Source organism: Musca vetustissima, unplaced genomic scaffold, assembly GCF_032173495.1.
Source record: "Musca vetustissima isolate MV318-11 ecotype Yass unplaced genomic scaffold, APGP_CSIRO_Mvet_v1 utg2693, whole genome shotgun sequence".
Lineage (NCBI taxonomy): Eukaryota > Metazoa > Arthropoda > Insecta > Diptera > Muscidae > Musca > Musca vetustissima.
This window is the reverse complement of record NW_026879596.1, coordinates 8420-152598: the sequence shown is the minus strand read 5'-3', so window position 1 is coordinate 152598 and position 144179 is coordinate 8420. Positions and strand designations below refer to the sequence as shown.

The following is a 144179-nucleotide window of genomic DNA, read 5'->3' as shown; positions in this document are numbered from 1 at the left end:
TAGGTCCAGGGGAATTGCTTGGGTCGTCAACACTTTGGGGGAATCATTGATGTCTGACCTTGTAGAGTTCGAGACTGAGGGTGCCAAGGCAGCCACACCAACATCAGTCGAAGGTTCGCATTCATTGTTGTTTTGTTTTTTTGGGGGGGGTGTATTAAAAATTGGCTCCATAAAAAGTGCTGTTAGTGAGGATTTGAGGTCGACCATGGCATAGCCTCTTACCATGGAAAGGACTTGGCAACTAAGCCTGAAACACTTGTTGAGGCGCCCAGGTATCAACAATGCTCCGTTCTAATACAGTCGGTACCCTGACTGCAAACCGTGGAACGCTGATAGGCACGAGGTCGCATGACACCCCAGCGTTAGGGGAGACACTTTAAGAAGGTAGTGTCCCAAACCTTGAGATGGATATATGGGAGGGGCGCCATTCTCGCCTCGTCGACTCAGGGATCATTGGCACTCGGTCATTTCCTCCGAGACTCTCCCCCTGAGCCCGCTGATTGTCCGCGACTGTTTATTGGTTATTAACAGTTACCCAACGAATGGTGTTGGGCTTTCCACTATCCGCAACCTGTGGACGCGTCCGATAGCATTCAGCTTTGCTCCCCGTAGGCGGATGCCGTTTTATTGTACCATGGGTACAATCCTATGATATTAAAAAATAGTAAAAATTTTTAAAAATTTGAGTCTAGCAGTACGAATCAAACATTTATATTCGACTTTACCTTTACCTTCGCAAAAACAATAGAATCGATTGTAGATTGCTTGTTCTTGCGATAATGAACGATTTTTTACAATAAGTCAATTCATCGATTAGTCGAAGAAAAATTGACTTACGTATTCCTAGTTTTTGCTAGCCCCGAAAGCTTATTTATCAATAAGCTTATTATTCCATGAACTAGTTTTCGTTCCGGATCTACCCAATCTACCCTACAAAGTTTCAAAATTTTGTAAATATTTTCATGTAATTTATTTTCGATAAGCACTCTCAATTGTTAGGGATGGAACAAATTTCTTGGTTATTCAGAGAGTGATTCGAATTGAACAACGTACAAAAGTCGGTGTTCGCTCAGACAATTTTGTATGGAGAACTATGTAATTACTTCATAATTAAGGGTCGAACCACGAATGAGAGAGGGAACAACACTCGTCTGTACATGGCATTAGACTTTTCAATACAAAAAGTCGATTAATCGAAAGTCGATTTACTTATCCCTAATCATAATTTGCCTAAACCTCATTCGTAAACAACACGGTTTTCCATTTCAATTATCATCCCACCATTTCATTCGTATACTTTCGGTGATCCATTTTGAGTTCATCTTTATCGGCCATTTTTTCTTCTTCTCTCCTTCGTTTTTCAATTTTTTCAGTCGTCGTTTTTATTTTTTTTTTGGCGAAGGATTGCGTACGACATCGCTTGGTCTTGGCAGAACGACGATTAACAAGCGAATTTTATGAAGGCTGGAGTCTTGGAGGCTTCCCTCTCATTGTAACAACCGTGAAGTGAAAAAGTCCAGAACAGTTGGAAACATTTTTAGAGTTGGGCAATCTAGTTCACTTAGCGGATCGATCTTTCTTTCCTTTGATCCATATAATTCCTTTACTCAATGCAGTTCATTTGCTCTTTATAGTTCCTTTGCTTCAAATAGTTCAAAAAAGGAACTGGATCAAAAAAGGAACTATATTAATTAAAGATCTGGAACTAGTTCCGATCGTTCCTTTCTCGGAATAGTTGCAATGAACTAGTTCGTTCCCGAAAGTCGAAAGTCGATTTACTTATCCCTAATCATAATTTGCCTAAACCTCATTCGTAAACAACACGGTTTCCATTTATCGGCCATTTTGTCTTCTCCTCCCATTCGTTAGCAAGTGGAACGCTTTTCAATTTTTTCGTACGACGTCGCTTGAGTCTTGGCAACTACCAACTACCCAACTCTACCCGTAATTGTATTGTATTGGTGTATTGGAATGTATATCATTTGTTGTTTGTGTTATTTAATTAATATTGAATTGTATTAATTCTTAAAAACAATAACAAATTCAAAAAATTTCATGTCAACATTCAACTGGAAATTGGACAAAAAAATTAAAAAAGCTGTCAATATTACAACAGAGAGACTGTAAACAACAGTTGCTTTGTGTTGTCTTTTTTTAAGTTTACATTTTTTTTGCAAAAAAGTGCGTGTATTGGTGTCAGTGTGTGTGTGTGTAGAGGACCAAACAGAACACAACACAATTTGATGCCCCTGGATTTAGTTGGTTGTATTTAAAGGAGCAAGGGAGTAATGTCTTTTAATGCGTCACCATCAATGGGCTCGAATTCAGCATCCAGCGGAGTGCCAGTGCCGACCTCAGGATGTCGTAGCAATTATAAAGATATTTATGTTTTACTCGAACGTTTGTGTAAAAGTTTTACAGGCGCCAAAGGCAATCACAGTAAGTTTAATTTTTTTTCTTTTTTTTTACAAAAGTAATTTTAGTTTTGACAAATATTTTTATTTTAAATGTTATCGTTAACGAAATTTTGGAAAATACATCAACTTATAGAGTTGGTCTTAAGGTTATCTTGTGGGTTTGCATTTTAACGATTTATCCGCGTACACTATTTATTTAGATATGGTTTCTTGTTCGTTTCAGGGGATATTTTACGCCATGTAACCCAATACATATCAAATTGCCCCTCAGCGTTGGGCTCAACCATGCCCTATGATGAATCTTCCCTGCTAACGAAAATAACACAACATCTGAATGCAGCTCAGGCATCAGGTACTGCTTCCATTTTAAAAGCATCGAACAGTAGTGGTTCTTCAAATAATGCAGCCTTGTTCCTTAACCTAAATGAACAATTAAAATCCAGTGTGAGTATAATGAAATAAATATATATGGTATCTATAATGAAGCTTTTACAAATTCAAGATTTGCTAAAAATAGATTTTATTTTGATATTCAAAGAAACTAAGAGGGGGAAAATATCACCTAAAGGTTCACCACGAGCATGAAAATATCCGTTTTCGTGTATGCAACATGAATGTTCTATATTCTCCATATCATTACGAATTCATGAATCGGCGCTTTCATCATCACATATCTGAAATTCTTCAAATGATTTGACATCCAATAAAAACCAACCAAAAACCCACATTCTAACTTTGGGCCAATATTGATAATTTTTGATATGGAATTTTAATTCGCAATGAGAATTCAAAATATAAAATTACAGCGAATTATGTTGGAAAAAATTGCCAAAACTACCCAAAATAATGAAATTTGTGAGGCCCGATATATTGAAGTTATACCAAACATGGACTGATATATTCAATTTGCAATACCAAAAAATTTACAAATATTAGCAATAAACTTTCAAACTACACACCACTTTTTATGGCATTACAAGTACAAAATTGCTAGTAAATGTTGCCGACAGTTGTTTACCGCCGAGTTGTTTACCGGGTTGACCATCTGTGGAGAGGTAAAGTCGGACATTCAAATCGCTTAGTATTACATTTATAAAAATTTTAAATTTCGACCCTTCGCGAGGGATGAGCCGATAAGTGCCAGCTTACTACACTATACTGGCGTGGTGATAATGTAAGGTTGTGCAAAGTTTTGTTGAAATCGGAAAGTCGGTTAGCAACAATTTGTGTGGGAGATACCAGAAGGAGTGGAACGATATTCTCCATCTTTGAATTTGATTTAAGTTTGGAAGAAATAATACGGGACGGACATTTGTAATTCGACTGAAAATTGTGTGAATGGGATATGGTACAAAGAAACATGGGTCTAAGACCAATATTTCAACGTGTCACATTTTTGCCATATCGAAGTTTATGTACCCTCATTAGCCATTAGGCTGAGGGTCCTGAGGCTGTCATAAACATCAAGGTGTAGACACACATCGAAGATGGAGAGGCGATCTTAAAAATCGCTCTTTTATTTTCCGAATCCCATGACAATGACACGTCTGCTTGGAAATCATTTTATAAAGACATTTTTATTAAAAATATATATTTTTTTACAGCAACTGGAAGCCCGCCAACGCAATGCATTGTTAACATTTCTTTTATTTATGGCTGATTCGAAGTACACATCAGAAAATGGTGGTGGTTCAAGTAATTCCACAGCTGCACCGACACTATCGCGCACACGTTATAGCAATCCAAATGCTTCCTTGCCACCGAATAATACCATACAAACATTAAGAAGTCACACATTGCAAAAGAACCAACAATCAGCCACAATGATGGGCATGGGAAATGGAGGGGTAAAATGACATCCAAATGTACTTTTTAAATAACATATATTAATATATTTCCCACCCCATCTCTCTTGTAGGTATCTGGCATTTATAATTCTTCCGATATCAGTCACAAAATATCCGTTTTACGTCAATCCAATTATCAAACTGGAAATCATAGTGGTTCGGAAAACGATACAACTTCGAACAGTATGATACCCACAGCAGCAAGTACACAATTCCCCCTAAGGGCAGGAAGTGTTGGTCCTGACACGAATAAAATGCTGGAATCTCAAAGCAATATCAACGATGATATTGTACAAAATGTCATATATGCTTTTACCGGAATACCAGGAAAATATCTAAAGAAAGATGTGGTTTCGGGCAAATTTAAATTAGATGTTAAGGCAAAACATTTGAATGTTGTACAAGCTGGCATGATGTTACGCCTAGCTGAGCTAGGCTATTATCATGATTTGGTTAAATCATATACAGATACCAAGAGTGGTCTATGTGCCTTGGGTTTAATGGGCCAGGGATTTATATCGGCTCTGAGAGCTGAACTAACAAAGTATTATGGTATGGTTGCTCTGTTACAGGAACAGCTTAATAAACAGAAACAGTGTGAAAAAAGTGGTACATTACACAACATAACAACAAATCGTCAGGAACGTTTGACACTAATGAAAATTCTTGTATGGTCGGTGGATCCATTGCAACGGTTACAGCTGCTTGCAGCAATTGCGGAAGCATGCCAAGAAAAGAAGGGCGGTGCTTTGGCCTCTACAGTACATGGTTTCCTAAGCAGTGGCAATCCGATGATTAAACATGTGGCCAAAGAACTATTAGTTGCCATATGTGGACCATTGTATCAAATGTTGACCAAATGGTTACTTGAAGGTGAAATATGTGATCCACATGGTGAATTTTTTATTGAATGTCTGGTAGAAGTGGGTCCAGATCGCCTCTGGCACGACAAGTATCGGGTGCGTTCTTCTATGTTGCCGAATTTCGTGACCACCGATATGGCCAATAAAATTTTAGTTACCGGTAAAAGTATAAATTTCCTGTGTGAAATATGCGAGGACAAGCAGCCGGTAAAGGGTAGAGATGAACTAAGGCAATGCATAGAAGAAAATGGTAAACATAGATACAAACATATTTATATTCTGCAGACTTCAATTTTAAATAAATATTTTCTTTTAGCCGAGCATATATTCTCCGCCGTGGCAGATACTAAACTCCACTCCATTATTGATTCAATTTATTTGAATACATCCAAACGGGTGTTGGACATTGTTATGGGCCCGCATAAACTATTGGAACATCTACAGGCTATGCGACGTTATTTGCTGCTGGGTCAAGGCGATTTTATTGGCATTTTAATGGAGAACTTAAAGTAATTAAATAGAAAATGTAATTTAATTATTTTATAATACTTTAACCATTTTCATTTCTTCTCTTTTATAGATCGGAATTAGACAAGCCAGCCAAAGAATTATATTCCTATGATTTGTCTTCCATTATGGATGCTGCCATCCGATCAACAAATGCCCAATATGATGATCCAGAAATTCTCAATCATTTGGATGTAAGATTAATGTCACCATGTGATGGTGATATTGGTTGGGATATTCTATCGTTGCAGTATACTGTAAGGGGTCCCCTTGCCACAATGCTGGAGCCTTCAATGCGCATTTATCAAGTTCTCTTTAAGCCCCTTTGGCGTATGAAACATATGGAATTTGTTTTGTCATCAAAAATATGGAAGGATCAAAAATGCAATTCAAAGGTAAGATGAGACAAAGATAGTACATATTTTCGCGATAAATTCTTGTTGTGGAAATATAAATGTTTCTGTGAAAAGTATTGCAAATTAGAATTATGAGAACTTGTACAAATGTATGTGCGTAAAAACCGAGATTATTTAACTTCGCGATGCAGCCTAATCCGCATCAGATTAAATATTTTATTTGGTATGTACCCCGAGTATTAAAATTTGATTGTTAATCTTTGAAATAGGTATAACATGATATTCAAGTTCAATGGTATGAGAAATTATTTAATGGAAACGTTTAAATAAAGAGAGTCTGATACCGAATTGCTCAGATATTGAGATCGTAATTAATCCATTGAACTTGACTATCAAGTTATACCTATTTCAAAGATTAACAATCAAATTTTAATACTCGGGGTAAATACCAAATAAAATATTTAATCTGATGCGATCAATTGTTGATAAGAATATTTTACAGATAACAAATCAGGCGGGGGCTAAAGTCTAGTTAACAGAGCGACAAAAAAATAATAGTCATTCAAATGCAATATTTTTTTATTTTATAGTTATTAACAGTCATTCAAATGCTATGTTTTATAATTGTTAAAACGGGATGAAAAAATTTAAAACCAGTGAGCGGAGCAGTATAGTCGGACGGGGCCGACCATGCGATACCCTACACAACTACCACGAACTCTAACTTTCTGAGGATGTTTATTCCGAGTCTGAGTAATATTTCGTGATATTTGCCCCCTCTTGTTCGATTAGAGGTTAACAACACCTCTTCCTTACTTTTTTCGAATATTCAGTACAGTCCTTCTAATTACTTGTCCAGATTACCTTCACGGTGGGTTGTGTTGTGATTTTCGGATTATACTCTATTATGTTTACGGTCCATTTCATCCCAAAATTTTAATCTGATCATCACCGAAAATTGTAGGCGTTGTTCTTGACCATAACTGGAACTTCATGAAAAATTTCAAAGCCATCAGCGCGATATTTCTCCCTCTAATGTGGTAATGGGTTACTAAATAATATCTGAATACGTAAGCACCTGTAAATATCTGTAACTCCCACATCTGAGTAGATACATCACTATATTTGGTATCAATTTAAAGGCCAACCACTCCTCTTGGATATGCTATCAAATCCTGGGGACTACATCCTCCAGGAGTAAATATATATGCCATAGAATACAAATTTTGTCATTTTTCACACAAAAGTCAGGGTCCATTTGACCCGCTAAATATTGACCGATCTTTATCAAAACATGCGTGCTTATTCTCTGGCCCGATCCCCTTCTCCATGCAAAAATTCGCGGTGTTTGGGCCATAATTGCGGCCTCTGGAGCGACCAGAAAAACCGACAAAAATTTAGTATTTGGTCCATTTCATCCCCTAAACATTAACCGATCTTTTCCAAAAACAATAGGGGTCTTCATTGGCCAGAACCCATCCTACATGCAAAATTTGGTGAAGATTGGTCCATAACGGTGGCCTGTATCGTGTTTACAAATTATAATGGACAGACGGACGGACGGACGGACGGACACACATGTCTAGATCGACTCAGCTAGTCGAGATATGACGATCGGTATACTTAAAGGTGGGTCTAGGACCAATATTTCGCGGCGTTACAAACATTTGGGGCTGCACAAAGCTATAATACCCTGACAACATAGTTGTGTAGGGTATAAAAATATATTTAAAATTGGAAAAGAGAAAATAAAAAACTACTTTGTGTCTCATCGAAATATTGGTTTTAGACACTATATTTCTTTGGGCCAAATCCGTTTCAGACAATTTGGAGTCGATTTACACAGGTCCGTCCGTCTGTCTGGCTGGTGTGCACGATAACTCTCGAAGGGCTTAACAGATTTCATCAAAACTTTGCACGTGGTAATATTTTTTTCAAACTTAAAACAAGTTTGAATAAGGGGAATATCAGTCCACTTTTTGTGGTACCTCCCCCAAAAATTGTCAAAATTTTGCTAAAAAATAATGTTACAATATCATGCGAACGGACTATGCGATTTGAACCAAACATTGTACAACCTAATATTTTTACCAAGCGTTCATATGTTTGGAAAGTGGGATTTATCGTCTCATCCTTTCCAGTACTACCCCCACAGTGGGTCAAATTTTATATTTTTACCAATCCTAGATCAAGTCCGACGATGGGACCCATCGTTCCACTCTGGTTTAAGACAATATAAATTGCATGGAACGTCAGATTTGACCCAAAATCGTAAAATTTTTACGATAAACTAAGGCAATATATAGATCAACAAGTTCGAAGATGTGACCCATTAATTCACTTCTTCTGATACCTTCCCCACAAAGTGTCAAATTATTGAAAATTTGTTAATTCGATATCAAACGAATAGAATCTCCGATTTGATTCAAACTTTGCATATTATAATACTTTTACCCGAAGATGGGACCCTCTGGTACCCCACAAACATTGAAACATATATTTCTATGGAACAATCTTTCTGATGTCTCTCTTACAGGTCGTAAAGTATTTGATAAAAAAACATATACCTTATAGAAAGGGAATAATAAAACGAGTGTGTAGTTATTCCGTAGACCACCGCAAACCATAAGCTGGGGTTTTCATCTGTCGCCAACACCAAATGACACTTTTTTACTTGTTGTATTAGGTTTTGATAATTTTTATTCGTTGTGAGATATCAATTTTTGATCCATTTTCGTCAATGTCAGACTTTCAAATGAACATACAGATGTCTAATCCTATACTTCTGAAACCACGAAATGGATAACCCTGTATTATTTCGAAGTACATGATCTAAGTGATGCACGTAATACGTAATATTTCTCCTATTGTGTTTTCATTGAATTACTTCCTTACATAGCTGGCTTGTGACAGAACTTTCGTTCCGGCTTATGGAAAAAAATGTTAAAAAAAATTTCCATATTCCGCAAAGTTGTCTTCCATTTGGTCTTTCCATCTTATTCGTGGCCTTCCCCTTCTGCGTCAACCATGAGCTGGTTCGCTTTTATATGTCTTATGGGCTGGGGCATCTTCATCCATTCTCACAACATGATCTAGCCGACGTAGTCGCTGCAGCCCAATACGTCTAACAATGTCTATGTCCGAGAATAATACAACTCATGGTTCATTCGACGGCGATATTCACCGTCAACGCAGATCGGTCCATAGATCTTTCGGAGAATTATTCTCTCAAACACTCCAAGAGCTGCTTCATCTGCTTGCGCAAGTACCCATGCTTCAGATTCCTATATAGCAGGAAAACTGATGTCATTCGTTTTATGGCGGTACCATTATTATCCACATTTTTATTTAATTTTGACCAATATGTGTCAAAGTCTCTTCATCTGCCCAATCGAGTGGATATTTTACATATTGAATTAAGTCGATATATATGTATTGTTATAGTTGCAATAAAAACGATCCTCAAAGGAGCGACACTTTGGCAGTACCCACTGTGGTGTTTAAAAATAGAATTTTAACCTTTTGCAATAACTGGTTAACTGGTGTCCAAATTTCTTGTAACATATCCTTTTCTCTAAACGAAATTTGTAAAGGTCATTGTTGTCAATTGAATTGAATTACTCGTGGACAATGCCAATATATTATTAAAGAAAAAATATACCACATTGTGTGGAAAAGTGCTTGATAAATGATTTACAATCTAAACACAATATAGGGATAAGATTACTAATCTAATCCTTAGTGTTGTGGTCAAATTGCAAAAAAATATTCTTATCTCATCACTACTTTACCAACTATACTCATATCAAAGTACAATGATATTCTTTTTTCTTATTTTTTGATAATAGTTTTCATTTGGTTCTATAAAAAATTTATACTTTATTATTACACATCAAAAACATTAACATTTTTGTTTTGCAAATATACACAACATACATTTATCCCATATATATTAATGTTTCATTATAGAAAACAACACTACAAAATGTATTTAAAACTAAATTACTATTCTTATATATTTATATAAAAAAAGAGAAAGGAATTTTCTTTTATAAGCAGCAGGTATGGTTTTTTTGATGATTGTTTTTCTTTTTGTTAATTTATTGTTGTTCTTGATTGTTCCTCGAGTTTACAACTTAGCCTTGGCAGCTTGCAACAAGGGTGCCAATTTTTGGGTCAACATAATGTTGCCGGCAATTTTTAGTTTACCCTTCATGAAAGCGGCTTGAGGGTTCAATTTACCCAAACCAATATCAACCATATCTTCATCGGATACAGTGAGGGTGGTATCAACTTTGATGCCTTGGGCTGGACCTTCATAGGCCTTGGCGTTCTTCAAATCCAAAGCTATAAAATAAAGAGAACAAAATCATTAATTATATATCACCATAGTTTCTCCAACCAAATATTGTCAAGTCATTGAGGGGGTTTGTGAAACAGAATGTTAAGGAAAAAGTTACTAATCGTCGATACTAATGGCAAGTGTTTGCCTAGTGCTAGAGCGGTGCTAATGTATTTGTTTAAATGCTATCGAAAACGCCCTTTGTCCCCCGCCGTTAACAAAACACACACACAATTTTGTAATTTATTCCATGCATTTCAATTATACATAAATTGTGGACTTTGTGGTCTCAATACTACTTACTCCATTCCTTGACAACTTTGCCATCCTTGGTGATTTTGTAGAGGAAAACACCGTTGACAGCCTTAGCTTTGGCTTCATTGCCCTTAAGACCATCAATGATTTGTTGGAAGATAGCATCAGAACCGAGAGCCATTGTTGTTTATTTTTTATATTTGCAAACTAGAATTGATTGTAAAAAAGAAAATTATAATATTGAATTAAAAGTTATTTTCACTTTTTTTGTTCTTCTTATTGGCCTTTGGCACTTCTCGCTTCGTCGTTATTATAACAATTTTATTTTCTACGAATATACACACAGATGTATGCTGTCACCACTACCAACTATTGTAATGCTTACTCTTTGAATGGACAATGTTAAATGTGATTGGCGGTGCGGGTTCTCCTACGTTTATATGTTAACATAGAAGTATTTCTGCGCTCTCACTCTCCCTCTTTCACAATCAAGCTGTCATGTTATGTTATCACTTTGTTCAGGTGTTGTTTTATTTCTTTTTATTATTCTGTTAAATAGTAATGGCAATACTAGCCAATACATTTTAACAGTAATGGTTTTCGGCAAATTATTCTTGAATATTTAAATAATACTTACAATTTTTTTATTATTAGCTAGTTTCTTTTATTTCCACAGAAATAATTTCGCCAAAAAATAATGTAAATAAACAGTTTCTGTGTAGCAATTACTTACTCTGTTACTTTCTCTCTCTCTCTCTCTGTCTGCATCAATCATATGTTCTTCACACAATTGGACTCTGTTATTTTTTGACATTTGACTTGCTGGTGATGTTGTTAACTTGTTTTTTTTTGTCGATAACCGATTGTAGATTATTATTTAAATAACCATATGCCTTTTTAGATAAGATTTGTTAAATAAAATTCCAGCAAAAATATATAAAAAATGAACCAAAGTTGTAGTTGGTGTTTAACCTTTGCTTCTGTTCAAATGATAACCACCAACAATGCATAATTGTTTCGTAGTAAGGTTCTTTTTATAACCATCCTCCAGCATAAGGTGGAGTTTATATTAAATTGTTCATTCCGTTTGCAAAATCTCGAAATATTCCACCTTAGGCCTCATATAGTATATAGATTCTTGATCAGAATAAAAATTGTATGTCGATTTATGCCCGACCGTCTGTTGAAATTACAATGGACTTGTAATATTTAATTTATATATTTATGATAGAGCTTAGACATATTGTACATACATTGTTACTACTTCTAGGATGTTTGGCATTGAAGATGTGCAATATCGGTACACGTTTTAGTATAGAGCCCTATATGAATACGGTGCTGAAATGTTGCATAGGGTAGTCTTTCCTCTGCAGGCAGGTCAAGTTCAAAGATGGGATATATCCTCCCATATTTCGGTATTTTGGGGTTCTTAAGGGCGGGTTTTTCAACTAATTCGGTGAAATTTCTCCACTAAAAATTATAAATATAGGTCAACTTTTTCTGGTAGCTCCCGTATAAGGATATCCCCCAATTTTTAGCATTTTGGGGGTTTTGATCGTATTTTTGACAAAATTGGCTGTAATTTAGTACTTAGAGTTATTATGGGGTTGCTACCCACTATAAATATAGGTCCACTTTTTTCCAATAGCCCCCAATTTTCTTTGTTTTGGGGTTCCTGAGCGCATTTTTCTACCGAATCCTAATGTTGATACATAAGGTTTTATTGGGTATCAAAGTTCTCCACTTAAAATTATAAATATAAGTGTATTTTTTCTGTTAGGCCCCCTATAACAGTACCCCAAATATTCACCGAATTTTTCGCACGAATTGTATGTAATTTAGAACTTTCTGGTAGCTCCCATATGACTTTATCCCCAAAATTTTCAGTATTTTGGAGGTATTGAGCGTGTTTTTAAACTGATTCCGCTGAAATTTGATAGATTGGGTTTTTATTGGGTATCGAAGCTGAACGTTATACACCAATTTTCAGTATTTTGGGGGTTTTGAGCGCGCTTTTCCACCGAATCCGCTTAAATTTGATACATTGGGTTTTTATTGGGTATCAAGTTCTCCACTTAAAATTATAAATATAGGTCCACTTTTTTCTGGTAGCTCCCATATAACGGTATCCCCACTTAAAATTATAAATAGAGGTCCATTTTTTTGGTAGCCCCCCTATAAAAGTACCTCAAATTATCAGTTTTTGGAAGGTTTTGACTGAATTTTCCGAATTGGCTGCAATTTTCTACTTAGAGTTATTGGCTAGCAAATCTCTCCCCTAAAAATTATAAATATAGGTCCACTTTTTCCGGTAGCCCCCATATAACGGTACCCCCAATTTTCGTTACTTTGGGGTTACTGAGCGCATTTTTCAAGCGATTCCTTTGAAATTTGGTACATTGGGTTTTAATTGGGTATCAAAGTTCTCCATATTTCGTTATTTTGGGGTTCTTGAGGGCGTTTTTCAAGCGAATCCACTGAAATTTGGTACATTGGATATCAAATTTCTCTACAAAAATTATATAGGTCCACTTTTTCTGGTAACCCCCCTATAACAGTACCTCAAATTTTGCGTTTTTGGGAGGTTTTGACCGAATTTTTCGCCCGAATTGGCTGTAATTTAGTTCTTAGAGTTATTATTGGGTAGCAAATCTCTCCCCTAAAAATTATATATATATAGGCCCACTTTTTCTGGTAGCTCCCTTATGACGTTATACACCAATTTTCAGTATTTTGGGGGTTTTGAGCGCGCTTTTCCACCGAATCCGCTTAAATTTGATACATTGGGTTTTTATTTGATACATATAGGTCCACTTTTTTCTGGTAGCTCCCATATAACGGTATCCCTCAAATTGCACTTTGCCTTCTTATAGGGTAGCAAATCTCTCCACTAAAAACTAAAAATATAGGTCCACTTTTTATTATTATTATATATATATTTTTTTTTATTTTTATAATATATATTTTTTATTATTATATATACGTCGGGTTTGAAAATGAGCTACACCTACCCATTTAATATTTATCCTGAAGGAAGGTATTGGGATACAAAACTAAAATATTTGTAGTTGGTGTTCAACAATCGTTTGGTAGAATTTTCCTTATAGTTCCACATTTTGGTATTTTCATTTCAAGTATCTGTCAGTATTCCTATGGTGGAGGGTATCCAATGTTCGGCTCGACCGAACTTAACGCATTTTAACCTACGCTAACACCATTTATCAAAAGTTTAATTATTAACCTTCCTCTCTATCTTCTTTTTACCACAGCCGCTGCGACCAATGGCCGCTGAATTGGATAAAGTCCTATATCGTCTGCACTTGTTCACCTCCGAAATGATACATTTCATACATCAAATGCAATATTATATACTCTTCGAAGTTATCGAATGTTCCTGGGCTGAGCTGCAAGAAAAAGTGCAAAATGCCAAAGCTCTGGATGACATACTCAACGCTCACGATGAATTTCTAACCACCATTAAATGTGGAGCATTTTTAGATTCAACGTCTGGTGATTTATGTCACAATATGGAAACCGTTTACGAGGCTATTGTACGCCTCGAAGTGTGGCAGGATAAATTCTATGAGTTGTGCTTCCGTGAATTGAATGCACGCAAAGAATTCGATAAAGATGTTTTGGAATCGGAGAAACTGGGTAAATTTGGCGTCACCGCTGAAAAGAAATTGGAACGTGATCAGGAACATAAAATATTTGAACAAACGTTGAGCAGTTATCACAAGTCGCTGGAAAATATTGGTGGTGACTATGAAACGGCAGTGCGTTGCTTCCTACTGGCGCTCAATTCAAATAATGATCATAATTTGCAATTATTTGGCATACGTTTGGATTTCAATGAATACTACAAGAAGCGAGATCAACGTTTGGGTGTCCCGCTGACATTCGAGCATATGCGTATGAGTAATATTTATTTCAATAACAGTAAAAGTCTATTGGGCAGTCGTATAAATTGACGGCACAATGAGTGGCAATTGGAGATGAAGTGGGAGATGAAGAAGCGGAATATGGAAGAGGATTGTGATGATGTTGCAACCATTAAAAATAATATGCCCTCTTCTAACGATGTTGTCTATGTTCGTCAATGTTCCACAATGCCCCAAGAAACATATTTATTTAATTCAAATCGACGAGTCCACCATAATGTTTTGAAAAGGGAGAAACTGGAGAAACATCATAAATCAGAAGAAACGCAATTACTTAAATTTCTTCTAAAAAAATATCACCATTTATTTATTAGTGCCAATAGTTTTAAGAGTCAGCCGCCTTATGAACAATTTACCTGCTTGCAAAGAAACGAGAATAAAAAATGTGCTTATGCCAATCAGAGAACCGATAATCATGTTAGTGATGACGATACTGGTGATAACGATGATGATCATGGTAATATGAAACGTCCCTTGATTTTAAAAGAAAATCAATTTTATGCGCCTAGGAAAGATATGATTTTACAAACATGTTGTCGTATATTGTGAACACAAGCAATGAAGAAGTAACAAGAAAAAGAAAAATAAAATGTTTGAAATCTCTTAAAACAAATATATTGAATGAAAACTAAAATAAAAAAATAAAACAATAATTCAAGGTTAAGATTCGTATATCCTTTATTGAACATTCCAAAGGATACAATCTATGGAAATTGATCAAAAACGGTTTAGATTTGTATATATCTGTCAAATATATTTTCAACCCATTTCAGGCGAATTGTGCACCGAAGACCTTGTGTTGATTTGCACACAACGTGATTTGGTTGAACCCGCTTCAGATGTGGATAAAACTATTATTATTATTTCGTTCGATTTTATAAAAATGGTGCGACAAATATCCAATGTTCGATTCGATTGAGTTGAAATTTTGTACATGGGGATTTAAGACTTTGGTGAGTATATAATAACCCCAGAAGGAAAAAAATCGTCATAGCCCCTGTTATACATGAATAGATAGCTTCATATTTTTATTCGTAGCTATTGCATGTATAAAATTATGTTGTCTAGAATTCTGAAATTTGGAATGTGGGTCACTAATGGAAATTTAGAAAGATGTACAAAAGGGTTTAGAAATTAGACCTACAAGTGTTCTAAAAAAAAATTGTATATGGAATACAGGTTGGATTGTGGTGTTGATGTATGGAAATGTTTTAAGATATTCGTACTTATGGGTATAAAAAGTACTAAGTGGTACTAAATATGTTACTATTTGCCTTTAGTTGAGTGTAAAGATATGTAACCCTGAAAATAGGAATTAGGACTACTATTGGTACAGGGTTGTGGTACCTTTAAAAATCGTACTTATGTGTACGAAAAGTACTAAATGGGACTAAATTTGGTACAAGTGGGATTTAGGTGAACAGATAGAGCTAGAGTCTTCAAATTGGGAAATAAAATGACTGACGGAGTGTAGGATTGAGGTAGTTTAGTAAATTCGTACTTATTGGTACGAAAAGTACTATATGGTACCAAATTTAGTTCATTTTGGATTTTGCTTGAAAGGATAGAGCTGAAAACCTGAAATTTGGAATTAAGATTACTGTTGAAGATTGAGACATCTTTGGAAAATTGTATTTATGTGTACGAAAAGTACTAAATTGGTACTATATTTGGTACAACTTGATTATGTGTGAACGGATGGAGCTGGTCCCCAAAAATTTTGGAATTAAAATTACTGTTGGAGTGTATTGTATTTGTGTGAACGAATAGGGCTGAGATTCTGAAATTTTGAATTCATATTACAGATTGAGTGCAGGATTGAGATATGTCGGCTGTTTTGAAAATTCGTCATTATGTGTACTAAATGGTACAATTTAGATTTTAGTAAACGGATAGAGATGGAAAATTTTAATTTGGAATGAAAATTACAAAATTAAAGTAGTATTCGAATTTCGTACTTATGGATACGAGAAACACTAAATGGTACTAAATATGGAACAACTCGTTTTGTGTGAGCGGTAATTTTAAAATTTTGAATTAAAATTAAGGTTGGAATGTAGGATGACCAATGGAGGTATTTTTAAAAAATGCTTATTTAGATTTGAGTGAAAGGATATAGATGGATGGATTTGAAAATAAAATTACTCTTATAGTAAAGGATTGAGCCAGTGTTGGAAATTCGAACTCATAAGTAGGAAAAGTACTAAATGGTACTAAATATGGTACAATTTGAAATTTATGAATAAAATAACTCTTTCAGTGTGGAATTGAGGCAGTTTTAGAAACTCGTACTTACATCTACGAAAAGTAATAAATGGTACTAAATTAGTTGGTAAACGGATAGAGCTGGAATCTTTAAATGTTGATTTAAGGTTATTATTGGAGTGCATGACTGAGGTATATTTGGAAATTCGTACTTTGGGTATGACAAGCACAAAATATGGTACAATTTGGACTTTGGTGAACGGCTAGAATTCGAATCCTGAACGTTGCAACTTTGGTTACTCTTGGAGTGTAGGAAAAATACAGAATGGTACCAAATATGGTACAATTTAGTGAACAGATAGAGCTGCAATTCTTAAATTTGGACTTACGATTGAAAGCAGGTTTGGAATATTGAGATTGGTTTGGTATATGGGTACGAAAATACAGAATGGTACCAAATCTGGTATAATTTGGTTTTTAATGAACAGACAGAGCTGGAATTCTTAAATTTGGACTACTTGAAAGAAGGATTGAGGTACATTTGGAAATGTTTACTTATGAGTACGAAATGTACTAAATTTGGTACAATTTGAACTTTTGTGTAAGTAAGATTACTTTTAGAGTTTAGATTTGATGTAGTTTTAGAAATTCTTACTTATGAGTACGAAAATTACTAAATGGTACTTAATTTGAATAAATTTGGATTTGGTTGAATCCTGAGTGTAGTATTGAGCTATGGAGACGCGGAGTTTTGTTTACCAATAGTAAATAGAATAGAAAATTCACTAAATTTTGAACAATTTGGATTTGGGTAACGGAGAGAGCTGGAAAACTGAAATTTAGAATGTTGGTCACTGACAGAGAGTTAGAAAGAAGGACCAAAGGGTTTTTGGTACTAATGTTTGTGGTGGTGATGGTAGAGGTAGTCTTGAAATTTTATATTTATGTGTTCGAAAAATTATAAATGGAACTACATGTGGAACCTGTACGTTTTGGCTAAAGTGTGTAATGAAAATAAGAAAGAGATTTCGGAAAATAGTGCTTATGTGTATGAATCTTTTTTCAACCACCATTTTCGAAAATTCGAATCCGCATCTCGCATTTTTTTCTTCTCCCTATTCATTCAGAATAGGTCGAGAATGTGAAAGCGAACTTTTTTTGACAAGCGAGATATCTCCCTAGCGAATATCCAGAAAACGGCTGATTATTTTTAATTTGGGTATTATATTTATTTATTTATTATAGTATTAACATTGTAGTAAATACAATGCTAATAATAAAAGTATCTAGCATTGGCTACAATGGCCATCAGCTAAATCGGTTGACAATTCTTAATAATTTTATTAAATAGTAATTTTAAGATGACGTATGTAGTTAAATATCTTATTAATATTGACAGTAGTAGGTGATATTAAAATATTCGTTCCATCGTTGTTGAGGTAGTTGAGGCGGGCTCTGTCGAAAGCGTTGCATGTTTCTAAAATATGTTGTGCTGTGTAGACATTTCCACATTTGGGACACTTGTTGTCAAAACTTGTGTTAATGAGATGTTGGTGTGTGGCAATAGTATGACCCATTCGAAGTCTCGAAAATATGCGCACTTGCTTTTTAGGTACATTGGTAGGATAGACGGGCACTATGCAGTTAGGATTTATTTTGTTATAGTGCACATGTTCAAATAACATGTGTTGTTGTTTAGCATTTTGTTTAAGTTTGTGTTTTATAAATGTTTTTAAATCTATTTTTTCGATTATTCCATCTAACAACACTGGAGCGGTGCAGGCGTACTTTGCTGCTTTATCGGCGTTTTCGTTTCCTTCAATTCCAACGTGACCAGGTACCCAGAAAAGTTTTATGTAGTTGTTCTCGGTTAGCAAATCCCGAATTTTGTTAATTGAAGCCCAACTGTTGTTTGATGTACATAACACCGATTTTAGAACCGATAAACTGTCGGAAATAATTATTGTTTCTTGTTGTGAATGGATTGCAATATTGATAGATTCTATAATGCCAGCAGCTTCGGCCGTGAAGATAGATGAAAAATCAGCAAGGGTTTTAATGGATAGAGTATCACCATTGGAATCAACAACTGCGTATGCGGAGACTGAGTTTGTTTTAGAGGCATCAGTGTATAAGAACTGCCAAGACGAGTGCTGCAAGGAAAAAAATCGAAAATGGTGTGCGTATATTTCGTTTGAAGTTCCATTTTTTCCTAGAATGCTGAGAGATGTATCGCACGATTTGTCCGAAAAAAGCCATGAAGGGCATTTAGGTTTAAAACATGTAACCTTATCCCTAAAGTTTACTATGTTATTCCTAATAGAATAGTAAACAACTGATGTTTTTTTTAGGTTTTCGTTTTGTTTTTAAAATTTTCGATACATCAGTGTTAATAACGGAAGACTTGGATGACAGGATTTTAGGCAGTAACATATTCCTAGACTCGAGAATTCTATGCTCGAGAGAAGGCAATCCAGATTCAATCAGTAAGGTTTTGATGGGAGTAGTTCTATATGCGTATGTGCTGGCCCTGATGCTATCGTGGTATACGGCTTTAATAAGTTTCAAAGTTGAAACAGGACTGTCCCCAAAAAGGTACAAACCGTAGTCAATTTTGCTTAGCACCAATGTCTTTACCAAGTAAGTAAGGGTGTTGATGTGGGCGAAACTTTTATGTGAAAGGTACTTTATAATGTTTAAACGGGGTATAAGGTCATTTTTTAATTTAAGTATGTGTTCGTTCCACCGATAGTTTTTTTGAAAAATTACACCCAGGATCTTAAGCTTCTTGACGTAGGGAATGCTAACCAGAGATGGTCCGTCAGAAATAGTGACGTAAATGACATACATTTCCGACGTATAATACATACGTCAGAAACGTCGGAAACCCACCCAAAATCATTAGGTTTTTGACAAAATAGCTATTTCCATTAATCAATTTGGAAGTAAGGTATGCTTTACTCAAATTCATATCAAATTTTCAAAAATTTATTCCCAAAAAAGTTTAGATTTTTTTATCAGTTCTAGTAAGGAATAGCCTGATATATGGAAAAATAATACATATTCTTGAAAATAACAGTATATGGTATTAATATTCAAATATATGACGTTTACTACATTTATTACATTTTATACAGGTATATGACGTTTTCGACGTTTACACCTTTTTGACAGTCGTAAACCTGAAAATTCGCCATACGGACCATCCCTGATGCTAACACCGTTGATTATTATGTTGGTGGGTTTACAGCTATGCTTCCGACATATATGTAGAATTGAAGATTTTGTAGGAGAGATTTTGGCACCAGATGTTTTGGCCCAAGTGTTGATATCATTTATAATGTTAGAAAATTGAATGTTGGCAGCATCGTTATCTTTATTCGAGCTCAGAATGTATAGGTCGTCAGCGTAAAGGCAATGATATATTTTAGGATATTTGTTTATGATGTTGCTGATTTGGTTAAAGGCTATTTGAAAAAGCACTACCGACAGTGGTGACCCTTGAGGTATACCATTATTCATAGCAAACTGGTTTGAGTAATAGTTATTGATTTTGAATTTAAAAGTGCGCCCAGTCAAAAATGACTTGATGAAATTTAAAATTTTCCTTCCAACTCCCCATGATTTCAGCGAATCTAATATTATATGTATGTATACCGATGCGATCAAATGATTTTTCAAAGTCTATCGAAAGTACTGATGTGTGACTTCTTGCTGATATGGATTTGGATGCATAAAAGTCGATGTGTAAAAGTACGTCTGTACAACCTTGGTTTGCTTTATAAGCAACTTGATTAATAGAAATTAAATTGCGAGCATTCAAAAACCATGATAAGCGGTTGGAGATTATCCTTTCCAACAGTTTAGACAGGCAGGGCAGCAAAGATATAGGCCGGTATCCAGAAAACTCCGTTTTACTTTTATTTGGTTTGGGCAAAGGAACTATGACTGCCGATTTCCATGAATGGGGGATGATTCCGGTATTAAAGACCGAGTTGTAAAAAGAAAGTAATTTATGTTTGCTTTTGTTAGATAGATTCTTCAACATGGGATACGAAACATTGGGTATATAAGCAATTCTACCCCACATATATTCTCTGTAGAAGAAATTTTCCAATGAATGCATTATTCTACGTCAAATTACAAATGTATAAATATTGTTACGTTCTTGGATTTTACTTAATCCCGTGTAGACGTTGTTTTATTTCCCGATACAATTCGTACCAAATAAAACGCGAGTTCTTTCTGATTACGATTATTACAATGATTTTATTCACACAACTTTACTTTGCACTTTACTTTACACGACGGTTTCAATTCGCGATCTGATTCACAACTGACTCACTGCCTTTCCATTTCCCCTATTTATATAAGAAAGAGGAATGACGTTTAACAAGAATTGTACGACAATAACAAAAATAGAAAATGAAAGAGGAAATGGAAGGATGTAGAAAAATCTATACAGTAGTTGTTGTTGTGAAGTTATTCAAATAAACTGCGTAGTAGAAATTTACGTTACAATTCAAATTCTTAAATTAACGGAATTCATCTAAATTAACTTAAATCTAAAGTTATATTCGTAACATCAAGGTGTATTTAATAAGGTGTAAGTGACAATCATATGGTTTCAAACTTTTTTTCTTTTTGTTTGTAAAGTAAATTGTCAAACACATTTTTTGACGTTACATTTTCATTTAAATTTGAAATATTGTTTTTATCTTTCAAATAGTAATTCATAATTATTAAAAAATGCGAAAGTGTATAATTTGTAAAAAGAAAGACATTTGTGGAAACGGATCATTTTTTAGTGTCCCAAAGGACGAAAAAAGGAAGCGTATTTGGAGTGAAATATGTGGGATGGAATTGTCTTCAAAATCGTGTATATGTGAAGACCATTTTTCTCCATCCTACGTAATAAGAGGTCCTCAAAGGAAAAGTTTGTTACCCAATGCGGAACCCAATCCATTTTACAATTTGGTTGGGTATCAAATTGAAGAGTGGTACGTATATACATGGGTTATTATACACAAAATAATGTAAATATGTTGCATATTCAGCTCATCTGATGTTGGAGTCTTATATGATAACGGAAATTGCGACGAAATGGACACATTGATAAATGAAACCATAGAGTTCAAGGATATGGATACCCAAACAGAGTATGTACAGTGTTAATACACATAGTATATGTATATTAAATGACTGTGATTATAACAAAAGTCTTCGAAGACTTAGCCTCGTCCGTTTATTGTAATCACGGACGAATTTTGGGTGAATTTTGTCATATGAAGTTTTTATCCACTTGTAGTTATTTTGATGTTTTTATTCAAATTTTCATCCAATTTTCTGGACATTGTGTATTTCGGTTATTGCTAACATTGCCATTTGGATAAAGGCCACAAATAACAATACCCCCATTTTATAAATACTTTGAAAGTTCAGCATTTAACATAGCTCCGAAATGGTGGGTATAATGAAAATTTAGCCACGCTTTTTTACAATTTTACTTTTTCTCTGGTCCACTTTTTTTATTGATAATTCAGAATAAGTTCTTTGTTAAACATCCATTAACACTATATTTTCGAATCCAGCCAACTTGCTTCATTTCCATAAATTGATGTTTTCGTTACGTAATGAAATATATAATGGCTTATTTCCCTTCAACGCATACTTCTTCATTTCACTATATCGGATGTGTTATAGCTATTTTGAAGATTGTGATCCAATTTTGCTTATATAATATCAATCGAATATCATGATTTTTTGTCATATCAGGTTTGAGCAACATTCAAGGAGCAGCTACCTGAGGGAGGGGAAATGTTAAACACTTAGGTGCATGTACATCTTCGGATTTGAAAAAAATATTACTTTGTGCGATGTGGTTTATCCGATAATGTCTTTCAACTTGATATATATATACATATATATATAACTCGTTCGTACCTCCCAGGCAGGCATCTGTCAACCAAACGGGGTTTGTAGAGTATAATATGGTCGGCGTCATTCAGCTTTACTTCTTTATTTACTAGATTGCATACGATCTTCTACATCTTTTTAAACATATTTCACACTTTCTTATAGGCCAATACTTTTGTTGTGCACCATGCAAATAGAAATTGAAAAATTAAGAAAAGATAACCAACTACTAACCTTAGAAAATAAGAAGCTTAAAGAAAGCCTGAATGAAAAAAATGAATAATTGAATAATATAAATAAATTTTTACATCCGATATTTACTAACAATCAAATAAAAAAACTACAAAATCCTCGAAGATATAACTGGAAATGGGAAGATATTTCTAGTAGCTTATGTTTGCATGCAGCTGGACCTCGAGCGTACAGGCATTTGTATAACAAAGGTTATCCAATACCTCACGAAACTACTTTATATCGCTGGAGCAAACAAATTCCTTTAAAGGACGGAATTATACAGGCGTCAATTGATCTGATGAAGCAATCGATAGAAATGACGGGGGATGATAAAATATGTGTCCTTGCTATGGACGAAATGAAAGTATTTGAAGCGTATGAGTATGACGCTGACGGAGGATATGTTCGGAAGCCAGCGAAGTATGTTCAAGTAGTTTTAGCTAGAGATTAAAAAAATCATGGAAGCAACTTGTGTTTTATAAATTTGATTGTCAGATGACGGAGACCATCCTTTTTGCTATAATAACGGAATTGTATAATGCAGGGTACCCCGTTGTTGGTATTGTATCTGATATGGGACCATCGAACAGAAAATTATTAAGAGAATTAAACGTGAGCATAGGTATTTTTTTAAACTTTTATATGAATTGCATTATCCTATAACGTGAAAAAACTTTATTGAATTTTTAACGTAGAAAACCCTTGGTTTTCAAATCCTGCAAATCCCACCGAACCCGTTTTTGTATTCGCCGACGTACCACATTTATTGAAACTTGTAAGAAATCACTATCTTGATTCAGGGCTAATTATTAATGGGGAACTCTTAACGCCAAAAACGATTCATGATGTTTTACAACATACATCAAAAAGCGACATAAAAATTAATTTTAAAGTAACAAATGAACATCTTTCGGTGAAAGGAGTTGGTATGTCATTTGTAATTATAAAGAAATATATTTTAAATAACAATTTACAGCCAGACAAAAAGTTAAAACTGCTGCCCAACTGTTTTCAAATAACACTGCAAGTGCGATAAAGTGGATTTATGCTCAAGGATATGATATATACAAGGCAGTTGAGACGGCTGAATTCTTTCAATTGGTGAATAACTGGTTCGACATATTGAATTCGAAAATGGGTGTATTTAACTATCCTGGCAAGGTATAAACTAAGATTGCAATTGTTACACATTTATTACAAATTACTTTTTGTTATTGGATGGATTAATAATTTCTTTTTGAATATGATTCATATTACAATGTTTTTAGGAACCTTATGGAATTGCTTTGAAAGAACAAGACCAGATATTATTGTCTATGATCAAAATCATGTCCACTCCAATAGTCCCAAATAAGAAATCTTTGGAACCATTCCAAAAAGGCATCATTATAACATCCAACTCTTTAATGATGTTATACAAATATGTGAACAAAAAATTTTCAATGAATTATATTTTAACTGATCGAGTTAATCAAGATGTGCTGGAACATTTTTTTGGAGCTCTTAGAAGTAAGGGGGGCTTGAACGACCACCCAACGCCCAAGGAGTTCAGATATCGGCTTCGAAAATATATCTTGGTATATTGAAAAAAATATATATATATATATATATTATTTACTATTTTACTTATTGAATGCTTTAGCTCGAAACACAGAAATTTTAAGAGAGTCTGGGAACGTTGAATCTGTTTCTATAAATTGGTATTCCGCTTCAAATACTTTTAACGTTGACAAATGTAAAGTCCCGACGCACACTGACGAACTTGATTTTGAATATGAAGATACCGAAATACTTCAGGAAGGGGAAGATATTGAATATGAAGAAACTAAATTTATTGATGATATTGGACGTATGGAATTTGAAGATATTGGCATGCTACAAGAAGATGCTCTGGAGTATTTATCGGGTTACATAATAAGAAAACTAAATCTCGATGAATACGAAAGCGGAGAAAATACCTACACTTGGGTAGATCAAGTATCAAAGGGTTGCCTTAAAAAACCAGATTCAAATTTTGTGGATAAAATAAAAAACCTAGAGAAAGTGTTCAATTATTTCAACGGGAAAGAAATATCTGAAATGAGGAATCTACAGACAGAGTTGATAGAAGCTAGTAATTTTGTCCCCCTTCCAAAGAATGTGAAGACATTATTTTTTAAATGTCGTATACAATTTCGAATTCGCCACTTAAATGCAAGACTTAAGTCCCAAAAGGCAAAACAAAGAGCAATGGGATATAAGAAGTTCCTAAAAATTAACCTGTAAATCCTAATATATTTGGCCTAAATTAAATAATAAATTACATACGTTGAAGTCTTTTTTTAGATGTGTGTTTATTATATATGCTCAATTTTCTGGATTCATAGTCTTGAGTATTATGTACCAAACCTCCAAAGTATGTCTGATGGCGACGAATTTGTGCACATCATTGCATTAAATCGATCCAGATTTACACATAGCTCCCATACATAATTGTTTGATTTAATACAAATGGTATACCAAAGATCCCAAGTCTATACCGTCAACCCCGTCCGAGTTTTCCATACTGGTTTTCTTATGAATACTTGATTAATTACATTGAGATTGTGTTACGTAGCCCGGGTTGGAATTAGTCCACAGGTGAAGGTCTATAGCCAACAAAGCCCAATTGACCACCCAACTTGTCTTTTCTTTTAGAATGACAGATTTGGAATAATATTTAACACAAATATCTCAGGAACACAAGGACTACTTGTGATACAATTTTCGAAATGATCCGCGACCGGGCCGGAATATTTATTTGCACAAGCAAATTTCGCACCTACAGAACTTATATGGTTAATATCTCAGAATCCCATAGGTTATTTGTGAGAAAAAGTTCAAAAACGTCCGCGACCGCGCCTTAAAATTTGTAAATTTAAAATTTTGTAAAATAATTTGTAAATAAATAATCGTATCGTCCAGAACAGCAAATTTATTCTCGTTCTTTCGAAAAAAGTTTAATTTAATTCTTCAACATTTGTTATTATTATTATTTTGTTTTTGTTTCTTCATGTCAATAACTAATTGTCAGCATGACAATTTAATTTCTATAACAATAATGTTGTTTTTGTAAAATTTTAGTTGTTGTAGCTGATGCATACACCTTATTAAATACACCTTGCGTAACATTGCCCCCCGCTTAAGCCTGTTCGTCCCGAATAGGCACAGTTCCCGTTCCGTAGGGGGTCAGCCGCTCCAAATGTACAACTTTCATCTTCGACCTGGGACTGTCGCTCCTCTGGATGCGATAAACGACGTCATTTATTTTCGTGACAATCTTGTAGGGTCCTTCCCAGTGCGTTTGCAATTTGGGGCATAGTCCTTTTTTTCGTTGTGGGTTGAACAATAGTACCAGTTGCCCTTCTTGGAACCCATCGGTATTTGCCGCTCGATCGTACCTTGGGTCCGGGATGTGGAATCATGAATGGCCGATCTATAAGCCAGTAAAAACTTGGGAATATGCTCATCCCAGTCTCGTTGACCGCTGTCCACCACTTTCCGTAGATGTTCTTCAAGGGTGCGATTGAATCTTTCCACCATGCCATCTGATTGTGGATGTAGGGGCGTCGTTCTGGTTTTCTTGATTCCGTAGGAGTCACACATTTCCTTAAAGATCGCCGATTCAAAATTCCTACCTTGATCGGAATGAACCTCAGATGGAACACCATAGCGACAAATCCAATTTTTGCTGAACACATCCACAATTGTCCTGGCTTCTTGATTTGGGATAGCATAAACCTCTGGCCATTTACTGAAGTAATCCATGACCACTAAGACATACCGGTTCCCAGAGTCGCTTGTTGGGAACGGTCCAGCTACATCCATTGCGATTCTTTCAAAAGGGGCTCCTGAATTATACTGCTGCATGTAGCCTCGACTCTTCCGTGTTGGACCTTTAGCTCTTATGCACCTTTCACAATTGGCGATCCAGTCGGCAATGGATTTTTGACAGCCGACCCAGTAGAATCTCTGCTTTACCTTTTCAGCGGTCTTTGCTATGCCAAGATGTCCTCCACTTGGCCCATCGTGAAACTCCGACAAGACATCTCTTATTTTGGAGTCTGGGACGACGATCAAGTCCATTTGCGGTATAAGCAACCATCTATTATAAGTAGACTGTCCCACAGGGCCCAATAGGATTTTAAAAGAGGGCTTTCGGAGGTAATTTCTTTGCGACTAGGTCGCTTGCCCGTTTCTATGGCCGAAATTACTTTGCCCAGAATGGGATCTCTTCGTTGTTCCGTCGACCAATCTTCACCCGACTCAAACCGCAATAGTCGGACATCAACGATATTCTCTTTATTCTCAGCCTTTGAGCAATGCCTGCATTCTATCTTGCATGGCCGACGAGACAGGGCATCAGCATTACTGTGTTTTCCGCCTTTTCTGTGCTCGATTCTGAAGTCATAACTCTGGAGCCTCTCGATCCAACGGGCTAGTTGACCTTCCGGATTCTTAAACTGCAGCAACCATTGGAGAGCAGCGTGGTCGGTCCTCAGCAGGAAATGCTGGCCATATAGGTATTTGTGGAAGCGTTTAACGCACTCAAGGACAGCAAGCAGCTCTCTCCTCGTCACACAGTAATTCCTCTCAGGTTTCGACAATGTCCGGCTGTAGTACCCGATGACTTTTTCCTGTCCGTCGATTTCCTGGGAAAGGACGCCACCGATGCCGCACGCACTTGCGTCTGTGTCCAGAACAAACTTTCCGCCAGGTATAGGGTATGCCAAAATGGGGGCTCTGCATAGCAGGTCTTTGAGTTTACTGAACGCCTCTTCTTGGTCGTTGCCCCACTGAAACCTCTTTCCTTTTTGTGTCAAGCGGTGTAGACAGGCGGCGATGTTGGCAAAATTTGGGACAAATCGACGGTAGTAGGTGCAGAGACCCAGAAAGCTTCGCAGCTCATGGAGATTTCGGGGCTGCGGCCAATCTCTGACGGCTTGAATTTTCTCCTTATCCGTCGATATGCCCTCCGGCGTCACGTGGTGCCCCAGGAACTTCACCTCTCGTTGGAAGAGACTGCACTTCTTTGGGTTCAGCTTGAGGCCTGAAGACGAAAGCTGCTGTAGAACATCCTTTAAGTTATTGATGTGTTCGTCGAAGTTGCGTCCCATGACTATGATGTCATCCAGGTATATGAGGCACGACTTCCACTGCAGCCCTTTTAACACACGCTCCATCAGCCTTTCAAATGTAGCCGGGGCGTTGCAGAGTCCGAATGGCATGACATTGAACTGCCAGAGACCCCCATTAACGCCAAACGCTGTTTTCTCTTTATCTTTCTCGGCGATCTCTACTTGCCAGTACCCACTCTGCAGGTCGAGAGTGGAGAACCATGACGTCCCGGCTAATGTGTCCAATGTGTCGTCGATTCTTGGGAGCGGATAGCTGTCTTTCTTGGTGACATCATTCAACTTTCGGTAGTCCACACAAAATCGGGTGCTTCCGTCTTTCTTCTTGACCAAGACCACTGGGGAGCACCATGGACTTGACGATGGTTCTATAACACCACTCTTTTCCATTTCACTTATCAGCTTCTGGACCTCGTCTCTTTTTGCCAGGGGAACACTTCTTGGAGGCTGTTTAATGGGTCTCGCGTCTGCTGTATTGATTTCATGCTTCACCACTGATGTTCTTCCTTGGTGCTCTTTTGTCAACGCAAAGGTAGAGGCATATTTCCATAGCAGCTGCTTAGCCTTGTTCCTCTCGGAAGGTGATAATTGGTGTGTCCACTCTTTTATGTAGCCGTCGAGGTGTTTCTTCTCCATGGCTGCTGGCTTTTCGGTGCTAGTTTCCAAATTAACTACAGCTTCAGCTGGTGTGCATTGTCCAACATCGTAAAATTGGCAAATTTGCTCTTGCTTGTTTGACAGGTTCAAAACTCTAACAGGTATATTAATCCGTCCTTGTTGCTTTTCACCAGGGCATTCGCTATTAGGATGTTACTGTTTCTGTTTTCTGCTGGTTCCACTACCCACAACTTCTCGGCTCCACAATCTCCATTCATTGGTACCCATATTATTGCTTCGGCACAGGCGGATGGTCCGTAGTCAGACGTCTAATGGGTGTACTTTCATCGTAGCCCACGTTTAACGGAATTTCGACGTTAGACCAGGTCATCACACGCTCTTTCATATCCAGATTGATACCAAAGGCAATCATAAAATCTGCGCCTATTATCACTTCGTCTACAATATCGGCAACTATAAACTCGTAATTCTCCGATTTATTGGCAATAGTTAGTCTCAGGGTAATCTTGCCGTGTACTGCCGCGGGCTCTCCCGTTGCTGTGCGCAGTCTGACTCCATTAAGTTGCGTTATTTTTCCCTTTACCAGATCCGATCTTATGATGGACTTTGATGCACCAGTATCTAACGTCAGAACTCGCTTGTCACCATTGATGTACCCAGTTGTTGTTAGGTTGTGACTTTTCTGTTGTACTATTGCTATGGAGATTGTGGGGCCATCGTCGATGGGAGCCAGTTCATGCCCCGCTGGACTGGCTCGATTTAGTTTAACGGTGACTCCTTGGTGGACTGTTGAGTCATTCTTCTACCATCTTTCGTTGGAGGTGGTGACAATGACCTGGATCGTTTGCGCTTAGCTCTGCATTCGCGCGCAATATGACCTGCTTTATCGCAGTTGAAGCATCTAATCCTGGGCTTAGTCATCCCTACTGACTTTGTTTCTTCTATTACCTGCCTCATGGCGTCCTTGATCGAGTTAACGAGAGCTTTGGGTTCGCAACATTCGGTCTCCAGTTGACGAATCTTGTGGGTCTGGGGCTTAACAATTATTCTTGCCGTCTCTTGGGCAAGAGCAAACGAAACGGTTTCGGCAAATGACGCTTTTGGTGACGCATATGTTGCACATTTAATCTCAGGGTCACGTATGCCATTCACAAAGGTTTCGATTTTCATACGGTCCAGCAATGGGTGATTCTCTCCTGGATACGCCATTAACACCAAACGTTCCACCTCAGCTGCAAAGTCTTGTAAGGTCTCGTTTGCCCTCTGTACTCTTCCCCTTAATTCCATAAGGTAGATGTTTTGTTTATGTTCGCCACCGTACTTACGTTCCAGTGCAGCAATAACATCTTCATAGTTGCTTCTAGAAGCGACAGGAATACTCTGTATAACATCAGCAGCACTGCCCTTCAATGCCAGAAGTAGTGCAACCGCTTTGTCGCTGTCGTTCCACGAATTTCTAGAAGCCACTGTCTCGAACTGTAACTTGAAAACATTGAATGACGTAGAGCCGTCGAATACAGGAGGTTTGATTTTTAGTGTGTTATCAGGAGCTCGCACCGGACCACCTTTAATTTCCAGTTCCGACATTTTCTTTTCCAGATTCGTAAACCTGTGGTCGTGGGCCAGAAATTTCTCGTCAACCGACTGCACTTTCTTATCCAACTCTTTTATTTGGACCTCCACGGTTTCCACTCTCCTTCCAATAACATCTGTAATGTTCTCGAGTTTCTCGTTCATTCTACAGTTCTCTGCCTTGAGTTCATCTAACTTTCTGGAATTCTCTTCGAACATTCGTCTCGTGTTTTCTTCTAACTTTCTGGAATTCTCTTCGCTCCTTCTGGAATTTTCCTCAAACTTTCTGGCATTCTCTTCGAACATTCTTTCGTGTTTTCTGCTAACATTCTGGAATTCTCTTCGAACATTTTAGCCAGCATTTCTCTTAAATCGTCACCCCTGGCAGCTACTGACGAGACTTCCCCACCGTTGTATTCGCCCATTTCCGATAAATCCACTTCATCCTTACTGTCAAACTCATATGTATCGATGTTCATACCACGGCGCTCGAACTCATCCAACAGGCGTTTTTGTAGCTCAGCCTTGTTGCCAGTAGAGGACAATTCCAATTTATTTAGCTCCTTCTTCAAGTCTTCCACTCGTAGATCCTTAAACTTCATCGTAGTATTATCGTAATCTCACTTCCGACACCAATTGTTACGTTCTTGGATTTTACTTAATCCCGTGTAGACGTTGTTTTATTTCCCGATACAATTCGTACCAAATAAAACGCGAGTTCTTTCTGATTACGATTATTACAATGATTTTATTCACACAACTTTACTTTGCACTTTACTTTACACGACGGTTTCAATTCGCGATCTGATTCACAACTGACTCACTGCCTTTCCATTTCCCCTATTTATATGAGCCTTGCTTGTCGCTACAGAAGTTTCTAGACGATCTGGTAACACCTAGATCACGAACAATCTACCAATGCAACAAACACACATACAAACTTACATTGAGTAAACAATAACAACAACACATATACAGGCGAGGGAATAACAAAGAAAGAGGAATGACGTTTAACAAGAATTGTACGACAATAACAAAAATAGAAAATGAAAGAGGAAATGGAAGGATGTAGAAAAATCTATACAGTAGTTGTTGTTGTGAAGTTATTCAAATAAACTGCGTAGTAGAAATTTACGTTACAATTCAAATTCTTAAATTAACGGAATTCATCTAAATTAACTTAAATCTAAAGTTATATTCGTAACAATATATACAGCAGATGTATGTATAATTGTAGGCTATAAAAAAATTGAATTCTGTGCTTCTAATGTGAATTTGGGTGAACCGATTGAGGTGGAATCTTGAAATTTTACGTTAGGATCACAATTTGGCATTCATATTTTCAGACATTGTTCAATGATTTTGGCATGGATACACCGCATCAAGAATAAAATGCGGGGTCAACGATTTTCGTCGTCGGAAAATGGCATATATATATTGTAACCATTCTATGACCAATAACTTCAACAACAACAAACTTCAGGGAAAACATATACTACATAGATATAACATAGACTGGGGCTATATATCCATCTGGATATTTTAGATGATAAAAAGAAAAACAAACAACAAAAAGTAATATTTGAAATAGATAGTTTTTATTTATTTACTTTTTTTCTATGAATCTCGAAAATATTTTGTAATAATGTTATTATTGAATAATTAAATTGTTTATAAATTGTTTGTTAGTTGGTCAAAACCATATACAAAATGTTTAATATAAAAATAAATTCTCATACATACAAAAAATTAAAACAATGGCAGACAGACAATACCATTAAAATGTATTAAGGGGACGCCCCCCATTCTCGGGGTCAAAATTTTTGTTGATATAATTTGAATCTACACTGATTAAAGAATGTCTCTACAAAATTTCAAGTGAAAATCTCTAGAACTCTTGAAGATATATCCGATTTATTGTGTCAGCATCAAGTGACGGCTGAAGGGCTTCTCAAACTTTAAACGTGTTTTTCTCTAAACATTTTTTTGCGAATGGCGGGCACGATAACTCAAAAACTAATAATCCAATCGGTTCCAAATTTTGCGACGTTTCTCTGGGAGTGTATAGCTCTCGTATGAACTAGGATAAAGCCAATCGGTGAAGAGCTTCCTTCTTTTTTAACTTGGTTTTTGGTAAAAAATCGAGTATTTTCCAAAAATATTTTTTCAAAGGTCCACCATTTTGTTAATTTTAGAGCGAAGTCAATAATCCTAGTTCATACGAGAGCCAGACATGTACTCTTTCTAACACCGTTGGAATTTTCGGATTCCGATGTTCCAGTGAGGAGTTATCATGCCCGCCATCAAAAATAAGGACTTTTCTTTAATTACAAAAAACAACAACAAAACAATAACAAAAATTTTTTGTAAATTATTTTTCTTCTCTTTTAAATCTTCAAATATATATGTACAAAGTTACAAACCTTAACAAGCATTGGTATTGATTTACCAGCCCATTGAAAATCTTGAAAAATTAAAATCGAGAATGGGTGGGGTTCCCTTAAATGTAGAAATTGTCAATGAAAAAATTATACAATTCGCTAAGTTTCAAAACTTTTTTTTGTTGTCGTGTACAGATTTGTTTTTATTAAAAAAAAACAAATAAAACTTTTAATTGGGAAAAAGGAGTGAGGGCAATAAAAATATTTTATTGTTAAATTTGTCTCTCTCCTTTATAAAAAAAAATTGGATTACCTATTGGTCTGTTCCAGAACTGCAAGAATCCACTAAATTAAAATTTTTCCGATGTCTTAAAGGAACAATTGTTAACATTATTGCAGGTTCTGGAAAAGACCATATATAAGTTTGAAACTTAAATATGCCCTAATTTACATTATGCAATTTTATTTGCGGCAAGTATCATGTATTTGTGGGCAAGAGAGTTGAACTTTGCCCATTCCCATTAACACACTCACAAAAAAGCCTAAGTATTGGGGGCAATTACAATTGCCTTATGTAAATCAGCACTGTTATATATACATATATATTATGAAAATATTGTACTGTTTATAAAAAATCAGAAAAAAATTAATAGAGAAAATATTTGTATATATATTGGTATTAATATATGAAATAACTAATTTTCAATATTAATAATATTTTAATAAAAATATCTGTATTTTTTTTAATAAAACAACAGTATATAAATAAGTATGTATATATATTTAAATGTAATAATAATTGAAAAAATATGTAAATATATATATATATATATACTTTAGTTATGGACGTAATAGGAGTCTGATTACATTGCACAACATTATGAAAACGCCCCAATTCAACACCTCCTCAGATGAAGCCGGCCAAGTAGTTCAATATATATGAAAATCTATACGAAAAGGAACAATTAAAAACGAGCCATTCTATAAACTATATCCTACACAACTTTGGGAACATCCAGTAGGTGTTCTTGGAAGTCATATTGTAATCAAAAAAAAAAAAAAAAAAAAAAACCTAGATTATTACTAACCAAAATCTGGTAATATTACCCAAATCCGCTTAAGGGAACCCAAAATTCTCGACTTCACATTTTGACAATTTTCAATCGGCTGGAAAATAAACATACATTATCAGGACATCAATTCACCGTGAATTTTTTCGCACTTCCCTTTAAAGGTTTTCTGAACCAGAACTCGCAGCGATTTTTTTTTTGCATTTTCACTTTCCCCTTATTCTGAAAAAAGTTCGAAAGCGAAAAAATCCGTTTAGAGGAAAAATTTGTTATTCTGGATTACAAGGAGTGGGAGAATGTGATATTTCAATTCAATTTTATTTCGTGCGAAATTTTTCTCTAAAAAAAATCACAAAGGGAGCTGACTACAAAAATATAAGTATTAAAAAGTCATAACGCTCATTTGCTGCAACACGATTTTGCAGAAAATATGTTTTAAATTTTTCAATTTACTCACACTTTATATGGGACAGAGGATCATCTACAGCTTCTCAATTAGATTGTGTAAGAGATATCCATATGCATTTTTTACACAACATTACGTCTATTATAGGGAACAATGGTGCATCATTAACTCGACAGCACAGCTATTTGCGATAAAGTCAGGTGCATAAATAAGGTTCTCAAGTCGCTAGCCGGCAGCACTTGGGGAGCTGACAAGGAAACCTTGTTAACGACTTACACAGCAATAGGTGGGTCTGTGGAAAACAATGCGGCATCAGTGTGGTCCGCTAACGTGATCTGGAGAGAGACGTTCAAAAGGTACAAAAGGAGCCTCCATCTTCTTTTTGGACTCAACCAATAAAGGTCGCTGCATTCCTGAACTTATAGTTAGAAGCAGAACCAGATTAAGGAGTGTAAGAAGAAATGCACAGCAGTACAAGCTGCTACAACAACAACAGACAGACGAACATTATTATTGACTACAAACTGTCTTTCGTTGGACCAAATTCAACCAATATTTCGATGAGACAACACCATAACCAACAGCTGTAAGAGGATGAGGGGAAGTCGAATGAAGCGTATTCGTCCGATGGCGGCAACCTCGCTTGCCTGCAAAGGCTGCCAAAACAGGGAAAAAATCAATCAATTAGGTATTGCAAATGATTGACATTCTGGTATATCTCTCAAATAATGGTGACACACAATTTGCTGTATTATAAGGTTTTTAGACATTCTCGGTTGGGAAATTTGTCATCCGGCGAAGGGTGAAAAAACTTTTTTTAAATTTGTTCATTTTTGGTTCATGTTTTCAATTACACCTTTTTTAGTATTCAACAGGCGTTCTCAGTATTTTTCCCTCTAAAATGGCTGTACTTGGCCATTTCAGGTTCGTGAAGAGGGAAAAACATATTTGCAGAAACTGTCCAATGTTTTGGCATAGATCCGCAATCACCCTTCCCAATTAAAAATTTCTTGGAGAATGAACTACATATTTGCGGAAAAATTTTGATATAGGTCTATGTTTTGGTACCCATTCAAGTGACTCCAATTTGACATATCGACGCCTCCGAACCATAGTATGCTAAGTCGACTTAGCATGTTTTAAAGTTCTTTACGTTTTTAGATACTACGGTCCTTAATTTAAATTCACTGAAATTTTGGTAATCATCGGCGAATCCAAACCAAAGTTATAAGCAAAAATGGGCTTAGCATGGCACGTACGATTAAAGAAACTTCCATACTTTGAAAGCTTCTACTGAAAACTCACTTTTCAGACTTAGCATACTATGGTTCGGAGGCGTCGGTATTTGAAAAATATATTTAAGGCTTTGACATAGTCCCATGTAACAATCCCGCCCTTTTTTGACACTTTGAAGGTTTTAGCTATGTCTAGTTTGGTACTTCTCATTCTAGGCTAATAACGAACTTCTTCCCAGAAAATTTTCAATATGTGCATGTTTTAGAATTTGTAGGCTTTGCCATAGCCCCATTTAATGGTCTCGATCTATTTTACTTATTTTCAAGGTTTTAGAGATCTTTAGTTTGGCATATTGCATTCCGATTTATAACGAACTTCTTCACAGGAATTTTGTCATATGTCCATGTTCTAAAATAATCCAAATTCAAAGGGACAGCTCCGCTTAGATTTCAGTTTTGTTTTAGTTTTCTATCCTCAGAGTCTACAATGTTATTGAAACATTTGGCGACCCATAATAATAAAATTTAAAAAACTTCATTTAACTTTGTTGTGGAATCTATTCACCACGAGGGTGAAACAAACTGAGATCTCAGTTGAATGTCAGTTTTGGGATGGTGTTATATTTTGCAGAGAACATTTGAGTAGGATTGATAAAAGTCGCAATAAATAATGTTGCACAGTGTAATATTTATTGTTTGTTGTTGTTAGTATTTTGATTTCAATTAAATAAAAATTATATGTAGTATGTCAATTCTGGTGGACATACATACATCTCTGTGTGTGTGATAGTATGTGTATCTTTTGGGTTTTATAGTATTTTTGAGAATATTATTAATTATTATTTTTTTAATTATATAAACTATACATTATATGATTATATTTATATAAAATATTATTTTTTATTATGATTTTGCATTTATTTATTTTAAATTTGTTTCTTAATGTTTTTTTGCTTACTACAAACTAATTTATGTATGTAAGTGTGTATATTGGGTTTTGTAAATAATTGTTCATAGTTTTCTTTTGTTTTTATTTGTTGTTGTTTATATAGTACACATAATGTTTATTTATATTTGTTCCATTTAATTAATAATTTTCTGTACGATCTCTTTACAAATAAATATATTTATTTTATTATTTTTGAATCTATAACAAAAATTGCCAACAATTATTTTTCTTTGAGAAAAATAAAAAAGAGAACGGATTCAAAATCAGAGCTGTAGTTGTTGTTATTTAAGTAAGATTGTATATGTTTGTAATTGTATGTTTTTTGTTAAATATGTTTGTTCAAATTACTAATAAAAATTAAATAAAAATCATATTAAATAAATGTAATTGTTTTGAAAAACAAAAGTGAATAATAGTAATAATAATGGAATATATGAAAGCGCTGAATAATTACGAATTTAAAAAATCTCTTTACTAGGCGTAGAAATGCCCAGGGCTTCTTCATAATCATTGCCAGCCGCAGCGGATGACGATTTATGATGATGATGGTGGTGGCTAGACTTTTTCTTATCCTTATGATGATGTTCCTTTTCTTTTTTATCCTTTTTCTTTTTCATGGAGGTAGTCGACGACTTCATAGATGTATCTAAAAGTTCATTATCGTTACTGGGTTGAAGATTTTTCAATTCCTTGGCTGATGTTGTTGTGGACTGGGATTTGTTTGACTTATGATGGTGGTGGTGTTTCTTACGTTTCTCTTGTGTGCTGATGTCCAGAGTGGAAAGAATCGAGCTGGATTCGATATTGGAGGTGGGATGGACTATTGTATTGGACATTTGAATGGGTGCTTGTAACTCCTCTTCCAAAGATGTACCCAACAAATTGGCACTATTCATATCATTGTTGTTAGCTGCTGTCGATTTTTTCGACGATTTTTTATGTGACGATTTATGTTTATCCTTTTCATTCTCTTTATTCTTCTCCTTATCTTTCTTCTTTTCTTTTTTATGGGTGGTGGTGGTTTGTGAAGTTGATGATTTTGATTTTTTCTCTTTTTCAAATAAGTCAGGTTCGTTGAAATCTTTTTTATTTGTGGTACTACCACCACGATGATATTTAGGTTCCTCCAAATCGGGTCTGTAAAAAATGTATTGAATTGAGGTAATTTCATAGTTTAAAAAATAGCGGTATATACACAAAATGAGGTATGGAATGTGGTAATATGGTATGGTTCGGATGTCATCTAGCGACAGTAATGTGGAAAGTTTCCGGTCGCCAGATGACATCTGAACCAATTGAAATTTCCAATTATATAGAATTCGATTAACAATTGCTAATATGATTTAATCGCCCCCCTCCAACTTTACAACTTTCCTTGCTGTTTTTTATGGACGAAATTTAGATTTGCTACCCAATGGGAACTCAAAATTCCAAATCACAGTGAATTCGTTTGAAAAAGGCTCTGAAAATTCCCAAAATACCGAATATTTGGGGACACCCTTATAAGGGATTTGTCCTCAAAAGTGGTCCAATATCGATAATTTTTGGCTTCAGGTATGTTTTGCGCTGCAGGTGATTTCCCTTGTAACGTTTTCGATTTAAAATCGGTAAACAGCGCCTGTCCTACATTTCAGTTTGTTGTCTTGTCTATAACATTTTCGAAATCCTTTGTGCTCTCTACTTACATATCCAATTCAATATCTAATGCTCTGTGAGGATCATCTGAATCAAATTTGCCATCTTTATCATCGCCATCCGATAATGAAACACCTTCAGGCATATCCAGTGTTGTATTGACAATGTGCATAGGTTTGGGATCTAGAAATGTTTGCAAAAAATATATAAGAAATTAAAATTATATCTCACCAGCTGAATGACTAAAAAAATTATACTAACCATCTTCTGATTCCGATGTTGAATTGTATGTAGTCTTTGATTTTGATTTTTTGCTCTTTTTGGATTTTTTGTGTTTTTTCTTATCCTTACTGCTGCTGTTAGCAGTCTCTTGCAGTAAATATTGATCTGAACGTTTGGTGGCTGCAGCAGAAACAAATAATTTTGTATCACTTAATAATTTAAAAATATATATATATTTAAAATAATTACCTCCAACTTTTAATGGAATGTCTAATGATAGTTCCGCAATTGGTATATCATCAATATTGTCATATTGATCGGCATTATGTTGTGAATTATTACTGCTCAATGAACGAGCATGCATAGAACCAACATCCGGCGTGGAGGGTGTCGATTTCAAATAGTGTGGATTATTGGATTGTTCAATCATGCGTTGCATACGTTGACGTTCAATTTGTTCTGGTGTCAGTTCTTCGCTGGGCCTTCGTTTGCCGCCGCTGCCGCCCTCATCCAATTGGGCTGACGAACTAACAAATAGTTCCTCCTTTTCATCATGCGACGATTCGTCGGTATCATCTTCAGGTGGCGGGTTAATCCATTCATCTAAATCAAGGCCATCGGGTAAAGGAACTTTCCGTTGAGCTTTTGGTGCTACCGGTATGAGATCACCGGCAAATAATAAAGCCATTTCTTGAACAATTTCAATAGCCAATGTGGGTATTGTGGAGATTCGTCTTTGTGTTGTTTCAACAACACCAGTCTCATCGGAACCAATAAAATCGACTTGATGATGATGCTGATGATTGTAGGCATCATCCTGATCATTAAATTGAGCTTTCAACATTTCGATGAGAATGCAAGCGGAATTGGCACGTTCTTGGACTTCAATGTCATCGGAACTATTGAAATCTTGTAGTTTTTCCAAAACATGATTACAAAGCTATAAGAAAATTATTTTTTTTTATATTTCGGATTGAAAATTGCAATCCAAGGAACATACCCTAACTAATCCTTCAGGATCTTCATTTTCTAGGCATGTTGTGGCCAAACGTGTAAACAATTTAACAACATTCTGTACAAACACACTTTGTATGTGTCCCGGCACTTGACGTGGTCTGAGTAGAATATTCAGAGTATGCTCTGCATCCTCTAATTCACTATGTGAGAAAATGTGAATTGTTCATGGGTTAAAATAAGAGAACTTAGGAAATTGTTTTGAATTTACTTACTTGGAAAATTCTCCAACAATCCAGGCAGCTGCATATAAAACTTCATACATTGAATTACTTTGAGATGAAATAGAAAATGTATCCAGCAGATTTGTCATTTCCTTTACAGCGAATTGTCGAACAACAGGCACTCTTATAGCAACATCTAATAATTGTTCAGCAATTAAACGACCTGAAAGGAAATTAATTTTTTTTATATAACTAGTATTTTGTCTTATCAAAAAATCAAAGAGTAACATTAACTCATCACAAAAAAAGTCAAGCAGCTTAATTAAAATCATATCGGTTTCTACTACAGAACCCTTTTGTTTCATATTGAGGAAACAAATGACATATAGATGCCCGCAATAAAAGCTTCCAAAGTTTCACAAATAAAATAACAAATGATCTTCAAAAAGAAAAACACGAAAATCTCCTTATCGGTGAAAAGGTCGGTTGCAAAATAAAGTGAAATATAATTGAGAACAAAAAGAACATTTAGAAACCCCTAATAAAGGAAAAATTTCATTTAACATGAATAAAGGAAAAATGTCATGAAATATAATAACACGTAGACTTAAATATAAAACAAATGCCTCAAAGAATGCTAAAACGGCTTCTAAACAAAACCAGTAAGGACTGGGCCGACTATATGATACCCTCATACCCATTCTAGACTTAGTTCAGTACGTGCAAATCGAAAGATTTTGTGCACCAATATTTGTGCCATTTTGTGCACCAATATCATAAAATCGAACGAAAATATATATGGGAGCTATATCTTAATCTGAACCGATTTTCACGAAACTTAGCACACATCATTCTAGACTTAATTAAGTGCTCTATGCCAAATTTCGTGCAAATCGAAAGGTATATAGGGATTTTGGTGCGCCATTTACCTAAAATCGAACGAAAATATATATATGGGAGCTATATCTAAATCCGAAGCGATTTTCACGAAACCTAACACACATCATTCCAGAGTTTATTCAGTACGCTATGCCAAATTTGGTGCAAATCGGAAGATATATAGGGAATTTGGTGCATCATTTACATAAAATCGAACGAAAATATATATGGGAGCTATATCTAAATCTGAACAGATTCTTCCCAATTTCAATAGGGTTCATAATAAGTGACCTATGTCAAATCTCATCCAATACAAAACATAAATGCAACCTGTATTTTGTTTACAATTTGACATTTACGGAAGGACGGACCGACGGACATGCATAAATTCACTCAGAAAGTGATTCTCAAAAGGAACCATGTGTCTATCTCGTTTCCTTTTGACTGTTACAAACATATGCACAAATACATAATACCCTGTACCACAGTATGGTGAAGGGTTTAATAATAGTGCCAATCGGTGTTGCCGACAGACAGATCATAGCCTATGGTTTGTGGAGGTCTACGAAATAAAACGCAGGTTATTATTGGCTTTATATAATGTATACGTAGCTTCAAAAAGTTGAAAATCTTTGGAGAGGTTCCGAATGAGACCATGATCTAGGTTTGGTAAAAGTATTGCGATTTGCAAAATTTGAATTAAATCGGAGATTCCATTCGTTTGATATTGAATTAGAAATTGTCAAAATATTGGGGAGGTAGGTGAAAGGACTTGATCAAGCCACGGTAAAAATGTTATGATGTGCAAAGTTTAGGTCAAATCGAACAATCCATTCGCTTGGTATTGAATTAACAACTTTAAAACAATTGGATTTTAACAAATTTGTTTACCATTTTGTGGGGGAGTGGACCGATATTCACTATCTTCGAATTTGATTGAAGTTTGAAAACACTTCGGAGTCTATGATGATATACTTTTTGCACAACGCCATCACGTTTCATATAGCAGTCTCTTAATCAAAGCTAGTCCACAGTGTAATCCAGTCGGCTTTCTGGGTTTTTATTAATACCATCGATTGACTAATACTAATGCACTCTATCGCTTTTGTACTTATTGTAGTGTGTAGTCAACGTGTAGTCTTCTTCATGAAATAGAAGGAATTTTGGGTTTCTTTCTCACTTACCATGTTTGGAACCAGCCTCCAATTGTATTAATTCGACAAGCACCGTTAAATACCATTCAAAATTGGTTACATACAAATATGAACTTTGTGAACAAATTTCAATAACTTTATATAAAAGTTCATCACGATAATTGGAACCCTCGGCACGTTCCATATGACCCAAAAGGCGTTTTACGATTTCCATGAGATTCTTTTTTGATACCATGCCATAGAGTAAATCCAAAGCTCGTAAACGTATCGATTCATCTTTATCATCCAGACAAGCCAGAATTAGATCTTTATGGGCTTGAACACTTTTCGGATGAGTTTTTAAGATTTTTGACATGGCCAAGAGCCCCAAATATTTTACTGAAACAAGAAAAATAAACAACAAATTACAAAGTTAGCAAATTATCTTATTTAAAAAAGAAAATCAACTTACAATTTTGATCGGAGTCTTCAATGAGGATACGCAACTTTTGTACACAAAGTTGTATAGAGGCACTATGGTTTGGCATACCACTGCTAATGCTGATCAACACAGCTATAACTGTATTAATGCATTCATACAATAAGCTCATAGCCGATGTGCTGTTGAGGAAGGTAAAATATACAGAGAGATTATTATAAATATTTGTTTTTAAGTTAATGTTTAAAAAATTAACAAATTTTGTTATTGTTTGTATATTTTTGGAATATGAATTTAAAAAAAACCAAAACTGTTAGGAACGAAACAAAAAATACATTAAAAAAGCTACAAAGTGTAAGTGATATTTTTGCTTGAATGTAAATTTCTATATATATAAAAAATACGAAAAAATTAAATAAAAGAAACAAAACAAAAAAATTATTTATTACATTAATTGCACTTTAAATAATTAAAAACAAACGGAGGTAGGTGAAAATAATTTGAACAAAGCTTGTTGTTTTATTTTCATATATATTTTTTAATTTTAAGGCATTCCATTGAATATAAAATAGAAAAGAAAAAAAAAATAAATAAAAGGAAATCATAGACAATACGCACACACACACGTTCATTTTTTTCTATTTGTTTCAGAAAGAAAACATCGTCAAACAAAAGATGATAAAAACAATTGCACTTGCTGTATGTTTTTTTGTTTTTAGTTTTTACATTTCTTTTTTGTTTTTTTTTTCTTTTGGTAGTTTTGTTTTGTTTCATTTCATTGTGAGTGACACATAAACATAAACTTGCCTATGGATAAGATTTGTGAGTGGTTCTATTAATTTCTTTCCTAGCCGGGGTTCTAAAGGAGTTAAAGCGCCAAACTGCAAATGCAAAAAGAGATAAAAAGAAGAAGATAAAAAAATGATAAAACCAAGCTGAATTCATAAAAATAATTACAATTCTTGTTTTTTGTATATTTCATAAATAACAAAATTACAATGAGAAGAGAAAACTTATTTGCTAATTATTATTATTTTTTTTTTCGTTTGATTGATTGTGGTTGTTGTTTTAATTTGTTATTGGGGGTAATAGATTGTTGATGTTTGAAAGGAAAGAAATTTATAGACGTTGGCAGATTTAAGAAGGAGGAGATAATATTTAAAGAGAGAATCTCTAAGAATTGAGAAAATTGGGAGTGGACATTTCCAAAAAGGCATTTTTGTTATCAGTGTAAAAAAATTATCGCATTGAATCAAACTTCTATTTTGTGAAAATTTTATCGGGATGAAATTATTCTATTAAATAAAAACTAGTGAAAAATCGTTAAGTTCGGCCGGCCCGAACTTTGGATACACTCCACCATATATATACTGACAGGTGATTGAAATGAACGTATACAGACATTTCTACAAACCCATTATGTAAACTATAAAATAAATTTCAGAATTTTTTAATGGATAATTATACCATCAATCTTATGGCTAATGAGGGTGTATATACTTTGACACGATGAAAATGTGCCTCATCAACCCGTTTCAGAAAATCTGGATTCCATCCAAACTTTGACCATCTTATTATGGGGAATATCGGTCCACTTCTTCTGGTGCCTTCCACTCAGGGACTAAACCTAAATGCGAGTTATAGTTCATTATCGAACCTTATGTTCTAGTTTTTTTATCTCGATATCCTCCTTACAACACAGAGTCTTAAAAACAAACAGAAAATTGGGAGGTACCCTTATATGGGGGCTATCCGAAAAAATTGACATATTCATAATTTTTTGTGGAGAGATTTGGTACCCATTAAGAACTCAAAATACTAAATTACAGCCAATTCGGTGGAAAAAATACGATGAAACCCCCCAAGATACTGAAAATTAGGAGGTACCGTTATATGGGGCTACCAGAAAAAGTGGGCCCATATTTATAATTTTTTGTGGAGACATTTAGAACCTAATAAGAACTCAATGTACCAAATTTCAGCGAATTCGGTTGAAAAACGCGCTCAAGAACCCCAAAATACCGAAAATTGCGGGGTACCGTTATATGGAAGCTATGCCTAAACGTGAACCGATATATCCCATCTTCGAACTTGACCAGCCTGCTGACAAAAGACAAACCTATGCAAAATTTAAGCACCCTATATCAATTCTTACAGAAGATAGCGTGATTACAAAAGAAGCACGGACGGACATGGCTAGATCGTCTTAGAATTTTACCCTGATCAAGAATATATATATACTTTATAGACTCGTAAATGACTATTTCGATGAGTCACAAACGAAATGACCATACTATGGTGGAGGGTATAAAAAACGATGATTTTAATTCAGGAGATTTGCAATTTCCTTCCAAAAAAGCGATAATGCTTGCCAAATAAATTGTGGCACTCATTTATATTAGATTATTATTCCCAAAGCAAAGAATTTCTGTCGTCGCCGTCGTGAACCACCTTAACGGAGAACAATACCGAAATTGGTGAAAAATCGAGATGTTGGGACCAACTGTGAGGAATATAACCCGTGCACGCCACTCAAGAACAATGGAGAGTATGTCTGAATTTTACAAACTACTTAGGTTCATAATATTCAGTAAACACACGAACACAAACAGGCAGGACACGATCATAGGTTAGGTTATGTTTGGGGATGTGCAGTCACTTATGTGGCTGCAGCACTCTGAAACCGCCAGGTCCATTGTGATCATCCACGAAAAGGAAAAGATATGGATAGATCTATAGGGGAGGAAAGAAGGGGGATAGAGAGATATATGAGAAGCTTACAAGGATGTGTGAGAAGGTAAGTATGAGATAGTATAGATGGCTATAGAGATCGGACAGAAGATGCATTAAGAGTCAAAGTTGAACGTTTCTAATTATGCTGCAGATTAGAGCAGATTCCATAGTAGAAAAATAGTTTAGACGCGGTGGAAAGTGAGCACCTACTAATTTGTGCCGTCAGTAGGAGGCCAGGACTGGACAGCGATGCAGGAGATGTTCAATTGTATCGGTCTCCTCCTCGTCATCACAGATTCTGCAGCAATCAGTAACATCATGGTCTCATTTACTGGTAAAGGCCCTGATATTGCAATGACCAGTAAAGACTCCTCTCATTACTCTAATTTCAGCTTTTCCCAGGTTCAACAGTGAGTTTGTTCTCTTGGCTGAGTCCACCGGATAGATCTTTACGCATTGTACCTAGGTTCGTTGCGCCAAATTTCATAGGCTCGTTCGTCAAAACACGCCACAAAAATTTCGGAAAATGTGACAAATGGGTTGTTTAATTGCTAGATCTGTGGATTGAGATCCTCGTCTAGCTAGATCGTCTGCTTTTTTATTACCCATGATTTCACAGTGTTCTGGTACCCAGCACAGCCGATAGCTGGTAATAAGTGTTTCCAAAACTCTGCTCTACACTCGAGGACGACATCAGACTTGATGTAACAGGATTTGAGGGCTTTAATCCTGTCACCGGTTTAACGATCTCTGCATCCAGACTTTTTATCAATTCAGCTGCCTTCCAAATCGCGAAGATGTCAGCTTGGAAAACTCTACAGCTGCTATCCAACTTGTAGGTAAGCTCAAGGCCTAGCCCTTCACAGTAGGCGCCAGCCTCTGTACCTTCATTCATCTTGGATCCGTCTGTATAAAAGCCAGACCGTCCAGGGGAGAGTTAATACGGTTCCAGCCGTCTTTACTGGGCATAACGACACTTACATCGTCAAATCTCAGGACTGGTGATATATAGTCGCTTAGTTTTACGCATTGGTACAAGGTTCGTCCACGATACATCCATGTCCGTAAGCACAATTTCGCAGGCATAGAGTGCAAACTGCCCACTCTTCGCCCGTTCCTCACCATGTTCCATCGTAGTTGACAGTCCAAGATTGTGCCAAGGTATTTTGCTTCCGGCGAGAGATGAAGTGGAGTGTACTCCATCCAATGTTGGTAGAGCAAAGACGGCGAGCTCACGTTTCCTAGTGAATAAGTGAACATCGAACAAAGACAGAACTGGTGTCTTTGTTGGGTTAACTCCAAGACCGTTAGCCTTGGCCCAACGTGACAGCGTCGATAAGGTTCTTTGCATAAGTTCCGAGATTGTTGACGAGTATGTTAATAAACAAAATTGTATTTAGGGTTCTGAGAATTCTCAAGTAATAGGATAGATGTCATACCAATCCTAAAATGTCTCTGTTGATGCGCTCTTTTGTCTGAATGTGTGAATACGGGGCTACGCGAAAGAAGCAATACTTGCAACAGTTCTCAACGTTAATGACGTTCATACTTTATAATAATTGTGTGTTTTATTTATGTTTGTTTTAGAAACCACAAAACGGATATACCTGTATAATGTGCTATAATAAAAAAAAAACATTTCAGGACCGAGGCAAATGTGTACAAAAAAGAAGTGTTAACAAACATCCTCAAGTGATGGATTGGTGGGTGAAGTGAAGAAACATGCTAACAAATCCTATATTTTTTAGAAAGGTATATAAATTGGGTCCAAAACTAACCAAATATTTTCAACAAAATAAGAAAACATCCTTTGCGTGTGTATGTTTACATATTCCCTAGTCCTTATCCTCAACAATCTCATTTGGGTATTAGAAAATAGGGACAGGTGTAAATAAAACAAATTTGCATCTGGCTATTTCGATGGTAATCGATAGATATTCTTCTTATTTGTTTGAGACGTTTTGTGTTGTAAATTATAAAAATAAAACAAACTAAATTAAACACAAATTCAAATTGTCTACGATAATTGAAAAAACAAGCTATTTTTCAAAATTATTATAATTGAAATAAAAACATAATGAAAATAACAATTGAAAAAAAAAAACAAAATTATTGTGAAGGCTGGTGGTGGTTGTGGTAGTGGTGGAGAATATCATTGAAAATTATAAAAACAATTATAGCTTCTTATCCACAAAATGGAAATTAAAAAAATACCAAAACGAAAATTAATTAATTAAAAAATGAAATACCAATCTTTCCAAAAAGACACATAATCCAAAAATAATATAATTATATATTTCGTTTAAATAAATTATTGTTTAAGAAAAGGATTATAAAAAAGAGTTTATTAAACCTGGAAATAATTTCAATCAAGGGTTGAGTTAATTTACGTCCCAACGCTGGTTCAATAGTGGTAAGGCTGGCAAACTTTTGTTTTTGTGGTTTTGGTAGTATACGGAGATTTAAGAGGAAATAAAACCGGGGGAAGGATAAAATATAAAAAAAAACAAAATGTTTATAAGTTTTTTTTTTTCATTAAAAAATAATAGTATTTAAATTCATTGTCGTAGACTGACTTATATGAAATATAATGATGTTGCCTCGAGTTCGACAACAACACGTTTTTTCTTTTTGTTCACATTTTACATACAAAATAATGTAGTATATACATATATACTAGATATTAATAAATCAATTAAAAATAAATTAACAACACAAGTTAACTCACCAATTTGATAATTTTAATAAGCATCCAATTATTGGTTGATGTTGTCATTAGTTTAAAAAATACAGGAGCTAAAGGAAGATAATTTTTTGGATTCTTACGTGCTAATTCACAAACAACATTAACGGCAGCGGATTGTACCCCTAAAAAAGAAAAACAAAAACGAATAGTGGTTAATACTTTTTTTTACAACAAAACTTCAAATCAAAACAATAAATAATATTAAAAATGATGATAAACCTGGATCAGGATCTTCCAGTTTCTCTTTAAGTTTAGGAAATGCAGGTTTTAAAGCTTCTGGATAACGTAGAAATACTTTATACATCATAAGGACGGCTTTCATGCGTAGATAAGGTTTGGTGGAGCTCATCTAAAAGTAAGAAAAAGAAAAACACATTTTATATAATATATAAACGTTTTAATATCTAAAAAGAATTTTTTTTTAAAGAATATTTTTTCCTGCATTTCTTAAAGAATATTTTTTCAATGACCAATAGAGGCGTGGATAAAGAATATTTTTTCAAGGACCAATAGAGGCGTAGATAAAGATTATTTTTTCATGGACCAATGGAGGCCTACATGGAAACATGGTTTTCTTAGAGAATATTTTTTCAAGGACCAACCGAAAAGTGGATTTTTAGACGATACTTTTTAAGCATCAAGAACTTTTTAAAAATGAATATTCCTGCAAGTTGTGGATTTTTTGAAGACTATTTTACATCCCCCTTAAGTTATATATCTGTAAAGTTCTAGCTAAAACAGTATTATTCAAACCGTCCACCATAAGGTCGAGTGGATATGAACAGACATTTTGATCTGATTAGAAAATATATATATATATATATATATCTGTCTGTTCAAATCACGATAGAGCTCGTAATATCGAGCCATATTCGCCAAAAAACGTAACCCTCAATTTGAAATTTTACAGTAGAAGGTTTTGTTTTAATAAATTCAGATTTAATAAAGCTATTATTTTGAAATTTAGAACTATAGTTTTTTTTACCAACTAGTTTTGTTTTAAACTATAATTATAAATTTCAAAATAATAGCTTTATTACATCTGAATTTCTTAAAACAAACCCTTCTCCTGTAAAATTTTAAATTGAGGGTTACGTTTTTTTTGGCGAATATGGCTCGATATTTAAGATAGAACTTTGAAACTTTTAACATGCAAGGTGGTATTGCAAATGGGATACATCGGTCAAAGTTTTGATATAGCCCTCGTAAAAAAGGTCCTGCCCGATTTTGCATTTCGTGTTCTTGAAAAATGGAAAAACATGCCCGATTTCGCATTTCTTGTTCATGAAAAATTAAAAACAAAAAACAACTTTGCAAAAAATATTGAATTTTCATGGTTATGGTTACTCCGCATTTCGGAGAGTTTGTATTTTGATATTACGGGTTCTTAAAAGGTTGTAGAAAATTGTCAACATATTTTGTCACATTTTCGCAGCGATCTAAAGTTCCGATTTTTTTTTTTTTTTTGGCATTTTGAAGATTGGAGTAACTTCGTGTAATGTGGACCACCATGAAAAATTAAAAACAAAAAACAACTTTGCAAAAAATATTGAATTTTCATGGTTATGGTTACTCCGCATTTCGGAGAGTTTTGATATTACGGGTTCTTAAAAGGTTGTAGAAAATTGTCAACATATTTTGTCACATTTTCGCAGCGATCTAAAGTTCGCATTTTTTTTTTTTTTTTGCATTTTGAAGATTGGAGTAACTTCGTGTAATGTGGACCACCATTTTCTTTTTTTTTATTGATATTGTGGGCTTAACAATGGTAAAAAATAAAAACAAATTGTTTTCACAACATAGTAGGTTTGTTGCCTAAATATATTCCAAGTCAAATAATATTTATATTTGTTTATAAAAATGTTATTCCATTATATTTCAAAAAACTCTAAACTGCGAATAAAAATAACTTGGCGGGTAATGAGGACCAGTACATGTGGGTAATGAGGATCAGTAAGTTCAAGGTAGGTTGTGGATTGGTTGTGATAAATTTCAATTTATTGCACTCTTGGGTAACAATGAATGCAAAAATATAGGGGTTTATATTTTGGAATAGTCCCCATTTAAGGGTACTGCCCCATTTGCGGTATTTTGAAGGTCCTTGCTTCATTATCCAACCGAAGCACCTGTAATTTCGCATATCGAGTTTTCAGAGGATAGAATACCTACTCGCATATTAAATGCGCCCATGCTTCGAACACGTCCTCATAAAAAGGTCCCAATTTTTATAGTGGTCCTCATTACCCGACATTGAATATTTTTATTTAAAAATAAATATCGGCTTCAAAAATTAATAAAAATTAAAAATCGCCGAGTATAATTACGTATATTTTTGTTAAATAAAACAAGAAAACCACATAACTTCTTTATATTCGAGAAAAAACAAGTTTTCGATTATTTTGCAAAAACGTTCGACTATTGTGCTAAAAAATTTTCAAATCACACTTTTACAATCAGAGCTTATTTATTAAAAACCAAGTTTGATGTTTGTTTTCACTAATTAGGAAAACATTTGTCAAGGCGGCATTGACATATTTCAAGCATTGACATATTCTTAGATATGGGGGTGGGTCCACATTAGACGCCTGGTCCACATTACCCGAAGTTACCCTATAACCGCATTTTAGTGTCGAAATGTCTGTAAATTGGCATTCCTCGGAATCGGAATCCTGGTGAACTTCTTCAAAGAAAATCCCATACAAAGGTTCCACCTAATTTTTGGTGATATTTTTGGATTAAGTTCCTGGACCATGTTTCTAAACAGTTGTCTGTCAAGCTACTATCAGGCAATTTTCTATGACTATTTCTAATTTCTATTATTACCTATTTCTATTTACTAAACTATTTCCCCCTTTATTCGGAATTTAAGTCAGGCCACTGTGAAAATTAAAAATAGGTTAAAGCTTCAGGAAGCATTTACGATACCCTATCCAAAAATGCATACCAAAAAGTGGTAATCCTCGCCGTTTTCCTGCAGTGGAACATAACCTATTTCCCCCTTTATATGGAATTTAAATCAAGCCACTGTGAAAAACTTTCCACTGTATTGATGGTGCGGAGCTAGAGAGTGCATTTGCTGCTATTAAGTCCAACGCTGCTGGTTTAGATGGGTTTTCCCTCAAGTTTTTAAAGATTGTCTTCCGTCCGCTTTCTGTGCATTTTTTACATCTAGTTAACATGATATTAACTACATCTGTTTTTCCTACAGCTTGGAAATTAGCTAAAATTGTTCCTGTTAAGAAAAAGAGTGTTGTTGGTGGGCCTCAAGAATTTCGTCCGATTTCTATTTTGCCAATATGTTCCAAAGTTGTTGAGCATGTGTTGAAGTCTCAGATTATTTGTTACGTACACAACAATGGTTTGTTGAATGATGTTCAATGTGGCTTCAGAAGGAATAGAAGTACTGCATCGCTTTTACTGGGACTGACGGATAGCATTCGTGTTAGTTTAGACAATACCAGGTTTTGCGTTCTCTTGTCGCTTGACTTGGAAAAGGCGTTTGATAGGGTCGATCATTCTAAGTTGGTTCGTAAGTTGCAATCGTTGTATAAGTTTTCAAGAAGCGCGAGTTATCTTTTGGCGTCGTATTTATCTTGCAGAGAGCAGTTGGTTTGTGCTGAAAATAGATGTAGTTCTATTTTACCTGTTAAAAGTGGTGTGCCTCAGGGGTCGGTTTTGGGGCCGCTACTTTTTATTTTATTTCTTAATGATCTTTTTTCAGAGCTGAGTTTTTTTTGTGAACCATTTGCTTTTGCTGATGATGTTCAGTTGTTATTCAAAGGAGACTGTCGTTTTGCATCAGTGTTTCAGTCAATGATGGATTGTGCCATGAAGGTTTTATACGGCTGGGTAACTAGAAACTCTCTTTGTGTTAACTCTTCGAAAACAAAAGCGCTTTTTTTTAGTTCGTTTAGTAATAGTTTTGTATCTGTTGTTTATGATGGTAGATATATTGAATTTGTCTCCGAATTGCTGTGCCTTGGGGTGGTCATTGATGATAAATTGAGTTTTGGAAGTCACATTAATATGATTGCATCCCAGATGAATTCATCCCTTCGGGGTCTTTATGCCACGGATTTAGCTGTGCCATTTTTTCTTAGGAAACGATTGGCTTTTGCATTGGTTTTGCCCGCTTTTCTTTACTGTTTGGAAGTTTACTCCGGTTCTAGTTCCTTTAATATGCGTCTCATTCAGTTGGCTGTCAACAGAGTTATCCGGTATGTGTATAGATTGAATACCCGTGCCCATGTCACGCCATATGTAATTGACTTCTTTGGTTGTTCTTTTCATTCTTATGTTGATTCACGTTTGCTACTTAATTTTTTTAAAATGGTTAAGAATCAGTGTCCCCAATTTTTGGTAAGAACATTTGTTTTTTGCTCGTCTACTAGGCGCAATCAGCTACAGATTCCTGTTGTACACCATCGAATGAATGATTCGTTTTTAGTTCGTGTTGCGCGGCTGTACAACGCCTTACCCATTGAATTAAAAAATTTCAGTATTACCCCGATCACGTTTTATAAAAGGCTTGTTCGTCACCTTGTATGATAATTCTTTTCCAATTGCACATTTGTATGGCGAGTATAAAGTGCCATAGGTAAAATATATATTATAGATATTTTTTAAGAACTCTTTATGTATAGAATTTTAGTTTTAGATTTTTTTATGGATTTAGTTTGGACATGTCTGAAATGTCCCTTTGTTGGAGTAGTTAATTCATATTGTTAATCATAATGTATCATCTTATTTGGCCTGAAGGCTTTGTATACATGTTATTGTTGAATAAAAATTAAATTAATTAAATTAAAATTAAAAATAGGTTCGAGCTTCAGAAAAGCATTTTCGATACCCTTTCAAAACCAAAATGATGGGATTCTCGCCGATTTCCTACAGGGGGAGCAAACCTATTTTCCCAGTAGTAGAAAGATTAAATTTATTTTCGCGGATATATTTTTAATGCACAGACATTGTGGAGGATTACAAAAATTCGCCCAATTCAACCCTTTTTACTTGTTTATGTTCCAACAAATTGTAAATTTTTCCCAATTTCTGGAACTAAAACACCTATTTAACAACAGGAAAGGCAAATCTGAAAATATAATTTATTATTTTTTTATTTTTTTGTCATTACTTACCAGTGTCATAATATCATTGGCTAAGTCTCGTGATAAATCTGGTGATATAAAACAGCTAAGACCACTTAATGCCACACCGGCATCATATTGATTTTGGGAATTTAAATCTTTTCGTATCATGTTTGTGGTTAACATCAATAGCTAGAAAGAAAAACATCAGGGAACAAAAAAAGAAGGTAAATATTTTAATAAATTGTCTGCTATCTTAGAGAATAGACTGAGCATTAAAAGATTTATTGCCAAAAGCATTAATTTAATGTTGATTTTGTGTGTACACAATCGAATGCTTGCTAGCATGCTACTACATACCTCACTATCAGGATGAAAACATTGACTGGCAGCCAAATAACCGATACGTTTACAAGTGAAGCGTGAGGAACTCATTACTTCGATGATGTTAAAGCCAGCCCACGATATATCATAGCCAAGCATTTGTATCTGTAAAGAAGAAAAAGAGAAACAATAGGAATTAGTCAATGTGGACGAGAGGGGGTGTGTGCGGTAAATAGAAGTAAAGTTAAAATTGTAAATACTTGAAATTTTGGGTGTTGGAAAATACTCTTTTTTAAATTGGCTGGAAAATAAATGTGGCGTACAATAAGAAAATAAAACAAAAACAATCAATGACAAATTTAAAGAATATAATTAAGTGTCCTTGTTGGTACAAATATAATGTCGAAGAAGATATATTACATGTGCCATGTTTGAGGGGGAGATGGACATTTTTAGAATATAAATTAAACTCAATTAAATTGAAATATAGATGTAATTTTCAAAATAAAATTACAATTCGAAATTTAAAACGGATGTATTAAAATAATTAAATACTCTCAGAGCAGGTTAGAAAATAGACTAAAATAAAACTGAATCATATATGATTTGTCCTACATCACTACACATATATGTACATATGATATACATTACATTGGTGGTCATAACATATGCAACTGAAAATTACTGTATGGAAATATTTTGTAATCTTTTTATTTAAAGTTAAAAAATATTTAAACGTGTTTTTTTACGTTTTAGGTTCAATTGAAACTGTGATTGTAATTTCCAAACATTTTTAATATTTTGCTTTTAAATTTATTAATATAATGGTTAACAGTCGTATAATTGCCCACAAATGCGTTTTATTAACCCCAATCAGAATTTATCGCGAGTCATTTCTATTGAGTTGTATTATATTAAAGGCGTTCGGGCGGAATTTATAAATCAACTCCAATTTGTCTGAAACGGATTTGATCCGAAGAAACATGAGGTATAAAAGCAATATTTCGATGAGGACCATTTTTGCCGTATCAAAGTGTATATACTTACCCTCATTAGCTTTATAGCTGAGGGTAGAAAGAGGAAAATTGTGGATTTTTATACCCTTCACCACACTGTGGTACATGGTATTATGTCTTTGTGCAGACACATGGTTTCCTTTGAGAATGTGCATAGAATCACTTTCTAAGTCGATTTATGCATGTCCGTCCGTCTGTCTGTCCATGTTAAATTGTAAACAAAGTACATGTCACATTTAGGATCCGAATTGGATGAAATTTGGCACAGCTCGTCTACTTGGCCCAAGGACGAATTGAAATTGGGAAAATCGGTTCAGATTTAGATATAGCCCCCATACATATTTTCGTCCGATATATATCTTCCGATTTGCATGCAATTTGGTATAGAGTACGAAATTGAGTCTAGAATGATGTGTGCAAAGTTTCGTGAAAATTAGTTTATATTTAGATACAATTCCCATATATATTTTCGTCCGATTTAAAGTAAATGGTGCACCAAAGTCCTATATATCTTTTGATTTGCATAAAATTTTGCACAGCGTACTGAATTAAGTATAGAATGATGTGTGCTAAGTTTCGTCAAAATCGGTTCAGATTTACATATAGCTCCCATATAGTTTCGCCCGATTTTAGGTAAATGGTGCACTATGTTGCATCAGACGAATCGTTTTTCTAAATTTCAGTTTTCCAGATCTATTGGTTCATCCAAATCCAAATTGTACCAATTATAGTACGTTTTAGTACTTTTCGTAAACATAAGTAATAAATTTCCTAATCCTACACTCCGATGGCAATGTTAATTTTAAATTCCAGTTTCATTCGTACCTTCAAATAGAAATTGTACCAAATATAGTACCATATAGTAATTTTCGTATACATGAGTACACACTTCCAAAACCACCTCTTCTTATCGACCCTGCTTTTCAACCTTGATTCGCATTCCAAATTTCAAGCTTATAGCTCTATCCGGTCACATACTAAGATATTGTATCAAATTTAGTACATTTTAGTACTTTTCGGATACTTATAGTTCGAAAGTCCAAAAAAAAACTTTTTCCTACATCTATTCTATACTCCATCAGTCCTCCTCATATAAAAAAAGTTCTAGCTCTTCCATTTCTAATATAACTATGTCGAGTCATGTCCGTCTGTATATCGTTTGAACCCACAATAGAGTTCTTAGGAGTTAAGATAAAGATTCAACATTTTCTTGGGATTCTTGAAGGGCAAATAAAATATCAAAAATTTAGTGGAAGTTCCTATTCAACCGGTACTCCACAATTTTGGGTATTTTCAGGTATTTGGACGTGTATTTTGGAATAGGCTCTAAATTTAACATTTTAAATTCCTAACAAAAATTATCAATATTAGTTGACGTATAGGTGTTGCCTCCTATATAACGTTATGACCTATTTTCCGGTATTTCGAAGTATGCACACGGCGATTCCGACCTAGTCTTCTCAGGAAGATTGTTGAGACTCTAACGAAGAAATTGTGAACCTTGATGACTCCGGCAGGTACTGTATCGGCACATGCCGACAATAAATTTTAGAGGCAGATTGCAACTGTATCGATGTTCTAAGACACTATAAACCTGCCGTATCTTATTTTCGCAAATTCGGAGAGGAGCATCTACCTCATCAAGGGTAATCTGAAAATCGCAAGGAAGTTCGAAAGGGGCTGTATTACGTAAGCAGATTTATTGCAATTATTTATCCCCCCTCCCTCTTATCAAAAGTAAGTATAGCTTAAAGTAAAAGTAAGCAAAGCAAAGACTTCTCCGCCGGAGTCCCATTTCGAAGTGAGAGATCTAATCTTGCAGTGAACTGTTATGATCCCCACAATGATTTTGATCTCTCTCTTATATTCTGCCTAATTAGACAGAAATTTCCCACCAACCAGCAAGACTACATCATCGACATAGGCTACAACCTTAATCTTAAGATGATCGAACTTCAACAGTATCTCATTTATCACCAGAAGCAACAGAAGGGGAGATAGTATTCCCCCTGTTGTTGTTGCAGCAGCCTATTGCTTTTACTCAATGGGCTGAGTTGACAGACGTTGGCCGAGAAAGACTGGGATCGTTTCGGATCTTAGACCCCTCTGTCGTGGAAATGTTTCCCCCTGTGGTGTGCCTCTGTTGACAGATTTCCTCACGCACCTCTCTCTCTTCTGCTTTCCAGCATTCTATCAATCCAGTATGTTAGAAGTGAGGGAATATCTGAGCTTACGAGAGCAGAATGGATGGCTTTTAGCTTCACATTGTTAAAGCCTCCTCTATGTCCAGGAATGCTGCCAAAGTGTAGCCAGAGGACTCCATATTCTTCTCGATGGATCCAACCACTTCAAGTAAGGCTTTATCTGATTTGCCTTTGGGAGTTTGCATGCTGGGAGTTTGCTATGTTTGCTTTTATAAGTAGCATTTCTTTTTTCTGAGTCTAGTAACCTTGCTAAAGTCTTGAATAGAAAGGAAGAGAGACTAGATGATCTATAGTCTTTTGGTAACGTATGACTCGGCTTCCCGGCTTTCGGGATGAAGGTCACTGTAATACTTGAACGGCCCCAAAGAACCTACCCACAAGCTTTCCATCGCGACCTCGAGGTGAAAGGATGTTCCTTTCGAATCAAACAATTGCTTGACCCGAAACCTCAATAGAATCCCCGGAAACGAGTAGTAGTGGCAGCGATGTCGTCAGCCTTTTAGGTGTGGATTCGATATCTGTTCCGAAGCCTAACCCAAGACAAAAGTACTAGAAAATGACATTTAAGGGGTACCCCAAACTAAATGACACTCATAGGGATGATCGACTGGCGAATGACTCTGCCGATTCTGTGCCGCTGACAATCTGGATCAAGTCAGCTAGTCTAAGACAGAAAAGGACCCTCCAACATCTATAGAATTTTTTTCACAGTTTTGATATTTTTTAATTATTTTAGAATTCAGAAGCATTCTGAATTTTTAGAATAGGAAGATGGTCAAGTCAGGTAGTCTAAGACCGAAAAAGTTTTTAATCTATTCCAAATACAATGTATTGATTTTTTATAGATTGTTTGTCCTTTAAATTTACAATTCATTTTTTTAACTTTTCCTTTCAGTTTAACCGCCACCCACTTCAAAACATTGTTATAGTGGCAACATAATTATTTCGAACCACTTCTATTTTCCATACACTGCCTATTAAATTCTAATTGCTGTACCGTTTTACGACGATGATGATGATGACGAGGGCGATAGAGTCCTTTTTTATTTCCATCATCATACTTGTAGTGTATGGTGAATGAGTGTTGCTGTTTTTTTTTTATTTTTTTGTAATTATCTTGAAGAGCTTTCTCTTTCAGCGTGCTGTGTTCTTAATAAAAACGGCTTTGATGTGGATGGAGGAAAATTTGTGGTGGTGGTGGTCTCTTCCTATTACATGGACATGCTTGAAAGTAGGTTGTGTGTGTGGTGTTTTAGATATGAACGAGGTAAATGTATTTAGTAAAATGCTATGTCATGGTATAATAATTGGGTTTGATGTTGTGCACGACAGCCGTATGATGCTGTTGTGATTAATGAATCAATCAATTCCATTAACTTACATAAGTCAATTTGGCCACTGCATTGCATTTAACATTGATATTATCCTGTCGCAATTCTTGTTTGATTTCTTCAATGCACTGGGAGATGTATTTGGCCTGAAAAATAGACAAGAAACTTGATTATTAAAGATTAAATGTATTTTTAAATAAAAAGATCTTAAATTAAAAAAAAATAATTTATTGTTATTTACATAAATACGTTCAATTGTAATTTAATTGTTGCCATATATAATAATAGATTAATGAATGGGGGTATCCATGATGTTTTTTGATATGTTCAACTTTTCTCTGCACTTCGTGGAAACCTTGGGGATCTTCGGATCTCCCGTGAACCAAAATGGATCCGGGAGGTGCCCTTGAATTAATAAATCACGATGGAAAAAGGAGTAAAACCAATAAAGTTACGGTGCAGGGAGTTAATAACCCAGTACCGGCGGCCAATCACAAGCCACGTGTCGTCGAGATCAAGCGATTGTGATCCGGCTGTTCTAGGTGTGGATGCCTTGGCACCTGTAGCTGTATCTGACAGCGGCTCAAATGATGGGAAGGCCCAAGAAGTAGCTGATGCGAAGCACTACAAACGTGCTGTTTCGTATCAAGGGCAAGGTGAGATTCGTAAGGATGTTCGAAATAATATATCCGCACGCTCTCCAACGTGAACTCCAGATGGATAGGATCTCCCTCCCGAATCTAACTGTTCTAAGTGTTCGAGTGAAGTAGTGGAATCGGCGAAGCCCACTGTCTCTGACAAAGGTCTCTGACAAAGTCAAAAGACAAAGGAAAAGGCTACTGAGAACATTGCGACACAAAATGTCATCCATAAGGGGATCAACGTGTGGAGGGCTCTGTCTCAAAGCCCGATTCTACGCCTAGCGACAAAGGTGAAGCGGTTGTTGCTATTTATTGGCAAAGCCGGAAAATCCGGCAAGGAACCATCGAACCCAAAGCCGGGAAAATCCACAGAGCAAATCAGTGAAGCGCATCCCCTCATCGGAAGGAATTGGCTATAATTTAATATTTTAAATTTTCATTGGATAGCAAATTGCCGTATAAACCATTGCCTCATGAAAGATAGCCATATAATAGTACAACCATTGTTCGGTATTTCGGTTCGGCTTTAATTTGTTTCTCATTGCGTGTCGAAATTTCCTATCAATGGGCCCCGAACGACAAAAAGTTCGACTTGACCAAACTTAACGAAATTTTTATCTATTTCGTACTAAAAGCTATAATAAACGATCGACTATTCTCTCGCTTTCATAGTTATTCAGCCGAAGGCATTGGACCCTATTATAAACACCCATTTTCTTCGTTTTTTTTCTTTCCTAAAAAGATATTACTATTTAATAGCATCTAATGTGAGTATGAAAAGAAAATTAAACGTCGTTCGTTAATTAACACTAGATTGCCGAAGGCAGTCATTTTGACCGTTTTTCAATTTCAAGTACAAAAACAATTGTGTATATTATGACCCAGCTATTTAAAATTTGGTGACTTTTTGTACCACATAGAACTACGTTTATTAATCATAGTAGCTTCTTCCTCCCCTCTTTCATTCCCCGTATTCACATGTGCTATACCTATATCGCCTAAAAGCGGTCATTTTGACCTTTTGTGAAATATTAAATAACTTAACTCGAGAGCCCTACCACCGAAAACAAATAATAACATCGTTTTGTATGATTGTAAATAATGTAAAAAATATTAAAAATATAAGTTTAAAAAAATTTCTTTACACAATAAAAATTCTTTCAGAATATCAGTCATTTTGACCGATTTTAGGCAATATAGGTATATAAAAAATTCCCGTCTTTCGTTATTTAATTACTATAATTAAGTATAACAAACAATAGCAATCGCTTATTATTTGATTGTATGTTTCTTTACATCCTTGTTAATATCATCGGGGATAAAAATGGGTTTTTATTCTCCCCTACAATAAATGTGGCAGATTACACCGTCACATATAACCGAAAATTCTATTGTTAGGCATGCAATTATAAGGAGGCGGAAGTAAAAAAAATCAGTTTCAGATAATCAATTTTTTATTTAACCATATAGGAACTTCTTCCTTTTATTTATAAAAATCAGTAAGGAAAATAGTAAAATCGGACTGGGCCAACCATTAGATACTCTTCACCACTTTGGTTATATCTACATATGTATCCTAACAGATGTCGCCTTTTCGTTAAATCTTTGTTAAATCACCTAATAAGCAAAAACACTCACTTACATTCAATTCGAAGTATTCGTTTTATATAATTCAAATATCACTGCCAGTACCGAGTGGGTTTTTGCTCATGATATTTGACTAATACTTTTGAATTTCAAATGCTAAAAAATTCTTGGTATTCAAAAACACTCACTACATTCAATTCGTTTTGAATTTCAAATTTCACTGTTTGGTATTCGAAGTATTTGTTTTGAATTTCAAATGAGAACGTTTGGTATTCGAAGTATTCGTTTTGAATTTCAAATGCTAATTCTTGGTATTCAAACTAACCGTTTTGAATTTCAAATTTCACTGTTTGGTATTCGAAGTATTTGTTTTGAATTTCAAATGCCACTGTTTGGTATTAAAAGTATTCGTTTTGAATTTCAAATCCCAATGTTTGGTATTCGAAGTATTCGTTTTGAGTTTCAAATGACACTGTTTGGTATTCGAAGTACTCGTTTTGAGATAAAACAGGTAGAGGAAAATTTGCGAGTTAAGGTTTTAAGTGAACAGTAACAATTTGGTTTTCGTGAAATTGACCCAAGCCAATTGTCTTCGACAAAGGAGAAGCACGAAGGATTTAATTAACCTCACTAAACGCAGTCGAATGTTATCCTCACTAAACGTATTCGAATGTTAAGAGTCGATGATTCCGTTTCTCAAATTTTCACCATTCCACACAATCAGAATGGAGAAAAATAATCAATGTTCCACCATATAAAAAAAATTGTACAAACAAAATATACATATTGCCATTAGATTTTTATTGGAAGTTATTTTGAATCTTTGGTTCTTCATTAATTACAACTTTCAATTTTTAAAGCGTTACCGGTATTTCCCCCCAAAAATATATCTATGATATTGTCGTCAATGAACTGTAGCATACTGACAAGATACATTCATAAAACTGAACATTATGATATGAAAGCATAATAAAATTGATGACAATAGGAAGGAGGTTAAATGTTAAACAGCAAGTGAAAAAAATAACGAATAAACATTGATAAGAAGAGTCAACGAAGAACGTGAGTATATTTCATGCTACCTACCATATAATAATAACACTCAATATATTTATAGTATATACAGTCATATATATATTGTATGTGAGCACTCCTCACACACACTGGTAAATTTACTAAGGATGAAACAAATGGAAACAACAATATTCAATAAATTCCATCATCATATCGCTGCTTCTTGCTGTTAGCAAGAGTAGAATATTTTTGTAGATATGTGTTCAATGAAATTCGTGGTACATTTATTTTTTGTATATACAACAAATTGTATTTGTAGAAAATCAGCAAAAAGTAAATAGATATATGCATGTAGGTGTACGGCGATTTTAATCCTGTAGTTGGGGACATCATTAAATTGCTTAACATTCATGGAGTCCAACAAAATATTAATAGTTTATAGGGATAACGAACTATCTTGGTGTGCTGATAGTTTTTAGCAAACACACATCGCCAAAGTTTGAACCACATTCTACACAGCATCAAAATAAAGTCTGCAGCCAAGGCAAACCCGAGCAATGGCTTTCATTGGCTTTAACATGACCAAGCCCAGGCTTATCTTGGCCCCTCTTTCATCTTTATTGTGGCCACTGAAATCACAGCGGTTTCACCTGGGGTCACTACTTTCTTCATCCGTTGAAATATTGAGCTGATATGTGCGCGATTTCACCCATAAGGACTATAAAAAAAACAAGTAAAAAAGTGTCAGTCGATGTTGCCGACATTACCGACATCCGCAAACCAGCCTATGGTTTGCGGAGGTCTTCGGAATTACACACAGATTTTATTATTAGTTTTATATAAGAAATATGTTTTTAACAAATAGGTTTCGGATTTAATGTTGATAAAATTTTATAAAATATTGACCATTTGTGAGGGAGGTGCCGAAAGGAGTGGACTACTGGGTCCCATCTTCGAAATTGATGTAGGGTTGGTAAAGATAATAGGTTGGGCAAGGTTTGGTTGAAATATCACATTCCATTCGCCTCATTTGGCATTTATATATATGGAAAATTTTGACCATTCGTGGGGGAGTTACCAGAAAGAGTGGGTGTATAGCTATCGTATGAACTAGGATAAAGCCAATCGGTGAAGATCTTCCTTATTTTTATACCCTCCACCATAGTATGGAGGGTATATTAGTTTTGTTTTTCCGTTTGTAACGCATCGAAATAATCATTTCCGACCCTATAAAGTATATATATTCTTGATCAGCGTAAAATTCTAAGACGATCTAAGCATGTCCGTCTGTCCGTCCGTCTGTTGTAATCACTCTAGCGTCTAAACGAGTTGAGTTAGATCGCCAAAATTTTACACAGAGTCGTCTTTTGTCTGCAGGCAGGTCAAGTTCGAAGATGGGATATATCGGTCCACGTTTAGGCATAGCTCCCATATAAGGGTACCCTCCAATTTTCCGTATTTTGGGGTTCTTGAGCGCGTCTTTCAACCGAATTCGCTGAAATTTGGTATATTGAGTTGCTATTGGGTACCCAATTTCTCCACAAAAAATTATACATATAGATCCATTTTTTCTGGTAGCCCCCATATAACGGTACCCTCTAATTTTTAGTATTTTGGGGGTTTTATCGTCGTTTTCAACCGAATTGGCTGTAATTTAGTACTTTGAGTTCTTATTGGGTACCAAATCACTCCACTAAAAATTATAAATATAGGTCCATTTTTTCTGGTAGCCCCCATATAAGGGTACCCCCGAAATGTCGGTATTTTGGGGTTCTTGAGTGCGTTTTTCAACCGAATTAGCTGAAATTTGGTACATTTGGTTCCTATTAGGTGCCAAATATCTCCACCAAAAACTATAAATATAGGTCCAATTTTTCTGGTAGCCCCCATATAAGGGTACCCCCAATTTTCGCTATTTTGAGGTTCTTGAGCACGAAATTTGGTATTTTGTAGTCGAATATGGTAACAAATTTCTCTACAAAAATTTTTTAATATGCACCCCCTTTTTGGGGTGGTCCCCATATAACCCCTTTTCATATTAAAATAGTTATGCAATTTGTTCCGCGTTTTGGGTTTGGTTCTAAGACTATGTTGTAACTATATTACCTATATAGGATATCGAGATAAAAACTAGAACGTAAGGTTCGATAATGAACGTAAGGTTCGATAATATATGAACTATAACCCGTATTTAAACCTAGCCTCTGTGTGGGAGGTACCAGAAGGAGTGGACCGATATTCCCCATCTTCGAATTTGAACTAAGTTTGGAAGAAATAATAAGATTGGCAAAGTTTGAATGAAATGTAAATTTTCTGAAACGGATTTGATCCAAAGAAACATGGGGTCTAGAACCAATATTTCGATGAGGCACATTTTCACGGTGTAAAGTGTATACACCCTCATTAGCCATAAGGCTGGGGTATAATTATCCATAAAAAATTTCTGAAATTTGTATTATAGTTTACATAGAAATGTCGGTATAGGTCAACTTTTTGGTATGTTCCCCATATTTTCATTTCTAGTACCTGTCAGTATATCTATGGTGGAGGGTATCCAAAGTTTGGCCCGGCCGAACTTAACGCTTATTCACTTGTTTAACTTGGTTTTTGGTCAAAATTCGTCGATTTTTCAAAAATATTTTTTCAAAGGTCCACCATTTTGTTAATTTTAGAGCGAAGTCAATAATCCTAGTTCATACGAGAGCCCGACATGTACTCTTTCTAACACCGTTGGAATTTTCGGATTCCGACATTTCGAGACCTTTCAACTGATGTGGGTATCAATACTGCATCCATTTTAGTTTTTGCGCAATATGGCGTTTTCTACACAGAGTCCCCACTGTCACTGAGACTTGCAAGGAAAATCGAGAAAGTCCGTTAGGCGAAAGTTTGTTTTTCGGCATAGGGTGTATATATTCTGAAAGTACATTTCGAGACCTTTCAATTGATGTGCGTATCAATACTGCATCCATTTTAGTTTTTGCGCAATATGGCGTTTTCTACACAGAGTCCCCACTGTCACTGAGACTTGCAAGGAAAATCGAGAAAGTCCGTTAGGCGAAAATTCACTCCAGTAGATTAGAGAATTGCTTTAATCCGTATAAAAGCGAAGTTCTTCTACACCAGTCTTATTTGCACCCATGCTACGACGGAAGACAAAGATGAACAGACCAAAGATATATTTTACGGGCGCCTAGAACAGCAGTACGGGAACAGACCAATTGCCCACGTTCCTCAATATAGGAGTGTAAACCATTCCGGTGTATTCTCTACACTGCTGTGTCGCTTCCTTAGCGTACAATACTGCAACCGATCAAGATATTCCACGCCATCTGTGTCAGCTTTGTCAATGGTCATCTGGTATCATCCTCATTTAATGCTACTGGAAAAATGCAAGACCACAGGCTGAGCTGCTTTCGTCAACAAAGGCTTATTGTACGCGAAGTACTAGGTATTCGGTCAATCTGAAGTTCCCTTAATGATAGTTCTTTTCGTATTTCCTCACGACCTTTAAATACTTCTTTATCCAACTGAACTCCTTCTCGCTGAGCATGTTGGGCTCCACATCTATGTACAGCTGACAATAACAAATTGCCCTTCAACACGCCTTTCTACCCATCACTTATTTTGACTTGCCACATTTGGGTGCCGGAACCGACAACTAGTGTCCACTTTTAACTTTTATCCCTTCAGTAGCCATTTGTCTCAGCTGGGTTCCACTTCGAAGGAGCCCGCGTCTGAAATATTTGATATCCCCTGTCGATTTGAGGGTAGAGTGCTGACAGGAACATCAGCATCAATCTCCTCATTTAACATACTTCTGCAGTCACTTACACGACTTTCAGAAGCAAAATCAAACTTTAAATGTTAAATAAATAAAAAACAATTACATTTTTTACAATTCTACCTTTATACTTTTTTGTAGAACTTTAGGAGTACTATCAGTGGTAAAAAAATTTGAGAGCCTCCGGTTTTGAACTTTTGAGATAAAAGCCACAAAAGAGCGGTCACTCACGCGACTTCAAATGTACATGACTTTAGACATCAGACCAATTGCCCACGTTCCTCAATATAGGAGTGTAAACCATTCCGGTGTATTCTCTACACTGCTGTGTCGCTTCCTGAGCGTACAATACTGCAACCGCCATCTGTGTCAGCTTTGTCAATGGTCATCTGGTATCATCTTCCTTTAATGCTACTGGAAAAATACAAGACCACAGGCTGAGCTGCTTTCGTCAACAAAGGCTTATTGTACGCGAAGTACTAGGTATTCGGTCAATCTGAAGTTCCCTTAAGGATAGTTCTTTTCGTATTTCTTACATTTTGGTGCCGGAACCGACAACTAGTGTCCACTTTTAACTTTTATCCCTTCAGTAGCCATTTGTCTCAGCAGGGTTCCACTTCGAAGGAGCCCGCGTCTGTAATATTTGATATCCCCTGTCGATTTGAGGGTAGAGTGCTGACAGGAACATCAGCATCAATCTCCTCATTTAACATACTTCCGCAGTCACTTACACGACTTTCAGAGGAAAAATCAAACTTTAAATGTTAAATAAATAAAAAACAATTACTTTTTTTACAATTCTACCTTTATACTTTTTTGTAGAACTTTAGGAGTACTATCAGTGGTAAAAAAAATTGAGAGCCTCCGGTTTTGAACTTTTGAGATAAAAGCCACAAAAGAGCGGTCACTCACGCGACTTCAAATATACATGACTTTAGACATAATTGCTAATAATGGGAAAACTCTGCGAATTGTGTGAATATTTTGAACTTTTAATATTCTTTACATGAATAAGAGATATAAAGCATTATTATTGCACTTTCAAAATTTCGAAATTTGGCATATCCTTTATTTGCGAAGGATTTTTCTCGGTCACTAACGCGACGTAACTCACGCAACATTGTTGATTTTGCAGTTTTTATTTCTGCAGTGTTTGCATTTATAGTCATTAAATTAGTATTTATGGTAAGAACAAGAAGAAAAAATCACAAATGTGGACTTTCTTTGTAATTTTTGTCGTTACTTTACGTATTTAAGCCCAATTAAAGAAACAAATTCTTCGACTTTTGTTTACCTTTTTGCGGAAGTGCCCATATGCTCTCCTTGGCTTAGGCAGAAGCTGTCGTCTTCCTCAGTGAGGCTGTCAATGAAACGCAAAGTCGTTCCCTCCCGAAGTTGGCATCCGTTGCGATTTGCGTGATCATGTACTCATTGATTTGGGTTTATGGTATGGCAAGAACTTGGTAACTGAACCTATTACTCCTTGCTGCACCCGGATATCGACGAAGTTCCGTTCGAATACAGACGGAAACCTGACTGCAAACCATATGCAATGATGGGTACAACTTCTAATAACACTCCAGCACTCTATCACTATCTACTATCCTCCCCTTCCGTTTTTTTTTTCAATTCATTTAATTTTCTTTTTCAGATACCTGAACATAATGTGTCCGAGTGAAGAAGCTGCTAGACAACTGGTGACTGCACAACATTTAACCAAACTAACCTCGATAGAAAGATAATTTTCTTTTAACATCATACATAAATTATGCTCAAAGATTTACATTCTCAGATGTTTCAAATCAAATCGAGATAATTCAGATAATGTCGAGATAAAAACATTATTCCATATGAAAAGGTCATTGAACCTTGACTACAATTCAAAAGAATTTGGTTATTACAAGTTTAATTAACTTGGATATTACAAAAAACAAATTTAATTAATAAAAATAATACATTTCTTCCCTACTTTTTGACTCCAAAAAAACGTCTAAAAATCCATTGTAATTTTGGTGAAATGCTGTTTTTACAACATTCACCCAGTAAATGAAAGTAAACAGCTGTTTAATGTAGATTTCCCACATAAGGTGTGTGTGTTGGGTGGGGGAGAAATATGAAAAGAGGGTCAAATTTTACCATCATCATACCAAACGAAATTTCACAGCAAGAAAAAAATGTAACGCTGTACAATGTGATAAGCCAGTAACAAAATACGGCAATGGATGACAAATTAGCATGTTCAACTTTGCTTTGTTATCGCGCATTCATAAACCTACAACCGGAACATCGTTTGATATACAACTACTACAATAAAATAAATAATGAAAAATTATTAAAAAAAAATAATTAATTTTCACACATACCTCATTATCCTTATTATTACGTATACCTCGCACCAGATCGGTGAGATTTTTATCAAACATACGTTCGAAATTGCCTTTAACTTTTTTCAAAGCCATTATGACGAATGCAGTTATCTATCGGTGATGAGATTAAACAACAACTTCGACGACTACGACGGCTACCACGACCAACTATTACGACCGAATACCAAATATGATAATAAACACAAACGTATTTTGGAAAATTCACAAATACTTTTTCCACTTGAATTTTCCGTTTTCGATTTCTTTTTTTTTTTCTCTCTTGTATTTGTGTGTATTTTTTTACCGTAATTTTTCTCGCTTTTCCGTGTGTGTGTGTTTGTGTTACAACAAGAACAATCAACCAACAACGGCCACTACCAAACAACAAATGTATGTGGCTGTGGATAGAGCAACGCCAGCGAGCCACCAAGAAGTGCAAAGAAACAGCAAAGCAAAACAGCTTTGATGATGTCGACAGATTTTCGCGATTTTTTTATGAATTGATTTTTTTTTCTCTTCTTCTGCACTGGTGATGAATGCACCTTCACTTTTTCATTTGAATATTTCTATGCATTAATATTTATTTATTTCTAATAAATTTATTATTTTATTTTTGTATTTTGCACTTTAGTGGGTTTTCTTAACTGTATTTAGTTAATATTTTTAACATTTTTTCTCAATTAAATTAAAGCGAAAAATGTATAGAAATGAAATGGTTGAGATGATTTTTTCAAGAGTTTATTTAGAGTTCTATAAATCGACATTTGGATTAATCGAATAATCGGCTGGTGAGTACAAAGACAGCGGTAGATATTGTACGCCGTTTTGTACAATCAATGTGGCATGTAGAATGTACGGGATTAAATGTACGGGGCACATAACAATTTGAGGATTTCGTTAACTCAGTGGGTTAAATTTTCAATTCCATTCTTCATGAATTAAACTCCTTGTACATTAGAACTTTTTACCGGGTTAACCTACTTTATGAGGATTTATTTGGCATATATGCAAAGGAAATGACAATTGAAACCCACTGGGTTAACGAAATCCGGATAAATGTAAACGTACTGTTACAATTTCTAATTTTTGAACTGGGAGGTTTACATTGGAATAGTGATTTTGTGTTGTCTTCTAACACTAGCAGGTTAAAATTAGTTTTGCTGTAAAAATTTGTAAAAAAAATGTAAAAATATTAAACGATAATATACCTTCAGACTTCCTAATTCCATCTATTGAAATAAATGTTCCTTTTCGATCCAGTAGATATTATCCACTATTATACGTAGATTTTCATCGTACTAATTATTCGATGGGAGATACACTTATAAACTTATAAAATATAATATAATTCTATTTTCAAATGAGTAATGCAACTTAATAACGAACTGTCAACAGCCAGTTGTTGTTGTTGTTGTAGAAGCTCTATTGATTTTACACAATGACCAACTGCCAGTAGATTCTGTAGCTGGCTTTCTATTCCATTCTCATATTCCACCATAATGGGGATGCAGATTTAGACGTGAGCCTCTACGTTTCCTCTGAGACTCTTCCCATTTTTTGCGTATATGCCCACCCTTAGAACGATTTTGAACGATAAAACACTCTTTTACAGTGCTACTTAAGGATATAACTGCGATCCGTAGCATAGCTGAATACTATCGGATGCGTCCACAGATTGCTGATAATGGAACGTCCAATATTGTTCATTCGGTAGCTGTAAATTGAATAAAAAGTCGCGGACATTCAGTGGGTTCGGAGGGTCTCGGTGGGAATTACCAAATACCAATGATCTTCTGGACCGACATGGCAAAGTGTTTTGGCGCCCTTATAAGTTCTCTGGGTCGATTCTAGACCTTAAATATAAATATCGTGTGGCTATCGAGAACATAGGACAACCGATTGTTGATTTTGTTATTTAAATCTTTTGTACCCATCATCACTTCGGGGGTTGCGGTTCGGAGTACTACCTAACTTGCCAAACTTGATTCTGCACCAAATTTTTAATTATATTATTTTTGCGGACCTACAAAGTTAAAAGCGTAGTTTTTTGGGTTATATTTTTAAAAAAATAAAGTCGTTTTAAATCCCATTTGAAAGTGAAATATTTTTATATGCATATATTTTTTTGTTAAAAAATGTTTCTCCATTAGGATTAGATAATATAATCATTGGTATTTTTTTATTTTTGTTGTTTAAATACAATTAATATTTATAAAAACATATTTTTTTTTGTTAACTAAATAAACGGTAAAACTAATAAAATGAAAACTTATAAAGGAAATCATCATATAAATATTTTTTTTTGATGGATGTTTACTATACATATTTTTTGACTAATATATTTATCCAATTTTAACAAGAACTAGTAAAATAAAAAAAAAATGATTTTGGTTTCCTATGGTACTAAATTATACCAATTTTCAAAATGAAATGAAAAATAATGTTGCCCTTAAATAAAAAAATAAAATATAACTGGTATTTGTTAAGTTTCCAAAATTAACAAAAAAAAAAAACTTAACACATAGTAATTGCTACCAAAAAGAAAATTTAAATACAAACTTATCATATAAATAGGTTTACATATAGAAAGTTGTTGTTAGTGGGTTTATTTTTGTTGTTTATCTTTTTTTGTTTTTTCTCTTTATGCTCTTAATTAAAAATTTAAATTTTTCCAAATTAATGAAAAACAATTAACAACTCAACAACAGGAGGATTTCTCTGCCTCGGCCACAACCAAATTAAAATCATGACTATTTGGTCGGGCAAAACCAGTTTTTATGCCATCCCAACCATCTTCAACTTTATATTCACCGGAACGTATGCGGGCATAAACTTCTTGGGTGACCATACGAAATGCTTCTTCGACATTCAAACCTGTTCGGGCCGATGTCTCAACAAAATGCAAACCATGCTGTTTGGCAAATGCTTGTGCCTCCTCAAAAGAGACTTCCCGTTGACCGCCAGCATTTACTAGATCTAGCTTACAGCCAACTAATGCAAAGACCGGACGATGTGGTTCAATGTGTCGTTGCGCCTCCATCATCCACAGCGGTATATGCTCGAAACTGGCATGATTTGATATATCGTATACAAGTAGAACGCCAACTGAATTACGATAATAGGATTTTGTTATGGAACGAAAACGTTCCTGTCCGGCTGTATCCCAGAGTTGTAGTTTGATCTGTGTACCATCTTTCATTTCAATTAAACGGGCAAAAAAGTCCACACCCACTGTGGGATCGGAAAGCTATATGGAGGGAATAGAAAAAAGCAACATGATTAGAAAATCAAATTATGAGCAATGATTAAGAATTATTCAGGGGTTTCCAATATGAGGTGTTATTTTGCTAATCAAAGAAAATTTAATTTTTAATCGTATGACGGTAATAATGAGAAAAAATATCCCAAAAACACCAATACCAAATTGACTTCCTATGTCCGCGATAGCCACACAAATTCTACCTTTGAGATCTTAAATCGACGCAGGGCAGGGTTTTTCCATGGACAATTCTGAGAAGACTGAAAAACTTATTTAGTTGCCGAGGTAAAAACAAGTCTCCGTTCGAATAAAGTAGGCATTTTTGGCAAAATCTCCGTGGCCAATTCAGATCACCTCTTCGAAATTTCCAGTAGTTCAATATAGATTCCATACTACGACATTGCAAAGACTTAGCATCGATCGTCCCGTTTAAACTTTTTATAACCTCCACAATTTGGTGTATACTTAAAATACCAGTAATCGTTACGGACCTTTATAAATGGCGGGCTTTGTGGTGGTATATTTTTGATAGGTTGATTTGACACCCAAAATGAGAACCACAATAGAACCCATTCGGTATAAAAATGCATTCAAAATCCTCAAAAAAACGGGAGATAATATCCAATGAGTGTTTATTAGATTGATGGAGGTCCCGGGAAAGGTAGCCAATGTACGCGAGGAAGGAATTCGGTCGATCGGATTTTCCTTAAAACCCTTGTGGAGCCTGGTATCGATGAGGCTTTGTTCGAATACAGTCGGAACCCTGACTGTAAGCCATATACACTGATGGACAAGGGTTCACATAACACATCACCGTTAGGGAGTCATCCTTTAGGGAGGATACTGGGAACCCATAAGTTTGGTTTATTGTGGGGCGCTTAATCACTTCGCCTCGTCGGTCATTGGCATTTGGTAATTTCCTTCAAGACCTTCAAATCTCTTTGTTTATTCAAATCACAGGTATATAATATGCAGTATTGGCATTTCCACTATCCGCAACCTGTAGACCATCCAAATCCGATCAAATTAAAAAAAAAATCGAAAATGTGGAATGTCTCCGCCAGACAATAATATGGAGAGACTTCGCAACAATTGTTCTTGGGGTTTTTAGGAGCAACAAATGCGCCATCAAGCTTGTTCTCGTAACCACCAGATGAAAGTAGGCCTCATCAATCGAAATGATTTTCGAATCCCGGAATCCCTTTTATAGTTGCAATTTTCACCTGAAGTGGACATTTTCAGCTACCGACCGAAATTCCTTGATTTAAAACAACACCTCCTTTTGGACAACCCCCTTTATTATTGTCCCTGGCGGACTAGAACATTAAGCCTCAAAAAAAAAAAAAAATAGAACTCAAAGGACTTTAAAACCAGAATGGACATATTTCTAGTAGAATCTCAATGAGGTATCTTAACCCTCTTTTCCGCTTTTTTAACATTTTAAGACCTTATTTTGTATAACTCAACAAGTGTAATCATTGTTTCGAAATGTAAATAAACACAGCATCCCTTGCCACCATCTCAATATTACATAATGTAAACGAAACCGATCAGTCGGGGACTACAAACGATGAAAACACATAATGGATGGATTCCGATCAGAATACATTTGTTGCTTTGCACACTTTGTAAGTCTCGAATTATTACCCACCCCAAACACGCTACACCTCGACACCTCCTCACCCCTCTTTACAACTTACCTCTGCAAATTTTCCATCTGTGAAAAATTTCAATAGCGAACTTTTGCCCACCGTAGAATCGCCAATTAATATCAAACGAAATTGATAATCAAAAATAGGCTCCACCATGCTGAATATATATCTGGGATATTTGTATGGCCCACAAATAAAAAATCGGACACAAACGAAAGTGCTATAGCCTCTCCGCACCAAATACAACAATGGTAGGTAGTACAAAAGAATTTTATTAGTTCGTAGCTTTTGTTTTTGTCTTATGCGTAGTTTAGTTTTTTTCTTCGTTCGTAGACAACAAAAGACTTGCAACCACTTTTTTACTGTGACATTTTTTTGGATTTGTAATGGTTTCTAATTACCGCGATGCTGCTGAGCAGGTGGTATTTCGAACTGTCTATCAAAATAATTAGATTTGCAATCTTTTTTTTTCTCAATTAATGTTTGTTTTCTTTCCTTTTTATGTCGTTGAAAATAGAGTGTTGTATAGTTGTTTTTGTTAATTATTGATAAAAAAGTGTTAGGGATCCATAAATCGTTTTTAAACTAATCGATTTGTCGTCTCATAGACGAATTGCATCAAAGGCCATTTAACAGGTCAACCAGAAGGTAATCGAAATCGGCTATTGTGATTAAAATACATACATGTTCTTTGCGTTTGTTTGTTGTTTATAGAAATGACATCTGGATACACTCTTGCCCAAATTTTGCTTGTTTGATAGTATGGACGTCATTCATCAGGCAAAAACGAAAATATTGATGGTTGTTTTGGACAGTCAGTAAAAAATGAACACCGGATTGCGTTATCTCTGTAGATTTAAAATGTCGATTCCATGGAATATATGTCAAATAAATCCTCATAAAGTAGGTTAATCCGGAAAAATTCTAATATAAACGCTCTATAACAGTCAAAAGTGATAGTGTGTACCATGGTACAATTATTCAAGGTAGGCCATATTAACTTGTTTTCATTTTGTGGTTTGTTATGCCAGTGTCGAATACAAAATGTGTCACTGTGTGTGTCTAATGTTTTGAAAAATTTGTTCAAAGTTGAATTGTACAACATTGAAGAAATACATGATTTGTGGATGAATCAATATCTAAAGAAATAGGATAGCTGTCGACCAGCAACCATTTATCCTCGCGGAGGATCCCATCAGGGTCAGCTCGGTCCATAATTGCTACTCGAAGATTGTCCGTAACCTCTTGTGGAACAGCAGAGTCGCTGAGCGCCGCTGAAGGTTTCTGGGCTACCTGTTTCGAGACAGCATGTTTGGCTTCCACCACACACTCACCGCTCTTGGCAGGTTTCTCCTTCGACGCTACGACCGACGCAAACGAAGCAGAGCTTTGTGCAGCCGACGACTGCGTGGGTCTCTTTGCATCAGGTTGTTGTTCCTCCGAGGACCTCACTCTCTTGACAGCTGTGGGCTGTGGCCGGGGTTGCAACCACCGCAGAGATATGCCCAGCCAACGCAGATACCTGCTTCGCTCGCTCTACTTTCGGCGCATCCACTAGGAACTGCCCAATTGTCAAAGCCTTGATTATCGGCTTTGGCAATACGACAGAGGGTGGTTGTGTCTTATCGGTCTTCTTGGAAGCCTTTTTACGGGCTCTCCTTCGGGAAGTACCCTACCATCCGTCTTTGTGGATGCTGTTGCCTGGGACGTCTCAGTACTCAATTTACCCTTGGGGGTACTGAGGGCTTCGAAGTCTCACGACATCACTACAGGCCGTGGAGATTGAGTGCAGATCTTCAACCTCGCCAGGGTTTACTTCCCTAGTCAGCAACTGGGAGGACTCTCCCAGTTATTACAATATTTTTTTCTTAAATTTCTTTTTAATGTATATCTTATCAAAAAGTATTGTCCATTAGGGCATTGGTTGATAGTTAATAGATAAAATAAAATTGTTAAAGCACCAACAATCCGTGTTTCACTGATCAGTCCACTGTGCTATTTTCTTCGATATCACAAAGAAAAATTCGTTATCGTAGTAAAAAGATTCTTGCAGTACGGGAACAGACCATATATGTTCCTTTGTGTATACTCACTTTAATATAAATTTTAAAAAATGACATGTAATCACTTCACTGTGAATGTCTTGTACATAAAAGAAGAACAGAAAAACACAAAACGGCCATATTCAACTTATAAATCCCAAAAGAAAAACCACACGTGTGATCAATCGCTCCTAGAATTTTGAAAAATATTGAAATTAAACAATAATTAAAGATGACTGAAACGAAAGAGAAAATTAAATATCTTATTGCCGATACAACGGCTTTCATAAATGCCGTAACATTGAACGTGAGTTCCTAATTCCACTCTCAAATTCACATTTCTATAAATTGCGATAAATTTCTTTGTAGGACTATGCAGAGAATATTCTAACTGTTCCCGATGTTGTTAATGAGGTACGCAATAAAAGACAAATTCGACGATTGTGTGTTTTGCCATATGATCTACAAGTGCGTGAACCCCGGACGGAAAGTGTTAAGCACTGTGTTGAATTTGCCAAAAAGACTGGTGATTATGCATCGCTGTCGGGTATTGATATTAAGGTTATTGCTTTGACATACGAGCTGGAAGTCGATAATGTGGGCACAGAACATTTGAGAAAAGAGCCAGTAATGCCACAGGTTATCGCGTCTAAAGAGAAGCCACAAGAACTGCAGGATAGTACCAAATTACCCGGTTGGTATAATAATGGTGGTAATACAGATTCCGAAGAAGATGATGATGAAGAAGATGGGGAAAGTAATGATGAAGATAACGGTGGTGGCGATGATGATAATGTTGATAAGGTAAAAGAGTCGATTGAGAAACAAATGGAAAATCCCGACGAACAACATGATGTACCCGAAGTAACACAGGAAGAATTGGATGCATTATTTGAAAAGCTCAAATGTGAAAATGCTGAAGATGATGTCAATTGTGATATTTTGGTGCCACAGCCAAAAGAAGAAGAAAATGGAGAAGATGATGATGACGATTCGGAAAATGATCAAAAGGAATCTGAGGAACAAAAGCAATCAGGCGATGGAGAAGAAACTAATAATAACAACAATGATGGCGGGGTAGCAGATGATGATGATGGTGGCTGGATCACACCTTCAAACATTAAGAAAGTTAAAAAATCCATGGAGGGAAAGGTAGAAGCTGATATCACACCCCTTGTGGCCTGTATGTCTACAGATTATGCTGTACAGAATACATTGAAACAGATGAATCTAAATATTTGTGCCCTTAACGGAAGGGTCATAAAACATTTACGTACCTATATTCTAAGATGTTATGCATGCTTCAAAACCACCTCCGTTATGACCAAGGTATTCTGTCCCAATTGTGGTAATAAAACGTTAAAACGTGTAGCCGTGAGCCTGGATGAGAATGGCAAACAAGTGATACACATCAACACAAGACGTCCTCTCACCACAAAATATAAAAATCAAAGTATTCCCCTGTTCCGTGGTGGCAAACATTCACGTAATCCCATTCTCTTTGAAGATCAACCAATGCCCCGTCAAATGCCCTCTCGTGTGGCGAAAACTAAAACAAATGCACTGGAAGAGGATTATATTGCTGGCTTCTCGCCATTTGCAATGCGTGATGTTGACTCAAAATCAGCCATGCTGCGAGCCAAGGGCCATGTCAAGGAATGGGCTCGCAATAACACCTACGAGGAAGATAGGCGCCGCAAACACTACAATCGTTTGTATAAGTAAATATAGGATTTTTTTTTTAATGTTATTAAGATTTTGATTTTTATCATGGATTTTTTATTGTGCTCCGTATGTAAATATATATATACATAACAAACAAAAATATATAGATGAATATTTAGTATAAAAATGTGTTTTTTGTTTACGATAATTTAACACAAGTCTCGGTACCAGGATAGTCGGGTAAATCTAATTGATATTTTTCTTTAAGGCCGGGTGGTACAAATCTACCGCCCAAATAATGATGAGGACCCTTGTAAAACTTGGCACATAACTTGGGTGCGGTTAGCGATATCAATAGACTAGGTTCAAAATCACACTCATCATTTTTACCATTTTCCACATGCCAACCACTGGGTATGTCAATGCTATACATGAACAGGGGTAATTGAGAGAGAAATTCTAAGAAATTTATTAAAAATACTCACCTTGCTATTGGTAACTTAGTCGTCTGCAAAATGTTTATAATCGGTACAAAAGTTTCCCTGACTGGTGGTTTAAAACTAAAACCAAACAAAGCATCCACAATGAGATCATAGTTGTTAGTAATATTTTCCGGATTTGGTGTGGCATCGACAAATTCAATATTCATGGCTTTACATTGATGTGTTAAATTTTCATACAAAGGATTTGGTGTGGGTTTGGGATAATAGACACTCGGCTTATAGCCCATTAATGAGAGATGGCGAGCACATACCAAACCATCACCACCATTATTGCCGGGACCACAACACACCAAGACACGAGTGTACTGCGGTGTAGCATAACATTTTGCAATGGCATGTGAACAACTTAAGCCAGCCAATTCCATCAATTGATCCACACTGAACCGATACTCATTGAATAGTTCTTGATCCACATTTATGGCTTCTTGTTGATTAAGATATTTCATGGTTCTCGGGATTGCTGTGGTGAAGATGGTGCTGCGATATATCTTGGGCGAGTAAAGCTGTAATTGTAAAACAACCTTATATATTATTTTGAACGCAGAACCTGATCAATCAGATTTTCAACTATACATATGACTAGAATCGACATAAGTCTAGTTAAGGACTCGGTCGCGAATCTTTGGGATATTATTTTTATTGGTAGTTGTTAAAGGGGTCATGCTTATATACGATAAAAAGTGAAAATACAAGATGTCGTCAGTCGAACTTTGTAGGCCAATCAATATCTCAGGAAAATAAATTTTAGGGTCCTTAGGACTCTATGAGCTAAACATTTCAAAGCGATCCGGGACAGAGCCCTAAACTCGAATGGTTCCCAACTTGGAGAAACACCGAGAATATTTTTCCTTTTATCATGGGTTTTAATTTCCTATCGGCCAAGTTAAGTAAAAGCCGGTACTTGCACAAAAATATCAAGACATGAATTTTCCGGCGATTTGGATGTGATTTGTTAGTCCTATTTTATCACCGTTTTGAAGACCACCTTAATTTGTTTACCTTTCGATGTTGAGCGAATTTTGATTGTATTTGGAAAAAGTTTTTAAAAATCATTCTCCATAATATATATTTTTTTATTATTAAACAATAGGGTAGTCCAATTAGAAATGACTGGTTTTTGCGTATCACTATGAGTAATGCACATTTAGCGATTTTTTAAGTATTACAGTACCTGTTGCAACATGGAACACAAGAGAACAGATTTTTAAAGTGCCGCTGAATATCCGATTAATAGTACGTTTACATTTAACCGGATTTCGTTAACCCAGTGGTTTTCAATTGTCAATTCCTTTGCATATAAGTCAAATAAAATTTAAAATTTGATAGTTTTAGTATTAGGAGATACAATTTAAACAATTTTACAATTTTTTGTTTTGATACATTACCTAATTATTGCATCATTTTTCCAAGCAAGATATATTAATAGGGTCACCCAGGAAGCGAAAATCAGTTAATTTTTTTTACTGTCCAATGTCAAAAATTTGAACGTTGTTTACGATTTCATGATGTAAGCCCATTCACAATAATGGATTTGGATAGTAAACTTGAGAAGCAGCTGGTTTCCATGGATAGCCTTATTAATATGTTTAGATTCCAAGCATCAAAGATTATAAGGTGGCTAACGACATATAAAGGACCATGGTACCTTCAAACCATATCATCACCATAAAAATTCCACCAGGACCAAACTTCTTGGAATCAATGGACTGGCCTTCTCATTTTCCAAGCATTGAAAACTATGAATACAAGGATGGCTAACGACAACTTAAGGTTCTTGGTTAGGTACTTAACCCTTTTATCTTAAACTTAATTATAGAGATTTCATTATGACCAAGTCCTTGGATATTTTTGCACTATTGATGGCACACCGATCGAGGTATAAATCACAGCTAAGATCAATCGCCTCAATTCCTACTGGCAACGATACCAAACAAATGCCTTTCTGAATTTTGATACAGAGAAGTCAGATGCAGATAATGCATAGTAAATATCCTTTTTACATTTCGTTGTATGCATTTGTTAAATTTCTGAAAATTACCAAAAATTTTCGAATAATGTTATTATTAAATAAAACGCTTTATTAATAAAGAAAAAACGCTATATTATAAACATTGTTTATTTTTTGCAAAAGCAAAGTACAAAGTTGACAAAGGTAGCCAATCGCCGGCGATAAATAGATAAGATGAAAGTCGATCTATGCATCCCTAATTGTAACGCAAAGAAAACAAAAAAAAAAATACTTTGTAGTCAGAAAAAATTAATAGAGAATAATCAATTTTGTGAGAAGTGTTATTGAAACCTTTGGCGAGTGAAGATTATTGAAGAAATCGTGAAAATGCAATTATTTTCTTAGGAACTGCATTCACTTTGAAAAATTGAAATGATCGGATGTTGTCCATTGAATGGTTGGATAGATATCCTATCCGTTGTCGACGACGTCGTTTGTGCATAAAAGGAAAGGCAACATAAACAAGTTTAACGCCAGCTAGGCAGACAGCATAGCTGTAGCAGCGACAACAAAAAACCAAAATTCCAAAGGATATTTCCTTTGGAACAACAAGTTTTGATATATAAAAATAAAACGAAATAAACTACATACAAAAATGAATCAAGCCTCAAATGCATCGGGTACTACCCACACCACTATGACCATTTTGGACGATGGCAACAGTTCCATTGGCAGCACATCCATTTTGAGTAATGGCTATGATTTCAATCATGAACACGACCACGAACAAGACCATGACACAACCAGCAATACAACAATATCACAGAATTCCCAATGCTATACGGAAAGAATGCGCCAGAGTAATGTACCCATAGTAGACACAGATATTGTCACACATCGTATATACTGCTATCGCAAACGCGTTTACATCGAATACGATCATCTACAGTTGGCCACTTGCGAAGAAATATGCATAGATCTAAGTCGTAGATTGGGTATTTTGCCGAATACCAGACTTCTATTCGGTTTGAGAGTGTTCGACGATGACAACAACGAACAATGGTGTCTTCCGGGCCAGCCCTTGAGTCCCGGTGTGGTCTACTGTTTTCGTATGCGTTTCAAAGTCCCCTTAATAGATGGCCAACTGCAATCGATGGATCCAAATGCCTATGAATATCTGTACAATCAGATGCGTTACGATATGGTCCATGAGTGTATACCCTCAATACGTTATCCGAGGAAAAAAGATAACGTCATGGGTCTGGGTGCTGTTGATATGTATATTGATTATTTGGAGCAACGCGGAACAGTTGAACGCATCGAATCGAATTATAAACGTTATTTACCCCGCCCCCTGGTCAAGGCGCATATTTTTGTAAAACGTAAAATATGCAATTCGTTTCGATCGCTTCGTCAAAGAAACATCGAGTTGGTACGTGTCAAATGGAATTACGTATTGGAATTGAATAATTTGGCACCGGATTATCTACTGGAAACATTTGCTGGATTTGTGGATTTTATACCGGGAGATATTTTGGCGACGGTGCCAAATGATGGTGGCGGTGATGGTGGTGGTGGACAAATTCAATCGAGTTCGACCACTGTTAAAGTTTGTATCAAATTGGATTTATTTGATAGTCCAGAGCCGGGATTGAAGGTGGCCCGAAGAACGTGTAAAGATACTTTGGAGGTAAGTTTTGTATTTAAATACACTTCAATGGGAAAATACAAATAGCAAGCTTGGGCATGCTGTTAGAAGAAAACTAACAACAAATGTTATCAATAACGTAAAGTAACAGACTGTGGTAAAGTTCATTCAAGGAAATGCAATTGGCTTTGTTTCGCATTAAACGCAAATATTTTCATTATAAATAGAAATTGTGATAGAGAAATTTCCACACATGTATTTCATTATAAATTAATGATTTGCTAAATTAAAAAAAAAACTTTGCTATTTATTTAACAATTTTAAAAACTTGAAAAAAGAGAAAACAAATTATATCTATGCTTCGAAGTTTTTTTCATGTCTAGTTTAAGGCCGAGTGGCGCAGGAAGATCAGCCACTCACAAAATTAATCTATTTATAAGAGAGGCCTGGTCGAATCCCAAATCTAAGGAAGTATGGAAATTGATACACGTATTGTCTTATACAATTTTAAAGGGCATAAGAAAACACTATGGTCTGGGTGGAATTTTAGCCACAACTCAGAATGTATGTCCGCAAGAAAGAAAGTTTAATGTAGGTACCTGAATATTGACAATATTTCACTATTTTTAATAATTATGATTTTTTTTAAATCGGGTTATAAGGACTTGAATATTTATTTAAAACATCAAGTTATGAGTCCTTGAAGTTTTCTTTTAAAATTAAGGACTTAAATATTTATTTTAATTCATATCTTAATACTGAAGACTTCAAGACCAATTAATAGTGCTAAAAAGGTGTGTTATATTCCTAAATTTAAAATTAATAAATAAAAAAAAAACATTCTTTAAAAAATCTAGTTACAATGCCTTGAAAATGTCATTAAAATTATTGATATAGGTCTTTGAGAAGTTCTTAAAAAATCGTTGATGTAGGTCTTTGACGAGTTCTTTTAAAAATCTACGCATTAGGGTCCTGCAAATATCTTGAAAAAATATACCCTTTAGGGTCACGAAAATTTCTTTTAAAAATACACGTCTTGAAAATTGCTGTAAAAATCCACGCTTTAAAGCCCCGAAATGCGTTCTAAAAATCCAAGCTTTAAAGCCCCGAAAATCCGTTTTAAAAATCAGAGCTTTAAAGGCCCGAAAATGTCTTTTAAAAAATCCACGCGTTAGTGACCCGAAAATGTCTTTTTCAATTTCAATTTATTTATTTCATAAACAAGAACCTAGCCCAAAGGGCCATGAGCGATTCCAAAAACGTCATTACGTTTGAAAATCCACGCTTTTTTTTAAGAAATCCACGCTTAAGCGTCCCGAATTTTTAAAAAAAAAAATCCACGCTTAAACGTCCCGAATATAAAAAATATCCACGCTTAAGCGTCCCGATTTTTTTTAAATCCAAGCTTAGGGTCCCGATTTTTTTTTTAAATCCACGCTTTAGGCCCCGAAAATGTCTTTTAAAAATCCACGATTTAGAGTAACGAAAATTTCTTTATAAATCCACGCTTTAGAGACCTGAAAATTTCTTTTAAAAATCCACGCTTTAGGTTCCTGAAAATGAGTTTTAAAAATCCACGCTTCATGTTCCTGAAAATGTGTTTTAAAAATCCACGCTTTAGGTTCCTGAAAATGAGTTTTAAAAATCCACGCTTCATGTTCCTGAAAATGTGTTTTAAAAATCCACGCTTTAGGTTCCTAAAAATGTCTTTTAAAAATCCACGCATAGGGTCCCTAAAATGTCTTTTAAAAATCCATGCTTTAAAGCTCCGAAAATGTGTTTCAAAAATTCAAGCTTTAAAGCCCCGAAAATTTCTTACAAAATTCAAGCTTTAAAGCCCCGAAAATGTGTTTTAAAAATTTCTTTAAAAAAATCCACGAAAACGTTTTTTTAAAAATCCACGCTTAGGGTCCCGAAATTTTGTTTTAAAAATCCACTTTAGGGTCCCGAAAATTTCATTTAAAAATTGTTTTATCTACCCTTTAGGGTCACGAAAATTTCTTTTAAAAATACACGTCTTGAAAATTTCTGTAAAAAGCCCCGACCTTAAGGTAAAAGATTTTTCAAAAACTTAACACTTAATCAACCTGAAATATCGGCTGTTTTTATACTTATATGATTTTAGACCGCGAAGAAATTAAACAGAGTCTGCAAAAATGATGACTTAAAGCCTTGAACATTTTCATTTTAATACCCACGAAATAAAAACTATGATTTAAAGACTCGAAATATTTGAATTTACTTAATTTTAATTAAGAGTCTTCCGTTTTATAAATTTTTAAACATCTACAGTAATGTTGTTGTAATGTTTTACAAAAATATGTATATTTTTTTCACAGTGGGTTTTAGTCAGTAAACTGGAGAATATTTATGCCGTATACACCCGTGGGGTCAGTCCAAATACAATAAATTGCCGTTTGGAAATTACCGGCATGCCAAATGGTTATCGCATTGAATTTGACAGTAAAATTCAATTGGAAGCATTCATTTCTTATCTCTCTGGTTATATGAGGTAATCTATATCTAAACATAAAATTTTTTTCAATGCTAATGATTATTGTATTCCTTTTTGCATAGATTAACAACAAAATGGATGGTAAATCTATGTATGCAATATGTTACACCCTCACTGGAGGAGTTAATGACACTGCACTGTCATGGTCCAATTGGGTATGTATGTTGCACATTGTTATCGATTCGTTTTTTAAAAATAGTTTTTTTTTTCTTTTTTTGTCTCTTCCCTTTGCAGTGGCGCCTTTTCATTTGCCAAGATACGTGAACAAGGCGACAAATGTGGCAGTTATATTATTCGCCAGTGTGAGAAAGAATATGATACATATTATATTGATATCAATACGAAATCGTAAGTAAATAATTATTCAATTGGGGAAGGAAGATAAAATTTTATGCTTTATTGTTTGTGTGATAAGTGTTTTGTTGTCTTTTGGCCGATCATTATTTATTTTGAAAAAAAGATGATATCTATGTTTATTTATGATTTTCTGTTTGTTAAATATTGAATATCTGCAAAGAGTTAACAAAAAATTGAGTTGAATTCGAATCTATTGTACACTGCGGGGAAATACGAATTTAAAAGACTTCCTGAAATGGAATAACTTGAACGTTTTCTTTTCTATAGATAGGAGGCTTTGAAAATCCGTGTAAAAATTTTCTTTTTAGGGTCTTAAAAATACCGATTTTTTTTAAAAAATCCGCCCCGAAAATTTCTTTAAAAAATCCACGTTCTAAAGGCACGAACATTTTAATTTTTAAATTCGAAAATTTCTTTTAAAAATCCAAGCTTTAAAGCCCCGAAATTTTCTTTTAAAAATCCTTTAAAACCCGAAAGTTTTTTTTAATATCGACGCTTTGAAGCCCCGAAATTTTGTTTTAAATATCGACGCTTTAAAGCCCGAAAATTTCTTCAAGTTTTGAAGCCCCGAAAATTTCTTTTAAAAACCCAATTTTTGAAGCCCCGACATTTTCTTTCAAAAATCCACGCTTTAAAGCCCCGAAAATCTCTTTTAAAAACAGCACTTTTAAGCCCCGAAATTTTCTTTAAAAAAAAACAAGCCTAAAGCCCCGAAATTTTCTTTTAAAAATCCATGCTTTAAAGGCCCAAAATTTTCTTTTAAAAAAAACCATGCTTTAAAGCTCCAAATTTTTCTTTTAAAAAACCAAGCTTTAAAGCCCCGAAAATTTGCTTTAAAACCCCAAAATACCGAAAATATCGTTTAAAAATCCACGATTTAAATCCCCGAAAATTTGTTTTAACGCTTTATAGCCCCGAAAATTTGTTTTAAAAATCCACTCTTTAAAGCCCCGAAAATTTGTTAAAAGTCCGTAATTTATGGCTCAAATTTTGCGTTTTAATGGCCTGAAAAGAATCTTTAAAAAATAGTCCGTAAAAATCCGCACTTCAAGGCATTTAAGTTTTTTTTCTTAAAAATCCGAGTAAATTTCTAACAAAGTTCTTAAGCCAGTCCCTAAAAAAAATCTTTAAAAATCCGCGTTTAAAGGTTGGAACAATTCTTAAAATATCCACGATCTAAAACATTTAAACGATGTAAGTTATTGCTTAACGTCTTGAGAAGGTTAGGTTAGGTTTGGGGATGTGCAGTCACATGTGTGACTGCAACACTCTGAGAAATCATCCACAAGAAAAGATACAGTGAAGAGAAGAGACCAAGAGACAGATCTGTAGGGGAGAGAAGAGTAGTAGATTAAAGGGGTGAAGAATGAGTGAAAGGTCGATGGTCCTATGAGTCAGACAGAAAAAAGCATTACGTGCCAATGTTATGCGCTCCTAACCATTTTATGTTTCTAATTATGCTGTAGATTAGAGAAGGTTCGGTTGATGAGAAGAAGCTGAGACCCGGTAGAATATGAGCACCCATTAGTCTGGGTCGCCTGTAAGCCAGGGCTGGGCAGTGACACAGGAGATGCTCAATTGTCTCCGTCTCCTCCTCGTCAACACAGAGTCTACAGTAATCAGTTGCGTCAAGATCCCATTTACTAGTAGGGGCCCTGATGTTGCAGTGACCAGTGATGATTCCCGTCATCACTCTAATTTCAGCTTTGTTCAGGTTCAATAGTGAGTGCGTTCTTTTGGTAGACAGAGTCGGCCAGATTGATCTTGACACGTTGCACATAGGTTCGTTGTGCCAAAGTTTGCGGGCTGTTTCGTCAAAGAATGCCTCAAAGTTCCTATAGAAAAGACATATGGGTAATTTAAGTGAGTCATCAGTTTCTAGATCGGTGGATTGAGATCCTCGTCTAGCTAGTTCGTCCGCTCTTTTATTACCCAAGATGTCACAATGTCCTGGTACCCAACACAACCGATAGCTATGGTTTAGTTCTTCCAGAGCTGTTCTACACTTGAGGACGGCTTCGGATTTGATGTGGCAAGATTTGATGGCTTTAAGAGCCGCTTGACTATCCACGTCTTGAGAAATTTACGACTTTAAGTTGTCATGACCTTTTTTAAAATCGTCGAATTATAATATTAATAAATTTTTTAATTACGTTTTCTCTTTCTTAAACAAAAAAAATAACAGAATATCCGAAGGTCTACAACCGTTAAAATTCAAAACCGAAACCTTTAAAATAACCAAAAAAGTCAATCTAACGAATACGAGTCCATGCGTGCGAACGGTAAAATGGATTCTACACTATAATGGTAGTATGGAAGCATTTGATAAATTAACAGATCTGGCAAAATTCATACCAACCGAATCGGATAGAAAATTTCGTATATCGCCGTCCGATAATGATCGATCACCGTTATTGTTGATATGTTTGCCAAAAAATGTGCAATCGAAAAAGACTGAAAAGGAGTTGAGCGAAGCTGAACTCCAACGAGAACGTGTTAAAATTTTAGATTTATCCAAGGATTTGCAATGGTATCACAGTAAGTGGAAGTGGATTTTCATAAATGAAGTATGGATATAATAATTATATGCCCATTCTATGTAGATTCATCACGAGAATGTGACAATGGGCGTATGATAAAAATGAAAGCCGATTGGATACAAAATGATGGCTATAAAGATGTTACGGTCACACTAAAAGTTCTAAAATTTGAAGATGATTTTCCGGTAAGTGATGATCATAGATTATACGTTTATTTGTAATAAATAATTATGTTGAGAATTATTATTATCCTTTGGACCATAATTATAATATTTTGCTATTCTAACGCCAGCTATTTAGAAGTTTAGCCAATACACTGAGTCGCATCCAGTCACCCCATATCATTAAGTTATTTGGCATAACACTGGACTCACCCTATACAATGGTCATGGAATATTCCGAATTTGGTCCGCTGAATAAGTTCTTAATGGACAATAGCGCAAAAGTTTCGTTACGTCAATTAATCGATGTTGTTTATGGTTTGGCGAGAGGATTATTTTATTTGGTATGTTTTGGAAAAAATCTAAATTTTTAAGAATTTCGAAGTATAACTCACTTCTTTGTTTTTTTCAGAGAAATCATCACATTGTCCATGGCTATTTAAGATGTTCCAATCTTTATGTTACTAAATTCGATCCGAAGACAAATTTACTCGAAGCAAAAATTTCGGGGCCAGGTTTCCCACGACCGTATCGTAAGGATGAGTGAGTTAATGATTATTACACTTTTTTATAAAATATATACAAGTTTTGATAAATCGTTTTTGTGAGATGAAGATATAAATTTCCACAGTCTTAAGCCTACAATGACGTCGTGTATACAATTTTATTTAAATCATTCCAGATTTAGATATGGCTCCAATGTATATTCCCTAATGGTATACCTGTTCATAAAAATATGAACATGCTCGCATCATTCATTTTATTTTATGATCACTTCACATTTATGCATTTCATTTTAACTCATTTGGTCCTTCGAACCGAATAACAATAAAATCTGGTACTTCGAAGAAAGAACCAAAATATACTTAAAATAATGACGGGCAAGCATGGAAAGTCATTTCATATGGCCGTTTCTCATTTATTCTCCGAGTCACTTTAACAGTACCAAATTGCCAACTTTGTCCGTTTTCAATTGTGTTGAAATCGGTCCATAATAAGTTATAGCTTCTATGCATATTTTCAACCGATTTCATACAAAATTGTGCATCAAATACCCAACGTTTATTCGACTGGGACCTAGAAACCGGTGTATAAATTTTGTGGAAATCGGTACGGATTTAGTTATAGCTCCCACATATATTTTCAACCGATTACATGTAAAAAGTGTACCAAATAGGCAACATTTTTCCGATCGTTCCATAAGCCGAGCTTAAAAAAGATTCCCAACCGCGTCGGTTTGTGCGCAACTTATCCAATTTGAAAGACCATGTTCCGAGATGTTGTCTTCTACTTGATGTTTCCGTCGGATTCGACGACGATATTCATCGTCCACGCAGATCGGCCCATAAATCTTTCGGATAATTTTTCCTCTCAAAGACTCCAAGTGCTGCCTCATCTGCTTGCGCAAATACCCATGCTTCAGAGACATACAACAACACGGGAATTATCAGCGTCTTGCAGAGTGTGTGTTTGGTCTGGCCATTGTTGCATTTCTTGGCCAACACTATTCTCCTCCGGATTTCAAAGCTGATGTTATTTATTTTGTTTATGACGCTACCTAGGTATATAAAATCGTCCACTACCTCGAAGCTGTAGTTTTCAAGTTCATCAGTTGGTCCGAGTCTAATGGACTCGGACTGTTCACCTTTGCAGCAAGATGTTCAACATGTTACACGACAAACTGTTACCTTGTCTGACTCCTCATTCGGTATTGTAGGGCTCCGAGAAGTCCTTTCCGAATTTAACTGCTGCCAGGTGTGCCGTATTAATTTTGCAGAAATACCAAATGCAGACATGGCTTCAAATACCTCTGAACGGATAGGGCTTTCGAATACGGCTTTATAGTCGACGTATAGGTGGATTTGCCAGGCCCGAAGCCGCATTGGTATGATCCAATAATGTCATTGACCATCGGCTTCAGTCGTTCACACAGCACACTGGATAGCACTTTATATGCGATAGCTAGAAGACTTATTCCTCCATAATTGGGACATATCGGTTTGTCTCTTTTTTGTGCACGGGCCTGCTACTTTATTGTTCTTCAGCCGATTAATTGCTACTCTGACCTTATTTGACTTGGAGGTATATACTATATACCGTCAACTCTTATTGGTTCTGGGGTCCGAATCGATATTCGCTCTTCGCATCGATCGAACATCCCCTACACTGGATAAATGCCTTCCGTCTATCACAACATGATTAATTTGATTTCTCGTAGCTTGATCAGGAGAAATCCCTTGCGATTTTTGCATAAAAGTCTCCTAGCAAAATATGTCTTTGGTCTGTTCATCTATGTCTTCCGTCGGAGCATGGGCGCAAATTAGACTGATTTAGAAGAACTTCGCTTTTATACGGATTATAACAATTCGTTCATCTACTAGAGTGAATCTGGAGACCATAAATCCACAGCCATATTTATGTCTCGTTTCATGGCAGCTATAATACAGGGCGTAATCATCTGATAACGTGCGCCCAATCCAAGTACAGGTTCGCAGATCGTGGGTCCTTTATACGTTTGCGGCGATCGTCAAGATTAGGGGGTTTGGTTTTCTTTATCGTTGCTTTTTCGTAGTATTAGTTTTTTCCTAGTGTGGGCAACTAACCCGACGCCTCAATCCATTTTTTTATAGTCCTGATTATGTTTTATGTTATTTTTTCTTCAAGAATTCCCTGGATACCATTCGAATATCATCGTAATTTGAATGCGGCCAAAAATGACCCGGACATTGACATTTGGGCATTTGGTACAACCGTTTGGGAAATATTTGCCCGTGGCGAACCTATTGGCAATAAAACAACAGAAATGCTTAGGCAAAACCTAAATAAATGTGGTGGCATTCTGGAGAAACCCAAAGATTGTCCGGAGGAAATGTTTAAGGTGATGATGGATGGTTGGAATACAGATCCGGAAATCAATTTTGACTATATGCAAATATTAAGGCATTTAATTGCTGCCCAAGAAGCCCTCTCGGATAAATCGTCTTCTACGAATGATGTCAATGTTGATGAAAATATCGAAGTGGAATTGAGTATGATGATGATTATATTATTAAAAAAAAAACAAAAAAATACGCATATATTTATTTTTCAGAAGAAACTGCCAATGATCATGCCCGCCATCACAATGGCTTTGCCAATGAAAGTAATGTCTTCAGTTTTCCCAGTTATTTCAATGCCACAAATTCGGTACTTGAGATACCCAATGGCAAGGTTATATTTCGTCAACGAATTGGTGAGGGTCATTATGGTACTGTGCACTTGGGTGAGGTGCGCTATAATAGTCCAAACAATGCCCGAGAATATGTTGCCATAAAAACTTTGAAATCAGCCAGAGCTCCACAGCTTAGTTATGATTTTATGCGGGAAATTGAAATAATGGAGGTGAGTATTTAAAAGACAGACATTTTTCGGTGCCATGCTTATCATCCTTCCTTTTTTTATTAGTCATTGGATCATCCGAATATTGTGAAAATAAAACATTGGATTCAACGACCATTTTGCATAATTATGGAATATTTGGAAAGTGGTTCATTTTTAGTTTATTTAACATCGAAGAAACCAAATCTCACCAATGAAATTCTATTAGGTTTTGCATTGGATATTGCCAAGGTAAGTGTAATAGAATTGAATATACATACAGGAACTTTAACACTAACAAATTATGTCCTCAGGGTATGGATTATTTGGCCAGCAAAAATATAATACATCGGGATTTGGCGGCACGTAACATTTTGGTCGACAGAGACAGTGTTAAAATTTCCGATTTCGGTTTAGCCCAACGTGCTGATTCCGATGGTTATTATGTGGCCCATAGTAGCCGTGAAATACCAATTAAATGGTAAGCTCTAAATTTTGTTTTTTTCTTACTTTTGACGTCTCCATTTATTGCAATTTATTATACATTTAGGTATGCACCTGAAGCTATCAGAAGAGATGCAAAATTCTCATCGCAGTCGGATGTATGGTCATATGGTGTTACCTTATTCGAAATGTTTTCTCGTGGAGAATCACCAAATTTAGATCCGAATATAGATTTAACACAAGATGAATTTCTAATGCGTTTAGAAAGAGGCGATCGGTAAGTCCTTAATATAATAAGTCCTTAATACATTTAGTAACAATTGTTACCAAATATCGAGTAAACAGACAGAGCTAATATGTCATGCTTACATTTCCTAATCATCTCCCATTAAATTTTCTGGGTAATTTCCCACTTTCAAACGTTGTTCAGAAAAAGAAAAAAGTGTGAAAATGCAAAAAAAATATCACTCTGAAATTTTTGTTCAGAATAAATCGGAAGTGAAGAGCTAAGAAATTCACGGGGAATTGTCCGCAATAAGGCAGACAAATGATCATTTTCCCATTTTAGTTATTAGTGAAACTTTTCACACAAATTGTCGCTGTGAAATTTTGTATAAATTGTGTCGAATAGGGAGAGGGAAAAATCGCCAGGAATTGAAATTTATAATAATGCCAGAAAGTAAGTCATCCCCTTCTTTTTCATTCAGAAAAATTAATTATTCCACTTAGTGAATCTTCTCACTTTTTAACACTTTAGAACAAGGAAAACCATGCAAGAATGCGAAAATTTTCACTGTGAAATTTTGTTCAAAATAAGTCGAAAGGAGGGAGGGAGAAAATTCGAATTGAAATTGGCGCCCAGAATAAGGCCGGAAATTATTCCATGCTTATATTTGTTAATCATTTTCCATTTTATTTACTGGTGGAATTGTTCACACAAATAGTCATCAAATTGTTCCTCTTTTCTTTTCATTCAGACTAACCAATTTTCTCACATAGAAAATTTTCTTCCAAAATATTTAGAATGTGAAAAAAATTTACTGTAAAATCTTATTCAGAATAAGACGAGAGGGGAGGAATTGACTTCCTGCATTATTTTAGCTTCTCCCTTTTTAATAATTAGTGACAATTTTCACACAAATTGTCATCACCAGGGATGGTCCATGTGACGAATTTTTAGGTTTTCGACTGTCAAAAAGGTGTAAACGTCGAAAACGTCATATATTTGTATAAAATGTAATAAATGTAGTAAACGTCATTTATTTGAATATTATCACCATATACAGTTATTTTCAAGAATATATATATATTTTTTACATATATCTGACTATTCCTCACAAGAACTGATAAAAAATTATAAACATTTTGGAGAAGAAAATTTTGAAATTTGATATGGATTTGAATAAAGCATACGTAATTTCGAAATTGATTAATGGAAATAGCTATTTTGTCAAAAACCTAATGGTTTGGGGTGGGTTTCCGACGTTTCTGACGTATGTATTATACGTCGGAAATGTATGTCATTTACGCCACTGTTTCTGACGGACGCTCTCTGGTCATCATATTTCCCTTTCCCTACCATTCAAAATAACTAATTTTCTCACTTAGCGAATTTTTTCACTTGGAAATTTTTTAGAAAAGTCTAAAAATTTGTTTAGACCAAGTCGAAAGGGGAGAGGGGAAAATTTGTTCATGCTCGAATTTTCTCACTTTTTAACGAAATGTTATTGAAAATAAGTCGAAAGAGGAGAGGGAGAAAATTCAAGGGGATTTAATGACCCAAATAACACAAAAAAATTTCATCCTTACATTTGACATTTTTCTGATAAATTGTCATCACATTTCCCTTCCCCTTCCATTGAAAATAACTAATTTTTTCTCAGGATAACAATTTTTCTAAATTTTAAAAATGCTTTAGAACAAAAGGGAAAAGTGCGAACGTAATAACAAAATACGAAAAATGTTGTAAAGAATTTTTTGATAATTCACAGGGAATTGACATCGGTGAAATTTGTCCCTTGCAATCAGAATAGCTAATTTTCTCACTTGACAAATTTTCTCACTTTTGAAAATAGTTTAATTCTAAGGCGAAAGGAGAGAGGGAGAAAGGGAGAAAATGGAGGGGAAAATTCAAGTCGGATATTTTTCATTTTTCGGATTAATGTCAAATTTAAAATGTTTTTTTTTTATTATTATTTTAAAGTATAACTGTATAGTATAACATTTTTATTTTGCAGTTTAAGGAAACCTAATTTATGCCCCAACAATGTTTATGAACGTCTCATGAAGCCATGTTGGGATGCCAATCCAAAGATGCGACCAACTTTCCGGGAAATTATTGGTGTCATACAGTCAATTAACAATGAAAGCATCAGCACTATACCAAAGTCAGATTTTAATATATCTCCACCCACATCTCCTACATCATTAAATTAAATGAAAAACACAACAAAAAGAAATGAAACGAAACTCAAGTGCAAGTCTTTTTTATGGGAGTAAAAAAATCTAGTAACTAAATAGATAAGTTTATAATAAGATTTTTATTTTTTAATATGTATAGTTGTTGTAAGAAAAAAAAAATAGAACGGAAATAAACAACTCGACTAATTTAATCTCTCTGTAAAAGTGTTAATATATTTAAAAAAACCTATTAATTTTGTTATATATGAAATAGTATTTGCTAAGATATTTTTTAAATATTATTTTTAAGTTATATGTTTTTCGTTTATTTTAAGTGCCTTTTTCGAAACAAACAAACTAAAAATCCAATAACAAAAAAAAAAAAATAATTTTAAATATATGTGTGTGTATAGAAATAAGTTTTGCAATAACATATATTTTTATTTTATTAAAATTATAGTATAATTTATTAATATGTAAATCGTTGATCTATGTTTATATATACGTTTATTTTACAAAGATAAAAAAATATGTGTAAATGTTTTTAATGTAAATTTTAATTTTATTGTAAAAACCAGAATTATTATTATTATTCATGGCACAATTAAACTGCAACTGCAATCATCGAATTTTAACACAACAGAACTTTGGACGAAATTTTTTAGATTTTAAATGCACTTCATCTCTCTCTGTCTCTCACACACATACACATAATGCAACAAAAATAAAACTTGATCAACTAATTGATGTATGATCTTGCCTTGTAATATATATTTGTTTTTGTAATAAACATAAATATTTAAATTAAATTTAAATAAATGTATAAACGAATGTATTGTGTAAAAAGAAAACGACAAAACAGCCATTTTAACTTAAGAATAGCTGTACTTTTTTAAACGTAGTACTACATAATAATTATAAAAAAATGAAATCAAATTTCAGACACAACACTCTACACTAATTATATAGAAATAGAACCAACAACAAAACACACATTTACAAAAAAAAAAGAAAATAAACAAAAACAAACTAAAATAAATAAAAATTTTAAATGTGTACTTTAAAAAGAATGGTTTTATTTTATTTAAAGGATTATTGAAAATATCATCTAAATCGAAAATATCGAAATTAAATAAAAAGGCACTCGCAGATTTCTTCCCTTTATTCGTTGTGTCTGTAACATCGTTCAAAGCGGTTTTTGCCATCATAAAAAATGTTCTTTTATCTGCTGTAGTGGTTGTTCCAAACCAATGATGCTCATATTACATGCAATACTATTTGCAACATACTCTCCGGCCTATGCAGAACAACGGCAAATCTAATCGAGTAATATTAAACGATGATGGAAATCGTTTAAGCGATTTAAGGGGACCCCCCCATTCACGGGGTCAAAATTTTTGTTGATATAATTCGAATCTACACTGATTAAAAAATATTTCTACAAAATTTCAAGTGAAAATCTCAAGAACTCTTGAAGATATAGCCGATTTATTGTGTCAGCATCAAGTGACGGCTGAAGGGCTTCTCAAACTTTAAACGCGTTTTTCTCTTAACATTTTTTTGCGAATGGCGGGCACGATAACTCAAAAACTAATAATCCAATCGGTTCCAAATTTTGCAACGTTTCTCTGGGAGTGTATAGCTCTCGTATGAACTAGGATAAAGCCAATCGGTGAAGATCTTCCTTATTTTTTAACTTGGTTTTTGGTAAAAAATCGGCGATTTTCCAAAAATATTTTTTCAAAGGTCCACCACTTTGTTAATTTTAGAGCGAAGTCAATATTCCTAGTTCATACGAGAGCCAGACATGTACTCTTTCTAACACCGTTGGAATTTTCGGATTCCGATGTTCCAGTGAGGAGTTATCATGCCCGCCATCAAAAATAAGGACTTTTCTTTAATTACAAAAAACAACAACAAAACAATAACAAAAATTTTTTGTAAATTATTTTTCTTCTCTTTTAAATCTTCAAATATATATGTGCAAAGTTACAAACCTTAGGTTAGGTTAGGTTTGGGGATGTGCAGTCACATGTGTGACTGCAACACTCTGAGACCGGTTAGGTCCGTTGTGATCATCCACAAGAAAAGATACAGTGAAGAGAAGAGACCAAGAAGACAGATCTGTAGGGAAGAGAAGAGTAGTAAATTAAAGGGGGTGGAGAAAGATTGAAGGTCGATGGTCCTATGAGTCAGACAGAAAAAAAGCATTACGTGCCAAGGTTATGTGCTCCTAACCATTTTATGTTTCTAATTATGCTGTAGATTAGAGCAGGTTCGCTTGATGAGATGAAACTGAGAGACGGAAGGGTATGAGCACCCATTAGTCTGTGTCGCCTGTAAGCCAAGGCTGGGCAGTGACACAGGAGATGCTCAATTGTCTCCGTCTCCTCCTCGTCAACACAGAGTCTGCAGTAATCAGTTGCATCAAGATCCCATTTACTAGTAAGGACCCTGATGTTGCAGTGACCAGTGATAATTCCCGTCATCACTCTAATTTCAGCATTGTTCAGGTTCAATAGTGAGTGCGTTCTTTTGGTAGACAGAGTCGGCCAGATTGATCTTGACACGTTGCACCTAGGTTCGTTGTGCCAAAGTTCGCGGGCTGTTTCGTCAAAGAATGCCTCAAAGTTTCTATAGAAAAGACATATGGGTGGTTTAAGTGGGTCATCAGTTTCTAGATCGGTGGATTGAGATCCTCGTCTAGCTATTTCGTCCGCTATTTCATTACCCAAGATGTCACAATGTCCTGGTACCCAACACAACCGATAGCTATGGTTAAGTTCTTCCAGAGCTGTTCTACAATTGAGGACGGCTTCGGATTTGATGTAGCAAGATTTGATGGCTTTAAGAGCCGCTTGACTATCCACAAAGATAGTCACCGGTTCAACGACCTCAGCATCCAGGTTTTTTATCAATTCCGCTCCCTTCCAGATCGCGAAGATTTCAGCTTGGAAAACACTACAATTACTATCCAGCTTGTAGGTCAACTCAAGGCCTAGCCTTTCACAGTAGACGCCTGCCCCAGTACCTTCTTCCATCTTGGATCCGTCTGTATAGAAGGCCAGACCGTCCAGAGGAGGGTTACTTCTTTTCCAGTCGTCTCTACTAGGGATAACGACATCTACATCAAATCTAAGGATTGGTGATATATAGTCGCTTAGTTTAGCACGTTGGTCCAATGCTATACCTGGTTCGTTTAGAACACTACTATGTCCAAAGGTACAGTTCCGCCAGAGTTTTTGTTCGTGTAGCCTTAAGGCGCTACGCGCAGCCTGACACTTAATGCTGAGGCCCAGGGGCTTGAAGTACAGCATTGCGTTCAGAGCTGCTTGTGGCGTACTCCTTCTGGCTCCTGTAACTAAAATTGCGGCAGCTCTTTGTACCTTGTCTAGTTTACTAGATGTCGACTTGAGGCTCAGACAATTCCACCAAACAAGAGAGCCATAGGACAAGATGGGCTTCACCACAGTGTTATACAACCAGTGTATAGTCGATGGTTTAAGCCCCCAGCTTTTCCCAATAGAGTTTTTGCATGCATAGAGTGCAATCATTCCTCTCTTCGCCCGCTCCTCAACGTTCCTTTTCCATTGTAGTTGACAGTCCAGGATTGTGCCGATGTACTTTGCTTCGGGAGATAGGTGAAGTTGCACCCCATCCAATGTTGGTGGAACAAAGACACCGAGCTTACGCTTCCTAGTAAACATTACCAGTTCCGTCTTCGTTGGATTTACACCAAGACCATTTGCCTTGGCCCAGCGTGACAGCGTCAGTAAGGCCCTTTGCATAAGCTCAGAGATTGTAGACGGAAATTTTCCGGAAATCAATATCACAACGTCGTCCGCGTAAGCTACAACTTTGATACATTCCCCGTCCAATTCCCTCAAAATGATATTAATTACCAGTAGCCATAGCAACGGTGAAAGCACCCCTCCTTGACGTGCCTCTAGTTACTGTTTTCCTGATTCTTGTATCCCCCACACTTGAATTTATAATTCTGCTGTTAGGCATTTTATTTATCCAATATGTCAGAGTATCAGGAATGCCGACTTCCCTAAGTGAGTGGTTTATGGATTCAAGTTTAACGTTGTTAAAGGCTCCCTCTATATCTAAGAAGGCGGCCAGCGTAAAATTTGAGTTTTCCATGTTCCTCTAAATATATCCCACCACTTCGTGCAGTGCAGATTCCACAAACTTGCCCTTTATGTATGCGTGTTGTGAGTTGCTGAGAGAAGTGGTGTCTATACGACTCCTTATCTCCAGGTCGATCAGTCTTTCGAGGGTCTTGAGGAGAAAGGATGATAGGCTAATGGGTCTATAGTATTTTGGTGCAGAGTGGCTTGGTTTCCCTGCTTTGGGAATATAAGTGACCTTTACCTCGTTCCATAGATCCGGAACACACGAGAGAGTCAGACACGCAGTATAAATCTTAAGGATCAGATAAATACTTGGCGAGGCATATTGAAGCATCGCCGGAAGAATACCATCCGGTCCTGGCGATTTATACGGCTTAAATGTGTTGACCGCCCATCGTATCTTATTTCTGTTAACCACCCTGCTAATGAGATCCAGATCCGGGGTGGCAAAAGGCCGAGTGTCATCACGATCATCGTCGATGGTACCCATGTCTTTGCAACCCGGGAAATGAGTCTCGGCTAGGAGATTAAGAGTCTCAGAACCTGAGTCCGTCCACGCTCCATCTTGCTTCTTAATACTACCGATGGACTTCGGGTCCTTGGATAGTAGTTTTCGAAACCTAGCAGCGTCGTTGACCCCTTCTATCGACTCACAGAAATTTACCCATGACTTTTTCTTCGCGCGTTTTATCTCACTCTTGTATTTATTGAAACTAACTCTGTAGGAGTTCCAATCAGTGTCGAGTTTAGACTTATGCGCCCTGTTATACAGTCGTCTGGTCGCTTTCCTGAGCTCACCAAGTTCCTTGTTCCACCACACTGGCCGAGATTTCTTCCCAGGATGTGTGAGCGGACAGGATTCCTTATGGCAACATAAGAGAACGTCCGTTAGATTTTTCACGGCCCCGTTGAGTTCCACAGCTGTTCCTAAGTTTGTGTTAAGAGTCAGCTGGGAGTTCGTTAGCCCCGTGAATTTCTCCCAGTTTGTTCTCCTTGGATTCCGATAAGGCTGTTGTCTATCTCCGTCAAAAGAGTATTCGAAGAGAATCTTTAAATGATCCGAGAAGGAACATTCATAAGATACCCTCCAGTTCCTGATGACGGAGTCGTCTAGATTTGAGAGGGTTAAGTCAATGACCTCCTCTCTACCCCTAACTTTAAAAGTCGGATCACTACCCATATTACATATACGTAAATCATAGGATAAAATGAAATAAAAAACGGACTCACCTCGTATGTTTGTGTCCTTGCTACCCCATTGAAAATGGTGAGCATTTGCGTCGCATCCTAAGATAACATTGCAGGTGCTCGTCATTTCATCGAGCATCTTCCGTACACATGTGCCTGGTGGGTCCCTCTCCTCAAAGGGCATATAGACTGAGGAGAGCAGGGTGGCCTTCCCCGTCTTGTGCTCCAGCCTCACAGTGCACATGTCACCATTGCTGTAATTAGACAGAAAGATTAAATGTAAGCTCTTCCTACCTACTATGCATGTTCTCACCTTGTCCCCCGTGGACGTGGCGAAGATATCAAAGTTGGCATTCCTTAGTCCAGAAACCATATTTATATAAATTATGGCTCCTGAACTAAGGCAATGTCCACTTCCGAGTTCGTGAGGGACAGGAGTAGTTCGGCGGCTGCGGCCTTGCAATGATGTAGATTGATCTGCATTACAAACCTTAACAAGCATTGGTATTGATTTGCCAGCCCATTGAAAATCTTGAAAAATTAAAATCGAGAATGGGGGGGTTCCCTTAACGTAATTATTCAAATCCGTTATTTTCAACAGACTAAGAACGAAGAAGAAAAAGCCTTCGTCTTATTGAAGACCAGAAGAACTATTTCTTATGGGTATTCCCACAGCCGAAAGGTCGTCTCAAAGAGGGCAAACACATTTTCTTATAGATGACCAAAAGGTATATTTATAGAAGGCCAAAGGGTTTTCACAAAGAAGACCCAAAAATATTCTTATAGATGAAATATAAGGACTTCCCACAGAACTTCAAAAGGCATGCTCACAAAGACCAAAAGGACCACTCGACGAACACCAAAAGGCCTTCTTAAAAGCGAGAAAAAATCTGCTTATAAAATACCAAAAGATATTCTTATAGAAAACCAAATTGAATTCTTACCACATACCCATATCATTTTTCAAATGTCGCCCAATACAAAAACAAAATTTCTTATTAATAATTTATTTCTTATTACTAATTATTTCCATATTATCGGCGTAACACTTACAATTACTATCAGTTCATCAAAACGAAAAAGAAAACTTAATCTACTTTGGCCAGTCGCCCTGTCAGTTAGAACCCTCAGCGTTTTTCTTCTTCAACGCTTCCATAACACCGGCAAAATTTGCTGTTTTCTTTTTAACCGATTTTGATTTAGGTGTACCATGGCGACGCAGTGGTTGGGCAACATCATCACTGAAGTCAAAATCATTCGGTTTCATGGGACTGCATGGAGGCAACAGAAGCATGAATTAATTCCATATCTTATAATCAAATATTTTTTCACTTACTCATTTGGTTCGGTGACATCGGCCGAATTGCTTGGCTCCTTGTTACTGCTTTTTATGTCCGGCGAGGGTGGCCGTCGACCTGGACATTCCCATTCTAATTCCAAAATAGCACCATTTTCCAGCATATTGTAATAGGTTTCCAACTCCTCTGCCGATGGAAAGAACTCATTGTCCTTGAGTGATGATTCTACGGTCGAAGAGACTTCTGAGGACATTGTGAGTGTGCGAAGCTTTCCGGTGATGATCGTTGTTGTTGTTGTTTCATTCAACTTGAAAGCACAAATACTATTTAATTCTTTTGTTTTCTTTGATGTTTTTTATTCTTTAATTTATTATTAATCACTAAGTTGTTATTGTTTTATTGAACTTTTCCACCTCGCACAGTTGTGGACGACAGTAATTTGCTGCTGTTGTAAAACTTGTAAAATTAGTAGATTCTTTTCGGTTCCACCTGCTAACGAATGGGAGGAGAAGACAAAATGGCCGATAAAGATGAACTCAAAATGGTATAACCGAAAGTTTACGAATGAGGTGGGATGGAGATGGAAACCGTGTTGTTTACGAATGAGGTTTAGGCAAATTATGATTAGGGATAAGTAAATCGACTTTCGATTAATCGAAAAAATTACAAATATGAAAATTTTACAAATATTATATAGATTGGGTAGATCCGGAACGAACAATAATAAGCTTATTGATATTATTGATAATGTACAGACGAGCGTTGTTCGCTCTCTCATTCGTTGTTCGACCCTTACTTAGTTCCCCATAGCAAATTGAGCGAACACCGACTTTTGTACGTTGTTCAATTCGAATCACTCTCTGAATAACCAAGAAATTTATAAAATAATATAAATATTTATAAAATTTTCAACTTTGTAGGGTAGATTGGGTAGATCCGGAAACGATATTTCTTCAACTAATCGATTAATTGTAAAAAAATCGTTCATTATCGCAATGGCCTATAAATAAGGTCACCAAGATCACCAATCGAAATCGGAAAACTGCTGTTTTTTCTCAAGTCTAATGTCAAAAATTTCGACATTGTTTACGTTCTCATAATGGAAGTCAATTCACAATAATGCATTTTGACAGGAAACTTGAGAGGTATCGATAATCAGCTGGTCTCCCTTGGTGACCTTATTTATAGGCCATGGATAGGGATAAGTAAATCGACTTTCGACTAATCGATTCATCGACTTTATGTATTGAAAAGTCCAAGGCAAAATCTATTAATAAGGTCACCAAGATAGCAATCGAAATCGGAAAACAGCTGTTTTTTCTCAAGTCTAATGTCAAAAATTTCGACTTTGTTTACGTTTTCATAATGAAAGTTGTTGCGTGGGACTGACTACATCACCAATTTTCTTTTAATTAAGTTAAAAAAAAATTAAATAAAAAGGAAAAATTTGTCCGTGACCTCCCGACCACAACAACCGGCACTTTAGAAATGAAGCGGAAATGCTGTGGTACCAAAAATTGCCGCTACTGTCAGAGTTGCATTAACACCGATTAGTATCGATGTTTATTAATCGGATATGCAACTCTGCGATAATTATAGGGATCGCTAGGTCGTAGATAGAAAAAAATGATAAACAGCAGGAAAAAAGAAAAGCCCGAAAAGAGGGAAAATTCGGCGTCGTCCCCTGCAGTATAAAAGGACCCCAAAGGGAAAAATGCGCTCTCATTTGAACAGTGGTGCGATACGACAGTTTTTCAGAAAATAAAACAAACTCGAATATTAGTTTTATTAAAGGCCTAAATCTGCCTTAACTGATTTTTATTTATGTTGTGGGCGTTAAAAACAGAGTGTAAGTGTAAAGTCATTGTGTAGTGTGTGATTGTGTCGACTTATGTTGTTTTTTGTGCGTTTTTTTGTTTACAGGTTAAATCTAGGTTAAGTTGTGTTGTCCATAAGTGTTTATTAAATAATGATTCTAAATATCTATATGTAAGAAGCATTAACCTAGGTATTTTCGTAAGATATAGTGATTATGGGGTTGCCCCAATTTATGTAGGTTGTTTTGTGTTTAGTGTGGACTAATTAATATGTCCAGAAAAAACCTACTAAGCGAGCTCATTTAGGAAGGTATAACAATTTTAATATTTAGGAGAAAAGCCTATATTGGCATTGCGTGATATCAACATAAAGAAAGGGTAAAAATCCAATGTTTAATGAATCACAAAATTTATAGAGAGTAGTTAATGTTTCATTCTTATCGTGTTTTATCTATTAAGGAAATTATGTCAATAAACTGTTTTTGATTTGTTTGTTAAAAATAATATGATGTTCTGATTGTTTTTGTGAGAGAGGAGAGTTAGGATATTGTAATGAGGTGAGTGTACGTGGAATTCGGGGCCCTTAAAATGTTGTTATTTTTTTATAGGATCTGAGGGTCAAGGTAGGGTGGGCAAGTGTGGGAGTAAAACCATCAATCTCCCTTGTTTCAGGTGTACCAGGTGTTTGTGTTGTATAGTTTTGTCTTTATTTATGTTTGTCGAAATAAAAATTTAATTGTTCGTCCTCTAGGACTATTGGTGTCTGGGATGGAACCGCCCTGATTATTGGCTCCTGAGCTAGCGGCCACTGATACACCATAGTGCCGAAGTAGATGGCACGTAACAAAGTCAATTCACAATAATGCATTTTGACAGCAAACTTGAGAGGTATCGATAATCAGCTGGTCTCCCTTGGTGACCTTATTTATAGGCCATGTCCCCATCAAAGTAATCGTTCCCTTGTGGTTGTTGTATTTTCGATAACATATAACGCGACGGATGGCTCAACGCGAACATTCTGCTTAGCCCTTTAAATTCAAGCAGAATGCTCGCGTTGAGCCATCCGTTGCGATATGTGTTATCGAATGCGTTAACGCAATAACAAAAACGCTCAAGGGCTAAGCAGAATGCTCGCGTTGAGCGTTTTTTGTTATCGCGTTAACGCACGCAAAAAGTTAAAATATATTTAACTCCAAAGCGCAGCGCACATCAACTTCGAGCGTTTGTGTTATCGTTTCCTTGTGGTTGTTGTATTTTCGATAACATATAACGCGACGGATGACGCGAGCATTCTGCTTAGCCCTTTACATTTTTTTAGTACTGGAACAGACCAAGATCTATTAATAAGGTCACCAAGATAGAAATCGAAATCGGAAAACAGCTGTTTTTTCTCAAGTCTAATGTCAAAAATTTCGACTTTTTTTACGTTTTCATAATGGAAGTCAATTCACAATAATACATTTTGACAGCAAACTTGAGAGGTATCGATAATCAGCTGGACTCCCTTGGTGACCTTATTTATAGGCCATGGATCTATTAATAAGGTCACCAAGATAGCAATCGAAATCGGAAAACAGCTGTTTTTTTCTCAAGTCTAATGTCAAAAATTTCGACTTTGTTTACGTTTTCATAATGGAAGTCAATTCACAATAATGCATTTTAACAGCAAACTTGAGAGGTATCGATAATCAGCTGGTCTCCCTTGGTGACCTTATTTATAGGCCATGGTCCAAGGTATATTTAATAAGGTAGCCGCATCGGCCCAGCTGTTGGACAAATAAATGTCAAAAATGTTGTTGTAATGTTGAACCAAAAAATTAAAAAAAAATATATATAAATGAAAATCTCCGAATTTCGAAGAGCTTTTTTGGCAATACTTTTATTAACATTTTCTACGAGAATTTGTGTAAAAAAATCTTGTCAATCAGTTTGTTTTGGCAAAATATTTTTGACATATCAAAATACAACAACCGATGTTTGTTGTAGAAATTCGCCGATGCGGCTACCTTGTATATGTACCTTGGAAAAGTCTAAAAGTCGAAGTCGACTTCTGATCTTTGAGAAAATCGCAAAGACGACTTTTTAAGATCGACTTCCGTTTTTTTTCAGAAATACTTGGTTTTTTGTTATCGCGTTAACGCACGCAAAACGTTAAAATATTGTTACGAATATAAATTTAGATTTAAGTTACTTTAGATGAATTCCGTTAATTTAAGAATTTGAATTGTAACGTAAATTTCTACTACGCAGTTTATTTGAATAACTTCACAACAACAACTACTGGAACAGATTTTATAGATTTTTGAACAACATCCTTCCATTTCCTCTTTCATTGTCTATTTTTTTGTCGACGTACAATTCTTGTTAAACGTCATCATTGATGATCGCTTAATTCCTCTTTCTTTGTTACCCCCTCACCTGTATATGTGTTGTTGTTATTGTTTACTCAATGTAAGTTTGTATGTGTTGTTGTTATTGTCTGCTCAATGTAAGTTTGTATGTGTTGTTGTTATTGTTTACTCAATGTAAGTTTGTATGTGTGTTTGTTGCATTGGTAGATTGTTTATCTAGGTGTTACCATTACTAGAAACTTCTGTAGCTACAAGCAAGGCTCATATAAATAGGGGAAATGGAAAGGCAGTGAGTCAGTTGTGAATCAGATCGCGAATTGAAACCGTCGTGTAAAGTAAAGTGCAAAGTAAAGTTGTGTGAATAAAGTCATTGTAATAATCGTAATCTGAAAGAACCCGCGTTTTATTTGGTACGAATTGTATCGGGAAATAAAACAACGACTACACGGGATTAAGTAGGATATTTTACTCCGAATGTCAAAAATTTCGACTTTGTTTACGTTTTCATAATGGTTGTCAATTCACAATAATGCATTTTGACGCAAACTTGATGAGGTAGCATTCTGCTGGTCTCCCTTGGTGACCTTATTTATAGACCATGGAACAGACCGTTTGTTGAACAACAATAATCGATGTTATCGTTTCTCTTTGACAAACAGATGTCAACATGTTCATTATTTTTGAGGTTATATAAAAGGCAATCATTCTCCAATCGCTGCTGTAATTCGTTCGGCCAAAGTTTTATTTTAGTGTAAATCTTTAGGAAAATTACAAAAGAAAAGTACAATAAAAATGTCGGACTTTGATTCATTGAGCTCGTCATCTGGTGACAAGGAATTGCAAGAATTCCTTATGATTGAAAAACAAAAGGCGCAAGTTAATGCACAGGTAAAGAGGGGAATCAATACAAATATGTTCAATCAATGTTATCAATTGGTGGTTTTATCAATGAAAATATTTACAATGCCGCTTCCTCTTTCAGATACATGAATTCAATGAAATCTGCTGGGATAAGTGCATCGGCAAACCAAGCTCGAAATTGGATAGTGCCACCGAAACATGCCTGGCCAATTGTGTGGATCGTTTTATTGACACTTCACTGCTGATAACACAACGTTTTGCCCAATTGTTACAGAAAAACCAATGAACCGCAACGAACGTAATCAATCATGCACATTGTTTTTGAATGAATTACACCATTACGACGGCAGTACAAGAATTCCTTAGTTGGAATGTTTTAGTCAAGCAATTCATAATAATAGACACACACAGAGACACGCGATTTTTAGGATATTCCATAAAGAAAGTTTGGTTTTCATTATTATTTTTATGAAAACGATAATTGAATTGGTAAATTTTGTTTTGTTATTTAATGTTTTTGTTTTATTAAAAAAAAATAAAATGAAATTTACTAATTTGAAATAGTAATTCAAAATAGTTTATATTCCATCAAAAAAAGTTGTTATTGGCCTGTTCCCGCACTCAAAAATTGGTGAACATTTTCAAATTTACCAAGGGAATATTGAAAACAATTTCGTTTAATATAAGATTCTCATAGGTTCTGGAACAGAGCATTTTAACTAGTGATCCGAGAAAATGCAGAGGCCATACTTTCTGAAATATGGGCCTCCTTTCTTGGGGTCAATGTTTTTCTCATTTTGAAGTGGTTGGTCCTGATTATGGTGAAAGTACCACTTACCGGAGGAGTGGACTTCCAAATTACGGTAAGTTGTCATCTGTGTATACGAGAAAATCTTAAATCCCAAGATATGGACCGACCTCCCATATAATTTATTTATGAACCAAAAACATTCGACCTCCATTTCTCGGTATGCACGGACTTAATTATGAAGTGTAATTATAAAATAAATAATGAGAACCTCATCTACTTCAAAATGGTAAAGGTAAACTACAAGGCCCCAAGGAAACATGGAAGATATAGATTTTCGCAGGAAAAAAGTATATCGTTGTAATCAGGTCCCTTAGGACTACATATTATAACACCGTATTTTACATTCACATAGTATATATTTGATTTTTTTTTAATTTTAAATATTTTGAGGACTTTCATCAAGCAAGAAGTACAGAAAATCAGCCATCCGAAGCACCATCTTTTTGATAGGCACCAACCCATCACAAATATTCTAGACCAAGAGCCCTAAATTAAATTCTATTACTAAAATGAACTCTTTTAACAAAGCATTTTCCTCAATATATAAAAAATATATATAAATTTATTTCTTTATTTAAATCTTAATTTCTACGCAACTACACACATCTACAAAGCTTAATCTATATATCTTATACAACAATTAACTTTTGTCCGACATTATACCCTTGGATTTTTTAAGATTTCTATAAAGTTCAACAAGTTTTTCACGTTCTTTCTCCAACATGTTTCGTGTATGTTCGGGTAAATCTTTACGTTTGCCTCGCATCTGTTCCTTTGTAACTCGGCCCGTGGATTTTGTAATTTTGGTAGTGCTGGTGGTAGTTTGGCCATTCGATTTGGTGCTTGTCTCATCCAATAATGATTTAAGCAATAAATTGTTTTTCTTGCCGGGCTAAAATAAAAATAGAAATACATTCAAAGAATAATAGAAAAATAAATTTTAACCCTTAAGACCTACCCTTGGTACTGTTTCACTTTTCTCGGCCTTTCGTGGCAATGTTAAGGCTGTCGGCGGTGCATGTACAATTTCACCAAACTTAATAACATCTCTTTGATATTCCCGTGTCTCTTTCGATGTTTCCTGTTTCCGTTCCTCTTCATCCTCTTGTATGGCTTGTTTAATTAATTGTTTAGCCAATTTCGGATCAATTGGTTTAACGTCCTTTTCGGGTTTCTTTTTGCCACCAGCCTTACCGCCTTTACGTTTTTGCTTAAGCAACTCATCAATTTCATTTGGTGGTTTCTTTTTTATAGAGATTGCTCCGGTTTTGGGATCACGTACCACCTTAACACCATATTTCGCCTCATATTGTGCCTCCTTCAAACTGGCCGAAGTAATGCGATTGACGCGTTTCAAATACTCAACATCATCTTCGCCAGGTAATTGTTTGATTGTTTTGAATTTATTGCCATCACCAGCAGCACCAGTCGAGGCTTTGGAATTCTTACGATTGTGGTGTTTGTCTTCTTTGGGTTTATCTTCAATACCGCTGTGTATACGCTTTATTTTCTTACCCGATTTGGCATCTTCAGTGAGCTTTTTCAATTGCTTCAATTTATAGGATAGCGGTTGATCATTGTCCTTGCTGGGTGGGGCATTGACAACATTCTTTAGCCTGAAATAATTTAATGGGATTAGATATAGGTTTGTTGACAACTAAGGGATTGTACGTACTTCTTTTCCTTCTCTTCCAATTGACGAAGAGGATCACGTATACCGTGATGTTTTCTTGCGGGAATTTTACGTTTTCTAACCATTGTTGGAGATATAAATTTGCCCTATTACTATACAAACGTCTCCTTTGCTCATTAATTAAAAGGTCCCATGTGCTAATGTTTACATTTTCTCACACATTTCGATATATTTTTCAATAATCGATTGCACATTTATCGATACGGCTTCTACTTCAGTGATGAGTAAATAAATATATGATGGCATGTTCTGACGGTCACTTCAACAATGTTGTTTGCTCTTAAAATTAAGCGGTGTACACACTACCACTTTTGAATGACACTATTGATCATTTTTTGCTTGTTTGATAGTGTAGCCTCTCAGGTCAGTGATCGATAAAAGAAGCTGCCACTCAAAGATGCTAATGTGTACATGAATTAACGTCTGAGTGGATTTCGTAAATCTAAACGTACCTTGAAGCTGAACCTTGCCATCAAGTGGTCTGTTCCGTACTGCAAGAATCTACTATTTTCTTCGATATCATAAAGGATTACTGGAATTATTTCGATTATTCCTGTGGTTATTATTCGGACCATCTCGCCAATCATTGTGGTTATTATTCGGACCATCTCGCCAATCATTGGAGCCATTTCTTCCATGATGTCATTCCAATTGCTAAAACGGCTGCCATCACGATTGTTGGACGGACCGTTATCACCCCTCCAGGGACCATCATTTTCCCCACGACCACCTCCTCCCCAACGTTCATCACGTTTATTGCTACGATTAATGCGGTGTACACACTAGCATTTTTGAATGGCACTCTTGCCAAAATTTTGCTTGTTTGATAGTGTGGCCTCACATGTTTGTCATTCATCAGGCAACCACAAAAATATTTATGGTTGTTGGACAGTCAGTAATCGATAAAAAAGTTGACAGTCAAAAATGATAGTGTGTACACCGCTTAAGGTTTTTTTTTGAATATCCGCGGTTGCTTGCCAATCATCTGGCTCAGCATTGTCACGACCCTTTGAATCTTCTTGCCAATTGTTGGTAACAATTGGCTCGCTCAAAGCGAGCATTCTGCTTAGCTCTTTAACGCGATAACAAAAAACGCTCAGCGCGAATCTTCCATCTTCCCATTTTTCACCAAGTCTCCCACATCCACCACCACCACGATTCATATTTGGTATATTCCAGAACCTGCAAGTAGCGTTTTTTACTATGTGTTATCGAAAATACAACAACCACAAGGAAACGATAACAAAAACGCTCGATGTGCGCTGCGCTTCGGAGTTAAATATATTTTAACTTTTTGCGTGCGTTAACGCGATAACAAAAAACGCTCAACACGAACATTCTGTTTAGCCCTTTATTGCTTCCTTGTGGTTGTTGTGCTCAACGGATCTATTCATCCCTTAACATCAAATGTTGCCTGGCCACTTTATTACTCATTAATAGCACTTGTCGATATGGCCGTAATTTATCGATTATTCTACCATCCCTAGTACATAACCAACTTTTGAGTTCTGCGGGTAGAAAACTTCGTTTGTTCTAAGTAAATTCTACAAAAAGAATATATACTGTCTCGTTTCGGCCCACTAAAATTATCAACAACTTTCTTCAGACTAAATCTTTCTAACAAAAATAAATTTCAGACATAAAACACAATTAAAAAAAAAAAAACAAAAACATTGCGAATTTGTTCTTTTCGATAATTATCCATACAATCGAATAATAGACGAATGTTTTGTGGTGTTTTGTCATCCCTAGTTTTCATTGAATGTAAAATGGCGACAATTTTCCATAACTAAATTTTGTGGATGGAATTTTTCTTATAGTTTTTTTATTGCTGCAGACAATTTATTTAAGAAAATTGACCGATTAGTTGTTACATTTAAAAATCGTTGGTTCTTTGCATTCAAGCCGAAGCACGTTCAAACACAATCTCAGTACGGTTTGGATCGTCGAAAATTTCTTTTGTTTGGCAAAAAGGTGTAACGGAGTTGTCGGCATAAATAATGTGGAATCAGTGGTCGCAATATGCGGCACAACCCCCGCTGCCAATGACAGCGGCACCGCCACCACCACCCAGTGATCCATCACAAGCGGGGGCACCACCGCCACCTGGACCAGCTGCACCAATGGTTGGTCCGGCTGTGGCACCTCTACCTACTGCCGCAACGGCAGTGGCAGCAAATCCCGCTGTTGCCGCTGCAGCCACAAATCCCTACTCCCAGTACACGGCTGCCCAGTATGCTGCACTGACACCAGAGCAACAATATACACTACAGCAACATTGGCAACAATGGCAAAAATATCAAGAAGAATATGCCAAATGGCATGCCCAGTACGGTGAACAGGTAAGTCAATATTTTAATTTTTTCCCACTAGAGTCAGATTACTTATGTTTTCTTTGTCTTTTGTAGTACAAGCGAGAAATGGAGGCAGCAACTAAACCTGCTGCAACTGCACAAGTTGCCACAGCAGCAGCAGTTCCAGCACCTGGATATCCGGGATTTATTGGTCCAGTACCTCCAACTCCGGCACAGGAAGCTGAAGTTAAAGCTAGTACAACAACAACGACAACGAAAATAACTGGACAACCGCAATTATACAATCAACCACCTCCACAAATTGCTCCCGGTAATCAGTACTCCGTTTCGAGGCCACCGCCACCAATAACCGGTTCACATCAACAAGGTACATCCCAACCGCCACCATCTCAACCTTCATATCAACAACCACCACCTCAATGGCAACATCCTCAATCTTTTAATCAGCCACCACCCAATTTCAATGCTTCTGTGGCACCGCCGGGTAATTATCCATCGGCACAAAATGTACCAAATCAATGGACCTCAGGTCCCCCGCCCTTTTCCAATCAAAATAATCAACCTCCACCACCACCAGCTTCAGATCAATTTGGTGCTCAAAACAAGGGACCCGGAGGTAATAAGGCTGGTCCAAATGATTGGAATAACAGAGGCAGTTTCGGGGGACCAGATAATATGAATCGTGGTGGTGGAGGTGGGAGAACTGGTGAAAAATGGGAAGATGGACCACCTCCTAATCGTGGTAATGTCAATAGTGGACCTAATGACTGGCAGCATAATAGACCACCTCCTAATGTTGGAGGTGCCAACAATTGGCAAGAAGATTCAAAGGGTCTTGACAATGCTGAACCAGATGATTGGCAAGACAATCGCGGAAATTCAAGAAATCGTAATCGCAGCAATGAACGTGATGAACGTTGGAGAGGAGGTGGTCGTGGGGAAAATGACGGTCCCTGGAGGGGTGATAGTGGTCGCGACGGTAGTCGTTTTAACAATTGGAATGACAATCGTGGAAGAAATGAGCCCAATGACTGGAGAGATGGGCCCAACAATCGCGGAAATAATAGAAATAGCTCCGGTAATCGTGCAGACAATGATAATCGTGACATGGGTCCAAATAATAACCGTTTCAGTGGTGGTAGTGGCGGTTGGGACAACAATCGTCCTAATAACTGGTCCGATAATTCGAGAGGCCCAAGAAATTGGCAAGATGGTCAAAATAATCAAGGAAATAATTGGAAAAACAATGGACCCAATAATCGTTTTGGTGGTGGTCCTCCCCATAACCAGGGTGGAAATACTGGCGGTCGCCCAGTACCAGACATCGATGAAGAGATGTTCGATCGTCAATTCAAACAATGGGAAGAACAATTCGAGGATTGGAAACGCGCCAATGCCAATCACCCCGATCGTGAAATGTACGAACGTTACGAACAAGAATTTGAGAAACAACGTAAGCGGATAATCGAGAGGCGTGAACAAATGCGACGTCGAAAAATGGAACGTATGGGTTTGGATCCAAATCAAGCACCACCACCCTCCTCAAATATGCCAGGAACTTATAGCAGAGACTCGTCTAGAAATCGTGATGACAATTCTTCCCTTGGGAATAGAGATGATGAAAAATCCCGAGACGATGGAGTACCATCTCAAAAATTGGATGACAAAAATAATACAAAGGAATCTGAAGAAGATAAAAATACGGAAGACACTGCCCCTACCACACAATCTAATGCCCTAGAACCGAATAAATTTAATGTTCAAAAATCTACCCCATTGGGTAAACGTAAATCTCGTTTTGATAACAGTGGCCCAACACCCAATAAGGTGGGAAAACCCGGAAATCAATCTATCAAAGGAGGTAACAACAATGCGGCTGAAGTTATAAATCTCGACGATGACGACGATGATGCTTGCGATAACCGAAAACAATCTGAATCGGAATCAGCTGGTGAGACTATGACTGGAATATTTAAGAAATCCGATGGTATTCCGGGGTTAGATTTAGTTAATGATGGAAGTGTTGCTACAGATTCGGAGCCGGTAAAAGATAAAGCAGATGATAAAAACCTGGATGCTCAGAAGAAACCCCTTAAGAAAAATGATAAACCTATTGCTGAGGTTAAACCCGCTACGTCTGCTGCAGTTATACCGGATATTTCGAAGACATTAAACGATCCCGAATTTATGAAGAAAATTTCTGAAGCTGTGGCCAAGGCTCAAGGTAAAGATGAAAAACCCATGCAGCATGGTAGTGATTGGCAGCGTAACAAAAATGATTTCGATAATGACAATTCAAATGATCGATTTTCGGCGGCTGCCAAATCATTTGCTGAAGATGAAAATTCAAATGCCAGTTATGGTCGATCTTCGAGGCAAGGAATGGATGACGATATGCGACAAGATAATTTCGGACCCAATCGCGGAGGTGGTAATAATTGGGGTCCCAATAATGGCCCAGGAGGACAATGGGGAAATAATGATTTTAATAATTGTGGTGGTCCCAACAATTGGAGAAATAATGGCGGTCCCAACAACAATAACTGGGGACCCAACGGTCCAGGTGGGCCTAACAATTGGGGACCTAATGGTCCTGGTGGTCCTAATAATTGGGGACCGAATGGCCCGGGTGGCGGACCGAACAATAATAACTGGGGTCCCAACAACAACAATTGGGGACCCAATGGCCCAGGTGGCGGACCGAACAATAATAACTGGGGTCCAAACAACAACAATTGGGGTCCTAATGGCCCTAACAACAACAATTGGGGTCCTAATGGCGGTGGACCTAACAATTGGGGACCAAATAATAGAGGTGGACCCAACAATTGGGGTCCAAATAACCGAGGCGGCGGGGGTGGTCCCAATAATGGTGGTGGACCATGGGGTAGAAATGGAGGTTGCGGACCTTGGGGAAATAATGGTCCAAATAATAATGGCCCCTGGGCGAATAATAATGGCCCTTGGTCAAATAATAATGGCCCCAACAACAACAACGGACCTTGGGGCAACAATGGAGGTCCTTGGAATAATAATAATGGTGGTGGTGGCGGTAATGGACCCAACAACAATTGGTCTAACAATGGCAATAATTTTGGTCCCAATTTCCGTGGACCCAATAATAATCGCAATTTTGGCCCAAATGGACCCAATAACTCAAACTTTGGCCCAGATGGTCCCAACAGTCCCAATGTTGGTCCCAATAGCCGCAACAATGGACCAAATAATAATATGCCTGGACGCAATTTTGGACGTGATGGCCCACAAAATCAAGACGACGATTCATCAAATAATGCTCAAATGCCACGTAATGTCAATAATCCATTCCGGCGTAATGAAAGTTCGAAGACACCCTCATTGGATGGTGGAAATTCCCCTAGGCCATGGACAAAAGGAGCAGGGTAAGTTATCTTAAATTGAATTATTATTATTATTATTGTTATTGTAAAGAAATAATTCCTATAAACGTATACACGGTTATAACATTTTTAATGGATTATATATGAAACTTACGGCAAATTCATTTCGCCTGAAAGTATGCAATACTAAAATGTGAAAACTACTATATTGCCTTCGTTAAACATTATTAGCATACACCTTATTTAGTAAATATCCTATCTATTATAGAAGGAAGGATTTCCTTTACCACCAAAAAAATATCCTTGAACTCATAAGGTTTACAGTTGGTAATGTCCTTCCCTTAATGTTTTGCAAAAAAGGGCCAAACAAATTGCTTTTTTCGATATGTGAACCTATCTAGCTAGCAACCAAACATCATGAATCGATCTATGAAAATTGTAGTTGCCCTCCTCAACCATAATTTGTGTTTTTTTTTTTTTTTGCAAAAATCAATTAGACTATTTAACTTACTGTACTGATACAAATCCATTCACGTTTGACAGTTAACAATATTGGAATTTATTCCATTTCTTTTCCTCTCTTTTCATTGTTTGCCACTCTACAACTCGACTACGTGTATCTACTGAAAACAAAACGAAACAAAACAAAAAAATACGAACGTATTTTCTCCGGTTATTTTGGGTTAATATAGCGGTAAATCTAAGTTTGACGATAACAAGAGGACAAACAGGAATCGTCGTCGAAAATAGGCAACATATACCACAAATCTAACCGTAAAAAAAAAACAAAATAAAATACAAAAAATATCCCTGAAAATGAAAAACAAAACAGAAGAAAACAACTAGAATTGAAATAATTATAAGTCTAACTCACTCACTCTCTCTCTCTATCTTTTAAATCCGTTTATGTGAATTACATATATTTGATTTAAAAACTATCGATCGCAGATAATTGATTCCTTTTACCTTAACTACATTCACACACACACATACACTCACCACACAATCATCTACACATACACCACAATTCTCCTACTATATTATATGGCTAAGATTTTTCTCATTACAGCTTCATGCTGTATAGATAAAATAACAATTTATAGAGATTGTTTTTTTGAGAATAGTAGTTAAAAATACCTACACATACATACACAATGAAATAAACAATATGTGTCTCCCTAATTTACTTAATGCTTAAGTAATTATTCATTGAAAAGAAAATTCTCGTTTTATTAACTGAACTGAAGAATTTTTGTTTTTTGCCAATAAACGAAATATAGTTATTACAAAAAAATAATAACATTTTTAATTTTAATTGATAAAAAACCTCAGAATGTTGTCAGTCTCTATATTCATTCGGCCGGGTCGAATTTAAAAAATAAAATATTATTCGTATTAATATTCAAATCAAATATTTTTTGGTTACAGTTTCAAAATAACTTTCGTAAACTGAAGCTACAAAATATTGCAAAATGTTATTATATAAAAATTACAACTGATAATCGTTTAATTATAACCAGTACAAAAATCGATTTTATTATTTGAAAAATATAGAGTACCGGATCTATCTTCCGCAAATAAATGTTATTAACGGATCCTATACTTTATACGATTTTTTTTGAAAATATATATACACTCAGTAGTAAGTCTGCGTACAACCTTACGCTTTACTCTACAAAGGTCTGGGTCACTACCTCTTAAAGTGACCCCCTTAACGCTGTGGTGTCATGCGACCTCGTGCCCATCAGCGTTCTATGGTTTGCAGTCAGGGTCTCGACTGTATTAGAACGGAGCCTTGTAAAAACAAAAACAACATGGTATGCGATTTTGGTGTAACTGCCATGGCAACCTCTGTCTCGAACTCTACAAGGTCAGACTTCAATGAACCCCCAAAAATGTTGACGAGCCAAGCTAACCCCCTGTACCTCTCTTTTGCCTCAAATCCTGTTACTCTCAACGACGTGAGCGAAAGCCTCACGGATCTTCTCCTCAACTTATTAGAGTAAACCGGCTCCTTTCGCCTTAGTCAGGAGAGTATCCCGAGAATCAACTCTGGGACGACTCACCCTTCTCAGACGAGGAAGACATCATGGAAACTACAGTGATTAGCACTACGATAACGAAGTAAGGTGAGTCCTCCCAGATGATGAGTAGGGTAGTAAACCCTAGCTTGGTTGAGGATCCGAATTCAATCTCGATGGTCTGTAGTGACGTCGCGAGTCTTCTCAGGCAGTTGACTGACGAAGCCGAGACTGGGACTGATGAGACTCCCGTCGTTAAGATGGATGAATCATCAATACCTGAAACTGCAAGACAAGTCAACGCCAAGGAGATCGCTGCCAAGAATATGTACCGGAGAGCGCTTCAACCGATTCATTGGGCGGCATAGTGACTCCATCACGGAAAAGGAGTTCCTTTTGATCAAGGACTCAGTTTCACAAGACCGCCATTCGAAAAAACCTTGAAAAAGAAGCACTTAAATAAGCCTCGGGAATTTTTGGAAAATAGTAATTTTCTGAGATGAGAACAAGTTTTGTGTTTTTTTTTTTTTGGAATCAAAGGGCGCAAGATGGTATAGCGAAAAAAGGTTACGGGGCTCGATAAGAACAAATTGGTACCGACTGTGAAACATGGCGGCGGCGGTGCAATGATGATGGGGATGTATGGCTAGTACTGGTGTGGGACAATTGGTGTTCATCGAGTCTACTATGTATAAATATGCGTACCTTAATATTTGAATGGCAAATTTGAAGCGGAGCAGTGTGCTTGGGATCATTATCTTATGACATGGTTAAGCTTTGGATACTCTATAACATCCCTAAACCGCTCCAAACGCCGTCACAGTCTCCTGATCTGAACCCAATCGATCACCTAAGGGAAGCCCTGGTGTAATGACAAATACAACATCACAAAATTACCTCTAAGTATAAATATAATATCTTTAAAGAAATTTTCACAAGCTGGCCTCTTCGATGTCAAAGCGCTTAGCAGAAGTTTTAAAACCTAAAGGCTATCTAAAATATATAAAAATGAAATAAAAGCTATATTTCTTTTAAATTAAACAAAAAAAAAAAAAAAAAAAAAAAACAAAACTAAAATTTATCATATTTTTATGTTATATAAAATATACTGGATTTTTTAAAACATATTTCAGGGTTTTTTTTAACGAATTGTATATATTGATATCTTGTATGCAGACTTTTTCTACTGAGTATATAAAAGGATTTCGATGCAAGACCCGAGTAAATGGGAAGAAAAACTATAAAAACGTACAAGTATCGAATTTGTCTTTGATGACTCTATCTAAAAACTTACGAGTGAAAATGTTTGAATTGCAAAAAATGTCGACTTGTGGTAGTTAGTATGCTATTCGTGAAAATAAAGACCAACAAAGTAGAGTAAAACTCGAGTAACAGGACAACAAAAAAAAAAAAAAACTCATTTGATTTAACTTACCGCTTTTGGCCGGATTCTTATTCATTGGGCTCTCCCTCGGACTGACTTCGACAGTCCATTATCCTCAGTTTTCGTGGATGATGGTGTCAGGTGTTTCTGAGCGCTTAGTTTACCTTTGAGGGGAACTGAGCGCTCAGACGTCCCAGCCACCAACTTTCTAGTTGTGTTCGGGCCACTCACAGTCTTCTCTTTTGGAGGGACTACCGTGGTGGTCTTCACACATGGCGTTGAAATTCTTTTAATCAAGAAGTCCCTCGCAATATCGTTCGAATTGTTCCTAGAGAACTTCCGAATGAATTTGAGTTACCTCTTGATCAAAAGAAATTCTTTATCCGTTATCGAGTCTCAGTCCCGTCCGATAAACCGGTTGCAGTAATTAACCGCTCTCCGGTAAATCAACTTGTCGGAGATATCATTGGCATTGGCTCGTTTAGAGGTTCCCGGTTCTTATGAGTCATCTATCTTTACGAGGGGATGCTCATCAGCCCCAGTCTCCACTTCGACAGCCAGCTGCTAAGAAGTCTCGAGACTTCACTATAGGCCGTGCACATGTGATTAGGATCCTTTTCCTCGCCAGGGCTTACATCCCTACTCATCAACTCAGAGAACTCAGCTTGATTCGAATGAGACACCCGGATAGCTACTGTATTTGTCACTGTAGTGATAATCACTATAGTTTCCATGATGAATTCCTCGTCTGTCAAGGGCGAGTCCTCCCACAGTTTATTTGGGATGGTCTCCTGACTGAGACGGTTTCCCGGAGTTGTTAAAATTCTGCTCCATAGAAAAAAGATTTTAGTGAGGATTTGAGGTCGGCCAAGGCATAGCCTTTTACCTTGGTAAGGACTCGGCAACTAAGCCTGATTAAAGTTGTTGAGGCGCCCAGGTATCAACAAGGCTCCGTAGAACACTGATGGGCACGAGGTCGTGGGGAGCTGAATTATCAACTTGGAATTTTGCAAAGTCGCACAGGAATTTAAACATTTTGAGTACATAAATTGAATAAATAAATATATAAAATTAACGCTTAAAAAAAAAACAAATATAAAAAACTTGTAAGGAAAGTAGTAAAGTCGGACTGGGCCGACTTTGTATCCTAACAATTTCATTTCAATGTTCCCTCGAAGAACATACTCATGCCTTTCTGCCAACTATGCTAAATTTTGTTTCATTTGGGCAGAGTTAAAGTCGTTTACGTACAATGGGACACATTTATGGTAATCGATTTAGAGCAAATTTGATGAACGCTACCGAGCACTGTTAAGCATTTAATCTCAATTCAGTACGCTATACCAATATTCGTGCAAAGATATATAGGGGCTTCGGTAAACCATTTACATAAAATCGGACGAAAATATATATGAGAGCTGTAAAAAAATCTGAACCGATTTTTCCTAATTTCAATAAGGTTAAAAGCGTAAAAAAACTACAAATGAAGCGTACAAAAACTACAATTTTTGTTGTCTATAATTTTATTCCGAAGTCTAATATGCAGATATCCGATTGAACTTCCCATGACTAATCTGTTGTAATTCGTCATGTGAAGTTATTGGAACTTTTCAGATGAAGGAAATGTGTACAGCATCTATTAATGAGTTCCTCCACATTTCTCGTTTTCCATGTTAATTTTATGCAAATGTCAAGGTCACTACAGTTACCAATGTATCTTGCATTATGTCGGATGTGGTAGGAAGATATTAACTTCTCAAACAAGACTAGATAATCGACATGGACTACAACAGTTATCTTGAGATTTTCTATCTTAACCAGGATCTAATTTATAACGTGAGGCCACGATCCTCTTTCCTTGCGGTATATCCTCTGTTGATAATAAGACACCTTTGCACTCGAGTGCGGAATGGATAGATTCCAGTTCCAAGTTATTGAAGGCTCCTGTTTAATATCTAGGAACAATATTGCAGGAGGTGAGGGTTCTGAGCAGTTTAACTGTCTTACATCAGTGCAGATGTTTCTACGTTACGTTACTGGAACTTTATTTGGAACAGCTTCATCAACAATAATGAGCCGCAGGATATATCAAATAAAACTCTGACATATGATCATGAATTTGGAAACATTAGTAACTGTTTTATGAGCTCCTAACAAAGCTCGTCCTTATGAATAAACATTATCGAAACTGAGACCTATTTTGAAGCTAACAAAAAATTATGTCGTGACTTTTCAATAGAGTTGTTATAGTTGTCATATATGTGATCCACTATTTATTTGAAATTATTATGTATTCGAAAAGCATTTTATTTGCGTGTACTCTCCGAAATGAAATAGTTTTATTTTTGCAACAGAGAAAATGCCATATCACACCAGTGTACCATTTCCCTCCCAGAAGGAACTGGTGATCTATGCTCAGGTGGTCAACTAATTTCCATACTATATTCTTCTATTGTTCTCAGTTATGAACCCCACAGTTTATAAACAGGTAAATTTGTGAGTTATTGCTTAAAAATGATGCACAATTTTAAAAAATTGGAATATTTGCATGGCCAGATTCCTGAGATGCTTTTATTTATAATTCATAGTTTAACAATTAAACATTAATATACATATATTTATTTAATGTATATATAATTTTGATACCTACATCTAGCTCAAAACTTATAGTATAATTTACAAAACAAAAAGATAGTACAACGATAAATTTTAATAGTTGCAAATGTAGCACGGTTATTGAACTACGTATGACCCACTCGTAGGGTTAAGAGCACAACGAAAAACATATTCATTATAGGACTATGTTTCACAGTATATACTATACTTTGGATACGTTTTTTTAAGCTATTCATTTCATATAATTATAAAGAAATAAAACGAAGTCCAGCTATAGGTCGATTAACTATTTCTCTAATAACTGTTGATTGTTCCTTTTTATTAAGAGAGCAAAACACAAACGTGTGAAGCATTTCGAATATTCACAATATTCAAATGAAGATTACAAAAATAAGAGATATTTTATATACTACTTAATTAAGTTTTATTTCCAATTGTGTGTGTATACATTTTCTTCTACTTCTTCTGAGAATAATATCAGAAAATCAAAAGAAACAAAAACAAACAAAAAACAGAAATAAGTTTTATTCAAAAAATAAAAAAAATTGCTAAGAAATGAATGAATTTTTATCCTACTGTTGTGGCCATACGAAAACAAAACAAAAAAACGTTAATGACTGGCAACAAACAGATCCTTTGGTGATGGTGGTAAAAATTTCGATTATGGTGGCGATGATTACTTCCGACCCGTGCAAGTTATTGATTATGCCAACAATGCAAATGCACCACCAAAAGTGATTGATTATGGACATAAGCCAGTAACTGGTGGAGGTGGTGGTTGTGGTGCCGATGGCGATGACTTTAAGCCAATGAAAATTATCAATTATGATCATGCCTCGAAGCCGAATAATCCGAAAAGTGGAGGCGGCGGCGGCAATGCAGTTGGAAATAAACGTGGTAAAAATCGTCGAAATAAACAAAATAAGCAACAACAACAAAAGCGTGGCAATCAATCACAAAACAACAAACAGCAGCAACAACAACAACAGTCTGCCAACGCAACTAACAATAAAGCAAATAATTCAAATCAAGCTGCTAAGGTAAGAACAAAAGAACATTTTGCATGAAACCAGAAAAAAAAACAAAATTAACAAAATCTAATTTTAATTATAGAATATTGGCGAGAAGAATGCACCACCAGAAATTCAAGAAGAGCATCAAAATGAAGAACAACTTGAAGATATTTCAGATAATGAAGAGTAAGTGTGTTAACCCAATCCAATTTAAATATTTGCCAAACTTAACAGCAACATCTTTTTAATTTTCTTCACAGCTTGCCCGATCAAATGGACGATGATGGGGCTGATGATTATTCTCAACAACATAGTCCAGCACCACCGCCACCACCTTTGTATAGTAGTGGTGCAGGAAACTCAGCGCAAACGCAATTTCAATTCAATTCTTCGTCGCAATCATCATCATCATCGATATTTCCCTCGACAGCCGAAGCCAATGAAAATATCAACAGAACGATGACTGTCGATCATGTTCAAATGTCAATACCAACTGTAGAGAATAGTAATACAATATCGATTGAAGAAATCCTCTTACCACCGGGACGTGAGACACGTCCGAAAAAAATATGCATCATCCTGCGTGGACCACCGGGCAGTGGCAAATCACATGTCGCCAAATTGATTAAAGACAAAGAAAAGGAAATGAGCGGTAATAATCCGCGTGTCCTCAGCATTGACGATTATTTCTTAATTGAAAATGATTATGAAGAGAAATGTCCGAAAACGGGTAAAAAGGTAAGACAAACATATAATAATAGCCAATAGTTTTTTTTTTCTATACAAAAAATGATTCAGTATAGGCAAATACTTTTTTCAAGGAGATAAAGTTTGAAAATTTGTACATCTCATATGAAGCGAACGGAATATTCATTTTCATCTAAACTTCCCACATTTTAATATTTTATACCTAGCCTATTTCGAATCCAAAGATGGATTGGACAAAGTCCAATCCTTCTGGTACCTTTCCCACAATGTGTGAAAATTTCGAAAATTTGTTAATCCAATGACAATGATTATGGAATGTCCGAGTCGATCTTGTGCGCATCTGACCATATTCCGAGATGTTGATCTTTCCATCGGATTTGTGGCCTTCCCTTCTGCGTGAACCATCAGTTCGCTCGATTTTATATGCCTCTTGAGCTGGGGCATCCTCATCCATTCTCACAACATGACTTAGCCTAGTTAGCCGCTGCAGCTCGATACGTCTGACTCGATGTCGATGTCCGAGAATAGATGGTACAGCTCATGGTTCATTCGACAGCGATAATTACCATCGACTCAGACCAGCCCATAGATCTTTCGGAGAATTTTTGCGCTCAAACACATTAAGAGCTGCCTCATCTGCTTGCGCAAATACCCATACTTCAGATCCAGATAACATCACCGGTAGTATCAGCGTCTTGTAGAGTATGAGTTTGGTCTGCCGAGAGTTGGACTAGATTTGGAGTTGTTCACTCACACTATTGTAGCATCTGTTGGCCAACATTATTTTCCTCCAGATGTCAAAGCTGATTAGTAGTAGTATTTATGGCGGTACCGAGATATATACAAATTTTGACTACCACAGGACACAGTTGGTCCAAATCTATTGGACGTATTGCGCGTTGATACTATTTGGTCTTCTGGCCACTTACTGCCAGTCCCATTTTGGACTCCTCAATTTGTTTAAAAGTTACTGTTACTGCTCTCAATGTTCGACCCATTATGTCGATGTCATCGGCGTAGGCGAGTAACATATGCTGTTTAGTTGTTGTTGTTGTAGCAGCCCTATTGCTTTTACACAATGGGCTGAGGTGACAGACGTTGGTCGAGTAAGACTCGGGTCGTTTCGGATCGTAGGCCCCTCTGTCGTGGAAACGATGCTGTTTGGTGTACCATTTTGGTGCCATTTCTGTTCACATTTTCCTCTCGTGTGACCTATTCCACCAGGATGTTGAACAGGTCACACAATAAACTGTCACCTTGTCTGAATCTTCGTTCGGTATTGAAAGCCTCCGATAGGACCTTTCCAACTTCAACTGCTGACCTTGTGCCAGTTAAAGTTATCCTGCATTGCCGATAATAATTTTGCCGATTTTTTGTGATGAACGCAGACATGACTTTAAAAACTTCTGAACGGATAGGGCTGATGAATTCTGCTTTGCTTTTACACAATGGGCTGAGGTGATAGACGTTGGTCGAGTAAGACTCGGGTCGTTTCGGATCGTAGGCCCCTCTGTCGTGGAAACGATGCTGTTTGGTGTACCATTTTGGTGCCATTTCTGTTCACATTTTCCTCTCGTGTGACCTATTCCAGCAGGATGTTGAACAGGTCACACAATAAACTGTCACCTTGTCTGAATCTTCGTTCGGTATTGAAAGCCTCCGATAGGACCTTTCCAACTTCAACTGCTGACCTTGTGCCAGTTAAAGTTATCCTGCATTGCCGATAATAAGTTTGCCGATTTTTTGTGATGAACGCAGACATGACTTTAAAAACTTCTGAACGGATAGGGCTGATGAATTCTGCTTTGCTTTTACACAATGGGCTGAGGTGATAGACGTTGGTCGAGTAAGACTCGGGTCGTCTCTGAACGTAGACCCCTCTGTCGTGGAAACGATGCTGTTTGGTGTACCATTTTGGTGCCATTTCTGTTCACATTTTCCTCTCGTGTGACCTATTCCAGCAGGATGTTGAACAGGTCACACAATAAACTGTCACCTTGTCTGAATCTTCGTTCGGTATTGAAAGCCTCCGATAGGTCCTTTCCAACTTCAACTGCTGACCTTGTGCCAGTTAAAGTTAACCTGCATTGCCGATAATAATTTTGCCGATTTTTTGTGATGAACGCAGACATGAATGGATAGGGCTGATGAATTCTGCTTTGTAGTCGACGAATAGGTGGAATTTGTTGATGTATTTTTTTGTGGGTCTTTTCCAGGATTTGCGCAGTGTGAAAATCTGGTCTATGGTGGATTTGCCAGGTCTGAAGGCGCATTGGTATGGTCCAATAATGCCATTGACCATTGGCATCAGTTGTCCACACAGTACGCTGGATGGGACTTTATATATGCGATAGGAAGGAGTCTTATTCTCCTTTTTTGTGCTCGGGACACAGGATGCTAAGCTTCCAATCATTGGGCATGTACTCCTCTAGCCAAAATATACTAATCAGTTGGTGCATGCTCCTGATCAGTATCTGACCACCGGCCTTAAATAGTTCGGCTGGTATCCATAGGCAGCTGCTGCTTTATTGTTTCTTCAGCCGATTAATTGCTATTCTGACCTCATCTTGGCTAGGTGGGTATATGCCGTCTATGCCGTCAACTCTTATTGGTTCATGGGGTATCTTCTTCACCGTTACTATTTGATACCAGAAGCTTTGGAAAATGATCCTTCCAGATTCTCAACACGCTGTCTGTATCTGTCACCAGATTTCCATTTACAGGAGGATGTGCCTGCACCAAAGCCTTCGGTTTGGTGTTTTAGTCGTTGGTAAAATTTCCCAACTTCATGCTGATCTCAATTTGTTCACGTTCACGTTTTTCATGTTCATTCTTCTTTATTCTGAAAATACTTTTCTCCTCTCTGCTTTACTTCCTATAATTCTCTCTTACATTGTGTGTTTTCACCTCAGTAGCATTACGACACTCCTGATCGTACCATGGGTTTCATGATGATGGTCTTTGGTACCCAAGTATTGCTTTTGCTGCAGTTTGTAGGTAGTGGGTAATTCTTTGTCATTGTGCTTCTATATTATTATCGGAACAAGGAGTGCAAGGAGGGGAGTAAGTTGAGCGGGGAAGGCTTCTGTTATTTGTTGTGTTTGCAGATTTTCAGGTGGCCTTGTGAATATCGAGATACTTGAATCTGATGCTGCTGATAAATCTTTCATAAATATTTCTGTCTTTTTTCTTTGTTAGGAATTTTTTTCGTAGAGAAAAAATATGTTCGAAAAAATTGACAACGTGGAATAAGGGATTATTTTTTCTATATAGAAAATACGACTCTCTGTTGCAATTATTTGTTATTGTTTCTATTTGTTAAATCTCTATATATCTCTAATTTTTTATTATTACAGATACCCAAAAAGGAGATTCTCTATGAATATGATAAAGATATGGAAGAGACCTATATGCAATATTTGATTAAATCATTTAAAAAGACAATACTAGATAATTTTTATGATTTTATTGTTATTGACTGCAATAATAATTCATTGAGGACATTGAATGAATTTTATTGTCATGCCAAAGATTCTGGATATGTGGTAAGTTTTTCAGTTTTTATCGAACAGCTGATGGCATCAAACTTTATTGTTGTTGTTTTACAATATATTACAATTTTCTTAATGTACATGCATTTCTTTGTGTGCTTGTGTGTGGGTGTATGCATTTCGTTTTGTTTTCCAATTCGATATTTATTTTTTGTTTTCTAGCCCTATATAGTAGATTTACATTGTGATTTGGAGAAATGCCTGGAGAATAATGTGCACGAACGTACCGAAGCTGATATTAAAGAGATTTTGGATAGTTGGAAACCCACACCATTCCATTATATTATACTAGACATTGCCAGTTTAATACAAAATGTTGTGGAAATGGAAGATGTTGAGGATATGCCAGTGGTAAATATAATTTAGTTTTTTTTTGTAATCATAATTCAATTTCTTTTTCAGCAGAGGGGTAATTTAATTATTTATTTTTTCGGATACAATATAAAAGTAATATAATTACATATGATTTTCCTTAGATTAGTTGAAAATATATATTTATTTTTCACTGAAATTAAATTATTATGGAGCGGACATATGATCTTGATGTAAATCTCTTGTGTAGAATCTCTTGTATAAACAGGGATCCACTAGTGGTATGTTTGGTTTTGATTATGGGATATAATCTAGACTACAGACTGATAAGCATGCACAGCGAATTTATTTGCTACATGTGAGATAAATAAATGTGTGCGTTCACCCCCTTTCTGTTTGATGGCAGATGTGAACCGGTGTGTTCTATCTTTAGTGTAAATTAGATTATGTTACATTATCATATATAGTTCTTAAGCAATATTTTTTATTTTAATAAATTAGTATCTACATACACAAAAACTTGAACAGTCATGCATAAGCACTCCACGAAAATATAATCGTGTAATAAATTGATTTCTGTTTTTGTGGATTTTTTAAACAGTCCTCTGTTTTGTGATGAAAAAAAAAAACAAACTGATAATTATCTATGACACTATCCATTCGAACTATATGTTGATATATATTTCTATTGCACTATGGTCGTAATTCTAAAATGAATTATTTGTAATTTATAAGAGAAAACAACTGATCCTCCTCCTAGTTTGCCATTGGATTTGATTTCCATACAAACATTGAGGACGAACTATTTTTGTATATATCTAAGATTGTTGAGAACATCTGTGTGCCTATGTCTATTCTATAAAAGAACTATATTTTTCTTTCTTTCTATATTTCTTCGAATTTATTGAATGTAACAATTTTATCCATGCGAATCTCCAATTTTAGGGTTTCTTTTATACCTATGGGTCTTGAAATATAATATAATGTAATCTATATTTTAATACACGAATTACAATATTTTAATTTTAGGTATATTTTGAATTATTTTTTTAGATTCGCTCTTCTCATTGCCTTGTAAACGAAATTATAAAAATTATATAAAAGAAAGTGACTTTTAAAAAGTTAAAAAAAGTTAATTATTTAAAAAAATATATATATATTCTTTAGCAATTATCTAAGGGTTTTACGTTAATTAAAATCGAAAGGAAAAACAAAAAGGAAAAAACAGGAATATAAAATTATTTGTTCAAAGTATATCTGCCAACAATCGAAGGCAGCACCATAACCCATACAAAAGCAGTTTAAACGTGGGAAATATGCTTGATTGGAATTCATATGGATCACAAAATTGAGGCAGACCAAGAAATTACCTGGCGACGAACAATAAACCAAGAACTAAGACAAAATAAGATGCTAAGACAAGGGCAGCAAATTGATACAGATTGCAATGCTTTGTGGAAGCCTAAGTTAAAGAAGACTCCGATGATTCGTTATGAGTTACCAAATAAAAGTAGCACGCACAGAGATATACCAAGAGTGAAAGATAATTACAGCAAGAAGTGCAGAGAACATCAATGTTTGGAATTAAAAAAAGAAAGAATCAAGAATAATGAGTAGATGTAGATGTAATAAAGATGGAGCTCTCAACTGAGTATTCATATTAATCACGATGGTAGAAAACCATATTTTTAAAGAAGTCTTATACAAAACCTCTAGGACTTGTAGAGGACCTCTTGATCTTATAGTAGACTTGTAGAAGACCTCTGGGGCTTGTAGAAGACCTCTAGGACTGGTAGAAGGCCTTTAGGACTTGTAGAAGACCTCTAGGTCTTAAGGACTCCTCTAGGTCTTGTAGAACACTTCTAGGTCCTATGGAAGACCTCAAGGACTTGTAAAAGATATCAAGGTTTTATTGAAGAGCTCTAGATCTTATAGAAGACCTCTAGGACTATCTAGAATACCTCTTAATTTTGTAGAACGTCCTTAGGTCTTACAGTAGACCTCAAAGTCTTATAGAAAACATCGATATCTTGTAGTAAAGCTATATATCGTATAGAAAACATCATAAAAGAAGATCCTTATATCTTAATGAAGTCCCCTATGACTTTATGAAGACCTCTAGGTCTTAAGGAAGTCCGCCAGTTCTTATTAGGAAGAAAAATGTTTAACAGGCCGCTAAAGCGAATAGTATTAAGCGAATCAAAAATAAATCTAACATTAAGAAATTAGATCAAAATATTAGCTCAAGAAAAGGAGAGAGGAAAAAAAACAAGAACGAGAACAAGAACAAGAAATACGTGAACGTGAGCAAATCGAGATGTAAAGTTGTCAGAATGAAGTCCGGAAATTTTGCCAAGGAGTAAAACAACAACCTGAAGGCTTAGGTGCAGGCACATCCTCCTGTAGAGATGAAGATCTAAGCCTGGCGACACATACAGAGAGCATGTTGAGGATCTGGAAGGAGCATTATGCAAAGCATCTCGTATCAAATAGTGGCGGTGAAGAAGATACTCTATAACCAATAACAGATGAAGTGTGTATACCACCTAGCCAAGATGAGGTCAGAATATAAATTAATCGGCTGAAGAATAATAAAGCAGTATAGAGGGATGAGTCTCCTTCCCATCGCATATAAAGTCGTATCCAGCGTACTGTGTGGACAGCTGGTGGTCAATGGCAATGGTGGACAAATGCGGACAATGTTCAATGACATTATTGGACCATACCAATGCAGCTACAGGCTTAGTAAATCCATCATTGACCAGATTTTTCGTCTGCGCCAGATCCTGGGAAAGACCCATGAAAAATACATCGACACATTCCACTTATTCGTTGTCCATTATAAAGCCGCACTCAATGTGTTTAAAGTGTCCGCTCAGAAGTGTTTAAAGCCATGTCTGCGTTTGGTATTCCTGGAAAATTAATTCGGCTATGCAGGATAACTTTAGGTGGCACAAGGTCAGCAGTTAAAGTCGCAAAGGACCTCTCGGAGCCCTTTTAATATCCTGCTGAAAAAGGTAATACGAGAAGCAAAGGTGAATACAAATAGCACTCTGTACACCAAACTGCATATGTTACTCGCCTGCGTCAATAACATCGACATAATGGGTCGAACATTGAGTGCGGTAACAACCACCTTTGAACAAATTGAGAAGAAGTGTACCAATGTTACTCGCCTGCGCCGATAACATAGACATAATGGGTCGAACATTGAGTGCGGTAACAGCCACCTTTGAACAAATTGAGAAGAAGTCTACCATTGAGGATGCCCCACAGCTCAAAATGCATATAAAAACAAGCCAACTGATAGATCACGCAGAGGCCACGAATTCGATGAAAAGACGCAAAATGTCCTAGTGTCTTCCATCTGACGAATATTTAATTTTTTTTGATAGTATTTACCACGATAGCAGAATAACGACAGCTTCAAAGGCAAACTCTACTTGTTTTAAGCCAGCTAAAGAATGGAATGGTCCAAGTACTATTGACTCCGTACTCATGCCGATTCCTTAATGTATGTATGCCTAGCTGGGGTGTTTCCGTCCACTGCAAAATCAAAAAAAAAAAAAAAAAAAAAAAAATGCAAAGGTATCAGTAAGAGTAACGTTTTAAAAAATTAGAACCTATTGGTTTATTAGTTTTTTAAGTAAGAAAACTACTGGAAAAACCGGTAATAGAACATGAAATAAATTAATCATTTTTTATATTAAAAAATCTCCTGCTTTTGTTTATAAAAAATATAAGAAAACATGTGCTGATTGTGGATCAAAACAGTCCTGTTATACGCTCTATTTGCATGCTAAAATATTGATATTTCCCATTCCCAAAATTAATGGGAAATAAGTCGAGGGCGTAACCAAAGTATTGAAATTACTCGTACTCATTCATACTATATATTTTATTTTTAATTTAAATGAATATATTTATATTTGAATATTATTATTTTTTTCTATAAGTTACCGTTAAGAACTGAAATGTATTCTAATATGACATAAAATGGATATGGAAAGAGTATCTTCCTCTATATATATACTGGCTATAAAATTCTTATAACCCATCATGTTTCTTCTCGTTTCCTTTAAAACTAATGGGAAAATCATATGTCTTTTAATGTTTTTTTTAACAAATTAAAAACTTCTTAAGATATATATCAACGTCTTATAATGTGATACTGTGAATCCTTATTTAAGTAAATTTTTATAATGATTTTTTTTTTATTTTATATAAATATTCATACATACAAATATGATTTTGACATTTGTAATTCTTTTTTTGTAGGATAACAATACGGTGAATGAAAATACCGATACAAATAGCCAGCAGGCGTCGGCGGATGATAATGAAAGGGAATCCGGAACAGCGGAAGTCATTGATGAAAATGCCAGAGAATCCCAAGGTGGTGATGATAAGGCCGAAGATGGTGAAGAGGATGATAGCAATGATTCTTCAGAAAATGTAAGTTAATTGAGAGATATCGTCATATAAGAATATATAACAACAAATTGAGTTACTTTAGCTTTTTATAGAACAAAAATTAATAAATTTCGTAATAATATCTTCTTAATTTAATTTTTATAGCAGTGTGGATTTTTGAAAAGCAAATGGGAAACAGATACAACCACCGAGAATTTAGGTAAGGCATCTAAAATACATTTTTTGTATATAATTAAAAAGTAATAAATCTATTTTTATTTTTTGCTTCATATTACAGCCCGTTTGGATGGTACGAGTAAATTGAATCTGAAACGTAAACCAACTATGGAAGAATATTTACAAATGGATGAATGGCAGCCAGTACCAAGCAATAGTAAAGGCAAAAAGAGGGTAAGAATGAAAGAAATGCTTAGATTTTTTAAAAACATTTTTTGAGGAACCAACTCGAAATTGTATTTTTTAAGATCATATTCCTAGGGAATATATTTTGAGAGACCAACAAGAGGCTTGGGTTTTTAAATATTTTTTGGGGGACCACGCAACTCCTCAATTTTTTGGGAACAAACAAGCGGCGTCGATTTTTATATATATTTTGTAGGGACCAACAAAAGGCGTGTTTTTTTAATAATTTTTTGGTGGCCCACGAAATTTGGCACAGCGTATTGAATTAAGCCTAGAATGATTTGTGCTAAGTTTCGTGAAAATCGGTCCAGATTTAAATTTAGACCAATAGAAGCCGTAAATTATTTAAATTATTTGTTTAAAGAATATATTTTAATTTTATTTCAGTATTTTACATTTATTATTTTTTATTTCAAATATTTTTTTATCCCCCATGTTTTTTTGCAGGTTCGTTGGGCCGACATTGAAGAGAAACGTGAACAAGAAAAAATGCGTGCTGTCGGCTTTGTGGTTGGTCAAACCGATTGGAAGCGTATGATGGATCCAAATGCTGCAAATCGTGCACTAAATAAAACCAAGTATATTGAACGTGTCAACAAGCAAAGACGTTAAAATGAAAATCTAACTATTGCTGGTCGCTCGTTCTCACCTACAAATACTAGTTTTTAATACATACATACCATATAGTAATAATTAAATTTTTTTTCTTTTTGGAAATCATAATGTTAGGATTTGATGATAACAAGATGTCCTATTTTAATTTAAGGATAACATGTGTGTAGCAACTGTGCTATTATTTGTGTTATTCTATAACGATCATTAGCAATTAAATTAAATGCTAAAATATTTAAATAATACTTATTTAATGTATTGTGTTTGATAAAAAAAATAATTTTATTTGCCGATAATTAGCATAGATTTATAATAAAAATAATTATTAAGAATTTTAAATATAATATGAAATAAACTTACGCAATCATAAACGTATATGTGAAGAAAAAATAAATGTGTAGTTTGCTGTTTTACTATTGCAATTTAGACAAAGGGACTATAAATAAAATTTCGGATTTTTACAAGTCCAAGAACCTGAAGAAGCGTGTATTTTTTAAATTATATTTTTTTTTTCAAGGACCCACAGAAGCTTGGATTTTAAAGAATATTTTTATGGACCTACAGACGCTTGAATTTTTTTAAAGAATATTTTTTCAAGATTCCACAGAAGCATGGATTATTTAAAGAATAGTTTATCAAGGTCCTTTAGAAGCGTTTTTTTAAGAATATTTTTAGGGACCTACAGAAGCGTCAATTAAGTGAAGAATATTGTTTAGGGACCTACAGAATATGTTTTTAATGGCGCAGAGAAGCGATTTTTTCCACCGTAATCTTAATTCAGGTACGAAAAACAAAAGTCTTTATACTAAAAACTTAATTTAGCTATTCAAAACTAAATGTTTCATACAGATACTTTAATTCAGCCGAGTTATTTAGTTGTTTTCCATACGAAAAGCTAATTCAGCTGACCTTAAATAGACTTTTTTTAATTTTATATAGAAAACATTAATTCAGCTACGTAAAACTGAATATTTTATACAGAAATTTTAATTTAGCTGAGCTGAATAAAATTGTTTCCAAGTGAAATCCTAATTCAGCAAAGAAAAACAAATGTTTTCCTATCAAAAAATAAATTCAGAAACGTAAGTCAAAACATTTCTTATAAAAAATACAATTTAGCAACCCAAAATTTTTAAATATTTTAGTAAAAACCGAATTCAGCAACGCAAAACTGTAAATTTCATACAGAAAACTTAATTCAGCTGAACAAAATTCATTTTTTGCTACCGAAAACGTAATTCAGCAACGAGAAACAAATGTTTTCCTATGGAAAACATAATTCAGCAACAACAAATAAAATATTTCCCACATAAAAAACAATTCAGCATCGTTAAATTCAGAAAACTTAATTCAGCAGAATAAAAATCAGTTTTTCTATATAAAACACAATTCAGTAACTGAAAAATTACAAATGTCCTATAGAAAACTTAATTCAGCAAGACAAAACTATAAATTTCATAATTAATTCAGCTGAACAAAAATTAATTTTTTGCAAACGAAAACATAATTCAGCAAGGAAAAACAAATATTTTCCTATATAAAACACAATTCAGTAATCCAAAAATTATAAATTTCCCAAAGAAAAATTAATTCAGCAACGCAAAACTATAAATTTCATATAGAAAACATAATTTAGCTGAACAAAATTAATTTTTTGCTACCGAAAACGTAATTCAGCAACGAAAAACAAATATTTTTTTATCGAAAAGGGAATTCAGCAACAACAAACAAATTATTTCCCACATAAAACACAGTTCCGCATCGCAAAACTGTAAATTTCCCAGAGAAAACTTAATTCAGCAGAACAAAAATCAGTTTTTCTATATAAAACACAATTCAGTAATCCAAAAATTATAAATTTCCTAGAGAAAACTTAATTCAGCAACGCTAAACTATAAATTTCATATAGAAAAAATAATTCAGCTGCACAAAATTAATTAATTACCAAAAACGTAATTCAGCAACGAAAAACAAATATTTTCCTTCGAAAAGGGAATTCAGCAACGAAAAAAAAAAACAAAATATTTCCCACATAAAACACAATCCAGCAAAGCAAAACAATACATTTCCTAGAGAAAACTTAATTCAGCACAATTCAGTATTCCAAAAATTATAAATTTCCTAGAGAAAACTTAATTCAGCAACGCAAAACTATAAATTTCATATAGAAAACATAATTTAGCTGAACAAAATTCATTTTTTGTTACCGAAAACGTAATTCAGCAACGAAATAAATATTTTCCACATAAAAATTATTCAGCATCGTAAAACTGTAAATTTCCCAGAGAAAACTTAATTCAGCAGAACAAAAATCATGTTTTGCTACCAAAAACTCAATTCAGCAACGAAAAACAAATATTTTCCTATCGAAAAGGGAATTCAGCAACACAAAATAAAATATTCCCCAAATAAAACACAATTCAGCAACGAAAAACAATAAATTTCCTAGAGAAAATTTAAGTCAGCTGAACTAAATCCATTTTTTTCTACAGGACACATAATTTCGCTTATCTGAAATCTGATTTTCTTGCAGACAATACAATTCAACACACTCCTTTCAGCATGATCGAAATGCAGATTTTATGAAATTTAAATAAAGTTTTTACATAAAATTTCTAATTCAGCTCAGTAGAATATAAGTGTTTATAATTCAGCTAAGCTGAATATGATTTCCTTTTATAGAAAATCAAAGTTTGTGAAATTTATCGCTGTTTTCTTGTCAATAAAATCAATTCAGCTATGCTAAATAAAGGTCTAACCAAAACACCCACTTCAGCAAGATCGAAATGTACAATCAATTTAAATAAAGTTTTTAGAAAAACTAATTTCACTTAGCTAAATATAATTTTTTCTGCATAAAAATCTATTCAGCTAAGCTGAATATGAGCTCTTTTTACAGAAAATCTAAAAAGAAAAAGTTTTCATGTAGAATTACCAATTCAGCTTAGCTGAATTAATGTTTATTCATAGAAAACTGAATTCAGCTTAGCTGAATTATTTCTTTTTTATCAACAAAATCTGAATTCAACTTAGCTGAAAATCTAAATTCAGCCATTTTTTTATTTTTGATTTATCAATAAAATCAATTCAGCAAAGCTAAATTGAATTCAGCAAAGCCGAATAGAGTATTATGTTAAGAAAACTCAATTCAACAAGATCGAAATGTAGATTCCATACAACAAATAACGTGTTTATGTTGACGAAATAATTAGCTGAATACGATTTTTTACAGAAAACTGAATTCAATCGAAAAATAAAGAGATTTTCTTGAGAATAAAATCAATTTAGTACTGCTGAATTGATGTTCATTTACAGGAAACAGAATTCAGCTTAGCTGAATTAATGTTTATTCATAGAAAATTGAATTCAGCTTAGCTGAATTATTTCTTTTTATCAAAAAAATCTGAATTCAGCTAAGCTGAATTAATATTTTCTATATAAAACACAATTCAGTAACTGAAAAATTATAAATGTCCTATAGAAAACTTAATTCAGCAAGACAAAACTATAAATTTCATAATTAATTCAGCTGAACAAAAATTAATTTTTTGCAAACGAAAACATAATTCAGCAAGGAAAAACAAATATTTTCCTATATAAAACACAATTCAGTAATCCAAAAATTATAAATTTCCCAAAGAAAAATTAATTCAGCAACGCAAAACTATAAATTTCATATAGAAAACATAATTTAGCTGAACAAAATTAATTTTTTGCTACCGAAAAAGTAATTCAGCAACGAAAAACAAATATTTTCCTATCGAAAAGGGAATTCAGCAACAACAAACAAATTATTTCCCACATAAAACACAGTTCCGCATCGCAAAACTGTAAATTTCCCAGAGAAAACTTAATTCAGCAGAACAAAAATCAGTTTTTCTATATAAAACACAATTCAGTAATCCAAAAATTATAAATTTCCTAGAGAAAACTTAATTCAGCAACGCTAAACTATAAATTTCATATAGAAAAAATAATTCAGCTGCACAAAATTAATTAATTACCAAAAACGTAATTCAGCAACGAAAAACAAATATTTTCCTTCGAAAAGGGAATTCAGCAACGAAAAAAAAAACAAAATATTTCCCACATAAAACACAATCCAGCAAAGCAAAACAATACATTTCCTAGAGAAAACTTAATTCAGCACAATTCAGTATTCCAAAAATTATAAATTTCCTAGAGAAAACTTAATTCAGCAACGCAAAACTATAAATTTCATATAGAAAACATAATTTAGCTGAACAAAATTCATTTTTTGTTACCGAAAACGTAATTCAGCAACGAAATAAATATTTTCCACATAAAAATTATTCAGCATCGTAAAACTGTAAATTTCCCAGAGAAAACTTAATTCAGCAGAACAAAAATCATGTTTTGCTACCAAAAACTCAATTCAGCAACGAAAAACAAATATTTTCCTATCGAAAAGGGAATTCAGCAACACAAAATAAAATATTCCCCAAATAAAACACAATTCAGCAACGAAAAACAATAAATTTCCTAGAGAAAATTTAAGTCAGCTGAACTAAATCCATTTTTTTCTACAGGACACATAATTTCGCTTATCTGAAATCTGATTTTCTTGCAGACAATACAATTCAACACACTCCTTTCAGCATGATCGAAATGCAGATTTTATGAAATTTAAATAAAGTTTTTACATAAAATTTCTAATTCAGCTCAGTAGAATATAAGTGTTTATAATTCAGCTAAGCTGAATATGATTTCCTTTTATAGAAAATCAAAGTTTGTGAAATTTATCGCTGTTTTCTTGGCAATAAAATCAATTCAGCTATGCTAAATAAAGGTCTAACCAAAACACCCAATTCAGCAAGATCGAAATGTACAATCAATTTAAATAAAGTTTTTAGAAAAACTAATTTCACTTAGCTAAATATAATTTTTTCTGCATAAAAATCTATTCAGCTATGCTGAATATGAGCTCTTTTTACAGAAAATCTAAAAAGAAAAAGTTTTCATGTAGAATTACCAATTCAGCTTAGCTGAATTAATGTTTATTCATAGAAAACTGAATTCAGCTTAGCTGAATTATTTCTTTTTTATCAACAAAATCTGAATTCAACTTAGCTGAAAATCTAAATTCAGCCATTTTTTTATTTTTGATTTATCAATAAAATCAATTCAGCAAAGCTAAATTGAATTCAGCAAAGCCGAATAGAGTATTATGTTAAGAAAACTCAATTCAACAAGATCGAAATGTAGATTCCATACAACAAATAACGTGTTTATGTTGACGAAATAATTAGCTGAATACGATTTTTTACAGAAAACTGAATTCAATCGAAAAATAAAGAGATTTTCTTGAGAATAAAATCAATTTAGTACTGCTGAATTGATGTTCATTTACAGGAAACAGAATTCAGCTTAGCTGAATTAATGTTTATTCATAGAAAATTGAATTCAGCTTAGCTGAATTATTTCTTTTTATCAAAAAAATCTGAATTCAGCTAAGCTGAATTAATATTTTCTAAAAAAATCTAAGTCAGCTGAACTAAATCCATTTTTTTCTACAGGACACATAATTTCGCTTATCTGAAATCTGATTTTCTTGCAGACAATACAATTCAACACACTCCTTTCAGCAAGATCGAAATGCAGATTTTATGAAATTTAAATAAAGTTTTTACATAAAATTTCTAATTCAGCTCAGTAGAATATAAGTGTTTATAATTCAGCTAAGCTGAATATGATTTCCTTTTATAGAAAATCAAAGTTTGTGAAATTTATCGCTGTTTTCTTGTCAATAAAATCAATTCAGCTATGCTAAATAAAGGTCTAACCAAAACACCCACTTCAGCAAGATCGAAATGTACAATCAATTTAAATAAAGTTTTTAGAAAAACTAATTTCACTTAGCTAAATATAATTTTTTCTGCATAAAAATCTATTCAGCTAAGCTGAATATAAGCTCTTTTTACAGAAAATCTAAAAAGAAAAAGTTTTCATGTAGAATTACCAATTCAGCTTAGCTGAATTAATGTTTATTCATAGAAAACTGAATTCAGCTTAGCTGAATTATTTCTTTTTTATCAACAAAATCTGAATTCAACTTAGCTGAAAATCTAAATTCAGCCATTTTTTTATTTTTGATTTATCAATAAAATCAATTCAGCAAAGCTAAATTGAATTCAGCAAAGCCGAATAGAGTATTATGTTAAGAAAACTCAATTCAACAAGATCGAAATGTAGATTCCATACAACAAATAACGTGTTTATGTTGACGAAATAATTAGCTGAATATGATTTTTTACAGAAAACTGAATTCAATCGAAAAATAAAGAGATTTTCTTGAGAATAAAATCAATTTAGTACTGCTGAATAGATGTTCATTTACAGGAAACAGAATTCAGCTTAGCTGAATTAATGTTTATTCATAGAAAATTGAATTCAGCTTTGCTGAATTATTTCTTTTTATCAAAAAAAAAAAAAAATCTGAATTCAGCTAAGCTGAATTAATATTTTCTAAAAAAATCTGAATTCAGCAAAGTGAATTTCATATTTTCTTAATGAATACAAACCGGAACATGCTGCAATAAGTATTTCAGTGGGATACTTATTGCAGCATGTTCCGACATGATGAATTCTAGTCTTCATTTCAAATTAAAAAAAAATCTGCTATGATTCCCTTCCCTGGCACTGATGCTGTCTGCCCGGTCCTCGTGCGGTTCTAAGTTTATTTCCTTTAATTGGATTTAAGCTATTTTACATTTCGTTTGAAAAATCCTGTCTAATTGGAAATCAGACAGGAAACAGGGAGAGAGCGACAAAAAGAGAGAAAGTGGGAGAGAGAGATTGTTTGTGTGGGAAAGAGAAGCCATGAATAATCTCCTGAAATTCCTTTAGTCCGTCTGTTTTGGTATTTTTTTTTATTGTTATGAATGTCAGTGGAAAACAACAAAACGTGATAAAGATGAAACAAAATAAAATAAAACAAAACAATACACCACACTTCAATTGGAAATGAGAGAGAGAAAGACTGGTGATACACCACACCTAAACTCAAACTCAAAAACACAACACAAACTCTGTTAAGTAACGGCAACCAAAATAACAGATAGTCGAGTGTAAATTGTCGAACATAACGGTCGTCGATATAATACGAAACGGAAATAAAAAATAGAAAAAATATAACAACAACGATATGAAATAGAAGGAAAAAAATAATCATAGAGTTGTTTGTAAAGTGAAACGCGAAAAAAGTCTTTCGGAAAAAATTACGCAAAAATAAAACTGGCAAAAAATTCGACAATATAACGGTTGTGCTCCGCAAGTGTTACAAAATTAGAAAATTAAAAAAATAATTTCGTAATAAATAACAAAAAATAGAAATATATTCCAAATAATCCTTGTTGTGTAGTGTTTTGAAGAAGTAAAAAAAAAACAAGTGAATATTTTATTTTCCATCCCAATTGCTGGGTGTTTTATTTCGTTGTGTTTTTCATTTTGTCAAAAAATCCAAACGAAAAAGAAAAAAATTAAATAAAAATAATTACAACGAAAATTCAAACCAGTGAAGCTGTTCCGCAAAATTTATTTCGCCTTGCTTTGTCCAATTAATAATGGAATCAGTATGTCCAACTCCGTAGTTACATTGTCTTCATTTAATCTATTGTTTCTCACACAAGGTATGTATGAACAAAAAAAAAAAAAAAAAAAGGAATCTTTCAAAATACCCAAAATAATTCTGCAAAATAGTCTTCTAACTTTCAATGAAATTTTACATAACCAATCAAGTCCAGTTGTGTTTGCTTTTCAACTTGCTTTCTGTCTTTTTTGTTTTGTTATGGCAGGCAGCTAGGTGTTGGAGTGGTGTATTCTAGGATGTTATGGGCAGGGATGGAAGTGGGAATACTCTGAATGTCGAGAAGATGTAAATGTTAAAAATGATCAAACAACAAAACAAGGAATGGAGTTTTTTTTAATATTTTTTCAAAAAACTAGGATTTTTTTAAAGAATATTTTTTAAGGACCAAAAGGCACACGGCTGGGATTTTTTAAAGAATATTTTAGCAAAGGATTTTTTCGAATTTTTTAAAGAATATTTTTTCAACGATCAAAAGACCTTAGGCGTGGATTTTTTAAGGAATATTTTTTTCAAAACAAGAACTAAATTTTTTTGAAGATTTTTTTTTTCAAAACAAGAACCTATATAATTTATAATATTTTTTAAGGATCTGAAAAAAAAATTTAAGGACCTAGAATATTTTATAAGTACGAACACAGGACCTAAAAAAATTATAACGACCTAGATTTTTTCAAGACTAAAATGGTTGGGAATATTAATAATATAATATTAATAATTTTAAGGACCAAAACAGCCGTGAATTTCTTAAAAACATATTTCAATATTCTGGAATTTTTTTAAGGACCTTGAATATTTTGTGTTAAGACCAAAACAGGGGTGGTTTTTTTAAAGAATATTTTTTGAAGGACCTAAAAAAATTTAAGGACCAAAAAGACGTTGACTTCTTAAGGATTTTTTTTAATGCCCTAGAAAAATTTTTGGGGACATAGAACATATTTTTAAGGGCCAGAATAGGTGTGGAGTTTTTAAAGAATATTTTTCCAAGGACATGAAAAATTTTAAGGTTGTAGCATAGTTTATAAGGACAAAAAGTGTGATTTAAAAAAAGGTTTTCAAGGACCTAAACATTTTAAGGTCCTAGCATTTTTTATAAGGACCAAAACAAACGTGAAGTTTTTAAAAAATATTTTTCAAGGACCTAGAATATTTTTTTAAGGACATAAGCAGGACATAAATATATTTTTTGTACACTAAAAAAGGACATTTTAAAATATATTGTTTAAAACTAGAACAGTGATGGATTTATCTTAATATTATTTTAAGGACTTAACATTATATAGGGACATAAAATATTTTATAAGGACCAATTAGTTAGTGTCCTAAAAAATTTTTTAAAGAATATTTTTCAAGGACCTAGAATTTTTTAATGCCCTAAAATATATTTTAAATTTCAAAACAGGAGGGGATATTAAAAAAATATATTGTTTAAGGACTAGAACAGGGATGGATTTTTTTATATTTTTTAAGGCCCTAACAAATTATAAGGACATAAAATATTTTATAAGGACTAAAACAGGATGGAATTTTTTTAAAAATATGTTTTTAAGGACATCCAAAAATGTTAGGGGCCTAGAATATTTCTTAAAGATAAACCATGAGGGTTTTTATGGACCCAGAATATTTTTAAGGGCCACAAACGGGCATGGAATAGAATATTTGTTAAAGATAAACCATGAGGGTTTTTATGGACACAGAATATTTTTAAGGGCAACAAACGGGCATGGATTTATTAAGAAAGGTCAAAAATATTTTCTAAGGACCTAGAATATTTTTAAAGCCCTAAACCTTCGTTGATTTATTAAAGAATATTTTTCAAGGACCTAGAACCAAAGCAGTCGTGAATTTTTATTGAGTTCTTTTTTAAACGATTATAAGGACATAAAATATTTTATAAGGACCAAACAAGGGTCCTTATAAAATAGTTTATGGCAATTTTTTACAAAATATTGTTTTAAGGACATAAAAAATGTTAAGGGCTTACAATATTTTTTAAAGACAGACCATGAGAGGGTTTTTAAAAAAATATTGTTTATGGACCCAGAATATTTTAAGAGCCACAACAGGCAAGGATTTATTAAGAATATTTTCAAGGCCATAAAAACTTCCTTAATTTTCTAAAGAATATTTTTTCAAGGACCTAGAATATTTTTTTTACCAAAACAGGTCTGAATTGTTAATTAATTGTAAAAGACTATTTTTTCCACTTAAGGCGCGGAACAATAAGCTAAATATTATTTTGAAAGATTAGTTATTTTCAAGGACTAATGGCCGTATGAGTAATTAATTTTAACTATTATTAATTACACATACGCACCGCCGTCCATTAGGTCATTTATCTTAGTTCATATCAGCTCATCAAACTACTTAATCTGTCATTTGGAATATGATGCTGAAACTCCCTTTCCATAACATATTTATTCATATATACATATCCCTGGAAGTCCTTTAGAAAAGATATTCCAAATATATCTGGAAGTTGTCTAGAAAATCGTATTTATTTGAAGTCCCCTAAAAATATATTTTAAAAATCCAGGCTTATGATTCGGATAGTATAATTAGAAAAAAATCGACGCCTATAGCTCGGGAAATTCTTTAGAAAATATTCGAAGGAAATACATGCTTATATTTTTGATTCGTTGTCGACGTAAAACTCATGCGACGATGTCGACTATTTTTCGATAATATCAACAAAACAAAAAACACATCTCTAAAATGGTAGTCAGCTGTTTATTTTGTTTGATATTTTGGCTTAAGTTAAGTTTGGGGCTTAACTCCAATTTTTCTGAAATTTTTACCACAGGTAGATCTCGTCTCCCTGATGACGAAAATATATAACATTCATGGGAGAAGTCCGTACTTCCCGAGATATGGACCTCTGAAGTTTCGGAATTCATATGCTCATAACAGCGACCGATGATGATAATATTGGCGGCTATTAAGAAATACATGTTTAAAATGTTAAAATCGCGTAGTCGAATATTCCATTTGTCATAGATAGCCGTTCAAGAATGGTAATTGAGAATAGTTTCTAGAATGATGTATCCTTGTCCGGTCATGTTTTTTTTTTCAATTTCTTAAAAAAAAAATGTTCCAACACTTGTGTCGTCAACTAAAACGAACGACGAAGAAATCTTCGACATTGTCGTCATCACACTTTCTTACGGAATACAAAAAATGTTTCAATTTTTATCGATAAATGTCGACAACGACATAGGGAATACTAATTTGCAAAAGACGATTCTCTACGTCGTCGTTTTGTGTCGACGACGACATACGGAATAGGGGTGATTATTTTAAAATGCTGCCATATAGGTAAAAATCCACCGATATAGCTCTGAAAGCCTTCTACATTCTCGGTGTCAAAAATTTTTATTTAGTTTTTCGAATCTACATTAATTCAAGAATGTCCCTACAAAATTTCAAGTGAAAATCTCAAGAACTCTTGAAGATATAGTCGATTTATTGTGTCCGCATCAGGTGACGGCAAGAGTGATTCTCAAACTTTAAACGGATTTTCTCGAAGCAGTGCTTTATGGATCACGGGCACGATAACTCAAAAACTAATAATCCAATTGGTTCAAAATTTTGACACATTTCTCTGGGAGTGTATAGCTATCGTATGAAATAGGTTAAAGCCAATCGATGAAGAACTTCCTTATTTTTTTAACAAAGTTTGTGATCAAAAATAGGCGAATTAAAAAAAAAATCAAATGTCCGCCATTTTCTTAATTTTGGAGCGAATCCTAGTTCATAGGAGTGCCCGACATGTACTCTTTCTAACGCCGTTGGAATTTCCGGATTCCAGTGAGGAGTTATCATGCCCGCCATAAAAAAGGACTTTTCTTTAATCACCTAAAACAACAACAACCAAATTTTGCAAATTATTTGTCTTCTCTTTTAAATTTTCAATTATATATGTGTAAAGTTACAGACCTTAACATGCATTGGTATTCATTTACCAGCCTAATGAAAATCTTGAAAATTTATAATCGAGAATAAATCTAAATTAGAACATAGTAATGAAAAATCTACGTTTATAGTATTGGAATACCTTTTCAAAAAATTATGTTTATAGTTCTAGAAATTCTCTAAAAAAATTCTTTAAAAATTCACAATTGTTGGTCTGATAATCCCCCCAAAAAATGTTATAAAAATCCATCCTTACAGCTCTGCAAGTTATTTAGAAAATATTATTGAAAAATCACTTTAAAAACCACGTTTACGTGTATGGCGTCTATCTAAATTCTAGAGCTACACAATATAATTTTTAGATAATATTTTCTAGAGGACTTCTAGAGCAATAGGCGTGGATTTTTAAGTAATATTTTCTAGAGGACTTCTAGAGCAATAGGCGTGGATTTTGAATAAGATTACGTGTATGGCGGCTATCTAAAAAATTATTATCTAAAAATTCCCGCTAATGGCTCTAATAGATATTTATATACTTATTGGCAATCCGAGCTCATGACACTCCTTGGCTATGATAGTCCCTCAGAAAATATTATTTATTATTCACTTTAAATGCTCTAAAAATTTTTCAAAAATTATTGTTCAAAAAACCGCGCCCCGGGCTTTGGCAGATCTCAAAAAAATCCTTAAAAATGTCCGCATATAGTTTAGCTCCTTAGAAATATTTAATATAAAAATGCACGTCAATAGCATTTGTTGGAAGTTCTCCCGAAATGGTTCTCTTGGAGTTTCAATAAAGAAATGTCACGTATTATTATTTTTATTAAATCTCAACTTCCCATCCCTGTGTGTTACATTCGACTTAACACTAATACCATTACAAATGACAGTTCTTTGGAACAGGCAAATCAAAGGCCATGGTGAAAATAAACAAATAGAGAAACTAAAAAAATTGACAATAGCCATAACCTTAGACTGTCAAAAAGGGAGTCTATATACGTATGTATGAGTTCACAGCAACAACTGTGCTAAATGGGACAACACAAACTCTGTAAGAAAATCTCCAAAGGAAATCAACTCATCGCTTTAGAACTTGCCACACTTACACAATGACAAAGCACACACACAGATGCTACCAGCATTTTATTTGATGTTCACTATTTTTAAGTTCTGGCGCTAATTTTTTATTCTACGTCATTGTTACTGTTGCTGTTGTTTATTGTGAGTCTTCCTTTGGTGCGTTGTGTTGACAAGAGGGACAAAGAGACAACATTTCTATGTAATTGAGAAGGGGCATGAAGAAATACGATTCATCTAATCAAAGGATTAGATTGTAAAGCTAAAATTCTAATGAATTTCCAGAGAATTTTAATTTTTTTTATTTTTAAATAATATTTTCTAGAGGACTTCTAGAACAATAGGCGTGAATTTTTAAATAATATTTTCTAGAGGATTTCTAGAGCTATAGGCGTTGATTTTTAAATAATATTTTCTAGAGAACTTCTAGAGCAATAGGCGTGGATTTTTAAATAATATTTTCTAGAGAACTTCTGGAGCAATGGATTTTTTAATAATTTTCTAGAGGACATCTAAAGCAATAGCCGTGGATTTTTAAATAATATTTTCTAGAGGACTTCTTAAGGAACAGACGTGGATTTTTAAATAACATTTTCTACAGGACTTCTAGAGCAATAGGCGTGGATTTTTAAATAATATTTTCTAGAGGACTTCCAGAGCAATAGGCGTGGATTTTTAAATAATATTTTCTAGAGGACTTCCAGAGCAATAGGCGTGGATTTTTAAATAATATTTTCTAGAGGACTTCCAGAGCAATAGGCGTGGATTTTTAAATAATATTTTCTAGAGGACTTCCAGAGCAATAGGCGTGGATTTTTAAATAATATTTTCTAGAGGACTTCCAGAGCAATAGGCGTGGATTTTTAAATAATATTTTCTAGAGGACTTCCAGAGCAATAGGCGTGGATTTTTAAATAATATTTTCTAGAGGACTTCCAGAGCAATATGCGTGGATTTTTAAATAATATTTTCTAGAGGACTTCCAGAGCAATAGGCGTGGATTTTTAAATAATATTTTCTAGAGGACTTCCAGAGCAATAGGCGTGGATTTTTAAATAATATTTTCTAGAGGACTTCCAGAGCAATAGGCGTGGATTTTTAAATAATATTTTCTAGAGGACTTCCAGAGCAATAGGCGTGGATTTTTAAATAATATTTTCTAGAGGACTTCCAGAGCAATAGGCGTGGATTTTTAAATAATATTTTCTAGAGGACTTCTAGAGCAATAGGCGTGGATTTTTAAATAATATTTTCTACAGGACTTCTAGAGCAATAGGCGTGGATTTTTAAATAATATTTTCTAGAGGACTTCTTAAGGAACAGGCGTGGATTTTTAAATAACATTTTCTACAGGACTTCTAGAGCAATAGGCGTGGATTTTTAAATAATATTTTCTAGAGGACTTCTTAAGGAACAGGCGTGGATTTTTAAATAACATTTTCTACAGGACTTCTAGAGCAATAGGCGTGGATTTTTAAATAATATTTTCTAGAGGACTTCTTAAGGAACAGGCGTGGATTTTTAAATAATATTTTCTAGAGGACTTCTTAAGGAACAGGCGTGGATTTTTAAATAACATTTTCTACAGGACTTCTAGAGCAATAGGCGTGGATTTTTAAATAATATTTTCTAGAGGACTTCTTAAGGAACAGGCGTGGATTTTTAAATAACATTTTCTACAGGACTTCTAGAGCAATAGGCGTGGATTTTTAAATAATATTTTCTAGAGGACTTCTTAAGGAACAGGCGTGGATTTTTAAATAACATTTTCTACAGGACTTCTAGAGCAATAGGCGTGGATTTTTAAATAATATTTTCTAGAGGACTTCTTAAGGAACAGGCGTGGATTTTTTAATAATTTTCTAGAGGACTTCTTAAGGAACAGGCGTGGATTTTTTAATAATTTTCTAGAGGACATCTAAAGCAATAGCCGTGGATTTTTAAATAATATTTTCTAGAGGACTTCCAGAGCAATAGGAGTGGGATTTTAAATAATATTTTCTAGAGGACTTCCAGAGCAATAGCCGTGGATTTTTAAATAATATTTTCTACAGGACTTCTAGAGCAATAGGCGTGGATTTTTAAATAATATTTTCTACAGGACTTCTAGAGCAATAGGCGTGGATTTTTAAATAAAATTTTCTGCAGGACTTCTAGAGCAATAGGCGTGGATTTTTAAATAATATTTTCTACAGGACTTCTAGAGCAATAGGCGTGGATTTTTAAATAAAATTTTCTGCAGGACTTCTAGAGCAATAGGCGTGGATTTTTAAATAATATTTTCTACAGGACTTCTAGAGCAATAGGCGTGGATTTTTAAATAAAATTTTCTGCAGGACTTCTAGAGCAATAGGCGTGGATTTTTAAATAATATTTTCTAGAGGACTTCCAGAGCAATAGGCGTGGATTTTTAAATAATATTTTCTAGAGGACTTCTTAAGGAACAGACGTGGATTTTTAAATAATATTTTCTAGAGGACTTCCAGAGCAATAGGCGTGGATTTTTAAATAATATTTTCTTGGCGGAACAGACGTGGATTTTTAAATAATATTTTCTTGAGGACTTCCAGAGCAATAGGCGTGGATTTTTAAATAATATTTTCTAGAGGACTTCTTAAGGAACAGACGTGGATTTTTAAATAATATTTTCTAGAGGACTTCCAGAGCAATAGGCGTGGATTTTTAAATAATATTTTCTAGAGGACTTCCAGAGCAATAGGCGTGGATTTTTAAATAATATTTTCTAGAGGACTTCCAGAGCAATAGGCGTGGATTTTTAAATAATATTTTCTAGAGGACTTCCAGAGCAATAGGCGTGGATTTTTAAATAATATTTTCTAGAGGACTTCTTAAGGAACAGACGTGGATTTTTAAATAATATTTTCTTGAGGACTTCCAGAGCAATAGGCGTGGATTTTTAAATAATATTTTCTAGAGGACTTCCAGAGCAATAGGCGTGGATTTTTAAATAATATTTTCTAGAGGACTTCCAGAGCAATAGGCGTGGATTTTTAAATAATATTTTCTAGAGGACTTCCAGAGCAATAGGCGTGTATTTTTAAATAATATTTTCTAGAGGACTTCCAGAGCAATAGGCGTGGATTTTTAAATAATATTTTCTAGAGGACTTCCAGAGCAATAGGCGTGGATTTTTAAATAATATTTTCTAGAGGACTTCCAGAGCAATAGGCGTGGATTTTTAAATAATATTTTCTAGAGGACTTCCAGAGCAATAGGCGTGGATTTTTAAATAATATTTTCTAGAGGACTTCCAGAGCAATAGGCGTGGATTTTTAAATAATATTTTCTAGAGGACTTCCAGAGCAATAGGCGTGGATTTTTAAATAATATTTTCTAGAGGACTTCCAGAGCAATAGGCGTGGATTTTTAAATAATATTTTCTAGAGGACTTCCAGAGCAATAGGCGTGGATTTTTAAATAATATTTTCTAGAGGACTTCCAGAGCAATAGGCGTGGATTTTTAAATAATATTTTCTAGAGGACTTCCAGAGCAATAGGCGTGGATTTTTAAATAATATTCCAGAGCAATAGGCGTGGATTTTTAAATCATTTTTCTAGAGGACTTCCAGAGCAATAGGCGTGGATTTTTAAATAATATTTTCTAGAG

At 35.1% G+C, this 144179-nt stretch overlaps 11 protein-coding genes across 11 annotated transcripts; 5 read left to right on the top strand and 6 right to left on the bottom strand.

Moving 5' to 3' along the window:
• The first annotated feature begins 2288 nt into the window (after window positions 1–2288).
• Window positions 2289–14577, top strand: LOC133324581 (gamma-tubulin complex component 3). The gene is made up of 6 exons (XM_061533421.1): window positions 2289–2439; window positions 2641–2861; window positions 4022–4264; window positions 4336–5636; window positions 5708–6029; window positions 13857–14577. The coding sequence occupies exons 1-6, from the start codon at window positions 2289–2291 to the stop codon at window positions 14556–14558; spliced, it is 2940 nt and encodes a 979-aa protein (XP_061389405.1). The 3' UTR covers window positions 14559–14577.
• LOC133324567 (peroxisomal multifunctional enzyme type 2) lies at window positions 10107–10813 on the bottom strand. Its single transcript, XM_061533408.1, has 2 exons — window positions 10636–10813; window positions 10107–10337 (listed from the first exon to the last, which is right to left on the bottom strand). The coding sequence occupies exons 1-2, from the start codon at window positions 10766–10768 to the stop codon at window positions 10120–10122; spliced, it is 351 nt and encodes a 116-aa protein (XP_061389392.1). The 5' UTR covers window positions 10769–10813; the 3' UTR covers window positions 10107–10119.
• Window positions 14578–37948: 23371 nt separating the features above from the next.
• LOC133324568 (AP-3 complex subunit delta) lies at window positions 37949–66678 on the bottom strand. The gene is made up of 14 exons (XM_061533409.1): window positions 66581–66678; window positions 57242–57337; window positions 52677–52805; window positions 52368–52508; window positions 47452–47581; window positions 47215–47354; window positions 42561–42634; window positions 41787–41935; window positions 41366–41713; window positions 39354–39525; window positions 39125–39281; window positions 38374–39064; window positions 38164–38304; window positions 37949–38085 (listed from the first exon to the last, which is right to left on the bottom strand). Exons 1-14 carry the CDS (start codon window positions 66674–66676, stop codon window positions 37949–37951), a joined length of 2601 nt encoding a protein of 866 aa, XP_061389393.1. The 5' UTR covers window positions 66677–66678.
• A 2545-nt stretch (window positions 66679–69223) lies between these two features.
• LOC133324573 (ras-related protein Rab-39B) lies at window positions 69224–71650 on the bottom strand. The gene is made up of 2 exons (XM_061533413.1): window positions 71543–71650; window positions 69224–69830 (listed from the first exon to the last, which is right to left on the bottom strand). The coding sequence occupies exons 1-2, from the start codon at window positions 71648–71650 to the stop codon at window positions 69282–69284; spliced, it is 657 nt and encodes a 218-aa protein (XP_061389397.1). The 3' UTR covers window positions 69224–69281.
• Window positions 71651–73767: 2117 nt separating this feature from the next.
• LOC133324577 (RNA-binding protein NOB1) lies at window positions 73768–75264 on the top strand. Its single transcript, XM_061533416.1, has 2 exons — window positions 73768–73843; window positions 73906–75264. Exons 1-2 carry the CDS (start codon window positions 73769–73771, stop codon window positions 75259–75261), a joined length of 1431 nt encoding a protein of 476 aa, XP_061389400.1. The 5' UTR covers window position 73768; the 3' UTR covers window positions 75262–75264.
• Window positions 75265–75400: 136 nt separating this feature from the next.
• Window positions 75401–76296, bottom strand: LOC133324580 (NAD(P)H-hydrate epimerase). The gene is made up of 3 exons (XM_061533420.1): window positions 76252–76296; window positions 75687–76207; window positions 75401–75626 (listed from the first exon to the last, which is right to left on the bottom strand). The coding sequence occupies exons 1-3, from the start codon at window positions 76294–76296 to the stop codon at window positions 75401–75403; spliced, it is 792 nt and encodes a 263-aa protein (XP_061389404.1).
• Window positions 76297–78307: 2011 nt separating this feature from the next.
• LOC133324579 (tyrosine-protein kinase hopscotch) lies at window positions 78308–91112 on the top strand. Its single transcript, XM_061533419.1, has 14 exons — window positions 78308–79342; window positions 81640–81812; window positions 81878–81970; window positions 82050–82163; window positions 84358–84710; window positions 84776–84897; window positions 85005–85217; window positions 85286–85416; window positions 87538–87902; window positions 87965–88254; window positions 88318–88482; window positions 88545–88711; window positions 88781–88951; window positions 90912–91112. The coding sequence occupies exons 1-14, from the start codon at window positions 78308–78310 to the stop codon at window positions 91108–91110; spliced, it is 3591 nt and encodes a 1196-aa protein (XP_061389403.1). The 3' UTR covers window positions 91111–91112.
• A 6386-nt stretch (window positions 91113–97498) lies between these two features.
• LOC133324575 (uncharacterized) lies at window positions 97499–97949 on the bottom strand. Its single transcript, XM_061533414.1, has 2 exons — window positions 97735–97949; window positions 97499–97669 (listed from the first exon to the last, which is right to left on the bottom strand). The coding sequence occupies exons 1-2, from the start codon at window positions 97947–97949 to the stop codon at window positions 97513–97515; spliced, it is 372 nt and encodes a 123-aa protein (XP_061389398.1). The 3' UTR covers window positions 97499–97512.
• Window positions 97950–102649: 4700 nt separating this feature from the next.
• LOC133324576 (mitochondrial import inner membrane translocase subunit Tim8) lies at window positions 102650–103011 on the top strand. The gene is made up of 2 exons (XM_061533415.1): window positions 102650–102752; window positions 102847–103011. Exons 1-2 carry the CDS (start codon window positions 102657–102659, stop codon window positions 103009–103011), a joined length of 261 nt encoding a protein of 86 aa, XP_061389399.1. The 5' UTR covers window positions 102650–102656.
• Window positions 103012–104168: 1157 nt separating this feature from the next.
• LOC133324572 (uncharacterized) lies at window positions 104169–105296 on the bottom strand. The gene is made up of 3 exons (XM_061533412.1): window positions 105212–105296; window positions 104495–105152; window positions 104169–104428 (listed from the first exon to the last, which is right to left on the bottom strand). The coding sequence occupies exons 1-3, from the start codon at window positions 105292–105294 to the stop codon at window positions 104177–104179; spliced, it is 993 nt and encodes a 330-aa protein (XP_061389396.1). The 5' UTR covers window positions 105295–105296; the 3' UTR covers window positions 104169–104176.
• Window positions 105297–107229: 1933 nt separating this feature from the next.
• Window positions 107230–127956, top strand: LOC133324569 (putative uncharacterized protein DDB_G0282133). Its single transcript, XM_061533410.1, has 11 exons — window positions 107230–107571; window positions 107638–110945; window positions 117556–117964; window positions 118038–118123; window positions 118198–118675; window positions 122002–122190; window positions 122359–122547; window positions 126787–126963; window positions 127090–127141; window positions 127220–127332; window positions 127792–127956. Exons 1-11 carry the CDS (start codon window positions 107230–107232, stop codon window positions 127954–127956), a joined length of 5508 nt encoding a protein of 1835 aa, XP_061389394.1.
• Window positions 127957–144179: the final 16223 nt, after the last annotated feature.

Excerpts from the sequence above, each read along its gene's own strand:
- LOC133324580 (XM_061533420.1), bottom strand. The coding sequence starts at position 76,296 with ATGTCGATTCTAGTCATATGTATAGTTGAAAATCTGATTGATCAG. Across the intron at positions 76,208-76,251 it reads TTGAAAATCTGATTGATCAG|CTTTACTCGCCCAAGATATA; the intron begins GTTCTGCGTTCA and ends TTACAATTACAG. Across the intron at positions 75,627-75,686 it reads ACTAAGTTACCAATAGCAAG|CATTGACATACCCAGTGGTT; the intron begins GTGAGTATTTTT and ends GTTCATGTATAG.
- LOC133324573 (XM_061533413.1), bottom strand. The coding sequence starts at position 71,650 with ATGGTGGAGCCTATTTTTGATTATCAATTTCGTTTGATATTAATTGGC. Across the intron at positions 69,831-71,542 it reads CAGATGGAAAATTTGCAGAG|CTTTCCGATCCCACAGTGGG; the intron begins GTAAGTTGTAAA and ends CCCTCCATATAG.
- LOC133324576 (XM_061533415.1), top strand. The coding sequence starts at position 102,657 with ATGTCGGACTTTGATTCATTGAGCTCGTCATCTGGTGACAAGGAATTG. Across the intron at positions 102,753-102,846 it reads AGGCGCAAGTTAATGCACAG|ATACATGAATTCAATGAAAT; the intron begins GTAAAGAGGGGA and ends TTCCTCTTTCAG.
- LOC133324572 (XM_061533412.1), bottom strand. The coding sequence starts at position 105,294 with ATGGTTAGAAAACGTAAAATTCCCGCAAGAAAACATCACGGTATACGT. Across the intron at positions 105,153-105,211 it reads TTGGAAGAGAAGGAAAAGAA|GCTAAAGAATGTTGTCAATG; the intron begins GTACGTACAATC and ends AAATTATTTCAG. Across the intron at positions 104,429-104,494 it reads AAAGTGAAACAGTACCAAGG|CCCGGCAAGAAAAACAATTT; the intron begins GTAGGTCTTAAG and ends TTTTTATTTTAG.
- LOC133324579 (XM_061533419.1), top strand. The coding sequence starts at position 78,308 with ATGAATCAAGCCTCAAATGCATCGGGTACTACCCACACCACTATGACC. Across the intron at positions 84,898-85,004 it reads AATTTGAAGATGATTTTCCG|CTATTTAGAAGTTTAGCCAA; the intron begins GTAAGTGATGAT and ends TTCTAACGCCAG. Across the intron at positions 88,952-90,911 it reads CGTTTAGAAAGAGGCGATCG|TTTAAGGAAACCTAATTTAT; the intron begins GTAAGTCCTTAA and ends TTTATTTTGCAG.
- LOC133324581 (XM_061533421.1), top strand. The coding sequence starts at position 2,289 with ATGTCTTTTAATGCGTCACCATCAATGGGCTCGAATTCAGCATCCAGC. Across the intron at positions 2,440-2,640 it reads AGGCGCCAAAGGCAATCACA|GGGATATTTTACGCCATGTA; the intron begins GTAAGTTTAATT and ends TGTTCGTTTCAG. Across the intron at positions 6,030-13,856 it reads ATCAAAAATGCAATTCAAAG|CCGCTGCGACCAATGGCCGC; the intron begins GTAAGATGAGAC and ends TTTTTACCACAG.
- LOC133324575 (XM_061533414.1), bottom strand. The coding sequence starts at position 97,949 with ATGTCCTCAGAAGTCTCTTCGACCGTAGAATCATCACTCAAGGACAAT. Across the intron at positions 97,670-97,734 it reads GATGTCACCGAACCAAATGA|TCCCATGAAACCGAATGATT; the intron begins GTAAGTGAAAAA and ends GCCTCCATGCAG.
- LOC133324567 (XM_061533408.1), bottom strand. The coding sequence starts at position 10,768 with ATGGCTCTCGGTTCTGATGCTATCTTCCAACAAATCATTGATGGTCTT. Across the intron at positions 10,338-10,635 it reads CAAAGTTGTCAAGGAATGGA|CTTTGGATTTGAAGAACGCC; the intron begins GTAAGTAGTATT and ends TTTATTTTATAG.
- LOC133324577 (XM_061533416.1), top strand. The coding sequence starts at position 73,769 with ATGACTGAAACGAAAGAGAAAATTAAATATCTTATTGCCGATACAACG. Across the intron at positions 73,844-73,905 it reads TAAATGCCGTAACATTGAAC|GACTATGCAGAGAATATTCT; the intron begins GTGAGTTCCTAA and ends ATTTCTTTGTAG.
- LOC133324568 (XM_061533409.1), bottom strand. The coding sequence starts at position 66,676 with ATGGCTTTGAAAAAAGTTAAAGGCAATTTCGAACGTATGTTTGATAAA. Across the intron at positions 52,509-52,676 it reads GTTTTCATCCTGATAGTGAG|CTATTGATGTTAACCACAAA; the intron begins GTATGTAGTAGC and ends TTTTCTTTCTAG. Across the intron at positions 38,305-38,373 it reads CATTCCATTAAAAGTTGGAG|CCACCAAACGTTCAGATCAA; the intron begins GTAATTATTTTA and ends TTTCTGCTGCAG.
- LOC133324569 (XM_061533410.1), top strand. The coding sequence starts at position 107,230 with ATGTGGAATCAGTGGTCGCAATATGCGGCACAACCCCCGCTGCCAATG. Across the intron at positions 122,191-122,358 it reads CCAAAGATTCTGGATATGTG|CCCTATATAGTAGATTTACA; the intron begins GTAAGTTTTTCA and ends TTTGTTTTCTAG. Across the intron at positions 127,333-127,791 it reads ATAGTAAAGGCAAAAAGAGG|GTTCGTTGGGCCGACATTGA; the intron begins GTAAGAATGAAA and ends GTTTTTTTGCAG.